This window comes from Spermophilus citellus (genome assembly GCF_964194105.1).
Source record: "Spermophilus citellus genome assembly, chromosome: 10".
Lineage (NCBI taxonomy): Eukaryota > Metazoa > Chordata > Mammalia > Rodentia > Sciuridae > Spermophilus > Spermophilus citellus.
In genome coordinates this window covers 38,943,003-39,087,181 of record NC_138197.1, presented here as the reverse complement: position 1 = coordinate 39,087,181, position 144,179 = coordinate 38,943,003, and the positions used below count along the sequence as shown (strand labels likewise).

The following is a 144,179-nucleotide window of genomic DNA, read 5'->3' as shown; positions in this document are numbered from 1 at the left end:
AATTAGGAGCTGGGGTTGTGGCCCAGAGGTAGAGTGCTTGCCTAGCATGTCTGAGACATTGGGTTGAATCCTCAACACAACATCAATATAAAACAAAGATATTTTGTCCACCTAAAACTAAAAAATAAATATTAAAAAAAATTAATTTCGAATTGTTGCTCATTCTTAGTCTAGGAAATTGCTGTTGATTAAGTGATATCATATAAATGGAAAATTTTTACTAAAATGTAATATTATTCCTCAAATGGATTATATTATTATTCTATAAATATGAAAAATTGGGCTGGGGATGTGGCTCAAGCGGTAGCGCGCTCGCCTGGCATGCGTGCGGCCCGGGTTCGATCCTCAGCACCACATACCAACAAAGATGTTGTGTCCGCCGAGAACTAAAAAATAAATATTAAAAAAAATTCTCTCTCTCTCTCTCTCTCTCTCTCTCTCTCTCTCTCTCCTCTCTCACTCTCTCTTTAAAAAAAAAAATAAAATAAATAAATAAATAAATATGAAAAATTTGTAGAATAATTCTTACAGGAGAATTATTGTTTGATGATGGTGCTTTATTAAGTTGATAACAAAAATTTTTTTAATTGTTGGTTCACTGATGCTTGTGAAGATCCCAGAATAGTGCCTGGCATGTATTAGGAACTCAGAAAACATTTAAAAATTAATGTGAATGAAATAAGTTAGTCACAATTTTAATTAAGACTTCTTATATTCTAAGATAAATTCTAATTGGTCATGATGAATACTTCAGAACAGATTAACTTTGAGTAATTGAACCTTCCATATGAGATTGGGCCTGTTTTTCTGTTGTTTGGTTGTTTTTTTCCTTGTGCTATTTTATTGTCTGTGTGTCATTGGTTTTAGAATTAAAACAGGCCAATAAAATGAATCACGCGGCTTTCCGTTTTATTTTGTGCTCTGGAAAAGATTAAATAGGATGAGAACTATCTATTCTTGACTACTATGGGCACTGATTGTAAACACCTGGGCCATGTGCCTTTTGGGTGGGTATTTCTTTAATAATCATTTCAATTTCTTTTGTGGCTATTGGTCTAGACGTCTTCTACTTCTTGTGGATTAAATTTTTAAAATTTAAAGCCAGGTGTGACCATGAACATCTGTAAGCACTGCAACTTGGCAGGCTAAGGCAGGAGGATCACAAGTTCAAGATCAGCCTGGGCAACTTAGTGAAACCCTATCTCAAAACAAAAAATTAACATCCAGCAAAGTGGCCTCATATCTGTAATCCCAGTGACTCCAGAGACTGACTCAGGAAGATCGCAAATTCAGACGAGATTGGGCGTATTTAGGGTGATATGGCCATAGACAAAGATCACAAATCCAAAGCCAGCCTGAGGGTCTTGCTAAATTGCTGAGGCTAGCTTTGAACTTTCGATCCTCCTGTCTCAGCCTCTGGAGCTGGTATTACAATAGGTACTCACCCATTTTTCTTGACTGGAGACAGACACCACCCATCACCATGACCTGACTAGAGAGAAGCGATGGTTAAGCAGGGGTCAGGCCATGTAGATATTCCTACTGTGGTTATTTTTTAATTCCTGCCATCCCCAGTGTGGGGCAAGGAGCATTTTTAGTGTCTTTCCTACATTTTGCAGTTAGAGGCTACCTTTCTAGTTTTTGCAGTGATTTGTTAGTGGAAACAGGAGTAATACACCTTTTTTTCTTGGAGAGAGTGATTTGATCTGATGGGCAAGTTCTGAAATAACAAACAAAGCATGATTGGCTTAGTTTCACTCTCTTTGCTCCCTAGCAGGAAAAGAATAAGCAACGTTCTTCATCTCCTTCTCTTGATTCCAAGTCACAGTCTCTGGTCCCTGGAAATTTCTCTCTCTTGTTTCCAGTGCAGTAGTGATTTTATTCATTTATTTATATGCATCACAATAGAAATTGGGAGGTAGAAGAGGAAAATGTATTATTTTTGTTTTATTGTTCTCAAATTCACTTTTTGCCATGTTTGATTTATGAATGACAAAAGAAATGACACAATAGTGGTCTGTGAAGGCAAAAATATCACTTTATTTTGATAAAAACTACTGGAGAATGTAACTTAATATGAAAGCCATTTGTGTGTACTAATATTGAACCACAGAGTGACATAAACTAAACTACCTAGCAACAGATAAAGCAGGTCTCATAACATGGTTGGGGGCCCATCCTGCCCTGCAAGAATGATCTCACTGACTCCCATAGAGGAAAGAGAGTGGAACTAAACCAATCATGCTCAGTTTGTTATTCCAGAAGTTACCAATCAGATCAAATTACTCTCTCCAAGAACACAGGAAATACATTAAATCAAGTCCTTCACAAGCTGGGCACAATGGTACATGCCTGTCATCTAACAACTCTGGAAGCTGAGTCAGGAGGATCTCAAGTTCAAGAATAGTCTCAGCAATTTGGCAAGGTCCTAAACAACTTTAGTGAGACCCTGTCTCAAAAAAGGTGGGATGCTGGGGATGTGGCTCAGTGGTTGAGTACTCTTGGGTCCAATTCAAGGTACAAAAAGTAACCTGTTGTTTTGTTTATTTGTTGGCAGTACTGGGGATTGAACCCAGGACCTTGCACATGCTAGGCAAGTGTTCTGACATTGAGCTATATCCAAAGTCCAGAATCCATTTCACAGGGGTGAAGTCAAAGTATCAGCAGGGCTGGTTCCTTCTGGAGGCCAAGGCAAGAACATAGTTTCTGGCTTTTTTTCAGCTTCTAGTAGGTACCTAGATTTCTTGACTTGCAGCTCCATCCTCCAACTCCAAAGCTCATTCCAGTCTCTGCCTTTTTTTTTTATCACATCATTATTCTTATATTGACTCTTCTGTGGCCCTCTTGTAGGGTCCCTGTGATTATACCAGACCAACCAGATAACCCAGGATGGCCTCCCCATCTCACAGATGAATCACAGTCACAACGTCCTTTTAGCCAAGTATGATAACATGCTCAGGTTCTCGAGATTAGGCTATAGACAGATTTGGGAATCCATTATTATTCAACTATCACAGAATGTAATATCAAGAAGCTGGTCCTGCTTGTAATCCCAGCAACTCAGAAGGCTGAGGGAGGAGGATCACAAGTTCAAGGACAGCCTCAGCAATTTAGCTGAGACCCTTAGTAACCTAGTAAGACCCTATCTCAATTTTTTAAAAAATAGGACTGTGGATATGGCTCAATGGTAGAATACTCCTGAGTTCAATCTCCAATACCAAAAAAGTGAAGAGGAGGAGGAGGAGGAGGAGGAGGAGAATTGATTAAGCATCATATCTGCCAGTGTGGTGTGGCATGCCTGTAATCCCAGGGGCTCAGGAGGCAAAGGCAGGAGGATTGCAAGTTCAAAGCCAGCCTCAGCAACTGAGTGAGGCTCTAAGCAATTCAGCGAGATCCTGTCTCTAAATAAAATACAAAAAGGGCTGGAGGTGTGGCTCAGTGATTAAGCACCCCTGGATTCAATCCTTGGTATCAAAAAAAAATTTTTAAGGAATCATTTTCCACGATTATTCTTGATTCTTGTCCTCTGAAACCATTGGTTTGACCATCCAATCCAGCCTGTGCCAACCAGAGGTGTGGCTGACCTCAGGAGAGGATCTCAGTAGCCTGTCAAGACACTCCACCCCATCTTCATGACATTACCCTTCCTGCTTACCTCATCAACTTTGTACCCTCCCAGGAATACTAGTAGGCAATAGAGACTTGCTCATGAACGCTTCCAAAGTAGTTCCTTATAGTGTATTAATTAAACAGTTTAATGTCATTCTGTATCCAAGACTTAAATTTAATTTGATTTTCTAGTACCCATTTTTATTTTGTTGCTATTAGGTTGGGGGTACTAGGAGCTAAACCCAAGGGCACTTTACCACAGAGCTATAGCCCCGGTATTTTTCATTTTTTATTTTGAGGCAGAGTGTAGTTAAGTTGCTGAAGGTCTCACTAATTTGCTGAGGCTGATCTCAAACTTGCGATCCTCCAGCCTCAGCCTCTCAAGTCACTAAGACTATAGGCATGTGCCACTGCACCTGGCCTCTAGTATCCATTAATATTATGCTTATCCATATTGTTCACATGATATATCAGGGTCAGCAATGAGACCAAATGACATAGAACACAAGTAAGCTAATACCAAAAAAACAAATGCTGAATGTTTTCTCTGATATAAGGATGCTGATTCATAATGGGGATGGGCAAGGAGCATGGGAGGAATAGATGAACTTTGGATAGGGTAAAGGGGAGGGAGGGGAAGGAAGGAGGCATGGGAGTACAAAAGGCAGTGGAATGAGATAGACATCATTACCCTAAGTACATGTGTGAAGACATGAATGGTGTAACTCTACATTATGTACAACCAGAGATATGAAAAATTATGCACTATATGTATAATATGAATTGAAATGCTTTCCATAGATAACAAATTAGAATAAATATTTTAAAAGATCAAAATGGATAATTATAAATGTAATGCATTCCACTATTGCCATGTATTAAATTAATTAATTAATTAATTTTTTAAAAAAGAGATCAAGTGAAAAATAACACTACTTCAATAATAATATGCACAAAGAAACTTTAATAACAAAGTGTCAATCATGCTGAGAAGAAAAAACAAATTTTAACATATATGTCCTCCTTTTATCAGGCTTCCACAGAAAAATTAAGGTCCCCAAAATGAAATTCATCCCCTTATAGTCAAAATCATAAGAAATTAAAGTTCCAGATAAAATTATCTTGTTTTTATGGATTAAAATACAAAGAAATTAAAAATCCAAAATTTGTCTCCCCCAACTTTTCATTCTGTTCTGTCTCAGCTGGAGAACTTTCATTGCTTGGGTAGGGTCCTTTGACAGCTGCCTCTTAAACTGTATCTCACTGGGATGGAGGCATTCCTTTAGGGCCTCCAAGTTTCAAAACATCTCACTCAAGGCTGTGATTTATCTCCGCCCCCCCCCCCACCAAAGAGTCAGTAGAACATGCAAAAGGACCATAGTACTGTATCTATCGCCACCATATTTAGAAAACAAGTCAATTTTTAGCAGGTATCTCTTGTATGCCAAGAATTAATAATTCTTTGGGTTGCTAAATGTGTTGCACAGATCGAATCCTCACCAAGATGCCAGTGGATCAATATCCAAAATCTATTGCCTGTGAATTTAATCTCACTTAGTGGAAATATCCTAGCCAATAGTTTAATTTCAGTACTATAGCACCTTGACTATCGTCTGAGAAGATCTACCTCTGGGTATCATCTTCTTTTTCAAACAGAGCATTTGAGAGGATGTTGCCTTCTTGCCAAGTTTAGAAATGTACAGTGGCTGGAGCTGTGGTACATAGCTCAGCGAGAGCACCTGCCTCTGGGGTGGGGAAGGAAGGAAGGAAGGAAGGAAGGAAGGGAGGGAGAGATTGTGCAAAACCCTCTGTCATCACATCTTATTTGAGGAGATGCTCTTTCCCACCCACATATCCAAAACCTTTCCATTTCCATGTCCCCATTAGCCTTTAGGAGCCTGCACTGCAGCATTCAATGAAAATGAACTCTGCTTGGTAACAGAGCTTCCCTGCTCCCATCACAGGGAACCTTATTCCTGTGCTATGGTGCCTTTGTCTCAGCCTCTTTCTGTAGACTTAGGCCTAAGAAAACCATCACCTGAGCCAGGCAGTGTGACACACACCTGTAATCCCAGTGACAAGAGGCTGAGGCAGGAGGATTGTAAATTCAAAGCCAGCCTCCGCAATTTCGCAAGGCCCTAAACAACTTAGTGAAACCCTGTCTCAAAATAAATAAAATAAAAATGCCTGGAAAGGTAGCTCAGTAGTTAAAATCCCCTGGATTCAATCCCTGGTACAAACAAAACAAACAAAACAAAACAATCACCTGGAGAGTTTTCTCTATCATATGTATCCAATCAGTTTTGCAACCTTGAGAATAAGGGAATGACCCTTGAGCCACATGAATTCAAACACAGTTCATCCACCCTGCCCTCTTTTGCTTTGAGGATAGTTCAGAACAACATAAAAGAGGATTAAAATTAGGGCAGTTTGTTTACATTATCTGCCTAGACCTAGCCCTAACACATTGAAAATGAATCTCTCTCTCTAATGCTCTTGGTCCATAGAAAACCCAGCTGTCTCCCAACTTAAAAACAGCAAGTATTTTCCTCTCCCTTAATACCTAAAAGAGTGGTATGTGAAAAGACTGTCCTCCCCCCATAACTGAATCCTTGCCCAGGCTGTAACTGCCTCTTCAGCCTGAGGGGCCCATCTCAGGCCTCTCATAGCCCAGGTGCCCTTGCCAAGGCCCTCTTACAGCTTCTGAGTGGCTTTTCCAAGGTCTTTCCCCCCAGGCCACAGCTGTTAAGAGCCAACTGCACCACTGTAAAACCTACCTGGCCCAAGATAAGCCTATGCGAACTGCCAAGATCAAAATGTCCCACACACACATGAAAGAACAAGGCCCGCGGCCAAGGCCAGGCCCCTGCCACTCCGGGAGTCTCAGGCTCTCCGTGTGTATCCACTTGCTTCTCCCTAACTGTGCTCCTTTTACTTATCAATTTTCTGGCCAATGCACCAAATGCTGGAATGTTGAAGGAGTACCCAATAAATTACACCCCTCCTCCTTCTCAGAGTTCAAAACAAACTGAGAAATAAGATAAGGGGATAAAAGGAAAAGTGGCAATTATCGCCTTATTCCTGATAGAGCTGGGTGGCAGGATGCAGCATCCCAATGCTCAGCTGCAGACTAAGATCCAGCAGTTCTGGTCCAAAGTAGATTTTACCCCCTAGAAGGGGAATCCCAGATTTGCCAGTGAAGTCACCAACCCAGGGGCAGAGTTAGGAAGGAGCAGAGGAAAATGCAGGTTTGAACTATTGTAACTTGTATCATCTGAAAGCACAGTTTTTGTTTGAAATCTCCCAGCCCCCATTGTTCTGGAGATTGAACCCAGGGCCTCACACATGGTAGGCAAAGTCCTCTAACCATCCCAGCCCTAACATGATTGTACTAGTAAAACATGTCTGCATTACTTGGGTAATTAAATAACTTGATTAGTTTTAAAGCCAAGATGGTAGAAGCTGCTACTTGTTGCCATGGTTATAATCAGGAAGTCTTAAGATGTCTCTCCTATTACCAATTACCATTAAAGAATGTTTTCTTACATTCTCAAATAGACCTGGGGGCGTGGAGGCAGTTACTGGGAATTGAATCCAGGAGCATTCTAACACTGAGCAATATCCTCAACCCCTTTTATTTTGTATTTCAAGACAAGCTCTTGCTAAATTGCTCAGGCTGGCCTCAAACTTGTGATCCTCCTGCCTTAGCCTCCCGAGCAGCTGGGATTATAGGTATGCACCACTCACCCAGCTAGAATATCCTTGATTTTCCTTCTCTTTCTTCAAAAATTGTACAGTTCACCCATCTCTGCTTCCTTCTTTACATTCTTTTTCTCTTTTTTCCTCCTCAGTTTTCTCAAAATATTCTACTAATAGCAGTCCACTTCATGCTTTGAATATAGCCTTTGCTGCTCTAAAATGACCAGGTTTTTCTCTCCTCCCTGACCTCTCCTCCCTGATCATCTCCTCCCTGGTCTTCTCCTTCCTGATCTCACATCCCTAATCTCAGAGTTTCTTTCTGGATCACCTCTTTAAAATCCCTCTGCTCCTTCTAATGGGGAGATTCACAGACTCTGGGACAGAAGTTCCTTATGTCTCTCCTTTGCTAGCAAAGCAATAAAACTTCTTTTTCCTTTTCCCAAAACCTTGCCTTAGTTATTGAATTGGCATCAGGGATGAGGACCAAGCTCCCTCATTTTATATTGGACAGAGCAACTTGGCCTCTCAGCACTTTAATTCTCCTCTCTGCAAATCACCCTGCTTAATTCAACAAAGGCCCTCTAGTGAGTTAAGTATACAAAGCATTCATTCTTCCTTGTAGACAAGAAAGGAGGTGTTGGCAGTACATCTTTTTTTTTTTCCTTCTTCATTACTAGGGATTGAACCTAGGAGCACTCTACCACTGAGCTACATCCCAAGTCCTTTTCATTTTTATTTTGAGATAGTGTCTTGCTAAACTGTTGAAGCTGGCCTTGAACTTGCAATCTTTCTGCCTCAGCCTCCCCAGTAGCTGGGATTACAGGTGTGTACCACCATGCTCTGCTAGTACATCACTTTAATATATATTTCCCTCTGTCAAATAAATATAAACCAAATTCCAAGCAGACCAGAAGTATAGGGAAGAGAAAACAATGTCAGAGTGAATTAAATATGGGAGCTAGATAGGCACAGGCATGTCGAGACATTTGACAGAGGGAAAGGAGATCAGGAACATGGATCTTGAGTCAAGGGCAGATCTCTACATAAAACCAGGTTCAGGATGGGGCCAGATCACCTGTGCAGGAGTAGGGAAAGAATTTTCAGGGAGACAGCATGAGCAACAGAAGAAAGTAATGGTCAATCAACCTAGTTCTGGTACAAAGCATCTGGGAAACTCACTGCAGTCGCAAGAATCAATCCCAGTGGCAATGACACTGATTCTGAAAACAGTCAGTTCTAGAGTCATCAGCCTAGATTTGGGAACTGAGGAATCAGGAAACCAAGCAGTTCTCTACTCTTAATATTTTCCATTTGCACTCAAGAATACAGTCAACCCTCCATATCCATATTGAATCCACTGCATCAGTGAGGACTGAACTGTAGATTAAAAACATTTGAAAAAAAATTGCATCTGAACTGAGCGTGTACAGATTGTTTTTCTCGTCCTTGTTTCTCTATACAATACAGTATAACAACTATTTGCATAGCATTTACATTGTAGTGGATATTGTAAGTCCCCTAGTGATGATTTAAAGCATGGGGAGAACGGATGCAGGTTATAGGCAAACACTATGTCATTTCATATGAGACTTCAGCATCTATGGAATTTGGTATCCAAAGGGTGTCTAAGGACCTGTCCTCCTTGGATATCAAGGGATGACTGGAATACACCCTCCTTATGTATGTCTCCTATGCTGCTGTAACAAATTACCACCAACTTGGAGGCTTAAAACAACACAAATTTAATACCTTGCAATACTGTGGCTAGAAGTTCTGTATGGATCACACTGCACTAAAACCACGGCAGGGACAGGACTGCATTTCTTTCTGGATTCAGTAGGGGACAATCCACTTCTTGCCTCTTCCATTTTCTGGGACTGCTAGCTGCATTCCAAGGCTCATAGTGGCCTTCTTCCATCTGCAAAACTGGCAACAACAGTTTGAGTCCTCATACCCCATCACTCTGACCTCCTCTGTTGCTTTTCTCTTTCTTATGTCAAGACCTTGTGATTACACTGAGTCCCCTGGATGATCCAAGTTGATCACCCTATGTTAAGGTCAGCAAATTAGTGAATTGAATTCTATCTGTAATTTCCCTTTGCCATATAACATATTCATAAACTTCAGAGATGAGGATGTGCCCCTCTTTGGAGGGGGGCATTATTCTGCTGCCTCTAAGTGATAATGCTGGGGAGAAAAGCAAAGGAGAGAGAGGGGGTGACTATTTTTTCCTCATGTCTTCCTCTGACCACAGCTGGAAAGATTCTTCTGTGTGTGTATCCAACCCCTGGTACTAGGGACTGAATCCAGTGGTGCCCTACCAGTGACCTATGTCCTCACCCCTTTTTATCTTTTGTTCTGAGATAGGGTTTCAAAGTTGCCAAGGCTGACCTTGAACTTGTGATCCTCCTGCCTCAACCTCCCAAATTGCTGGGATTGCAGGAGTTCACCACCATGCCCAGCTAGGTGATCTGCTTTTTGCATTTAAGGATTCATTTGATTAGATTAGGTCCACCTGGATAATCCAAGATACCCGCTGCATTTCAAGGTCCTTACTATTAACCACATCTACCTTTTGCAATTTAAGGTCACATTCTGGAAATTAGAGTTGGATATCTCTGGAGGCCATTATTCTCAGCCACATCTTAAACATGAGGAATTTTCTAGGCATCTGGAGTTGTCATTGACTCTTAAAATCCAGGGAGTAGGGGCTACTGGGGATAGAACCAGAGGCATTTTACCACTGAGCTACATTCCCCTGTCCTTTCTATTTATTTATTTTTAATCTTGAGACTAGGTCTGGCTAAATTGTAGAGGCCAGCTTCAACCTTGCAATCCTCCTGCCTCAGCCTTTTGAATTGCTGGAATAACAGATCTGTGCCACCATGCCCAGTTGACCATGAAATTTTGACTGGCACTCAGTCAAAAAGCTTTGCGTAGAATTCATTTGGATCTGATTATTTCAATTTAGTTAGAAAAAAAGATTTCTCACTAGAGGATCCCTAGACAGGAGAAAAGTGTGCATCTTTTCTCTTGACTTGGAAGTGAAGCAGCGGTATAATGCCCCCACTACCAAGACATAGGAGGGTTACATCAGCCCAGATCATTCTCTGGTGCTGTCTGTAATCGATACCTCTCCTAACACCAGGCCTCTGGCAACCCTTGATTTGGTTTCCATTCCTTTACTTTTGCCATATGTACAAATACAAGTGAATCCCATCATGATGCCCAGCCACAAGAATGGGGTCCTAATTAGAATAAGACATATTCCATGCTGTATAATTCTATCAAAATGGATTCTAGTTTTGCCATATATAAATAGAATCATATGGTATATAGTCTTCTTTTTCTTTTTGTATTAAAAATTGAACCTAGAGGCATTTAACCACTGAGCCATATCCCTAGTCCTTTTTATTTTGTCTTGTTTTTTAATTTTGAGACAGGGTTTAGCTAAGTTGCTGAGGCTGGCATCCTCTTGCTTCAGCTTCACAAGCCACTGCGATAATAGGTGTGTGCCACCTTGCCCTACAATATATAGTCATTTTTATCTAGCTTTTTTCATGTAGAAAATGCATTTGAGATTCGCCCATGTTCCATCTATCAATAGTTCTTCCCTTTTTATTGCCCAGTAGTATTCAATTGTATCACAGTTTGTTTTCTCATTCAATTGTTGAAGGACATTTGGGTTTCCAATTTTTGATGATAGAAATAAAGCTGCAATAAGCATTTATGTATAGGTTTTCTTACCTTAAATATTCATTTCTCAAGCATGTTTATTTTTTCCCACACTTTTTATTAGTCCATTATAGTTCTACATAATGATGAGATTTGCTATTACTCAAGCATGTTTGTCTTAAAAAAAAAAAAAGTGCCAAACTGCTTTGCAATGAAGCTGTACCATTTTACATTTCTATCAGTAATGAATGAGAGTTTCTGTTGCTCTGCATCCTTGACAGCACTTGGTATTGTCTGTTTATTTTGTTTTGTTTGGGGGTTTTAGTTATTCTAATAAATTTGTGGTATTGTCCCATCTAGTTTTCCTTTGCAATTCCTTAGTTACTAATGACAATGAGTATATTTTCGTGCATTTATTTGCCATCCATATATCTTCTTTCATGAAGTATTTGTTCAAAATCAGGGGTGTTTTCCCACTGAGCTACATCCTAGCCCTTTTTATTTTTAACAGGATCTTGTTCAGTTGTTCAGGCTGGCCTGGAATTTGCTATCCTCCTGCCTCCGTGTCTTGCCACTGAGATAAGGTGTGTGCTACCATGCCCAGTTTTTTCTCATTTTTAATTGAGTTACTTGTTGCATAATTGTTGAGTTTTGAAAGTTCTTTCATATTTTGCATATAAATCCCTTGACTTCCTGTGAACTTTAAATCATCTCTAGATTATTCATAATATCTAATATGGTATAAATGCTATACAAGTGGTTTTTATGGCATATTATTCAGAGAATAGCAACACAAAAAGAAAGTCTGTACATGTTCAAATATATATATATATATATATATATATATATATATATATATATATATATTTTAATTGCACCTGTTATATATATACATACACACACACACACATACATATTTTATACATGTTTGGTTAAACCATGGATTTGGAACCTATGGTTACACTGTAAACTGGGTGGTTTATAACAACAGACATTTCTAAGTTCCAGAGCTGGGAAGTCCTAAATCAAATATACAGCAAATTCAGTGTCTGGTGAAGGTCCATTTTCTGGTTCACCAATGGCACCTCCTCACCATGTCCTTTCATATGGTGGAAGAAGCTTTCAAGCTCTTTTTCATAAGGGCACACTCTCATTCTTGAGGTCTTGGCCCTGGGGACCTAACACCTCCCAGAGGCCATCACATTGGTAATTAGGTTTCAATATGTGCATTTTGGTGGGACATAAACATTCAGATAGCAACATCTAACTTAAAACTTCTCGGCAAAGTCTTCCCAGAGTTGTCCTCTCCCTGTGTACTCTCATAGAAGGTTCTTCAAATCTATTTTACTGTTCAAAGCTCACAGTGGCACAGGCTCCCAGTACCTTGGGAGGCTGAAGCAAGAGGATTACAAATTCAAAGCCAGTTTCAGTAACTTAGGGAGACCCTCAGCAATTTAGCAGGAATCTGCCTCAAAATATTTTTTTATTTTTTTGAGAGAGAGAGAGAGAATTTTTAATATTTATTTTTTAGTTCTCGGCGGACACAACATCTTTGTTTGTATGTGGTGCTGAGGATCAAACCCGGGCCGCACGCATGCCAGACGAGCTCGCTACCGCTTGAGCCACATCCCCAGCCCTCTGCCTCAAAATAAAAAAGGATATAATTCAGTGGTAAAGCATCCCTGGGTTCAATCCCCAGTCACACACACACAAACACACACACACACACACACACACACCCCTCATTGTACTATGATTTTATGTATGCACATGTACATGTGCTTGTGCCACCCCCCTCCCCACCACCCCACCACACACACACCACTGAGCTCCTTGAAGCCTTGAAGACAAGGCTAATGTTTTATATAGTCAATGTCCAGCATATAGCAAGCTCTCAATGAGTATTTTTTGGAAGGATAGAGTACTTGACTAGCATGCACAAGGCCTTGGGCTTTATCCCCAGGCCCCCAAAAAAGGAAAAGAAAGAAAAAGAAAAAATGGAAGGAAGGAAGAAAAGAAAAAAACTGAACTGATACAGAACTCTTTTCAAGAAGACATTTCCCTGAACTCTGTAAAAATGTGCATGCTTAAAGCTGTTCATCCTCATGCCAGTTATAAGAATCATGATTCATATTTTACCTTTTTTAATTTTTTTTTTTTTTTTTGGAAACAGGGCCTCATTATGTTACCCAAACTGACCTCAAACTACTGGTCTCAAGGGATCATCCTACCTCAGCCTCAGAGTAGCTGGCACTATATGTGCATACCACATGCTCCAGCTATTTTACCTCTCTGAATGACTCGACCAGGTGACTGCAGAATGGCTTATGCTGAGCACTGAGTTAGTTATATCATACCGATATGGCCTGTTCCTCATTTGATCAAGCATGTTTGGCCCTAGGAAGCAAGTCTGAAGAAAACACGCCTATTATTCAAAGTATGGTCCATGTTACATCAGATTATTAAGCAGTGTTAATGCTCTTGGCTTTTATTGTTCTCAATGTTCCCCAGCTAAAGATATCTCTCTCTCTCTCTCTCTCTCTCTCTCTCTCTCTCTCTCTCTCTCTCTCTCTCTCTTTTGCATTATGGATTGAAACACTCAGTCACTTTACCACTGAACTACATTCCCAGCCCTTTCTTGAGACAGGGTCTCACTAAGTTGACAAGGGTAGCCTTGACGTGAGATCTTCCTGCTTTGGCCTCCAGAGTAGCTGAAATCACAGCATGCCACTGCTCCTGGCTACTAATCACCATTTTCACACAGGATAATAATAAAACACTTCCAGATACATTATTTTGGTTGATATGGCAACAACTTTGTGAGGAAGTTATTAGTTTCCCTCATAAGTTTTGGGAGATTAGACACAAAAATAATGGCCCAACCTCCACGTTTGTCCTGGCCTAGCAGAGGGAGATGCCCCATTGAAGAAAACTGTCTTAGGTTTCAACTAACCATGTTCTTTCTACCTGCCTCCATCAGAAAAGCAAATGGTCTTTCCAGAGTCTAAACCCTGGGGTATAAATTAAAGCTGAAAAAAAGATCTACAGTTCTTGGGAGGTGTTCATCCCCACTGCCCCAAACTCCCAAACTGATCCTCCTGCCTCAACCTCCTCAGCAGTGGAAACTATAGGCACCCTAGGAGTTCTTTAATCACACAAAACAAGTGAAATTTTTAATAATATCTTTGCAAAATAAACAAATTAGCAAACAATCATTGGCTCTTATCTACCTATATCTATCCTCAAAATAAGATGGGTCCACCCTCTAGGACAAATGATCTCTAGTAGGAAACCAACAAGTCAAGGTTGGTAGATATAAGGCTTCTGATCTGGGCTCTCTTATCTACCTTGAAAGAAGGGGGTCTCTGAGGAACATCCGAATCCAAATGGACTTAAAAAAACAGGAGTTTCTGGGGCTATCGATGTGGCTCAAGCGGTAGCGCTCGCCTGGCATGCGTGCAGCCCGGGTTCGATCCTCAGCACCACACACAAACAAAGATGTTGTGTCTGCCGAAAACTAAAAAAAATAAATAAATAAATATAAAAAATTCTCTCTCTCTCTTTAAAAAAAAAAAACAAAACAAAACAGGAGTTTCCAAGTTAAACTTATTTCTCAGGGTGGCCATGCTTCTCTTACCATAAAATGACCTTCATCCTGTAAGAAGAGGTTTCCCAACATTAAAAAGTACGGTGGCAGTTACCGTCTGTCCCCCAAAGTGGCTGCCTATCATAATAAAGTGGCATCCATTATTTCTCTTCTTCCCAAAGTAGCCTCAAAAAATGATATTGTGCCAGGCCTAGTGCTGCATGCCTGTAATCCCAGCGACTGAGGAGGCTGAGGCAAGAGGATCACAAGTTCAAACCCAGCCTCAGCAACTTATAAAGTCCTTCAGCAATTTAGACCCTGTCTCAAAATAAAAAATAAGGGGCTGGGGTGGTGGCTCTGTGGTAGAGCACTTGCCTAGCATGTGTGAGGCCCTGGATTCAATTCTCAGCACCACATATAAGTAAATAAAATAAATATCCATTGACAATTAAAAATATTTTTTAAAAAATTTTTTTAAATAAAACATTAAAAAAAGAGCTGAGGGGGCTGGGGATGTGGCTCAAGCGGTAGCGCGCTCGCCTGGCATGTGTGTGGCCCGGGTTCGATCCTTAGCACCACATACAACAAAGATGTTGTGTCCGCCGAAAACTAAAAAAATAAATATTAAAAAATTCTCTCTCTCTCTCTCTCTAAAAAAAAAAAAAAAAAAAAAAAAAAAAAAAAAAAAAAAGAGCTGAGGATGTGGCTTAATGGTTAAGCGCCCCTAGGTTCAACCCCTGGTACAAAAAAAAAAAAAAAGTGAAATTGTTCTTTCCATCTTGCCCCAGGAGACTGAGGCACAGTGAAAGAAAGATTATGTTCCTACAATTATTCCTAACATAGCTGGGGCTCTGTTTTGCTTTTTAATGAAACAATTATTGAAGATATTGAGGTATCATTTTTCAATAAATGGTGAAACATTGCTGGCCAAAAATATTTAATCCCCGTAAGGTCTTTCAATCTGGCAGAGAGTGAAAGGATAAATGCAGGATCGAGTGTCACACTGAGCCAGTTGGCCTTGCTCTGGTTGAGATTATTCAAAAGAATGACAGGAGAGCCTTTAAACCCAGGCTGGGAGTCAGCAAGACCTAAGCCTATGCCCTTGTTTAGCTGGCTCGTGTGACCTTGAGCAACAGCTCCAAAGCTGTTTCCTCATCGATATAGCTACTTCCCAGAGTCTTCATCAGGATTAAAAGAATAATGTAGATAAGTAGCTTAGCCACACCACTGCTGCATAAATGTTGCTATTGTTATGATTTATTTAACCCTAGAGAGAGAACATCTGTTTATCAGATTGTATGCTTGTTTTTTGTTTTGTTTTTTTTCCCCTGTGTTCAGACTCTAGCAAAACACAATCCAGAAACTCCAGAGAGATATAACTCAAAAACCTAACACTTGGAATCATATAAACTCTGCACAATCCACAATCCACATTAGGGATGTAGCTCAGTGAGTGGTTAAGCGCCCTAGAGTTCAATCCGTGGTACCAAAAAAAAAGTGGAGGTGGGGGCTGGGTTTGTAGAGTGCTTTGTAGGGCTCAGTGGTAGAGCACTTGCCTAATATGTTTGAGGTACTGGGTTCAATCATTAGCACCACATATAAATACATTAAATAAAGGTATTGCATCCATCTACAACTAAAAATATTTTTAAAATATGAGTTAATAGAAAAAGTATGGAATTTTACAACAGAGGGTCCAGTTTACAACCTAATATTCAGTCATTTTTTTGAAACTGGGAGTTGAACCCAGGGTAGCTTTATCTCTACACCATATCTCCAGGCCTTTTTATTTTTTATTGTAAGACAGGGTCTTGCTAAATTGCTGAGGATCTCATTAAATTGCTGAGGCTAGCCTCAAACTTGCAATCCTCCTGCCCCAGCTTTCCAAGACAAGGGATTACAGGTGTGCACTACCACTCTCAGCAGTCATTTGCATTCTTGTATATTTTCCCAAATTGAGGAAAGAATGAAAAGACATAATTAATGAGCAAAAATTTCAGATAACACTGGGCATATCTGCCCTTCCATCTTCCATATGTGGACAGTGGGGAAAGTCTGAAGGCCACTGCATTAAGGAACCTTGAAATTTGTGGTTGCATTGAGGCTTCTAATTACCAAGGCAGGTTTGGAAAGAATTTTAGAGTTGCCAAATCATTTTTAAGGAAACAGAAGGATAGAACACTGTTAGCACAACTAGTTTTAGAGGAGAGCTATGCCCTGGAGTCAAGATTTATTCCTTGGGGGGGGGGGGGTCTTTCTTTTCTTTTCTTTTCTTCTTTTCTTTTTTTTTTTTTCTTTTCTTGTACTGCAGACTTTACCCAGGATAAAACCACTTCACCACTGAGTTATATCCCAGCCCTTTTTGTGTTTTTGTTTTGAGACAGGGTCTCTCACTAAGTTGTTTAGGGAACTTCTAAATTGCTGAGGCTGGCCTCAAACTTTTGATTCTTCTATCTTAGCCTCCCAAGTTGTTGGGATTACAGGCATATGCCACCATGCCTGACTAAGCTTTCTTCACTGTTAGGACAATGCAGAAAAGGAAGGTTAAAATGTTGCACAGGGGCAGGTGGGACCTCATGGGTAAGACTAGAGTGTCCATAAACAATGGGATCTGAGAAATACCCTCTTTAATGAACTGTGAGAGTTAAAGTACCTGAGTTTGTAATGTTTAATTATATCATAGCTATATAATCATATTTTATAACCCATGTAAACAATAAACACTAATTAAATTTCTTCTAATACAAAAAGTTTGAAATTGCCTTCCCTACCTCAAAATAAAAAGTTCACTATGGCCGGATGCAGTGATGCATGTCTGGAATCCCAGTAGCTAAAGAGGCTGAGGCAGGAGGATCACAAGTTCAAAGCCATCCTCAGCAACTTAGAGAGCCCCTAAGCAATTTAGTGAGACCCTTCTCAAAATAAAAAGGGGCTGGGGATGTGGCTCAGTGGTTAAGAACCCCTGGGTTCAATCCCTAGTACAAAAAAAGAAAGAAAGAAGAAAGAAAGAAAGAAAGAAAGAAAGAAAGAAAGAAAGAAAGAAAGAAAGAAAGAATTCACTATGCCTAGCACTGCAAAAGAAAAAAATTCATTATGAAGAGACAGACAGCCATTACTCAATGTGATTACATGAACCTTAGAGTAAGTTAATAAAACGGATTTTCCCCTTTTATAAATTCTTAGCAGATAAAATTACCTTTGCAAGTTACTCCCAGATTTATTTTTTTAATGCTATTTACTGTTGCTATCCAGTAAAGGATACATTTCAAATGTATCTTGATTAGACAATCACATGTAACAAAAGTTCCTTTTCTTGAAAATGCCCACAGGAGTTCAGAAAACATAATAACTTCACTTTACTGTAACACTGATACTCTATTCCTGCTCCAGCTTTTGCCTGTTTCTTTTTAAGGCACAAAGAGCACCCATCTTCTCAATCGCTCTAGCTTTCAGGCCAGTTGACAATAGCAGAATGCAAATTACTCAATAACTACAGATTTAAATAGCTACAATACAATAGCAATTTAGCAGAGGTGTCCTGGGAAAAAAACCAAAACCAGTGACCCTGGGTAAGATGTGGATTCTCCTCATGTCTCCCCTCACTATTTGTCCCCACCTGCCAAGCTAACTTTATCTCCTAGTACTCCCCCAGAACACTCCCCTTCTCAAATCTGTCCTTGCAGAGCCACCAATTGTACAGAATCAGCCCCTTGCTCAAAAATCCTCAAGGACTTCTATATCAGTTAAGATTTGCATTTGGCAGCTAGTAACAGAGCCCAGAAATAACAGTGGCTTGAACAAGATAAAAGTTTATTTTTCTTTTCCGTAAAGGAATTCTGGAGATAAGCAATGGAGAGCTGGTATGGCATCGAATATAGTTCCTGTATCTCTCTACTCCACAATGCACCTTCTATCCTCAGGAACAAAGAAGGCCTCCTCGGGTTGCACCATCTTATCCACCTTGTGGGCAGCTGGGGGAGACAGGCAGCTGTCAAACTTCTTCACAAATGCCTTCAGGGCCTAACATAGTCCAGCATACTTCATGAGCACTCCATGAATAATCACAGTTGCAACAAAGTAATTCTGTGGTGACACAACTAAGACAATCACTCAAAAAACCTTAATAAATACCAAGAATATGCCCGGGACACCACATTAGAAACTACAGGGTATAATTTGAAACACTTAAAGAGAAGCCTACTTTAAATATCTGCATAATTAGGGGTTTGGGGTGCAGCTCACTGGTCAAGTGTTTGCCTATCATGCACAAGGCCTTGGGTTCAATCCATAAATACCACTCACAAATAATAATAATAATAATAATAATAATAATAATAATAATATCATCATCTAGGTAACTGGCTCACCACAGTGCCTGAAATTCCTAGGGTTAGAGGTTTGTTCTGCTAGATTAAGAGCTTTCATCTCTGGTAAAAGGGATGGTATTGTTCTGAGAAAGTAGGCAGAGTTACAAATAAGTAGAAAGCAACATTTGACACATTCAAACTTCTTTTTTTCTTGGTACTGGAGATTGAACCCAGGGGTGCTTTACCACTGAGCTACATCCCCAGATTTATTTTTTATTTTGAGAAAGGGCCTCACTAAATTGCCAAGGATGGCCTTGAACTTGCAATCCTCTGCCTCCGCCTCCGGAGTTGCTGGGATGACAGAGATACACAACCACACCCAGCAAGGCATACAAACTTAAGGCATACACAAAAAATACTTGATGGCATCAAGTGGCACAGAAATGCCAATATCAACAGGCACTTTAGAAGACTGGAAGGTTTGGGTACTGCTTTTGGTAAATCTGTGAATGGAGTGATTCATTAGTGCCCTAACGAGTCCCAAAGATTAAGTTTAGGGGAGAAAGGAAAAGTTACCCAGAGCAGGTCACAGAAGCTGTGTGGTGAAGGCACTAATGGCTCTGGGCTGGCTGTGCAGAGTAAAGGCATGGAGGCCTGAGAGGAGGGGAAGTCAGACAACCTGAGAAGAGGAACAGAAAGTGCAGGTGAAACCACTTCTTGTGCAGTACAACCCAAGGACCGTGTGGGTGTCCTATCCAAAGCACTTTTCCTAGGCTCCAGGGGTCCTGGGTTCCAGTCCTGCCTTTGCTGCTCCCTAGTTGGGTAACCTTGGACAACTGAAAAGTCTCTGAACCTCAGTTTTCTCAAAGAAGAGGTTTTAACTAGATGCCCTAAGGTCCCTAAATAGCACTAAAATTACCCAAAACTTTGGCCATTCTTGAGCAGGTTGCTGAGAGCATTAAATGAATATGTAAGAAGAAGAGTTAGCTCCAACATGGGAAGGCATAGGAAATGGGTTCAAATGTGTGGGGAAAAAAGTGGCAAACCAAAGAGGCATCCCTGCTACTCTGCTTCTGAGAGCCAGAGGCATCATTTTAGAAGCAGGTATATAGCTTACCTGACCAGTGTGAGTCCCTCATAGTTAGGAGTATGTTCCAGAGGAGAAATGTAATAAGGAAATAGGGAACACATGTGGCTATTATTTTATGCAGGCCTTGTTCCAAATTTTTCACATTAAATTTTTTTTTTCCAGGAAATAGGGAACACATGTGGTTCAGTGGTAGAGTGCTTGCCTAGCATGTGTGAAGCACTGGGTTCAATTCTCAGCATCACATAAAAATAAATAAAGGTCCACCAATAACTAATAAAATACTAAAAAAAATTTTTTTTTTCAGAGAAAAACATTTTTAAGGTTGTGAAGAGAGAGACAAAGAAAGAACAGAATTAAGGTATGTGAGGTACTTAGTCCAGGGTCTGGCACATAGTAGGAACGCATTGTTTGCAGCTCATCAAAATGTCTCCAGGAAACGGTCCCCTTGCTCCTTCTAGATAATCACTCTCTACATTCTCGAGCATGAGCATGCACTGAACCCTATTCACCACTCTGCACCACTTTCCCACGATTAACCAACCTATCAGAAGGCATCAACAGAAACCACAGCCTTCTGAGGTACATAACACCAAGCCTGGGCCCCAAGCCTTCAGTGGAGGGTCAACCCAAGATAAGCCTTTAGTTCTCTCCTTCTCACTTTCCATCAGCTCTACTTTCTCTCTCTCTCTCTCTCTCTCTCTCTCTCTCTCTCTCTCTCTCGTTGTTGTTGTTTGTTTTGTTGTGTTTTTGGTACTAGGGTTGAATCCAGGGGCACCTTATCACTGAGCCACATCACCAGCCCTTTTTATTTTGAGACAGGGCCTTGCTAAGTTCCTGAGGCTGGCTTTGAACTTGAGATCCTCCTGCCTCATCTTCCCAAGTTTGCCAGGATCACTGGCATACGCCACCATGCCCAATTTCACTCTCTTTTCAGCAAAGATTTGTTTTATTCATCTTACTAGAGGAGAAGAGGAGAGGTGGAGAAGAGAAAAGAAAACTAGGATGAAGACGTGCAGGAGTTATTTCAGGTCTGGGGCTGATAATTTAGAGCTGTGGCTTTGAAGAAACATGCAAGACAAATGCTTTTCCTAATGATTGAAAGAGGAACGATGTGCTTGGAGCTGGGATTTATGAGTCTCAGGATGAGCTCTGGGACAACCTGAGTTAACAGCTGAAGAAATGGACCAACAGGGAAGAGTTGGATAATAATTATAGAAGCTTAGGGGGCGGATGACAGCCACTAGAGCCCTTCAGGTCAGTGAGCAACTCTAGGTCATTATACCAGTCTAACCAGCAGAGGTCTCTCTCCTACTGATCTTCAATTTTTCAAAACAAAACACCAACCCCAACCCCAGGGTGGTTCATTTTCATTACCCCTCTTCTGAAGTCTCTTTCCAAAGCTAAATAAATAATAAATTATTTGGCCTAAGCATCTGTGAACATTGAATCTAGTAAAACTGAAAGACAAAAATGCTGAGATATTCGAGGAAAATGATACAGTCTCCCAAGTTATTTTCTTGCTTGGAAGCTTCACGTCAATTGTACAGAAAAACACGTTAGACCTTAAAATAGCACAATCAGCTTATTATAACTCTGAAAAGAAAAATGCAGCTAAAACCATTGGCTAGGTGGAGCAGCAGTCCTGGTGAGACCCACCTCTTCACCTCTGGGACACTAAGCATGACTCTTGCTGGGATGTTTGCTTTCCTTTAACTGAAACAGATCACAGTAGATGTTCCAAGCACACTGTGCTACATCCTCTTCACTTCAGGGAGGCAGAGTTGTTCACATAATTTTGCATTGTGTATGTTAAGGTGCATGCCTGAACTTTCCTGCCCAAATCCTATCAGAATGATCCCAATACAAGATGAGGGGTTTTAACTAGAATTAAACAAAAATGAGGAAATAATCAAATATAATTGAAGCTGCTCCATTTATTCTCTTAAATAGTCAAAAGCCTTCCCATTGTTCTCGGGTAAAGTCCCAAATCATGTGACTTAAAAAGCCCATCACTCTGACCATGATAGTAGTCATTTCTTTCTGCCCTTTACTCACCAAGTCTCAGCCTTAAGCACCTTTTTCCAAAGTCCTCTCTGACTTGCAGCTTTGGACCATAGCTCTGCCCAGATCATTCTCCTTCCCCTCCTCTCCCTACTGGTTAATTCCTGATCAGTCTCTCGGTCTCAACTTCAAGGTCCTCTTAGAAAGGATTTCCTATGCCCACTACCAGTTTGGGCTTGGTTTGAACTCGGCATCCTACAGGGTGGTGAATGGCACACAGGGGAAGGGACAACCTATTGGGGAAATGGCTTTTTACAGCCCCATTCCACACTTTTTTTTTGGGGGGGGGTTGTTTTGAGGTTTTTTTGTTTTTATTTTTGCTTTTTGTTTTGTTTTTGTTTTGGTGAATATGGGCTAGCCTGGAGACAGTTTCGATTTTAGCCCTTGCTTGTTCCCTTGGTTGGACTTTTTCATGTGTCATTCAAACTGTTGGAGCAGAAAACTGAAGTTTTTCTTTTGTTTGCTTTTTTGTTATTTTGTGGACTGGGGATTGAACTCAGGGGCCACTTACCACTGAGTTGCCTCCCCAGTCCTTTTTATTATTTTCTTTTTCTTTTTTTTAATTCTGAGCCAGGGTCTTGCTAAATTACTTAGCAAGAGGTCTCTCTCTCTCTCTCTTACTAATCTTCAATTTCCAAAACAAAACAACAACCCCTCCTCCATAGGGTGGTGCATTTTCTTGTTAAAAATTACTCTTCTTCTGAAGTCTCTTTCCAAAGCTAAATAAATAACAAATTATTTGGGCCTCCCTAATTTGCTGAGAACTGGCCTTGAACTTTCAATCTTCCTGCCTCAGCCTCCCAAGTTGCTGGAATTTACAGGTGTGCATCACCACACCATCAACAAACAGAAGTTCTGAGGTGCCTTCAAATCATGTTTAGTGATTCCATTTAGTGGGTACAGCTGTAAATCCTCATCCATCTCCTCCAACAGACTGGCACCATGACCGACAGTGCTCCTGTTTGTCTCACTGAAGACAACAAAGCCTGTCCCTGAGGGGTGCTGCCTGAGTACAACAATGACCCAATGCTCAGCACCCCTAAGCAATCATTAAGTTTTGTATAGTCACGTGCTTTTTATTCTAGTAAGATCATAAATGTTCACTGTTCAGCCTATCCTACTGCATTATGTCTTTCTTTAACTTCTGTCTTTTGACTCCTTCCTTTGACTCTTATGTGGTTTGTGGCCAAAAATTAGGAATCTAGCTTCCTTGGAAAATAACCTGATTCTTGGGGGATGGAATGCATGATCTTGAGCAGGAAACAGGAATCATAGGGTCTGAAGCCAGAAGGAACCTATAAGTCATCTTGTCTAAGGTGCCCACTTGACAGGAAATCAAGAATTAGAATTGTCTCATATGTAAATGCAAAGATGGGATGAAGTGACTTTCCATACTTAATATTTGGAGCTTCTGAGATTTGCCCTGGGTGAGTCACATGCAGAGTGACAGCTAAAGAATGGTCTGCTGACTTGAAATTTGAAACAATTTTCCCAGCACTGTGTCCTAAGTAACTAATCTAAGGCAGAGAGCCGATCTCCCAGGTGGTTTCGCTGGGTGTGCCGACTGCTGAAGATCAAGGAATATGAGTTTGGGGATAATGTTACCAGTGAGATCCCATGCGGCAAAAAGATGAAATAGGCTCAATTTTCCATGGTTTGTTAAGATGCCCCTGAGTTAATGGGGATGATATTTATATCTCACTTATGTGCCCTGGAAGCCAAACCATATACACACACTAGCACACACTCTCATCACTCATATATGGATTTAATGTCTGAAATTAAATTAACAAAAGAAGGGAAAATGGTCTGAGGAGACAAACCGTGAGACCTGAAAAAAACTAATCCCATGTCAATAAATTGTAATAATTAATTTTCAAATACAAAACATCTGTTTGGGGTTTGTTTTTTTTTGTTTTGTTTTGTTTTGTTTTCCTTGTTAAAAATTTAGCCAAGCCAGGCACAGTGGTGCATGCCTGTAATTCCAGCTATTTGGGAGGCTAAGGCAAGAGGATCAGAAGTTTGAGGCCAGTCTCAGCAATTCAGTGAAATTCTGTCTCAAAATAAAAAGGGCTGGGGATGTAGTAGAGTAATAAAGCACCCTTGCGTTCAATCTCCAACACACACACACACACACACACACACACACAAAACACACACACACACACAACACACACACACAAATGCAGTCAATACATAAATGTTTAAAGGAGTTTCTTCTACATCCCTTAATCAGTATCAGTATTAATGTAAGGGAATAAACTTCTATGTCCATTCTATTCATGTAAACTTTACATTGTTTTTCACAAAAAATGCCTTCATGTCATAAATATTGCTCTGTACCTGCTTTTCGCGCTATTATAGACAACTTTACCTATTGATACATGTAAAGCCACCATACAACTTTTATTAATACATATAAAGCCAACTAGGGTAGTTTGGGGTTTCAATTTTTTTTTTTGTTTTGTTTTTGTTTGTTTGTTTCCTATGCTGGGGATTGAACCCAAGCCCTTGCATGCTAAGCCAGTGCTCCACCACTGAGCAACACCCCCACCCCTTCCTGGGATGTTTCAATGGTTGTATTGTGTGTCATTCTTGGATAAACTACAATAGTTCAATCAAATATTTAATTCCAGCCAGGCACGGTGGCACATGCCTGTAATCCTAGTGGCTCTGGAGGCTGAGGAAGGAATTTCTTGAGTTCAAAGCCAGCCTCAGCAATGGCAAAGTATTCAGCAACTCAATGAGGCTCTGTCTCTAAATAAAATACAAAATAGGGCTGGGGATGTGGCTCAGTGGTTGAGTGCCTGAGTTTAATCCCCGGTACCCCCCCCCAAAAAAAAAAAATTCAATCCCATAAAGTTTTACTAAAGACAGTTTTGTTTGGTTGTTTACTTTTTTGTTTCTTTTTAAAACCTAATACATACCAAGCACAGTGGTGCACGTCTGTAATCCCAGCAATTTGGGAAGCTGAGGTAGGAGGATAGCAAATTCAAGGCCAGCCTAAGCAACTTAGAAAGATCCTGTCTTAAAATAGAAAACAAGGGCTGGGGTTGTAGCTCAGTGGTAGAGCACTTGCCTTGCACGTGTGCAGCTCTGGATTCAATCCTCAACACCACATAAAAATAAATAAATAAAAATAAAGATATTGTGTCCATCTACAACTAAAAAAATATCGTAAAAAAATAAGAAAGGATAGGAATGTAGCTCAGTGGTTAAGCACCCCTGGGTTCAATCCCCAGTTCCAAAAATAAATAAATAACCTAATATATAACATTACAATGATCATTCTGATAAAATATCTTTAGTCACAAATCATATACTTTCCCAAAAGTAAATTTATAGAAATGGGATTGTATACACATTTAAAATTCACAGTATGTAAAATACAAAGTGGAGAGGGGGTATTTAATATTTTTCTCCAGGTTATCAGCTAGAACCTAACACCATTACATAATATATTCTCGCTCTACTGTTTAGACATTTCATGTTTGTGCAATAAACATTTATGCATAACATTTAAACATTTATGCAGTACATGCCACTTGAAGCTTAAAGGAGAAGAGTTTACAAAAAGCCAAAATAAGGTGATGATATTGAAGCAATTTAGATATCAGTAAATAGATATGTTAAAAGCAGGAATAGATGAAGATGTGCCTGCCATCAGAGGCTGATTCAGGGGATTTCTAAGGGCACAGTGAAGCAATGCACTACGGTTAGATAGTTTGGATGATGATCCAGATTGGGTTTTACACCGAACCTGAAAGGAGGTCACAGATACTAGAATGCACACTCCTTGCTTCTCTGGTCACCAGTGAAGCTGGAAAAAAATCACTCAGCCTTGGACAAAAAGGAGGGACGCAAAGGGGAAACTATCAAGAAAGAATAATGGCCTATTCTGTATCTGGGGGTGCACGTATGCCTCATAGTAACCTGAATTTATGCATTCAGTACATAGTTTATATCCCAATAGTTTCAAATGACAATTAAGCACATTTTGTTATTGTTATTTTTTAGGTTTTTGTTTTGTTTTGTTTTTGCAGTAATAGGAATTTAACCCAGGGGTGCTTTATCACTAAGGTACATCTCCAGCCCTTTTGACTTATTTATTTATCTATTATTTTTATTGAGAGGATCTCACTAAATTGCCCAGGCTGGTCTTGAAATTGTGATCCTCCTGCCAAGAGGGTGGGATTAGAATGTGTACCACTACACCTGGCTTATGTTTTCATATTTTACAAGTCTTTTGTATCTCTTTTTTTGAAACTGTGTTCATATCTTTCATTTGTTTTGTTTGTTTGTTTGTTTGTTTTTGTGGTGTTGGGGATTGAACCCAGGTCTTTGGGCATGCAAGGCAAACACTCTACCAACTGAGCTATCCCCAGTCCCTTTGTCTGTTTTTCTATTAGTTAACTTTTTCATTGATTTGTAGAAACTATTTATTTATTAGGGAAATTAACACTTCCATATTATGGATTGCAAACATTTTTCCCAGTTAGCCATTGTCTTTGTATAAGGGTATGTTATTGATTTATTACCACAAAAAAAAAAACCTATGCCTGGTCCTTTCAGAAACCATTAGAGATGGTATTAAATTCAACAAATGCCTTTTTAAAAAACTTTAATCTTGTTAAGTTATGAATAACATAAAATTTAGCACTTAGACCATTTTCACAGCATATTAATTCTGTTGATTAAATGTCAGTTTAAAATGTTGGTTTCTCTTCAGGGTTAAAGATTAACCAATCATTAAAAATGAGAAAATATATTTCCGAAGTCATAGTACTGGCTGTTGTTACTGTGAGAAGACAAAATAAAAACTGGGCACATACCTGTGATACCAATTACTTGTGAGGCTGATGGTAAGTTCAGGGGCAGCCTGAGCAACTTAGCTCCAAACTGTCTCAAAATAAAATTAAAAGGGCTGGGGATGTAGCTCAGTGGAAGAACACTTGCCTAACATGTGCTAGGTCCTGGATTAATCCCCAGTACCACCAAAAAAAAAAAAAAAAAAAAAAAAAGGAAAGAAAAGAAAGGAAGGAAGAAAAAAAAGAAACAAATGAAAACACACACATACCTGGATAACTACTCTTCTTCTTCTTCTTCTTCTTCTTCTTCTTCTTCTTCTTCTTCTTCTTCTTCTTCTTCTTCGGGGGTGGGGGGTAGGGGTGGTTACTGGGAATTAAACCCCAAGGTGCTTAACCACTGAGCCACATCCCCAGTCAATTTTATATTTTATTTTGAGACAGGGTCTCACCAATTTGCTTAGGGCCTTGCTAAATTGCTGAGGCTGGCTTTGAACTTGTGATCCTCTTGCTTCAGCCTCCTAAACCACTGGGATTACAGGTGTATGCCACAGCACCAAGCCCTGGATAACTCTTTTAATTATGTTATTTAAAAAATATATAATGATAGTTGGATACGGTTGCATTCAGCCTCATTACATAAACAAAGAAATAGAGAAACTTAGAAGCAAACTAGTTTGCAAAAACAGTAAGGGATTAAACCTAAGCATGTGGGTGCCAGGGCTTGAAATCAAACCACTACTACCAGTGTCTCACAAATAATGGGGCCCAGGATACTGTGTGACATTCTTTAGATAACATGGAGAAACTTTTTACATTTTTCAGCTGTGCAAGAAAGCACACACCTGAAATCCCTACTACTCAGGATGCTGAGGCAGAAGAATCATTCAAGGCCAGCTTCAGCTATTTGGGGAGACCTTGTCTCAATATAAAATATAAAAAAGTCTGGGGGGCTGGGGATGTGGCTCAAGCGGTAGCGCGCTCGCCTGGCATGCGTGCGGCCCGGGTTCGATCCTCAGCACCACATACAAAGATGTTGTGTCCGCCGAGAACTAAAAAATAAATATTAAAAAAAAAAATTCTCTCTCTCTCTCTCTCTCTCTCTCTCTCTCTCTCTCTCTCTCTCTCTCTCTCTCTCTCTTAAAAAAAAAAAAAAAAAAAAAAAAGTCTGGGGAGTTAGGCTCAGTGGGAAAGCACCCCTTTGTTCTATCCCTAGAACCGAAAATTTAAAAAATTATTTCCTAGTAGTTTTTTTTTTTATTGTGGCTAAACACACAACATAAATCTTACCATTTTAAACCATATTCAAATGTACAGTTCAATGGCAGTAAGTATATTATTGTGCAACTATCACCATTGTGTTATTTATTTAGGCCTTGCTTATTTTGCAGTGCAGAATTTTTATTTTTACATCATTGAATTAATCAATGTTTCATCTTATGAATTGTGTGTTTTGTGTCACACCTAGAAAGACCTTCCCCACTCTGAAATTTTATTTTGAAATATCTTCTATTATGTTTATGGTTTTACTTTTGCTTGTTCACTTCTTAATTTTTCAGGAATTTATCCTAGTGAAAAGTGTGAGATAAGGATCCCACTATTATTTCTTTAATGTCAACAGGAATTAAAACTTGAAGAATTCATTTAAATTCACAACAGGGGGTGGAGGCATGGAAGACAAGCAAAAAAAAAGCCAGGAAAATTCTGGAAAAAATTTTCAAAAGAACAAATGGACTCCCTAGGGCATGGAGGACTAGACCTACCAGAAATTGAAACATATTCTAAATTTATTGTAGTTCACAGACTGATTTATATAGAACAATGAAACAAAGCAGGACATTCAGACTTTCTCATCAGAATTTGGGGTAAATGCATAGATCAATTAGGGAGGATTGTATTCCTATCCAAGAATATGGTATCCACGCTTTTCATTTGTCCAGGGCATCTGTTAAGAGTCAAGACCCTAGAATGAGAACACTGTTCCCTCTTTCCACCACCTTCCTGTCTCCGGAAGAGTGGTAGTGAAAAGTTACCTGTTAAAAGTTTTGTTTGGGGTTTAAATTTTTTTCCCTAGAGTCCTTCCTAATATATTAGATTTCCTAGGCTCCTATTTACAGAATGTGGAAAGGGGTGGTAATCAAGTTCGATTCCACTGGATATACAGTCATGTGTTACCTAATGATGGGATACATTCTGGTAAGTACATTAAGTGACTTTGTCATTGTGTGAACATCACCAGTGCACTTACACACATCTAGACTATATAGCCTACTACACATGTTAGCTGTGGGGTACAGCCTATTGTTCCTAAGCTACAACCCTGTTCAGTGTGTTATTATACCGTATACTATAGGCAATTGTAACACAACAGTATTTGTGTATCTAAACATATTTAAGCATAGGAAAAAATACTATATAAAATGTTTTCATAAACATTCAGTATAGAAGATTTTTTAAAAAAAGATACATATGTGTAGGGCATTTACCATGAGTGCAGCATGCAGGATTGGAAATTGCTCTGGGTGAGTCAGTAAGTAGGGAGTGAGAGTCCTAGAATGTTTGTATACATCATTACAGGGTTTATCAACACTATACACCTAGGCTACACTATATTTGTTTTATTTTCCTTTCGTTTTGTTTTTTGTGATGCTAGGGATTGAACCCAGGGCTTCACATATGCTAGGCAAGTAATATCACCAAGTTACATTCTCAGCCTAACACAATTTTTTTTTTTTTTTTTAGTACTGGGGATTGAACCCAGGGGTGCTTTATTACCGAATTATGTTCCCAGCACCACCACCACCACACTTTTTTGGGTTTTTTTGAGATAGAGTCTCACTAAGTTGCTGAAGCTAGCCTTGAACTTGGGATCCTATTGCCTCAGTTGCCCAAGCCACTGGGATTAATCAAGGCGTATACCACCATGCCCAGCTATTTTTAAAATTTAACTTAGTTTTTTACTTTATGAACTTTAAAATTTTTAACTCTTTTAACAATATTTAACTTAAAATAGTATAAAGGGCTGGGGATGTGGCTCAAGCGGTAGCGCGCTGGCCTGGCATGCGTGCGGCCCGGGTTCGATCCTCAGCACCACATACCAACAAAGATGTTGTGTCCGCCGAGAACTAAAAAAAATAAATATTAAAAAATTCTCTCTCTCTCTCTCCTCTCTCACTCTCTCTTTAAAAAAAATAAATAAAATAAAATAGTATAAAGATATACTATTTTATATAAAATATAAAAAATACGTTATATCCTTATTTCATAAGCTTTTTTTCTAGTTATTATTTATTTTTTACTTTTTAATTTTTTTTTTTTTGTTAAAAAGACATAAACAAACACATTAACCGAGGCCTATACAGGGTCAGGATGGTCACTATCACTGTCTTCCATATCCACTTCCCACCCCACTGGTACATCTCCAGGACAGTACTGTGCTTGGAGTTGTCAGCTCTATGACACAGTGGCTTCTGGAACCCACCCTAAAGGACCCACTGACTGTTTTACAGTTAGTTATAACACACACACATACACACACACATGACAATAAAAAGTACAGTGAATACATAAACCAGTAACATAGCCATTTATTATCAAATATTATGTTCTGTACATAACTGTATTTGTTGTATTTCTTTTTTTTTGGGGGGGGGGAGGTGTACCAGGATAAAATTCAGTAGCGCTTAACCACTGTGCTACATTCCCAGCCCTTTTCTTTCTTTTTTTTTTAATTGTAGATGGACACAATAACTTTATTTTATTTATTTATTTTTATGTGGTACTGAAGATCAAACCCAGCACCTCACACCTGCTAGGCAAGCACTTTTCCACTGAGCTACAAACCTAGCACCCCCTTTTCATTTTTTATTTTGAGACAAAGTCTCACTAAGTTGCTTAGGGCCTCACAGAGTTGTCGAGGCTGGCCTCAAATTTGCAATCCTCCTGCCTAATTAGCCTCCCAAATCGCTGGGATTATAGGAGTGCATCACCATGCCTGATTCTGTGCTGCATTCTTGTACAACTGGTAGGACAGTAGGTTTATTTACACCAGCATCACCACAAACACGTGAATAATGCATTCTGTTATGATATTAGGACAGCTATGATATAACTAGGCAATAAAAATGTTTCAGTTCCATTCTAATTTTATGGGACCAGTATCATATTCATGGTGCCTAACTGCATTTGCACCATATTCTCATAATTTGGATTCAAACATAATACTTTAGTCAAAGTTTAAGCATTAGATATCTGTAGAATTCTACTCAATGGTTCCAGAGCCTGAGTTTGGGCCTACTTTAACTTGTGAAGTTAGGCTGGGTACAGAAGTATGCACCTGTAGTCCCAGCTACTCCACCGGCTGCAACAGGAGGATTTCCTGAGCCCAGAAGTTGAAGGCCATGCTAGGCAACACAGGAAGACCTCTTCTCTAAAATAATATAAATAAAATGAGGATACTGTTTTTAAGAAGTTAGGGTGCCAGCTAGAAGTTACCTTTACTCCTCAGTATTATTAGTGACCACTCTTGAAGATGGGGTCTCAAGTTATCATAGGTGTTGGTCTAGAACAGCAATGTCCAATAGAAATGTAATTTGAGCCACACTTGTGAATTGTCTGTTAACCACCTTTTACTTTACTGTGACAATTTTTAAAGTTTATAATCACTTATTCTCTAAATCACACTCTCTCCAAAGGAAGTCAGCATACAAACATGTCTTTTCTTTTTTCTTTTTTTGTTACATTTAAAAAGGTAAAAAGGAAAGATGAAACTCATTTTAATAAGATATTTAACCCAATATATCAAAAATATTACCATTACAATGTAATTTATATAAAAATTATTAATGAGATGCTTAACATTCTTTTTTCATACTAATTCTTGGAAACCTGGTACATGTATCATACAACAAACAAATACAACCAACCACATTCAAGTACTCAATAGCCATATGTGGCTGCTGGCTATTGGACAGTACAACTCTTCAAGATGACAATGAGCAAGAAAAATGGTCTTAATTGAGTGGAAATTCAGAAATTCCAAACTTGGAAATGCAGTATCTCAAGAGTTTGGAAACTAGTTCAAATACTCATTTGATATTTGAATCTTGTCTACAATGTCCCTACGGGCAGGCGTGGGGACCGGACTAGTGCTTGATTCATTTCTGGAAGTGTGAGCTCACTGCTCCTGCCAGTCCTTACCTCAAAAATTCCCCTTTCTATTAAGTCACATGCTTCTGGTAGTGTTCCTCCTGGCAGGGTGGATGCCCTGAAGGTCAGGACTCACTAGTGGACCCCTATGAAGTGGGATCAGAGAGATAAAAGAAATACAGTCGTGCTAAAGGCATAAGTGGGGTGATTTATGATGATTCGTGGAACTTAACCAGGTGGGATAATTTAGGAGTTTGTTGGACTAAGAAGGACTGGGACAGTTATGAACTAAAAAGTCACCAATGGGTTAGAAACTGTTATAAGGCTAGAGTGACATCTGGTTAAGATCAACCACTACACCAACAAGACTAACCAACAAAAAAATATACATATTAAAAAAATACAGGTATGTTTATATGCTAACTTCGCTTGGAGACAGCGTGGAGAATAAATGTGATTATAAACTTTAAAAATTGTCAAAGTAAAACGTAATTGGGTTCTAATTAATAAATGATATAATTTCTATTAGACTCTGTAATACAAATAACATTATCCTAAATCTTAGAGTACTCAATGAAAAGAATTTCCAGACCCAGAAATCAAAGGTACTAGGAAGTTTTATTTCCTATCTCCGTTTTAACATATTTCTCACTCAAAAACACTCTGGAAATCGGAGACAGGAAAAACGTTTAAGTATAAAGTGACTCTGACTGCCCGAATCATGATGGTTTCTGAGTGGCCCCTGCAACAATGCATGTTTTGCTCTATTTCCATTTCTATCCCTCTCTTATTCCTTGGTTGCAAGGTGGTGTTCCTTTCCAGACCACCGTCACCCTTCCACCCTCCCCAAATCTACCTTTCCAAGGCAGAGGAAGGTGCATCCTCGCCAGAAGTCCTGCCCGCGCCTTCCTACCTCTGGCCAGCAGCCGGTGAAACGGCGCGCCCTGGACATCCATTAACGTTTTATACTACATCTCAGCCCCAGCCGACGCTTCTCCCGATTGTTTACTGCCCCGCGTTCCCCAGCCAGCCCGCACACTACCGAACGCACTTTGGGGGAAATTTTTGGAACAGAAGCTCCGCCCATCTTATTCCCTCCCGCTGCACAAAACTAGCTACAACACCCCACCTTCCAGCAGCCCAAGTAGGTTTTGTCACATGATCCTTGGTACTGTATTTTTCACAAGAAAACAAGCATAAAAAAAAAAAAATTCAAACTGCATACGCCCGCCAATGGGAAAGCGAAGGGGGTGGGCGGGGGAAGTGCGCCCCGGGCAGGGCGGGGGCGGGGACGCGGGTGAGCGCTGAGGCCTGGACCGCAAGGGATTCGTAAAGCGCGCCGGGTGCACGATTTGGGTTTTTTTTTTTTTTCCTCCAAAACCGGCCTAAGCTCCAGACTCCGCCTGAAGCTGCAGCTTCACGGATCCACCTTAAATCTTCAGTGGACTCGGCTCAGGGGTCAGTGGGCGCAGCCAATGCCAATCAAGTTTACAACCACCAGCACGGGAGGGAAAAAAGAGAGCAAAAAAATATTCTTCAACTTCTCTTCTACATACACACACACACACACACACACACACACACACACACACACACGTACGCAAGCACACACGCACACAAAAGGAAGGAGGGGTAGGGGACAGGCGCTCGAGAAAGGGGGAAAATATTTGCAAACGCTCAGTCGAGGCTCTGTGGCCGCGGCCGGAGCGCTTGGGTACTGCGCGCGGGAAGCGCGGCCCGACCCGAGCGCCATGATGGTCGCCGCGGTTCGGAGCCCATTTTCTGGAGGGGGAGCTGCAATGATGCAATCCCCCGGCCCGCGCCCCGACTGCGCGCCCTTTGCCGTGCCTTTTCTTAACGTTCCTTTTGAGGCGCGTCGAGGTTTCGCGCCCAAAGCATTTAATAATTTATATATTTCCCACTTTCTGATTCCTGCCCCTTATGTATGCCCACGCGCGACGGGTTGGGTACGCAGACGGCGGCACAGGAACTAGAGTTTACGTGGAAATACTGCACTTTCGTTTCTCTGAGGTTGGCCTGCGGCTGACCCCACCCTATCCCAACCCCCACAGGAAAGAGATCCGGGAGGTGCCCCCAGAGGTTTTCTAGCAAGGTCGTAGGCCCCTTTGCACCAGCTCCTTGTGCAGGATTTTTGCCTTTTTTTTTTTTTGGACGGGAAAGAGGGAGTGGCGAGCGTAGGGTGTGGCTCAGGTGGAAGATGGTAAATTTAAAAAGAGAGATCCATACTCTGAAAAACAGATTGGTGACCCTAGAGGAGCTTTTATACAGCTTTCTAATTCAAAGAGCTAGAAGAGCAAGTGTGTACGCTAACGATGATGACGATGAAATGGCGAAGGCAGCGTTCCCTGACGTCCGGGAAAGGTTGCTCAGTGCGGCCAGGGCGGTGGGCGCACCGTGGCCTGGAAGGCCGCCTGCCTTGCTCCCTCCCACTCGTTGAAGTCCACGGTCTCCTAGGTCCTCCAGACCTGACCCACATTTGGCCCCCAGACCCACATTTCTGCAATCCGGCCCGGGTCCTCCGCGCTGGGCAGTCAGGGATGCGATAGTGGGGGGTACCTTGCAAAGCAGGGACGACCCCCTAAAGCGGCTGTGGCTCTCCGCCAGTCCTGAGCGCGGAGGTGGCTCTCCTTGGCCGCCGGCGAGCCGAGAAGCCTTTCGAAATGCGCGGGGCTGCGGATCATTGGAGCCTTGGGGTAGGGGTGGGAGCCGGCTGCTGCCTAGGAGGGTCCACGAATTGGAAAAAGTTCTCCCCTTTTCTCAAATCCCGCCACCACTCTGGAGGTGGCTAGGTACTCGTGTGGAGAGGAGCGGGGGCTTTCACTTCTTTCTTAGCCTAAAGGATTGATGATAAGAGAGGAAAGTTTCTAAGAAACCGCCCAGCCCCGCTGCGCAGGCAGAGGCGCGGCAGCCCTCCGCGGCCTGCGGGAGCCGCGGGCGCGGGAACTGCGCGCGGCGACCCGGCCAGAGCTGGAGTTGCAAGTTGTAGACCAAGAGCGAGACTTGATGGCCTTTTCGTCCGCAGGCATCGGCCAGCCCGATCGCGCAACAGCCGCGGCGGGCTAGGGGGAGAGGGGGCTACTGGACAGTTTAGGGAGAGGAAGGCGCAGTGGCCCGGGTGGTGGGGCAAAGGGTGCCTGGGGCCGGCGGCCGCATCCCCCAAAAGGGACGTTCGCTGCGAGCCTCACAGTCCGGGTTCGGGGGGAGGGCAACCTAAACCTCGATGTCGATTTTTGAAGGCTTGACACGGATGTGCAAAGGACGGAGGACAAGGTGACTTGGGGGCTGCATTCCTGTGAATGTGCCTGGCTTTGGGAGCATCCACTTCTTCCCGGCCCAGAATTCCTAAAACGCAGTCTCTAAAAATTCACATTAGAGAGACCTCTTTATGAAAGGAAAATGAGATTCATGCAGCAATTAAGAGGCTGTTTATCCTTCTATTAAAGACACTGTCAGAAGTACCTTTTTTTTTTTTTTTTTTACTCAGAAGATCTTTAATTTTATTTCATTATTTTCCGACCTTCCACTCCTTCCTCCCATTTTGAATTGTTTTCCTTTACTCTCTGTCTTTTCCTGAAAAACACCCTGTATGCGTGTTTTGAACAGTCACAAAAACACCTTTAGTCTTTAATTAAAATAATACCTATTTGGTATGGACCAGACACCAAAAAGACCTATTTTTCCCCTTCCCGGCAGCAGGAACTAACTATTCTCTAAAAAATAATGATTAAAAAAAATCTTCTGGTCAAAAAATGCTGAATCTATCTTATTTATAGCCTCTTTTGGGGTACAATGATGAAAGTGGTAGTATTTGAGTAGAACAATTTAACCCAACTTCAGATTTTTACAATTTATCCATTTGCTGATTACTAAAAGGAATAATTTAGTTTTACACCTTAACCACCTTTTTTCAGATTGTGGAATTACAGGAATCATTTTTCTAGATGACTTTAAAGTGCCTTGTCATAATTTTTTTCTTAGGTTTTATATAGATAAATAGATATAAATATAAATATATGGATATATCTACTTACAGATACAAGAACCCAAAATGCTCAGATTTGGAACTTTGATTACCTAGTTTTCAGATGTGTAGATTATGCCAGGATATTCAAAAATTGAGGAATTCAAGTATGATAACCAGTTAATACCTGCTTCAACCACTGTAGAAGGCATACCAATTTAAGAACCCATATGTTTGAATATTTTGCACAAATTGTTAGATTAGATGGTCTGAACAATTATTTTTAATGCCTCACACTTCGACTGTGTAAATACAGAATTTAGAGAAGTCATCATGTTACTTTCATTTTCAATCCTGCAAATGTGTAATCAGTCTACAGTTAGGTAAGGGTTTTTGGTTCTGACACATTCATATCCCAGAAGACACAAATATTTTAACTAAAAGAGACTTTGACTATTATTTATTTGAAAATGTGGCTTTTCCACTTTCTACTTCTAAAGCTTTGTCCACTCATATAAGAGGGAAAAACAGTAACTATTAACTATTCAGATCACATAAAACATCACATGAGTTGTGGGCCGGAATTATGTAGATATTTGTCACTTTACATTATATTTGTATAAATATGACTAGAATACCAGATTGAACACCTGAAGCTTTATGAAACACATTACAGTTGCACTCAATGAATAGCTATGGAAGTTTTCTTTATTGATTGCTTGATGTGTAACAATAATTGGCATTTTTTTCACACATTACAAAAAATTATACTTGGCTCAGTATGCAATCTTTAAGCATAGCCATATTATTTAACAAAAGAAGGGAAAAACCTATTCTACCCAATACAGCATTTACAAATGCACAAAACATGCCACTTTGGCTTGTATATTGTCTAGATTAAAAAAAAAAATCTCTTTTTAACATAAATAAGTTAGTATAATTTTTCAGTGTCTTTACAGAGTTATGTACACAGGTACACTTCAAATGGTTTTGTTTCATACACTTACACAGGCAATGAAGAAATACTGTTTAAAGATGTAGTATCCATTTCCATTATTCCACAAGTGTGCTTTTCTTTACATGCGCTTTCCTTTAAAAACACTATTTTCCTTTGGGCAAATTAACAATTAAAGAAGATTAAATAAAAAAATTATTTCTTTTTTTGTGTGTCTGTGAAGCTACTTATCAATCTTTAAAAATACTTCAGGATTTCAAATTGTTTTTACTGTGTCTACACAGCTCAAAGAGAAAAGAAAACTAAGACATTTTCTCAACAAATTTGGTAAATGTAGATGGTCAGTTTTGGGCATTCAGAAATCTCCATCATATGCCCCAGATTTTTGCTCAAAATTACTTGAAGTGATTACCAAACTGCTGAATAATTAACTGGTATATTCCAATTTTAAGGGAAACTGGGGGGCGGGGGGGGGGGCGCAGGGTTAGAGACACTGAGAAAAACAGTTGTTACTGTTTTTTTGTTTTTAAAGACATTTGCTAGTACATAACGGAATCATAAGAACTCCCAAATAAGAATAAGCTTCATGTAAAAATAAATAGCAATTATTTGTAGCCAGTTTTCAAATTTTGATTTTAAAAATGAAATATCAGTGTCACTGAAAAGGACATTACATCTTTAAAAAAAACAGTTGAAGCCCTTCCCCAAAATTGCTTCGGTTATGCAAGTCAAATATTTTTCTCCTTGCTATAAACAGAAGCAAGTTCTTCACCCCCACCCAGGCCAATTCCTCATCCCCACCCTGCCCTCCCTTCCCCAATGTTTATGTGCTACATAAAAGGTAAAAACTATATACACAGGTAGTACAATGAAGCAAATAAGGAAAAACCTAATTGCACGATGCTACATCCAACGCTTTTAGAGGCAGGTCATTTAAGAGTGCCTAAAATTTTAGTGTTATGGTGTTGTTGCTTTTCAGTGCTTATACAGGATGTCTGTTCCATGGAGTCAGCGATATGTATTTAAATTTTTTCTTGTATATCTTCCTTGCTTCATCAAGCAATGACGTATCTGATAAACAAGGAAACACATTCTTAATTCTGCAAAAGAAACAAGAGAGAAGAATTAGGGGAAAGCACATGATTGACATTACCAATAAAGTACAGGAATATTTTGTCACTATCTTATTTGGGAAATACCTAAGTGATGTAAAGAGAAAAGTATGTACTAAAAAGTTTGATGACTATGGTCATCCCCACCGACCACCGAACATTGTCTTAACTGGATTTTTGCTCTCCTCTGTGTTGTGTTAACACAGGGGTTCTTAATAAGTGGGCAATTTTACCCAGCTCCCCTCACCCCCAGGGGATATTTGGCAATATTGAGACATTTTTGATTATCACAACTTAGGGAAGAGGATTGCTACTGGTATCTAGTAGGAAAGGCCAGAGATACTGCCAAACATTTTAAAATGCACAGGACAGCCTCCTGCATCAAAGAATTATTCGGCCTAAGATGTCAATAGTGCAGAGGTTGAGAAATTCTAAGCAAGAATCTGGGTCAAAGATAGTGAGAAAGAAAGGAAACAGGAAAATTCAGAAACTCTTAACACTTAAGAGTAACATCATTTTCTAAATTTGAAAAACACTTGGAAATGTAACTTGTGAAGGCCTCCAGAAGAAAATTCTATTAACATCGGGGGTCTTTCCCCCAAACATTCTACTTTCGGATTCATATGAATGCTTCTGAAGAGATCCTTACTACTATTTCTAGTATTCTCTGAATTGGCAGCATTACCAACAAATGCCTCTTGTATGTCAGAATGGAGGCACATCAAAACAAAATCCAGTAGCTATGATACACGGGCCTCATGAGTTAGACGGACAAGTCACAAAAAACAAAAAAGCTACAGATGTTAAGCCTGTTCCAGAAAAATTTTCATCCAATTTTCCATTTTCATCCAACTTTCCAATATTACACTTTGAAGTGTAATATTAAGGGTCTACAATGCCATTTTGTATTAGTTTTGAAAAATACCAGATATATGTGGAGAAATCATATTATGATGTTATGATCTGAAAATACAACAAACCTAAATTCCGTTTTAACCTGGATAGTCTGTATTTTTAAATTTTTGTGAGAATTTTAAAAATTAGGGCTGGGGATTTAGCTCAGTTGGTAGAGTGCTTGCCTTGCATGCACAGGCCCTGGGTTCAATCCCCAGCACCACCAAAAAAAAATAAAATAAATAAAATAAAAATTTTTTAAAAAATTAAGTTGAACATTTATTTATTAAGATTCTTTTTTTTTTTTTTTTTTTTTTATCCGAGGCTATGAGTGTGCTTTGGGGAAAACAAGGGTCACAATCCTTGTTTACAAGAAATTTATAAACTATTAAGATTTGCACCCTGATCATTATGAATAGCCCAATGTATTTAAATTTGAAGGCTAAATTATTCAAATTAGCTATTTGGGGTGATAAGATTTTTGTACATGGAAAAATCTCCACTTGTGCTAGGTAGACATACACTCACCAGTCCTAACATCTACTATCCATTTCCCCTACAAATACCCAAATCATCCTGTTAATAGCACAATTAGCATACACAGGATGATGTGTTCCTGGATGACAATTCTGGAAGTTAATTTTAACTTCAGCTTTGCAACTTCAGTGTTATCAGAAACTCTGTAGAACTTTAGTACTTTTGAGCTTTCCATTTTGGTTTTTTAAAATACAAAGTTTCCTTCTCTCTCCCCAAAACTTACCAGAAAACAGGGAAAGTGACAACTTAAAAAAATGATAAGGATAAAAGAACACAGCACACCACCCTATTCGCATTCCTAATGCCTTGCCTAATCAAATGTGAGCTATTTGTACCTAACTTTCCCCTCAACAGTTAAATGTAATCATTTATTTACCATTTTTCTATGTATGGCTCAAAATCTATTGACTCAACTTGAACCTCTAAGAAATGAATTCTCATGAAGTGGGACTGAGGGATACCCCAGTTCTTGATCAGATAGGGAAAGAATCTATTGTTCCCAACGTGTTTTGGTGGACCCACAGAGATATTACCTTCCTATCTTTGGGGCCTTAGTTATAAGCACTTGCCTGGGAAACTGACTCTGGTTGTTGAATGTTTCAAGGGAGAATCATACTAGGAACTAGATACTTTGGAGAATTACAGTATCCCACATAGTGTTTTCCAGCCTTCCCCAGTCAGTGCTACTTTTTTGATTTAAAAAAAAAATTTAAAAACCTCAAGTTACTAATCTGCTAGCAACCAGAAAAATCGTGTATTGTACGGTTTGCAGGCCCACGGGTGCAGGATGCGCAGCCCAGTTCGGGTGTCAGTTCTGAGCTCTTTTAGTGATCAACCCACCGAGCTGGAGCTGTTTACGTTTGACGTCTTCGGAGGCCCGGCTTCTTGGGAGTCTGCTCCACAGAACCAGCACTTGGGGAACCGTCTGAAACATTTTCTTCTGTTCTGTTGGCTCTTTTGTTTTGAGAAGAAGAATCTATGGGTAAAGGGAATTTTTCAAAAAAGAACAGACACAACCTTTATTAGTAAAAACAATGGCTGACAGAAGTTGTTCAGGGAATGAAAAACCCACCACCTCCACCCACAATTCTAGAATCGTCATCCCCAGTGGCCTTTAAGGGCACAAAATGAAGTTGTTTCTACATAACAGAAAGCGCATTCTACACCCCACATATATCTACCCCTCCCCCATAGCTAAGAGGGAGACTGTCGATAAACATCACAACTTTGTCACACACCTACAGCTGGCTAGGAGGGATGCGATGTGTTAGGGTTGGGAAAAAACAGGATCTTACCACCTCCGGTTTTTTACTTCAAAATCATAAACAGACAAGCAGTCAGCCAGGTAGCGCTTAAAACACTAAGATTAACAAAGCCTGCTCCACTCCGCACCCCGCCCCGCGACCAAAAAAAAAAAAAAAAAAAAAAAACCACTAAATCAGAATATGCTGAAAAGCAAACTGAAGTTAATACGGTCAGGCAGGCAAAGAGACGCTCCAGAAAGATAATTTTATGTTTTTGAAAGGGTCATTACCATCTGTTGCGGGTCGCTTCCTCATCCCTGCGCACTGCTCCGCTAACCCCGTCTGGCTGTCTGACGGGTCAGTCTTTGGGTCTACCAAGTGCGTGTCCTCTGAGTTTGCCTGGGACCCAATTAAAGGCACCGCCTGGCGGTTCCCGCTGACATCCTGGCTCTCCGGCGCCGGCACCTTGCAAGCGCCTTTGGGGGGCCGCGGGGGTCTGTAGTAGAACTCGGGCAAGCTGCCCTTCTCCACCTCTTGCCACTCGTATTTGCCCTCCAGGGGCTTATGGTTTTGAAAATCGAAATTCCACTTGCGCTGGCTGGCCTCTTCCATATCTCTGCAGTGCTTCTCCAAGTCCCGGGTTAACTCTTCGTGATTCACGGGACCGAAGAGGTTTCTGCAGGCGGAGGGCTTAGGGTGCTCAGCCTGTCTGGCGTCCATCCGCTCCAGGCTCGGGCTCCCGTTAGACACTCGCACGTTTGACATTTTCCTCCCGGTCGGGTCTTGACCGCCTAGCTCGATTTCTCAAAAAACAAAACCGAACACAACAAAACACCCCGAAGCAGTCCGGACTCCTCTTATAAGCCCTGCGACTGCCCTCAAAGCCAAGAGAAACAAGCCCCAACGAGTAACTGCCCGAGCCTCAGGAGCGCGCAGGTCTGGGGGAGTGAGTGCGGGGACGCCCGGGACAGACAGCCAAAAGTCTCCGCCGATCAAGCGTACGGGCGAGCGGGAGGGCGGGGAAGGGAGGGGAGGAGGAAGGAGGAGGTGGCAAAGCCAGTCCAAGTCCAGGCTGGTGCAACCCCGCGGTCCCGCGAACCCAGCCGCTCTCCAAACCTTGCCGCGGTCGGAGTCGCGGAGCCGTGAGAAAGTGGGGAGAAGGGAGGGGGAGAAAAACACCCCGAAAAGACGAGCCCCCTTTTTTAGTTGCCCAATATGGCGGTGGTAGGGAGGCTGACGAAGAAGAAAATGATTGACACGGCAAGTCTATTTAAACAGAGGAGGAGATCCATTGGTCGCGGCGCCGGGAGCCGCCCAGCCGAGGCTGGCAAGCGCGGTCTTAAGGTGGCCCCGGCGCGGTTCCGACGCCTCTCCGCGTTCGCGAGCGCGCGACTCCCAGAGCGCTGCCAGGAGATTGGCTGGTCGCGTGACTGCTGGAGGTGTACTGCTGCCAACAAACCTGCTCTGGCTGGCCTCGGAGAAATTACAAATAAGACAAACAAACTAGCCAAACGGCCGGGAAGCTGGGGAGGGGCCTGGGGCATGGGGTTCTCGTCCCCGCGCTGCGCTAGCTGGCGCGCGGCCGCTCCTAGCCGCGAACTCCCTCTCCTCGCCCGGGAAACCAGGGCCTGGACCGTGTAATCTCCAAGGTCGCTGGCAGCTCTTTTGAGCCTCAGTGGCCAACTCATTTAGCCCTTACTCGCCGTGCTGGGGATGCGGGCGGCTGCGGGGAGGAGGCAGGCGATGGGAGTAGTAGCACCAGCTCGGCCCTCCCGGGTGGCCCCCATGAGTGCCGGTGGCCGGGAATCCTCAGCTGAGCGCCAGGACCCTCACGCCAGGCTGCCTTAGCTTGGGGAAGAGGGTGGGCAGTGGTTAGCTCAGCCTTAACCCAGAAGTTTCTGCTATCCTAGGAGAGGCCAAGGGCTTAGGCAAGAAACCAGAGCGAATGTCTTTCTGTAAATTAGCTGGGAATAGACGCAGCATTTATAATGCATTCTGAACCCACACTTTCCCTCAGTAAACTAAGAGTCTCAAGATCAAAAATTCGACTGGTCTCAAAAGTTCCTTAATAAACTCTACAGCGGTCTCAGATACATTTAGTTTTGAAAAAGCAAGGTTACACCCTGGCTCAGGTTCTTGCTTCTCAAGCACAGTTGAGGCCATTGACATTGGCTGCGTGTGGAAACTGTCTCTATACTTTACAATTCTTTCCCGGGTTGTGGCCATTTCCTCTACCTGAGTCCAGCCGCCAAATACAACAGCTCCTTCCTCCCCTTTTCCCTCTTATATTCGCTGCTCCAACCCACACTGAACAATAATTCAGATGCAAAAGAATGCTTTTATAAAGCTGCAAGCTGTTATTGGTGAGAATTATTTCCCTAAGGATCAAAGTCCAGATTATGGTGTATAAAACCATTACAACTTTGTCCTAATATCCAATATTATTATCTGGACATTTCTGGGATCCTCTTTGCAACTTGGATTTTATCTATCAATGTGGGCTTGAACGAGGTGATGGAAATTACAACAGGATGGGCAGGACTGTCATTGCTGGGACAGAGCTCAACGGGGCTTTAATTGCCTCCTCACTAACATTACCAATATGGATAATCTTGTTTTGGGCCAAAGTTAATAAATGTTATTGGAAACTAACCTTCTGTTTTAATTTTTCACAGCAATGATGTATTCTTATCACTTATGCTATAGATGTGTTTGATTTTAACTTGTTTTCTTAGTCACATTTTAGTTGTCCATGTTGTATGCCTGCCTCACCTCATACACTCAGAATGTTACAGCTGGAACAGCCCTCTGGGACCCTGTGGTTTAACCCTCTCTTTTTAACACGAGGAAATTGAGATTCAGAGAGGTTTCCTGTCCAGGAACATACACAGAGGTGGTAAGAGAGCCAGGACTAGCTCAGGTCTCCTGACTTTCTGCCTGGTTCATTTTCTGTTTCTTTCCTTTCTGGTAATCCCAATCAGTGTAAGGTTTTGTCTGGATTTGTTTGTGCTGTAGTCTGCAGATCCTCCTCTCCTACAGGGATCCAAAATGGCTCCTTCCTAGCCTGGACAGCCTGCAGATGATTCCTTCATGTTGCTGTGGTCACTGGATATTTAAATGCAGCTGTCTTTGGCCTTTGGTATCACTATCCACTAGTTCAACTGAAAAACAGATTCCAAAAATACAGGAGTGATACCCAGAGAATAGTGAAGGAGGCAATGTCCAGAACTACTGGCTTCAATATCAGGACTTCCTAACTAACTGACAGAAAGGAGTTCACCTAGGGTCAGAGCAAGAGGTCTCATAGTCTTTCTTTTTTCTTTTCTTTTTTTTTTTTTTTTTTTTTTTTTTTTTTTTTTTTTGAGACTGTAGTCTCGTTATGTAGGCTGGCCTTGAACTTCTGGACTCTGCCTCCCAAGTAGCTGGGACTACAAGCTCACATACCATTGCATCCCCACTATTTTTTTCTACATTTAATGCTCCCACTTAATTTATTAGAGTGGGGATGAGGGAAGAAGGGAAAGGAAAATTAGTGTGGATCTTACTATCATAAAATATACCCCAGCCCTGAAATTAGATAATATCCAAATTTTAAAAGAATCACTAGACTGCAGACATATGTACACAAACTATCCCCTATATATAAATGGAGAAATTCCAGAATACTTCACCTTGCCACAGTTGTGATTTTACTCGACATTTATATCTATATGAAAAAGAAAATTAATACTTCCATTCCCTACACAAGCTCAATCTTTCAACTGATATATAGGCGCTCCATTTTGTTGCTCTGTTAATCTTAGAGTCATGGTCATGCCACCTTAAGAAGTCTGGCTGCCAACAGAAAGGCTGTGCTTACACCGACCTCACTATGATCTAAAGTGTTTTGTTTACAGTCAAGGCACCCGAGATCTGTACAGCAAATAATGAGAAGGCAGGCGTCTGCTGTAGTAGCGCCGAAGCGTGAAAAAAATACTATGGAGTCCCTGAAGCAAAAGGGAACGTGGAGATCAGAGCGCCATCCTCCTGTAGGAAGCTGGCAGCTGCAAAAGAATAAACTCAGGGAGAAAAATTTCACACAGACGGTGGAAAAGCACAGCCTGTGTAGAAGAGAAAAAGTTTCATGCTACATTGCTGTAAAATGGGCTCTGCTTCCCCAAGACCCCTAACCTTCTGTAATGTTTTTCTTGTCATTTTCACTTCTGGTAGTTTCCTACTAAGAGATGAGAAGTGTCATATAGGCTACCCCAGATTTCTTTGTCTTTCACAAGATCAGGAAAGAGACAGACAAAGATGGAATAAAACTTAAAAGAAACACTAGTGTAGCAAACAAGTGTCCAAATGGGGTGGTTGGGCAAACAGTGTCAGTTCAGCTCCAAGATGCCTCCTCTCATGGAGAAATTATGTAGCCCCAACTGCTTCTACAAAGATACAGATTACCTTGCCCAGTTGTCCCTCCTACCTCAAGTACACAATTTTAATCCTTTCTCAAGGATGTTTATAGTGAGGCAGCTTTAAATAAATTTACCATTCCCCTAAACTGACATATTTTTAGAGTTTGGCAATTTCACAATCATCTGTTTCTGACACTTTTAATTCAATTTAACAAATATTTACTGAGCACCTTCTATTAATAATAAATAAGTGAAATATTATAAAAGGAGGTGAAACACATTATGGAGAAGCAATAAGCAGGGAAGAAGGAAAGAGTGTTATGGTGGTCAGGGAAGGCCTCATTGACAAATGGTATTCAAGAGAAAGTCCTGAGGATATGAGAAATAGCCAAGCAGATATCTAGGGAGTGTCCCCAAAAAGGGAACAAGTACAAAAACTCTGAGGTGGGGCAGAGCAAGGGGGGAGTGGTATCACGGGCCATAGATCCTCTAGGACCACATAGGCCTCTATAGGGCTTTTATCCTTGACTGAGTGATAAAGATACTGGGACATTTTAAATAGGGGAATGATGTGATCTTACTATACATAAGGTATTTCCCAGAGCATTATTCCTCAGCTTGGGGAGAAAAGAGATAAATAAGGCATAATCCCTGCCTGCGGAGAGTATACACCCTAGATGGTGTATACTAAAAGCTATACAGGTTAGAATATAATGCTATAGGATACAAAAGAGAAGAATGAAAAAATCTTCATGGAAGAGGTTATGTGTTAGATCTTGAAGAATAAGAGAAATTTTAAGATTATAAGTATAAGGGGCAGTAAGGTGGGAAATGGGATCAGTCGTAGGCCAGTCAGGGCACTCTAAAAAAAAAAAAAAATCTATGAAATCTCTGTTACTTAGTCAGCAGTGGGAACCAATGGAGCTTTTGGTGAAGACAGTGACATGATCACTGCCCAAACTTGTCTCCTGAACAGAAGCAAACCTGGGTCCTGGGCCTGGGTTGGAGTTCTGGGGTTTGGATTTGTGAGATGAAATGATCTGAAGAAGGTTAGGCTGAGGGTGATCTGAGAAACAATGTCTAGGGGCAGAGCTAAATGAAAAGCTGGGCAGATAGTTCCACTGTGATTTAGCCAGAAAGGAGCTAGGATATGGGCAGAGTACAGGTGGGAGGCAGAAAGGCCAAGAGACAGGGTTTGAAGCAGAGAGTAGGAAGCCATCTGGCATCACCTCCTGACTTTCAAAGGCATAGCTGCAGATGCTTTGGGGTGCTTACACCCTTGACAGTGAGTAGGGAGGTAACTATTAAGGGGGCTTAAGCTGCCTCAGACAATCAGATCTTTGTATTTGGAAGTGGTCTGACAGCAAGGTAAAGAATGGGTGTGACGAGCCTAGAGAGGTTACACAGGGAGGTAATTTGGGAGACTGCTGCATGCTGAAGCAACAGCTATAACAGCCTGAAGTAGTGCTGTGGAAGCAGGAATGGAAATCTAGGAGCACATGCAGATTACCTAGGTAGTTGAAGGAAGACTGGATAGGAAGACTGGGAGTGATAGAGAAATGAAGGATTGATTTCCGTTCTCAATTTTGGGTATAATCATGCACTTAGCTAAAGATGTGATACAGAGGCAGAATGTAATACAGACTGTTAGCACTTCATCAAAATCCACCCTCACTTTTTCCCTTAATATCAGAATTGTACTGGGCTTACAGTTCCCCAGCTACTTGAAATTTCCCAGTTTCCTTTGCTGTAAGGTGTGGTCTTATTGCAATGAAGTATAGTCCAATAGAATATAAGCAAAAATGAAATGTGTCTTCCAGGCCTAACAAAACCTGCCACACGAGTCCTCTGATTCTGCCACTCTCTTCCCCACCCACCCCTCCACCCACAGGTTAGAAAAGCAAAAACTAGTGCAACATTGGAACATGATAGAGTACCATCAACCTGGGACCCTAACCTGATCCAAGAGAAAAATATATTTTTATTTTGGTGAACCATTATTTTTAGTTTATTTGTTTTAGCATATTCCACTCAATCCCAACTAATACAAAGAGGAAATTTTGGGAGGTAGAGGATAGGGAAGATTAAGAATTTGGTTTGTGCCAGAAGTGGTGGTGTATGCTTGTAATCCCAGTGGCTTGGGAGACTGAGGCAGGAGGATCTCAAGTTCAAAGCCAGTCTCAGCAATTTAGAAAGGTTCTAAGCAATTTAGGAAGATCCTGTCTCAAAATAAAAAATAAAAAGGGCTAGAGATGTGTCTCAGTGGCAAAGCATCCCTGGGTTCCATCCCTAGTATCAATAATAATAACAATAATTTGTAGCTGACACGGAGGCTTCTTGGAAGCAAAGCAAAAGGATTGAAAATTAAGACAAGGTGAGTGTAGTGGCATACCTGTAATCCCAGCAACTCGGAAGATTAAGATAGGAGAATCACAAGTTTGAGACCAACCTCAGAAATTTAGCAAAACCCTCAGTTACTCAGTAAGACTCTATCTCAAAATTAAAAATAAAGAGGGCTGGGATGTGACTCAGTGGTAAAGCATCCCTGGGTTCAATGCTCAGTACCAAAAAATAAAATTTAAAGTCAGCCTTGGCAATTTAGTAAGACCCTGTCTCAAAATTAAAATTTTAAAAATGTCTGGAATGTAGCTCAGTGGCAGAGCATAAGGCTCTGGGTTCAACCCTCAGTGTCCACTGCCAATACATACAAGAATTTGGCTTATTATAGTTCATATATGCATTGAAATTAATTTCATTACCAGAGAAAAGAATAAAGGGTATGTTCTTAAGAGGACAAGAGAGACAATACTGAGATATTAATCTGACGTAAAATGTGAGAGGATGCCATGGTTAATGGCACTCTCTGAGATCTACCCATATTTACAAATGTGCCAAGTCAGATCCTAAGTAGATTAAAGATTGCATGGGTATGGGACTACGGATGGATGTGGTATCCTCAATTCTTTATGTCACTTTTAAGGTGGGTACACTCATTGTTAACTCACTGTTCCACATGTCCTACTCTCAGAGTCAGCAGATTGTGACCCTATTTCTTTCCTGAAATTGACCAGATAAGGGGAGAGAGGAGGTGGCTATCTGACCTAAACTTGGCTAACTAAATTCTTCCTCCAGGAAATTTGGAATCAGGTCTCAGAAATTTCAATTAGTAAGTTGCAAGTTAGAGACTAATAAGGTAATGTAGACTTGGGATTGGAAGTGCCCTTTTAAGAACATTATCTTCAGCCCATGTGTGATGGAGATGCAGATAAAGTCTGTCTGCAGAATGTCAGAAGAGAGAAAAGGACATGCAAAGAGGGTCAGAGAAGAGAGATGAGTTTTTAGAAAGGCAGATAACCTTCAGTAACCAAAGCCTCCTCAATTTCTGAATCTTGCAGCCCATAAGGTCCCACTCCCTGCATTTAAGTTAAAGGAAATAGTCCTTGTACTTAGAGAACAATTTCCCTCTTCTGCTCCAAGCTAGTTTGTTATGGGTTTCTGTTAGTTTAACCCAAGGTATCCCTGATTAACACAATACTTTACATATTTGAAAGTAGCTTCCTCTTGAGTCATCACATTTGATCCTGCTAAGAACCCAGTCCTAAGGCAAAGGCTACTATCTTCTCCTGCAGATAAAACACTGAGATAGAGGACTGAGTGTTCCAAAGCCACAAAAGAGTAGAGTTGGCCTAAAACTAGGGTTGCTGCTCTTACAAAGTCCATTTTGTTTTATTTTTTGCTATTCTTATTTTTTGTTTGTTTGTTTGTTTTGTTTTGTTTTGTTTTTAGAAAGGGGTGCTGGGGGTTGAACTCAGGACCTCACACATTTTAGACAAGTACTTTACAAGTGAGTTACATCCCCACCCCCTCCTGAAGCCCATTTTAGAAGATAAAATGACTTGGTGAGTTTGCAAATCATCACTGATTGGCTTAATCTATTTATAATGAACTATTTACAAAAAGAAGGTTCTGGGGGAAATCTGATTCAAAATCCTGGAAAGAGAAAGGTAGCATATTGGGACAGGGGTCTAGATTTAAGCCAAGTGCTTTGATGCACACCTATAACCCTAGCTACTTGGGACGCTGAGAAAGGAGGATTACAGGTTTGGCTAGCCTCAGCAATTTAGCAAGAACTTGTTTCAAAATTTTAAAAAGGGCTGGGGATGTAGCTTAATGGTAAAGCATCCCCAGGTTCAAAAGAAAGAAATAGAAAAAAATAAAAAACTAGACTCAAGAAAGTTTTAAATCTGGTAAGTTTAGAATTTAAAGAAAAAAATGCATTGGCAACTTTTAGCAAAAGAAAATTTTTCATCTTCAAGGAAAGTATAGTAAACAAATGTAAATTTACCAATATTGCCAGTGTCATAAGAATAGGAAATAAATAACAAAACATGAATTCATGCCATATACATAATTTAATTTCCAAAATTGAAATGTAAGTGGACAACTTCTATGACAAAAATATGGAAATTAGTAACAATAAATACATCTGCCACAAATACACCATTTTAAACTATAATTCTGTTCTTCACATTGAGAAAACATGAAGAATATTGTCCTTAATTCTAATCTTAGTCTTTTTGCCCACTTTTTGCTTCTGATTTCTCTCTCTTTCTCTCTCTCTCTTCCTCTCTCTCTCATGATTCACATGGATATTTGTTTATTTCTACATTCATTAAATTTTTAATGAGCTTTTAGCAGTTGCCAGACTCTCTGGGGACACAGCAGAAAACAAAGATAGCCAAAGTTCCTGCTGTCATGGAATGGGGCTTACACTCAAGTGTGAAAGGCACACAGTGCACAAATACATAAGCATAATATGTCATATTATTATAAATGCCACAAAAGACAAACACACTATTTAAGGGTATGGAGACACAGTTATGAAGGAAAATGTTATATTAACAGGAAAGGACTTTTCAACAAAGGGACATTTTAGTATAGACCTGAATAAAATGAAAGCATGAACCCTGTAATTTTCCGGGTCTGAGTAAGAGCAGATAGCAAATCCAAAAACTCAAAGGTAACAATGTACCTGGGATGATTGAGGGACAAGAAGATAACTAGTAAGCCAGAAACAAAGTGACTAGTGGGTGGGAGGTAGATGGAATCAGAGAAGAATTGAGGGGCCAGATGATGTAAACTTTATACCATGGTAAAGATTTTGGGGGCTGGGGTTGTGGCTCAGCAGTAGAGCGCTTGCCTACTGAATGAGAGGCCCTGGGTTTGATCCTCAGTACCACGTAAAATAAATAAATAAATAAAACAAAAGTATTGGGTCCAACTACAGCTAGAAAATAAATATTTTAAAAAACACCGGATTTTATTCCAATGGAAGTAAGTCATCTTTGAGCAGAGGTTTGATCTGACTTTGGCCAACTTCATTCACTTCGACTGTTGAGTAAAAAGAACTTCAAAGAGGAAAAGAAGAAGTAAGGAGACCAGTTTATAGACTGCAGTAATCTAGATAAGAAGTCATAGTGTAGCAGTAGGTAAAAAGAAGGGTAGAGTTGATACATGTGTTTTTTGAAGATACAGTCAATGGGACTTGCTTAAGATTTGGAAACAGACTGTGCATGAGAGAGAGAAGAGACCATAATGAGTAGGGCTTTTTATCCTCAGTAACTAAAGAAATGTGTGGCTGTTTGCTGAGATGGGGGTTGACAGAGAGATGAAAAATTTTTGCTATGAATATGTTAAATTTGAGATGTCCATGGACATCCAAATGCAGATGCCAAGTAAGGAGTTGATGGAATCCAGGGGCGAGAGGTCTGTGTTGGACATATGAATTTGAAATTTTTCAACACTTAGGTAGTATGATACTAGAAAGCTATGATACTAGAAAAAAATCACCAAAGGGGTGGGTTTAGACAGAGAAAAAGCTAAGCACTAGGCCTTAGGGGGCACTACAACTTCAGAAGTGATCCACAGACCAAGATTAAGTCTTTCTAGGAGAGAGAGATCTATAGATGGAACAAAGCTGTTAGGTCAAGTGAAACAAGGACTACAAGTTGACCACTGCATTTGGCTACTAGAGTCACTGCTGATCTTGATAAGAGTAGTTTTGGGGCTGGGTGAGGTAGTTCATACCTGTAATCTCAGCAGTTTGAGAGACTAAGGCAGGAAGAACACAAGTTCAAGTCCAGTTTCAGCAAATTAGTGGGATTGTCTTAAAATAAAAAATAAAAACGAGCTGGGGGCCAGGGATATAGCTCAGTGGTACTGAGTACTCTGGTTCCAATCCCCAATACCAGGGGGTGTGGTGGGGGGAGTAGTTTTGATACGGTATGCATGCTGTATATACACATCAATAAAATATTTACACATGTACTTAGTCTGAGCACAAAAGAGTTAGGTTTTAATAACAGGAAAACAGGCTAGGAGCAGGCAAAGTATGGGCCAGGGTAAGATACAGATGGGCTTTATATTAAAAATGTGCCACAGGGCTAGGGTTATAGCTCAGTGGTAGAGTGCTTGCCTAGCATGTGTGAGACACTGGGTTCAATTTTCAGTACCATATATAAATAAAAAAATTAAAACAAAGGTTAAAAAATAATTTTTAAAAATGTGCAACATATAAACTACCCTCTCTTCTGTTTTCCTGGTTTCACACTTCTTCCTTCAATGTCTTAACTTTCATTTTTAAAATTGTCAGGCTGATGAATGATCTTCAGCCTCTTTGCAAGTAACCATTTTGGGAGAATATGCTAAGAAAAATAGCGCAGAATTAACCTGGCTTGTGAATCTTACATTTCAACCAGCTAATGTTCTGCTTAGCAAATCACTGCAGAACAGCATCTTCTGAACCCACCACAATAGACTATCTTGTTTATCAAACAAACCAGGTAAATTTTTATTATAAATTATTAGAATATTTAAGGGGCAATAAGTTTACTTCTATTTATTCTTTTTTTAAGTATTTTTTTTTAGTTGTAGTTGACACAATACATTTATTTATTTATTTATTTGGTGCTGAGGATTGAACCCAGGGCCTCGTATATGCTAGGCGAGCGTTCTACTGCTGTTATGTATCTATTGATTACCTACAATGTGTCTACCACTGAGCTACAACCCCAGCCCTTTCTGTTTATTCTTAACAAAAAGCCCTTTCCAGTGTTGCAATAATGGTTCTCCAAATCTCAGTAATCTGATTAGGATCTTCCTGTTTCAGTGGATCAACTGTATCTCCAATGTCAAGTACAATTTTACCATTTGCAGTTTACTGCTGGGCATGGTGGCGCATACCTGTAATTCTAGTGGCTTGGGAGGCTAAGGCAGGAAGATTGCAAGTTCAAAGCCAGCTTCAGAAACTTAGCATGGCCCTTAGCAAGACCTTATCTCAAAGTGCAATATAAAAAGAGCTTGGGATGTGGCTCAGTGGTTAAGTGCCCCTGGGTTCAATTCCTGAACTCAGAATTATACTTTTCAGAGTAGTTTTCTTCCTTTACTGACAAACAGAAACACCCAAAATAGTTAGACCCTCTGTAGCCACATGAGGACACAAAAGGGTCAGTAATAAGACAGAATATTCCCTCCAACCCAACCATATAGTATTCAGAAAGCAGGGAGGTAATTGATCTGCTGCACTGTGCAAACAGCACAGGAAGACTGCACAATGCTAGGACTGTCAGCTCGGATCTAATCTTGCAAATACTCTGAAGCACAACCATATTTATAATCTACTTTTCTAAATGTATATACAAAAGTTTTAATCCCACAAAATGTAACTGAACTCTAAATTTGCAGAGTCTACCTGTTAAACATTTTCAGAAAATTTTCATACATTACCCACATAGTAATCTAAATTTAACATTTATTTCATGATGGAGTGTATTAATGATTATCTGTGCCATTGGTATTATAATACTTATTAAGTGAAGCAGAACAAAGTATAAAAGGTGACTTGTCTATAGTCACAAACAATTCATCAAAAAGTCAAGATAACAACTAAAACCTGATCCTTTTTCACTAAATCTAGTTCCTTTTCTTCAGAAAGCTCTCCACTTTGATACATGCATTGCTCTCATGACAATATTAACCATGATTTCAGATATAAATCCATAGTCCCTAATGTTTTTAGTATCCTCCAAAGAGGCCAATTCTAATGTTCTACATAAAATAAATGCAAAGTTGGTAGCTAGGACCTGAAAGATATGTTTCACAAGTGAAGATCCCAGTGAGATCTTCCACTGTGTTCTATTAGGAGTTCTAGAACAATAGTCATGGAAACTAGCACATCTGCCTATCCAGAGAAAGTGCCCCAACCCCAGGTTGTGGCATGGGTTCTTGATCAAGAGCTATGGGGCCTACTACAGACTACTTTGCCAAAAGAAGGAAGATGGTTATAAGCTAAGCCAATCTTATATTTTCACTCAAGAATTAGAACTGGGAAGTACAGAAAGAACCAGAAGACTGTAGTGAGAAGATAACAGATAGATGCAAAGTAAAGATGTATAGACAGCAGCAGAGTCACCATGTGCTGGGATGATTAATCATGGACTTCAATGGCAAAGGTGTTTAGATCACTCAAATTTCCAATGACTTTCAATTTCTATTTACATGTGACCTTTCAACTTCCCATAGTTTGGCTTTTCATGTTTTGAGGACTTGGTTGGAGAGTTAAAATTCCTGTCACAAATGAACACACATGTACACACACTTCATGGTAATAAGTAAGATTGTTCTTCACAATCAAAACTTACCCAACCATCACATAGAGCAGGTCCAAATTGTGCGAAGGAACCCTCCATAGAATCAGATGCAAGTTCAAACTACCCATAACAGTTACTTTCCATATCCAATACAAATACAAAATTTACCCCAACCAAGCTCACACGAAATATGTGGTGGTTTGATCAAAGGTATATTTCATTCACTTATTATGTATCTATTGTTTACCTACAATGTGTCAGGCAGTATGTCCGGAGCTGGAGTCATATACATAAACAAGCAAGAAAGACAAGACAAAAGGGCTCTCAATTCAGTGGAAAAAGTACAGAAACATCACAAATAAAAAGGGAAACAAATTTTAGAAAATTTAGAGAAACTCGATACAGTTCTGATTGCTTAAATGGTAGATTCTCTTTTGCATCTAAGTCATTCTAAATACAGCTCCTCTATCTAAGCCCAGCTTGTCAGACCTGATGAGATTTACGTCAGTATACTGTTTAACCAAGTGAAAAGACAAGAACAAAATTAAATCATTCTTCAGTGCCTAGATCACTGGAGTATAGTTGGCATAATTAGAGACCAGGGTTAATAACTACTAAGTTCAATATTATTATTTAATTATGACACAGACTTCTCAGGATTTTAAATGTGGTTATGATATTTTAGTCTTAAAAGTTAAACATCCCTTACTGCTTTCCTGTTTTGAGTGATTATCAAAACACAGAAGCAAAGCAACAGAAGTTTAAAATAGAGGAGGAAAGGGAGAAGGTACTGAGTAAAGAGGGAAAGGGATCTAGAAAACAAGAGTCTTAAAAATATGAGTCATCACTATTTGGATCCAGATTTATCACAGGTCTATATTTACCACAGTTTTAGTCATAATCACTTAAAATAAAAATTTAAAAATCTACCAGTACTACTCTATCTTATTTAGTCTAACGTTCTAATACTATTCTATACTGAGTGTTCTGTTGTACTTTCTTAAGCACTGGAGATGTGCTTCAAATACCAACTCATGTGGCTAGGAGTGTAGCTCAATAGCAGAGTATGTTCACAAGGCCCTGGATTCAATCCACAGCACCAACAATGACAACAACAAAGACCTTTACACTTTTCACAACATTGAGTTATGTGGTAACTGCTGAAAGTATTACTGAAGGTGTGAAACCATTTTCTCCTGGGTAGTGGTGATGGCTAGGGACCATTTGAGAAAGACAGCAAAATCCTGGATCAAATTTTAAATTCTGATAAATATGTTTTTTTTAAAATCAATTAATTAATGTATTTGTTCTAATTTGTTATACATGACAGCAGAATGCATTTCAATTCATAGTACACATATGGAACACAATTTTTCATTTCTCTGGTTATTCACAAAGCAGAGTCACACAATTTGTGTCTCATACAGGTACCTAGGGTAATGATGTCCATCTCATTCTACCATCCTTCCTACCCCCAAACCCCCTCGCTTTTCCTCCCTCCTCTTTGCCATATCCGAAGTTGTGAATCTGCTTTTAATTGCACCAAATGTCCTTGATTGCATATATGTCCAAGAAAGAAGCACATGCTCCATAATTAAAGATTCTAAAGCAGCACTGTTTGATAGAAATATGAATATACAATTTAGATTTTCTAGAAGCCATATTTTTAAAAAGTCAAAGTAAACAGATGAAATGACATTTAAACATTGTAATTAATATAAAAATTAAGATTTTTTTTCATTTTTTCAAAATAATTTCTTGAAATCTAGTGTTTATTTTATACTTACAGCACATCTTAATTTGGATTAGCACATTTAAGTGTTCAATAACTATATGTAGGTAGTCATCACCATTTTGAACAGCACAGCCATAAAGAATGACTGAGATATTGAGTACAAATGCCAGTGGAAATATAATTGTTCTAATATTTTTTTTATGGAAACAATACCTTTATTTTATTTCATTTATTTATTTTTATATGGTGCTGAGGATCGAACCTAGTGCCTCACACATGCCAGATGAGTGTGCTACCATTGAGCTACAACCCCAGCCCCTGTTCTAGTATTTAAAAAAATTTTTTTAACTTATACATGGACACAATATCTCTATTTTTGTTTATTTATTTTTATGTGGTGCTGAGGATTGAACCCAGTGCCTCACATGTGTCCTGGCAAGCATTCTGCCACTGAGCCATAACCCCAGCCCCTGTTTTAGTATTTTTTAATATAGTTATTTTTATAGTCTTTATGTAAAGTTTTAGTGGTCTGCTCTTTTTTTTTTTTTTTTTTTTTTTAGAGAATTTTATTTTTAATATTTATTTTTTAGTTCTCGGCGGACACAACATCTTTGTTGGTATGTGGTGCTGAGGATCGAACCCCGGCCGCACGCACTCCAGGCGAGTGCGCTACCAGTTGAGCCACATCCCCAGCCCAAGTGGTCTGCTCTTAACTTTGTTATTTTTGGTGTATCACTTTAAAGAACATAATTGTTTTCCCTGTACAAAGTTTCTTAGCTTCCCTTGCAGCTAGGGGTAGTCATATGATACACGTCCTGGCACTGAGATGTAAAGGGAAGTCCATTAAGTCCTTTGGAAAAGATTTTTTTTTTGCCCTGAAAGGAAGACAGATGCCTCAAGTGAAACCCTCCCCTACCCCATGCACTTTCCTTTCTGTTTGGAACATTTCATATGGAAACATGATGTTTAGAGGTGTGGCAACTGTCTTAGGACGATACAAGTGTCTTTAACACATTGAAGATAACAAAAAAGAAAGGTATCCTTCCTTATCAGAAACATAAATGGAATGAAGAAGCTGGCCATGCAAACAGGAGACAGAAGAAGGCAAAGGCAGAGTTCTTTAGCAGAAGGGAGAGTACGTCAGCAGCAGAGTTGTCCTCAGTGGGCTTTGCTTCAGTAGGCACAACCAGTGTGCCCTTCTTTCTCCCATTTCCCTCCTTTGCTGAAGATTCTCTTTCCTCTGATATTCTTTCTTTAGGTATGACAAGAGTACAGAATTACCCCTAATACTTAAGAGAGAGTAGAGCTAAAAGTAACAGCAAAATTTCTTTGGTGTCCCATGTTTATTAATACTTATTCTTATACAAGCACTGCAATTTGGTCCTAATCTGTGTGCTTAGATTTTTTTAATGCTTTATCTACCATGAAAAAAGAATGTCCTATTACTCAGTAAGTGAGGTTATGTTGTATTGATTCAACTAAGTTTGGGTAATTAAGAGTGCATATCAGATTCATTGTTGAGCAATTCTCTTATTTGTTTGGGGGTCATAATAATTCAAGAACCCAGATTTATTTACCTAAATATGTAAATACATATGGAGTAATTTTTCACTACTTTACAATGTCAGGGTAATTATAGGGGACCAGCCCAGAATGCTGGCTAAAGAAATGATATGGTTAACATTTTCAGCTACTGATTGTGAAAATTTTGGTAAGCATATTTCTTTTTTTTTTAATTGTTGGTCGTTCAAAACATTACATAGTGGTAAGCATATTTCTTGAGTTTTACAGTAAATGGGTATCCAATCAACTAGTTACTTCTTTTATTCATCAAAGGAGTATTTTTTTCAGTAAAGAAATATGCTTCATTTGACCACTTACCAGTCTTACACTATAATTCGTCATGTAAATAAAATAGGAGTCTCAAAGGACTCTCAGTTTTTTATCAATTCTTTATTCAACCCCCATACCTAATTTTCATTAGAACTATTTAATCATGTGCAATAAAAGCATTCAGCTTGTCTTAAGACAGTTGTTTGTCTTGACTAAGTAAGCCCTCGGAGTCAGTCTTAATCATGAAGGTAAACTAGAAATTCACTAGCCTTAATTGCACTTCTCCTTCATGAAGAAAATGTCAGTTCAATACTGGCTTGAAAAACTGGTTATCATCTTACCTCAACCAAGTCAGCCATTCTAGAAAATGGAGCAGAATTTTAAAGTTAATTTCCATTTGGATACAAATGTTTGTTAAAAGTTAGGTTTTAAAACTACTAGATTTACTAAATTTTGCTATCATATCAAACATAATAAGAAAATCCAGAGAATAACTTTTTGAGATCATGGCTTCTCTGTGACTGCTCCTGGAAACATGCAGTCTTCTAAATTTGTCCCCATCTACTCACATGTGCATACATTTTCTCTACTTACTTTCATGTTACTGAAAAACTCACTTTCCTTGTAGCAAACGTCTTGTTACAAATTAAAATCTTCAAATTTGTCTTTGAAAACATAACAGAATCTAATAAACTTGCCAAGTTATTAACATCCATGTTTTTATCCAATTCTTAAGATCCAGGTTTTGCTGAAGCTACTAGTTATTTAATATTTTTTGAGCATATTAAAATCCATCATTAGAAATCCTTTCATAAAGTACTTTCCTGTCTCTTTGTTTTCAAATGGAGCCAGTCACATCTAAAACAGTTTCACCAGATCTCATTTTAAAAGCATCATTGTGTTCTAAGCCCTCTGAAACTGACTTTGAAGGGAACTTCAAACCATTTTTAAAATTAGCTTGTTGGTTTGTGCTTTTTTTTGGCTAATGTTTCTAGAGTCACCTCTTTTTGGTTTCAAAATTTGCATGATCGCCTTCTTGACTTTGCTTGAATCCGTCTTAATCATGCAGGAATCATGCTCAAGGTTTGTTTGACCAACGTGGCCTTAGCTTTAGGCTTACTTGCATTTTTACTATTGCAGAGCCCATATTTTAAATAGATAGCTAAATGCTACCCTATGCATTTGGTTTTCTGTTGCTGCTTAATTCTTGGTTATGATTAAAGTGGCTATCATGTTACGTTCATTATAAACATCTTCCACGACAGCTCTGACATGGCACCGATTTCTGGGTGTTCAGTTTCCATGACCATTCTTATTTTCACTGCTTTCGAGCTGTTACACTTCAACTGTCCTGTTTTAAGCCTCCGGTCCGTGTTTCCAGAAGAAAACATGATTTTCATTACGAATTACACGTCACGGCAGCAAACGAAGGTGCTCCCGGCGGCGGGAAGCGCGACCCAGCTCTTTGCTGGTTGGTAAACACATCGCTGCGCAGGCGCAGTGGTACGTGCTTGGTAGCTTAAAGGGATTTTCGGTATAGTGAGAAAAAGCTAAACAAATCATTGCGTCTTAGGGCGATAAGTTATCCAGATTTTTTGTATTTCACTTTTTTTTTTTTTTAGCTCTTATTTCTAAAAAACTGGTTGTGCGGCCTCCAGAGCCTCACAGAGAGGTTGTGCGCAGAATTCCTCAGCCGCTGAGAAAGTGCCGTTAGCCTCCGGGGTAGTCACAGAAGCCTCAACCGTTCCCTCGCTGACTTTGTTGACCACCGCACTACAGCTCTGGGGATGTGGGAGGCGGGGCAGGGTGGGGCGGGCCTCGAAGCGCCACATAGAACTTCTCCGCGCTCTGGCCTACGCCAAACAACGCGAGATCTGCTGCGGGGAGGCAGACGTTTCTCCCCCACACACCCCGCCCACACAGTCGGTGGCAGTTTGCGCATGCGTTTGACTTTTAGCGCGCAAACATTTCAAAACTTTCCGCCTGGTAATTGGCAGTCAAACTGGACGCTTGAGAATATCCGTCACGTTGATACCGTGGATTCAAGTACACAACACTACACTGTTCGAAAGTTTTAGCTAAAACTCCATTTGGTTGTATGGTGGTCCCTTCTTTCTATTTGTGTGTTGGCCGTGAATTCAGAGGTTTCAGCAAACCCAGTGCCAAAGGAGCGGGAGTGGGACAGAGCCCGTCAAGGTTTTTAAATAAGAGCGATGAGTTTATGTGTTTGGAAACATAACTCTGGGAGCGCCATAAAGGAATGATTCCGAGGGACGAAAGAATTTTTTTCCCCTGAAGATTGTGATAAAGATGTGTGAACTAAGGTAATGCAGTGGGAAGAACCAAAGAATTTTTGAGGTAAATAAAGAGAGTAAATAGCATACCTGAGAAGTGAGGCTAGAAAGAACTGCTGGCAGTAGAGGAAGTTTTTCTTAAAATGTTTATGCATGTTTATAAACAAAAAAGGCAGAAATGCCACACATTTAGTCCATGATGTATCAAGTAGAAATGGGAATGTCCCTAAGAGAGTGAAGCAAGGGAGACTCTAAAAGCCCTAAATCCTGAGCAAGGATTGAGATTGGGACTGAGTAGAACAGTTGAGATACCAACAGGAGTAGGAATTTAGGAACTGTTGTGAGACTTCTCACTAATCTGGCCTCTTTCTCTCTCAGGATACTTGGAACACCTGCGCAAGCACTGGATTTTGCCCAGCGACATCTTAAAGGTACTATATAACAAACACCCAAAGTGCCTTCCTCTTTCTAATGGAGTCCCCTGGCCCTGCTACCCTTCAGCCAGAATGAAGTGTAGATTTCGTGTAATGAAAGGTGGAATTTAAGTCGAGCACAGTGGCTCATGCTTCTATCACAGTGGCTTGGAAGGCTGAGGCAGGAGGATCACAAGTTCAAAGCCAGCCTCAGCAAAAGCGAGGGACTGAGCAACTCAGTGAGACTCTGTCTCTAAATAAAATGAAAAAATAGGGCTGGGGATGTGGCTCAGTGAACATGTCCATGAATTCAACCCTCCCCATCTCCCTGCCCCTCGCCGCCCCCCCCCCAAAAAAAAAAGATGGAATTTAGCTACCAACTTACTCAGATGTGTCGCTGGCACATTACAGAATTATATATGTCTAGCCAATAACTTCCCAGAGGTCCACCTTGCTATTGGGAACAGTTCTATGCAGCTTAGCCTGGAGAGTCATCCTCAGTATCCCAGGGTATTGCTTCCAGGACCACTCAGGAATGCTGAAATCCACATTGCTCAAGTCCCTCACATAATATGACAAAAACATTTGCATATAATCTATGCATGTCTTCCTGTAAACTTTAAATCATCTCTAGATTACTTATAATACTAAATCAGCCTGAATGCTATGTAAATAGATGTTATACTGTATTGTTTAAGGAATAATGAATGACAAGACTACTGTCTGTACATTTGTTACTGTCAGCACAGATGCAAATTTTTTTTCAAATATTTTCAATCTGTTGGTTCAGTCTGAGGATGTGGAATCCATGGATGCAGAGAGCTGACTTCGTGTGTGTGTATGTGTGTGTGTGTGTGTGTGTGTGTATACAAACATGAATGTGTATCTCTGCAAATCTATATATTGTGATGGGGTCTCAGTATGTTGCTCAGGCTGGCCCAAAAATCATAGTCTCAAGCAATGCTCCTGCCTGAGACTCCTGAGTAGCTGGGATTACAGATGTGTGCCACCTCACCCAGCATGACTATCTTTTGATTCTTTGTGTACTGTCTGGAGTCTAAGGCAGCAGAATGCTTATGGAATTCATAATTTTTCTAGGCCCAACAAAGGAATGGCTGATAGGTAAGCAATATGACTTCATCTGTAAGAACATGAAATATGATAAACTACAGGACTGAAGCTAACTATGATGGAGAAGAATGTAGGTATGAATATATAAAATGGAAGTATTTAATAAAAAGCCAGATATGGAATCCAAGCCTGGTGGTGCATGCCTTTAGTTCTAGCTACTCAGAAGGCTGAAATAGGAGGATCTGTTTATCCCAGGAATTTGAGGCCATTCTGGGCAGCATATTGAGACTCTGTATCAAAAGAGTTAAAAAAAAAAAAGAAAAAAGAAAAGAAAAAAGAAGCAGCAGCAGCAGCCAGAGTAGTTTCCTACCAAGCAGTTCTCCTAGAGCACTTCACTTTATTTTGGCAGGTTAGAGTATATCCTGGTAGCTGGGTTAAATATGTGAAATTCATAGGAAAATGCTGCAGGAAGAAAACCCATGGATGTAATAGAATAGTATTTTTGGACTTTATTGATTGGGATCATCCATCTCTGAGGCATGATATCTAAGTATGTTGTCTTAGGAAGTGTGTAGACTGGGAGCCAAATGGGGTTTTATTTTTTTTTAATTTTATTTTTAGTACCAGGGATTGAACCCAGGGCACTTAACCACTGAGCCACATTCCTAGCCCTTTTATTATTATTATTTTAAATTTTGAGACAGGGCCTCGCTAAATTGCTTAGGGCTTCACTAAGTTACTGAGGCTGGCTTCAAACTTACGATCCTCCTGTCTTAACCTCCTGAGCTGGGATGATAGGCATGCACCACTGTGCCCAGCCTGGGGTTTGATTTTTGAGTTTGCCAGTCATTCTGTGCGAGCTCTCAGAGCCTCAGTTTCCCTGATTGTAAAATAAGGATAACAGTCCTTATCACATATTATTATTATTATGACATTTAAAATAAGGTACTATTAGAAAGAGTACATGAGTTTCTCACATAGAACTTGGTATATAGTATATGATAAAAAATTAGTTTCTTGGGGCTGGTGTTGTGGCTCAGTGGTAAAGTACTTGCCTCGCACACATGAGGCACTGGGTTCGATCCTCAGCATCACATAAAAATAATAAACAATGGTATTGTGTCCATCTACAACTAAAAAATATTTTTTTAAAAAAATGAGTTTCTTCTCTCAGCCTCCTGCCACGTTTATGTACTTCACCTACCCAATGAATTGTGGATGCTCTATGGACATAGGTCCATCTTTATTTAGAGAGCCTTAAGACAAGTTCTCTACCTTTCTTGCATGTTAGAATAACGAGGGAGCCTGGCTGGGAGCACCCTGGTGGAGCAGTAGAACTAGGGTCCATGGTTAGCATCCAGCTAACCATGGAACGTGTTGGCCTAGGCCACCAGCGCTATAGGTTAGGACTCCATCTGGGGCTCCACTGACCATTCCAAACCCTACAGAGGCAAAGAGAACCCTTCCAGCTAGGGCAGCTGCTTGTTGAAAGTCATGGTCCAGCTGCTGCTCTTTCTGAAGGCTGTCTTCGAGAAAGGTGCCTGTCTCTTATGGCCCAGGAACAAGGGCATTGCAGCCTCCACAGATGGGGAAGTGGGCCATTGATGTGGTTTTGTATGGAAGGCAGTGTTGACTCTGGGGCTGGTCCTTCTCTACTACTGCTCCTCATTGGCATCACCTTCTGCAACAAATGGCTGACAAAGAGCTTTCACTTCCCCCTCTTTATGACAATGATCCCCCTGGCTGTGATCTTCTTCTTTTCTGCCCTGTCCAGGGCACTGGTTCAGTGCTCCAGCCATAGGGCCTGTGTAGTGTTGAGCTGGACCAACTACCTCAGAACAGTGGCCCCTATAGCACTGGCAACCACACTTGATGCGGGCTCGTCCAACTGGAGTTTCCTCTGTCACCATCTCACTGTGAGTACCGACTACGCCCTGCTGCTTCCCTGAAGGCCAAGCTCTTTGACTGTCTAGCTGCTGTCTGTGCACCTGGCCAATGGGCCAGTTACTCCATCACTTTCTGGGACCAGCCCTTGCTCTCAGCTCCTCCCTGGCTCCCAGCAGCTTTCCAAGAAGTCTCCAGCCTCTTCTATACACCATGACCGAGTTCTCCGCTGTGCTGTTCATCTTGAACTTCTCTTTGATCTTCAAGATGGAGAAGGGGGCTGAGTGCAGCACTGGTCCTGGTGGTTCTCCTCATTGTTGGGAAGCCTTTTCATGTTCATCTACAAGTCCATCCAGTTTCAACATGGAAAACTTCGCCCTGATACTGGGGACCTCATTCATCAGTGGAATTCACTGGACCTTCACCCAGATGCTCCTACAGAAGGCTGAGCTGGGCCTACAGAACCCCATCAATACTATGTTCCACCAGCAGCCACCATGTTTCTGATGCTTTTTCCCTCTTTTTGCCATATTTGAAGGATATAGGGCTGCTCCTATGGGTACTTGGGAGTCTCTCCTTTGGTAGGATTCTCACCTTCAGTTTGGGTTTCTCTGAGTTCCCCTGGCTTCCCGAACCTCCAGCCTCACTCTTTCCATTGCTGGCATTTTTAAGGAAGTCTGCACTTTGCTGCTGGCAGCACACCTGCTGGGTGATCAGACTAGCCTCTTGAATTGGCTGGGCTTTTCCCTCTGCTTCTTGGGAATATCCCTTCATGTTGCCCTCAAAGCAGTACACTCCAGAGGTGATGGTGGATGTAAACCCCTGAAGGGCCTGGACTCCAGCCCTGACCTGGAGCTGCTGCTCTGAAGCAGCCAGCAGGAGGATGAGGACAATGAGGAGGCAGAGCACTTTATGCTCAGAGGCATCAGTGAACAGCCAGGGGAGCAACTTGGATGCAGGCTGCACTGTGATGACCACTTGGCAGCAGCTTGGGGCCCTAGTGGCTCTTTATATCAACTGGGAGAAGTGGCTTGGGAGTCACCTGTGGTGGGGCTAGGTCAGGGGCTTGTGGCTCCTACCCTTCCCTTCTTTTTAGAGCTTAGTCAACTGGATAAACACCAGGCCAGCCTTGGACCTGGTTGGAGCTAGGCCCACACTGTCTTGGTTCATGGTGGAGAAGGAAATGGGTGGGTCTTTCTCAATTGTTGGCCAGGCTCTGAGCCCAAGATTAAGTTTAGAGGCATAGCAGCTTTCTAAGGAGACTGACTTTGAACTACAGGGCAGTTGGGGTGTGAAGAGGTTGGGATTTCATCACCTGGACAGTATCTTTCTCAGCAGATTTGGAAATAAATGGTTTATGGTAAAAAAAAAATCACAAGGGAGAGTCAAAATATCCTAATACCAAGATTTCCCCCTAGACCATTCAATCAGAATCTCTGGACAAGAGTATGTTTTAAAAAGTTCTCCATTTTGGAACTCAGGCTGAGAACCACCATTGCTTTAAGAGTTTCCTCCGGAGCCAAGCACAGTGGCATACTCTTGTAATTGAGCAACCTTGGAGACTGAGGAGGAGAATTGCAGGTTTGAGGCCAGCCTCAGCAACCTAGCAAGGCCTTAAGCAACTGAGACCCTGTTTCAAAATAAAAAATAAAAAGCTCAGTGGTAAAGTGCCCCAGGGTTCAATCTCCATTATCAAACAAACAAAAACTCAGTTCCCTCCAGAAGGAGAAAAGAAATTAGACCTTTGATTTAGACCTTGGGATCTGAATACTTGTACATTTGAAAACTTTCTAGAGGGACAAAGGCTAACACTTGATATAGATGGATGAGTAGGATAACGTGAGATATATTCTGGAGGGAAGACCCTGTGATTAGACAGGAGTAAGCATGCTGATTTGGGGAAGATTAGTAATGAAGTCATTAATATAGATGCCAGGAATATGCAGGATTTGCTGTAGAGATGGAAGGATTTGAGACTGGTCCTTTAATCTAGCACTGGCAACACAGATGATGATGTCTTCATTGCTTTTCTACAGTCTGTTCCATGAGTTGGGAAGGGCCTCAGGCATGATTAAAGTGCATTCGAGTGGGTATCCTTCTTCAGTGGAAGGGGGCTGGTGGGAAAGCTTGTGCAGCAGGGCTTTGATTATGAATCTCTTCCCATAGCCTGTCAGAGTTGATGAGACAATGCTGACCAGACAGGTGGTTTTGTTGGTATTGACATACAAGAAAATTAAGATCTAAGCCTATATTTGTAACATTTCAGTGAATAGAGAATCATTTAGGAAAGGTGGTATTTCTGAGAGAGGAATTTCAGCTTCTAAGAGACTACTTTCTAGTAGGACAATTCTGATTTCTAGAGATATGAGTAATTCAGACATTGAAACCACCATAGTACTTCATACCATGACCCAGTGTTATAATGATCAGGAATATCTTTTGCTATGTTGGTTACTGTCTTTATGTGGGTCCCTTTGCTTGAGAAACAAGCATACATTGATGAAAGACACCATATGGGATTGGCAGGCATGCTAGACAGATTGGTCTTTGTCTCAGATTTTTTTTCTCCTCCTCCTCCTTATCCTCCTCCTCTTCTTCCTCCTTCCTATTCCGCCTCTTCCTCTTCTTCTCCTTCCCCCCCCTTCTTCCTTCTTCCTAGAGATAGAAACCAGGAAGGTTCTACCTCTGAGCAATATTCCTAGCCTTTTTACTTATTTTGACACAGGGTCTCACTAAGTTGCCCAAACGGGCCTTGAACTTGCCATCCTCCCACCTCAGACATCAGAGTTGCTGGGTTACAAGTGTGTGCCACTGCACCAGGCTTCAGATGGTTCTTACGAGTTAGAGTAAGCCCACGGCAAATGATGCTTCAGGTTCTTGAGAGCTCTTCCAGCTGCTGTAGGCCACCAGTACTTTCATACAGGAAAAAGCTTAGGCCCAACTGGAAGAAAACTGTAGTTAGGTCTTTTCTGCTTTGTGGATGTCAAATGCCTGTTGACCTTGTTCAAAAAAAGGTTCATATTATACCAATATGGTATTCTCGTCCTACATAGAAGAGTATGAACTCCATCTTTCTTCCTCTTTGAGTACTGTTAGACATAAAATTCTATACAATTGATACAGTTCAAGACTTGGATACAGATATAAGACTTGAAAGCAAGCACACATATACTGGGAAGAGGGGAAAAAAGCTTAAGCTTTAAGTTGGTTGCCAAATTTTGACTATTCCACAAGACTGGATATTTTTAAGTATTAACATATCTTAACTACAAATGAACAAAAATAGTAATGGGACCACTGACGTTTTAATTCAGAGATAGAGGAGCAACCAACCCCTACAAGGTGTTTTCTTTTTCTTTCTTTCCTTTTTTTTTTTTTTTTTTTTTTTTTGGTACCAGGAATTTAACCCAGGGCGCTTTACCACTGAACCACATCCCCAGCCATTTTTACATTTCTACTATTTAATTTAATTTCAGTAAATTGCTGAGGCTGGCCTCAAACTGGCCTCAAACTGCCTCAGTCTCCCAAGTCATGGGATTACAGGCATGCCCTATGTCCAACCCTACAAGGTGTATTTTTTTTTTTTGGACTGGGGATTGAACTCAGGGGCATTCAACCACTGAGCCTCATCCCCAGCCCTGTTTTGTATTTTATTTCCAGACAGGGTCTCACTGAGTTGCTCAGCACCTTGCTGTTGCTGAGGTTGGCTTTGAACGCTCAATCCTCCTGCCTCACTGGGATCACAAGCGTGCGTCACTGCCTGTAATGTTGTTGCACATGCCTGTATTTTCAAAGGACAGTGGAAAATAAAAATTAAGTTTCTTTAGGTTAACTCCAAAAGTCATGCTAGTTCAGTGTACTAGGAACTATTATTGAGTTGAGTGCCTACTTGGTTTTTTGAATCCTAGAGGTAAAAAGATAGATTGGATGATTTTCCTCTTTATATAATCTGTGAACATAGTGTAATGTGATATATTCAATAATAGAAGTAAATGTGTGAAAATTAAGAAGAAAGATGTGGCTGAGGTTATAGCTCAGTAGAGTGAATGCTTAGCATGTTCAAGATCCTGGTTCAATCCTCAGCACCAAAAATAAAGAAAGAAAGATGTGAGTATACTTTGGAGTGGTGGGGAGTGAATGAGACATAGCCATAGAGGAGATGAAACCCAGCAGACATTGAGAGAGTAGTAGATGTGCCGGGTGTGGTAGCACATGCCTGTAATCCCAGTGACTCGGGAGGCCAAGGTAAGAGGATTGCAATTTCGAGGCCAGCCTCAATAACTTAGCAAGACCCTATCTCAATAAAAAGGACTGGGGATGTAGCTCAGTGGTAAAGCACCCTGGTTTAATGCACCCCCTCCCCCTTACACATACACACACATACCCACATGAACCAGGGAGGGAGGGGCACTGAGAAGATAATAGAATTCTTCTCTATCTTGGTACCCACAACTGATAGGACACAGCTCTCTATATATGACAAGCTGGGTCAGACAGACCCTGCCTCCTAAGAATTTAGAATCAGAACATGAGTGGCTAGGTTATTTAGATAGGAACATTGACTTTGTAAAGGCACATATATTTCAGATCCCAGCCTGGCCTTCGTGAGCAACTATTTAGGGGCAAGTAATGCAGTGTGGAACAAGCAAAACTAGCTGATCTCCCAAGAGAAGCAAATGAATGCAGCTAATGAAGAGAGAGATGGGGGGGGGGAGGGAATCAGAGACAATAGGCCATGTGACCCCAAAGAGAAAGAAATAGTTAACTTGGCTTTGACATCTTTCTGGGCCCCTGTTTCTGTTCCATCTAAGGTCTGGCTGCCACTTCTTTAAGTTCCCTGAAATTCCTGAGTCGTTGTGACAAATCCATCTCCACCTAAGTGGCCTTCTTTTTTTCACTGGACAATAGAGTTATGTTCCTAATGTGTTCTCCCCTTGATGTTCATGTACTAATGAAACCAGATAGTCTTCCACATCAGAGACACACATGCGTATAGCAAGGACACTTATTTAACTCATTACATCTCAGATATCTCACAAAATTAGGTCTCTTATTTTGTCAAGTTTTCTCTGGGTATTAGTCATTTATTACCACATAAAAAAAATACCCACCATATAGTATCTTAAAGCAATAATAAACATTATCTTGTAGTTTCTGTGGATCAGGAATTTGGGAGCAACTCAGCTGGGCCTTCTAATTTAGGGTTTCACAAAGCCATAGTCAAGTTGTTGGCTAGGCTGCAGTCATTTGACAGGCTAGAGGATCTGCTTACAAGGCAGTGCACTAACATGTTTAGCTAGTTGGTACTGGTTGTGAGAAGCCTCTGTTTTCTACATATGGGCCTCTTCATAAGGCAATAGGATTGTTCTTATAACATAATGGCTGACTTGCTCCAGAATAATTCAAGAGGAAGAGAGTCAACTAGAAACTATCCTTATTCTGATCTTGCCTCAGAAGTTACATAGAATTAGTTCTGGAACATTCTATAATTAGAAACAAGAAACTAAGTTTGGGCTACATTCAAGGTGAAATACTAGGTTTTATCACTTTTTTTTTTTGGTTCCAGGGATAGGGATTGAACTCAGGGGCACTTAACCACTGAGCCACATCCACAGCCCCTTTCTATATTTTACTTAGAGACAGGGTCTTACTGAATTGCTTAGTGCCTTGCTAATTTGCTACGGCTGGCTTTGAACTTGAGATACTCCTGCCTCAGCCTCCCAAGCTGCTGGGATTACAGGCATGTGCCACTGTGCCTAGCTAGACTAGATTTTATCACTTGAAAGGAGGCATATCAGAGAATTTATGGACATATTTTAATAACATCACAACCTGTTAGAACCAGAAAACAAAACAAAAAAACAAACAAACAAATGGGGAGGAAAGGACAGGAGGGCTAAATAAGGATGGAAATGATCAAAATATGTTATATACAAATATGAATATGCTACAACAAAATTCATTATTCTGTGTAATTAATATGCACTAAGAAGGAATTCATTAAATACCTTTAGACAATGATAAGTCTCCTATGGATAAAAATGTTTCATCTTTCATAGTGCTTCCCCAGGAGAGTCTGTTATCTTTTCTGAAGTTGACGTCCATTTGTACAGAGGTTGAGGGAGAACGTACACAATCTTGGGCTGGGGATGTGGCTCAAGTGGTAGCGTGCTCACCTGGCATGCGTGCGGCCCGGGTTTGATCCTCAGCACCACATACGAAACACAATCTTTGTCACTGATGATACAGAAAGAGTACCCCTGGCCTCATTCTCAGCCTACAGTGTGCACTGGTTGGTACCTCCAGGTTCCCAGCATGATTGCCCTTATCTTCCTAATCATTGGGGAATCTGCTGGCCTGTGATGCTGAAGATTCAACTGGTGAACTCACATCCAGTCTCTGGTTTCGGGCAAATCTCCTAGGGAGTACAAACCACCTCCTTCCGCAGACTTGTTTCCCACTGGCCACTGGTATGGGGTCACCTAGCTTTAGCTTTTATAGTCTCCTGGCTGTTAATTCAGCATCCATGTTTCAAAGGAACAGGGAAGGATTGGGATAATTGACTACCCTATCTCTTTTTGATCATGCTGTTGTGGAACTTGCCATTGGCCCAAATGACCATAAAAAATTCAGGGATGAAGTATGAGGGAGTTGGACAGTGGTCCCAAAAGGAGAGAAAGGAAGAGATCCTTTGCCTCAAACACTCCTCTCAGCATGGAGGTAACTCATTGTGGTAGGCAACCTTATTCATGATGTTGGCTTTTAGATGATTCTAGGCTAGCTCTCTTATATATTCTATATTCTCAATTTGACTAATTATTTCCTTGTGGTGTCTTTTAACTTATCTGTCTACTCCTTGCCTTTAAAAAAAAGATAAGATATTATGTATCAGTATTTGATCAGATTCAGGGTAAACATTTTTAAAAGAGTACTTCATCAGTAATGTTGAATAGATCACATCCTTTCACATCAGGCTTAAGTTTACATTATTCCATTATTAGTGATGTGAAATTTGGTCACTTGTTTAAGATGGTAACCCCCCACCCAACAATCTTTCCATGGAAAACAATACATTTCCCTTTGTACTTTCTAAATAATTTGTAAACAACCTGCTCCCCAATAACTTTCTGATATATAATAATTACACATACTAGTGGGGAAGAGTATTATAATTTAATATATGTATACTATGTGCAATAATCACATCAGGATAATTAGCATTTGCGTCTCCATAAATATTTATCATTTCTTGGGCTGGGGTTGTGGCTCGGAGGTAGAGCACTCGCCTAGCATGCGTGAGGCACTGGGTTCGATCCTCAGCAACACATTAAGTAAAATAAACACATTGTGTCCATCTATAACTAAAAAATAAATATTAAAAAATATTTCTCATTTCTTCAGGCAGTTACTTTTCACTAATGATTTGATTACCCATCATGATCTTTACCTGAATCAGTTATTTTATAGGAGGCTATAAAAATGGTGTTCTGATTATAAAACTGCATTTATTAGCTGACATTCTTCTGTTAAGAAAAAAAAAAGAGCTTTTCAAAAAGAAAACCATTTTAATGAATTTCTCAGTGGACAGTTGAATAGAAGTTTGTTTTCAATTTTGTTTAAAGCAACTGCAAATTTCCTTACTTCTAAAAGGATTTGTTACCCAATTATTGGAGCCATTTACTTTCTCAAAACCATCCCCAATATTCCCAGTTGTTCTTTTGTTGGGTCCTCAAGAGGTTTGCAAGTTCAAAGAATGCACCATTGTGGGGCTTGAGGTAACAGTGGTGAGAGGTTTGACATTCTATGGCAAAATGGAAGAAAAACTACTGAGTGGAGACTGAGAGCAGCGAGGTGTCCTGACTGTACCAGTTCTCAGGAAAAGCAGTTCCAGAAGGCATGCTTGTGGACACTGAGGATCTTGAAATTAGTTCCCATAAGACTGTCTGTACTCTGGACACCCTTTGGAAAATTTTGCATGAAGATGTAGCTTTACTATACAAAAAACTGTGAGGGGGAGATGGGGTTGGAGCTCAGTGGTAGAGTACTCCTCTGGCACATGTGAGGCACTGGGTTAGATCCTCAGCACCACATAAAAATAATAAATACCTTTATTTTTAAAGGTATTGTGTCCATCTACAACTAAAAAAATACATATTAAAAAAAAAAACTGAGCAACATCTAGATTTGGTTGATGACAAGCCAAGGGCAGAATAAAGGAATTTAGATAATGGCTGTCAAGACTAGATTTCAAGTCTATTTTGCTCCTATTTTAAATTTCAGAAGGCAAATATTAATTCCTTTTCCCTCTATTCCTTTTATAACTTTCAAACAGTGCCACACTATTCAAAGGCAACTAGACTCCCTAGGCCAAGGAAGGAAAAACACAAACATACACACACACACACACACACACACACACACACACACATTCTTTTTTTTTTTTTTTTAAAGATACCTCAATTCTTCAAGTGTCGTGGGGTTTTGTGGGTTTGGATAGAAGACAACTATCTACAAATTAAACATTTAAAAACAGAATTAGTGGGGCTGGGGCTGGGGCTCAGCGGTAGAGCACTCGTCTTGCATGTGTGAGGCCTTGGGTTCCATCCTCAGCACCACAAAAATAAAATAAAAAGGTATTGTGTCCACCCACAACTAAAATAAACTACACACACACACAGAATTAGCACATTATATAACATGTTTTATAGCCATCCTTACAGTATTTTAGATTATGACACCTTGTAAATTATTTTTATTATTCTGTCATTAAACCATTATGGATATATGCAATCATCTTAAAAGAGAGAAATAATTTTTTTCTTATTTTCTTTCTTTTTTTTTTTTCTTCTTTGGTCTCAAATAATGTCAAAAGATATTTGAGATTTCTCCTATCAAAGGCCTATAGTAGTGGATCATATTGCATTAATTTGACCCATTATTTTAGTCTAATTTATTCATGATAAAGAATAGTATAGTACCCTGTGCCTCCTCTATAGTAGGTGAGATGTTTCCAAGTCCTAGCTTTCACCCTAAAACTATGCAGCTTCTTAGCTTTCTTGAGCCTCAGTTTCTTCATTTGTAAAACAGAAATATTTATAATAATTCCTCTCATTGAGTTGATAGGACAATTAGGAACACCATGTATGTAAATACCTGGCACATGTTAAAATATTAGTTGTTCTTATTGTTATTATTATTTGACCAAGTGAGGAGGTGATATTCAAGTCACCAGCCTGCTGACTTTTAAGATTATTTTTTAAGGAGTAGGATTTATTCAAGTGAGAAGAAAAGAGGCAGGGCAAGAGGGGACCCAGTAGGGGTTGCCCTAAGAATTTCTTAACATTTGTATCTAGCTTTCTTTCTTTTCTTCTTTTTTTTTTTTTTTTATGGTACTAGGAATTGAACCTGGAGTGTTCTACCACTGAATTAAGCCCCATCCCTTTTTATTCTTTATTTTGAAACAAACTTTCACTAAATTGCCCAGGCTGGCCTTGAACTATCAATTCTCCTGCCTTAGGCTCCTGAGTAGCTGGGATTACAGATGTGTGCCACCAGGTCTGGCTGTGCATACAGCTTTCTTGATAAGTGGATTTTCTGAAAGTGGCAAGTGTCAGAATTAAGACTTAAATTTCTTTGAGTCTTATATAGAAAAACTAGAATTAATTTGACTCTTCTAAAATAAAAATAAGAAATATCAATATCTTAAATCATGGATGTTGAGTCAAGGTCTTAAAATTACACTCCAGCTCCTCTCTGCCACCTTTCTTTTAACAAAGTTTGCATTTATGCATATTGTATGTTACCATTTCTCCTCCAAAACATCAATAGTCATAATTGCCTTTATTTGTAATCTCAGAAGCAGTTAGTTATATGCCAACCTTATGAAACAAGTTTTTACCTAGTTTAAATTCCTGATTTGGGGTCATCCAAATGCTGTCCAATTATTGAATTTATATTTATTTAAAATAACTTAGCAATTTATATTCAAAACTATTTTTCATTTTCCCCTAAAATTGTAAAGCATTTGCAAACTGTTTCAAGTATCAATAATTAGGAGGTTTGATTCTAATGTATCTGTCAATTAAGACTGTTTGGACTCAGATGAATGGCTCCCCAAAAGTCAGAAGTCCCAACCTAAAGAGAAGTACCTCTCTTGTGTTCTTCCCACCACTCTATGATGACACTCCACAATCATTCTACAAGGCTGGCATTTTCATTCAGTTGCACCTAGATGGAAGCAACACGGGAGGATGGGAGGAGTTAACATTTCAGTGTTCATACTGATTCCCAGAATCCTTTCAATATTTAGGGTCAGCAACAATTCAGTAAGGAAAGGTCCCATTAGGTAAATTTGGTTCTGAAAATACTAATTGAACGCCCTCTCAGCAATTCAGCCTTTTCCTTGTTCCTTTCTTTAGTCATCAGGGTCCCATGGTGACTGGTTTTGAAAGAAATCATCCCCTTCAGCAGTTACCTAGCACCATGGCAACCAGGACGTCAGCAAAGCAGGATAGACCCACACAAAACAGCTCAAGCCAGGCTTGCATCCTGCCTCTATTCAGCCTTGCTTGAGGCCTAGGGATGGGGCTAAAGATATCTGGGCTTTTACACCCAAGAATTTCTCTGTTGTTATGGTTTTTCCCATAAGCATAGAGATATGGACATATAGTAAAACAGTTATGAAAATCCACCTTCCATCCTTCTCCAAAAAGAAAAAGAAAGAAAACCAAAACAGCACATCTAAAGGGTAGGGTTTAAAGAAATAAAAATTATGTTTATAAGGTAAGTTTATAAGTAAGTTGACAGTAGAGGAAGTCAGAATCCCAAATATATGGTATAATTTAGATAGAAGACCTCAGGGAAATATTTTGAAATATTTTTATTTACCTGAGAGAGAAATGGACAAATGACTTTAACAAGTGCTGAATGGGTTGTAATGCTGTCCGTGGTGCTGAACACTCGATTGTCCCAGCTGTGCTAAGGGGGCTCCACAGGGGAGTTAAGGAACACCTTGCCATGTCAGGATACTGATGATGATAGAGAAAAAGAAGGATTGGCAAGAAAGCATCATTTCCCTCCCAGACCAAGCAGCTCTGCATGCTCAAGATGAGATTGTCGGATGAAAAAAAAAAAAAAAAGAAAGTAGAGAAAGCTGGAGGTTTGGGTAGTTGAATCTTCCCCTTTTCATATGGAGATTTTTGGTAGGAGCCAATCAGGTCAGAGATTTCTGCAGCTGAAAGGAAAAGTGGGGGAAGGGAAGGAGAAGATGGCCACATTCTCCCCTTGAGCCACATGATCCATTTCCCATGTGACACATTCCAGAGCCTTGGAAAGGAGAAGGGAGGGGCGCCCAGAGAGTGGGGCTGGGGGCGGGAAGATGGTTTAACAGTCTACCCAGCACAGCGTCATCTTGTCTCCCTACCAGGAAGCAGGCTGTGAGCCAAGGGGAAGGCAGAGGACAGATATGAGCGTGTCCCCAAGATTTCCTGGTGGTTTATGGCATTCTCCAAACTCCTATGCAAGGTCTGTGCCTGACCAAGAAGACCCAAGGAGACCTTCTCTAAAATCAAGTCCGGATGAAGGTATGTAATAGAGATCGCTCGGTTATCACAGCTAAAATTTTGCTCAGAGGACATAATATTTTCTCTTTTTTTGCAGGGAATTTGGAGATTTTGTCCTGGCTTAGATGCTCCTTAGGAGCTTTAGATTTGTTACGGGTCTAGAAAAGATGCTTAGCTAGTTCTGTAAAATGAATAATCCTCCAGAGTAAGTGCCTGGATGGAAATTGTGTATAGTAATTTATAATAAAACGAAGCACTCATTGATGAAAATAATTTTTTTCTCTTGAATCCTGGAAAGAAAAAAATATTGTCAAAACCAACTAGATTTCGTTGTCACTACAATAAAATTCTGTCTCATCCCCTTTTCAGCTGCTTATTCTCTGCCCATGTTCCCAGAGGTTATTGGCAGTAGCTTAGGGAGCCTGAGTGGGCAGTCGTGCTGTTCCTTTGTACTGTGCCATCATCTGCTTTCTGATGTTCTTGATACAGGAGCACTTGTGATTGTTCCCAGCTCTGGTTGAGGACAGAATTCTATACCTTATAGAATTACTATCAAGAAAGCCCTGAGGAAGTTCTCAAATGAATCTACCAAAGTTGTAGGCTAAAATTATCTGCCATGAACGCAAATCTTGGTATCTGATTATTTCTACCCAGCATAAAGAGCTGAAGCTAGGGAATTTAATTTTTATTTTGTTTATTTAAAAATACTTATAAACTTCTTGCTATGGGCAAAGTACCATTCTAAACACCATAATCAATCATTTAATTTTTACAGCACACATTTTAGAGATGAAGAAACTGAGGCACAGAATAGTTAGGGAATTTTTGCCAGATCACACAGCTAGTAAATAGTAAAACTAGAATTTGGGTCCAAGAAACTTGACTGCCAAACCTATGCTCTTAACCACTGAGCTATGTTGCTTACCTATTTGTATTATCTCAAATGATGTCAGTAGTCTATTTGGCTACAAATTTTGTTCAGCTGATGCTACTAGAAGATTAAATCATTTTGCCTGTCTAAAACAGATCCCCAGTGAAATTTATATTTCAACTTGAATTACCCCAGTAGACACATTCTGTGCCCCCAAATAACCCAGTAAGTAATTGCCTCTTCTTTCCCTTGTGTTGTATAGATATCTGGTAGTAAAACACTATGTTACTATGGTGACCAAGTGATGTCTAAAAAGGGGGAAAAAAAGAAATCTGAAATTACATCAAGGTTGATTTTTAAAAAATTGAACCTAGAAACAGTCTTTCATCCTCAGAACACAGTAACAAGCCCAGCCTAAGAATATTATCTTTAAAACACTTACCTAGTTCTTAAAACAGATTAAAACTTCCAGAATTATGCACATAAGCTATGATGTCAAACTCACTGGATTTATTGCTTTAAAATAATTGCATACTTTGAGGGGATGGAGCTCTCTTTGGAAATTATTTTATTTTATTTTATTTTATTTTTTTTTTTTAAGAGAGAGTGAGAGAGGAGAGAGAGAGAGAGAGAGAGAGAGAGAGAGAGAGAGAGAGAGAGAGAGAATTTTTTAATATTTATTTTTTAGTTCTCGGCAGACACAACATCTTTGTTGGTATGTGGTGCTGAGGATCGAACCAGGGCCGCACGCATGCCAGGCGAGCGCGCTACCGCTTGAGCCACATCCCCAGCCCCTGGAAATTATTTTAGATTTTTAAGGATAAAAAAAGAAATTTGTTAATTTCTTAATGTTGGAGATTTCTGACATTAAAAAAATTTTTTCTCCCTTTGGTCTTTGTAAATTTCCTTCTTGCCCTTGGTAATAACAGATGACTAATCTCATTCTTATAAGCTATGGGAAAATTACAAAAGTTGCTACATCTAAGATTCAAAGAGGATGAAAAGGCACAGGAATCTTAAATTTGTGAAATTCTTTACTGAGTGAGGTGTTTCTCTTCAGGGTTGTGACCCCTATGATATTGACTTTTTTTTTTTTTTAGGTAACACTTTCATGCTATGGTAGCGCAGCCTGAAGTATGATAAACTTCAGTATAACTTGTGAAAGAAGAATGTTCTACTACAGCCAGTTTGGTGATCATGTCTATTCTATTTGCATATGTTTATAGGAAGGACAGTGAACGGGCAAATGTATAGTTAAGAACTTGGCAACAGTCTCAATTATGCTTGAAGTTTATATACGTTAGCTAGGTTGGCCCTGGAGCAGCAAACTAGAGGTCAAGATGTGTCCATAAATTTTGTCCTGGGGATCCTTATCTTCCTGAAATTTTTATTTGTACTTTTGCACTTAGAATGATGTTCTTAAATTTTTATTGTATTTAGATGGAGGCATCCTCCCAAAGTCCCATTTTCCTCTGATGTGTGTTGCCTGGCACAATTTCCCAACATTGAAACAGTTCACCTTGGGTTGAGTGTGAATATCTTGAGAGGTCCTGCCTCATATCATCCTCTCTTAATGCAGTCTGGCTTCCAGTCCCCAGATTTCTGCCCAGAGAAATGGCAGAACTCAGGACTTCTCTCTAGGATCCTGCATGTCAGCATGGATTAGGACCACACTACCTTTCCCAAACTGTGGCAGATAGGACCTGAATGGAAGGTATTGTCTCAGGACATTCTAAAAGCTTGCTTAGGATTTGAATTCAAGCTAACTAGGATTAAAATAGTCACCCTTCTGATAACATACCAAAAATAGCCTTTGTTCTGTTATTTTTCCCATTTAATTAAATCCTTAAGGAGAGGGGTGTATGTGATTTTAGGCATGTTAGTGAATCTCTCTGACCTTCAGTTTCCTCACTGGAAATCAGAAATCAGGGCTAACAGTGCACATCAGAGAGGGTTACTATAAGGATTAAACATGACAGACATCAAGTGCCCCACGGGGTGTGGATGTACGACCACTCATCCTCTTCACCTCCAGTGTTGCCTACTGAGTGTACTGCACATAATAAGAAGCAACAGCCCTGATGGGAGCACAGACCAGCTGGGCAAGAGCCATGTGCCCACTGAACACATGCAGGATCTCTCAAGTGAGCAGGGCTAGTGCACACCAGGGCTTCCTGCTCAACCCTTTTGAATCTAAATGGGGGCAACCTATTCAGCCAGCTGGCCAGAAAATAGAAGAGAGAGAGAGGAAAAAAAAAAGTGGAGAGACTTCTCCCTGAGGAGGCCTTGCCAAGTGTGCTTTGGTTTGGAGGCCAGGTGTGTAAGAGGAGATAAGGGGGGCGGTGAGCTGGGTGAAGGATGTGAGAAAGTGATGGCTAGGTTCTGCCTTTCAGAGATAGTAACTTGCTGGCTGATACACCCTGCCAAATGAGTCAGGCCCTGCCAGTGGAACAATCAAATCCCTTCCTAATGTGTAAATGTCAGGAGAGGAGGGAGTAGAGAAAAGGACCAGAAGGGGTGGGTGTAGTTTCTCTTCTGTGAGCCATGGCAAAAAAAATGGAATGAAATGGGAGTTGTCCTCTCACAGAGGATAGTTTAAAAGGGGAGTTGCAGTGATGAATCTTTCCCCCTATTTGTAGGGTAATTTTCTCTTGAAAAGAACATCTCCTGGAGCCTTTCATTCAACAAACTCTCCCCAGCACTTGATGTCTATCATATTTCCTGCTCATAGGTTCTGTCTATGTATTATTGGCTCTGATTTCTGGTGAGGAAGCTGAAGCTCAGAGAGGTTAACTAACCTGCCTGAAATCACACAGCTAGTAGAACCAGGATCCAAATTTAGTTCTTTTAATCTGTGTTCTACCTACTAGGTCACAAATAAAATTATTTCTTCTGCTTTTTTTTTTTTTTAAGGACACATGTTTTAGGAGCTAGGCACAATGGCGCATGCCTGTAATCCCAGCAGTTTGGGAGACTGACTGAGGAGGATCAACTATTCAAAGCCAGCCTCAGCAAAAGCAAGGTGCTAAGCAACTCAGTGAGACCCTGTCTTTATTTTTTTATTATTATTTTTAATTTTTGTTATAGTTGTAGATGGATAGAATGCCTTCATTTTATTTGTTAATTTTTATGTGGTGCTGAGGATCAAACCCAGTGCTTCACACATGCTAGGCAAGCGCTTTGCCACTGAGCTACAGTCCCAGCCCAAGACCCTGTCTTTAAATAAAATACAAAATACGGCTAGAGATGTGGCTTAGTGGCCAAATGCCCCTGAGTTCAATCCCTGGTACCAAAAAAAAAAAAAATTTTAGGGCTGGGTATATAGTTTAGTGTTAGAGTGTTTACCAAGCATGTATGAGGCCCTGGATTTGAGCCTCAGCACTGCAAAAAAAAAAAAAAAAAAAAAAAAAAAAAAAAAAAAAAAATTAAAAAAAGAGCCGGGAAAGGTGATGCATACCTGTAATCCTAGCAGCTCAGGAGGCTAAAGCAGGAGGATTGCAAATTCAAAGCCAACCTCAGCAAGCAACTTAGAAAGGGCTGGGGCTGGGGGCTGGGGCTGGGGCTCAGCAGTTGCACACTTGCCTGGCATGTGTGAGGCACTGGGTTTGATTCTCAGCAGTGCATATAAATAAATAAAGTAAAGGTCTATCAACAACTAAAAAAATTTTTTTAAAAAGGGAGGGGGTGCTAGAGATGTAGTTCAGTGGCAAAGCACCCTGTGTTCAAATTCCCAGTACCAAAAAAACAAAACTGAGAAAGAGTACATTTTTTTCATATCAAATACAAATATCGTACTCAAAACTTTGGAAAATATAGAGCAGTATAAAAGTATAATGAAAATAAAAATTTGTTATCACTTTGTCACCTAGAAACAACTACTACTAAAATTTTAGCGTATTTCTTCTCAGCGTTTTTCAATGCATATAATGATAACAAAACCAAACATTTGGTGTATACCTGTTTTAGACGTTTTTCTTAGCTCCTTTATTGCTAATTTATTTTATTCTTACAGAAAATCAATAAAGTGAATACTGTAATTTTATTGGTGAAGACACTCAGTAAGCGCAAAGATGTTAAGTAACTTGCCAAACACTACCCAGATTATAAGTAGCTTGAAGCCAAGACAGGCTGGCTCTAAATCAGTGTCTCATCTTCAGCACTGTTGGCATTATGGGCAAGGTAATTCTTATTATTGGGAATCTGTCTTATTCATTGTAGAACGTTTAGCAGCTTCCCTGGCCTCTACATAGCAGATGTCAGTAACTTGCCCCTTCCAACCAAAAATGTCTCCAGATGTTGCTAAATGTCCCCTGGGAGGCAGTTAGTTATTCCAGTTGAGAACCACTAGTGTAGATCCCATGTTCTCAGGTACTATACAACATTTTCATAATTAAAATGCACATAAATTTATTTTCTTCTATATCAAACTAAATCTTCCAGTTTGGGTGCAGGCTATGAGACCTTGTTGGAATGTCAGTGGCTTTATAGATCATAGGTGGGAGATCAGTTACCTCCAGGATAAGCTCATTAATAGACTCCTGCATCAGAAGCTGGTCTGGATTATTCCATAGTTTTCCAGTGGGGAGAATAGCTAGGTTTCTACTTTTATTACCTTTCCCTTGTTCTCTGTGCTAAGCACCTTAGCTTTCAAGAATTCAAATTTCAGGGACATAGTTATATTATACCATCCAAAGTGTCAAAATGCATTGCTTACCATCCAAAAGTGTCGAAATGCATTGCTATGTCCAGTAGATATCTATTGTAAATAATTGCTTGATAATAACTAAAGTACTAAAGATTATTAATGATGTCTTCCTTTTTTTCTCCCTAGTACTAAAGATCAAACCACAGCTTTGTGCATGCTAGGCAAGCTCCCTTCAGCCCTTTTTAAATTTTGTTTTGAGACAGGGTCTTGATAACTTATCCAGGCTGGCCTCAAACGTACAATCCTCCTCTCTCAGCCTCCCTAATAGCTGGGATTACAGGTGTGTACCACCAGGCCCAGCTAATGATTTATTTTTTCTTAAATTAATTGGAATAAATTTAAGAATATCTACATAACAATTTTATTTTATTTTTAATTTAATTTTATTTTTTACACAAATTGAGTACAACTTTTCATTTCTCTGGTTGTACATGATATAGAGTTGCACCATTTGTGCATTCATATCCATAGAGGGTAATAATATCTGTCTCATTCCACCATCTCCCACCACCCCAACAATTTTATTTTTCACATGATTTCTTAAGTGGAAAATTAAAGGGTCAGAGTTATAGGTCAAGCTCTTGGAGTTGCATGTAATTCTGGATATATCTGTGAGTGTGTATCCCTCTTCTGAACACATTTGTCATGTGAATTTCTTTTCTTTTTTTTTTTTTTTTAAGAGAGGAGAGAGAGAGAGAGAGAGAGAGAATTTTTAATATTTATTTTTTAGTTCTCGGCGGACACAACATCTTTGTTGGTATGTGGTGCTGAGGATCGAACCCGGGCTGCACGCATGCCAGGAGAGCGCGCTACCGCTTGAGCCACATCCCCAGCCCCTGTCATGTGAATTTCTGAAAAAGAAAGGTTAGCAGTTGCTGATTTGGGTGAACCATTAATGATATGCAAAAACAATTGAAATAAGCACTGAAAGATGATAATAGTAACATATTAACTTATACAATGTATAAAAGTAGGCAGCATAAAATATATATATTTTCCATGTGACATATATGAAAATACATGGTCAGCCATATTTTCAGGGACATCTGATATCATTTGTCCATGGAAAATACTTAATACAAAATTAAATCTTGAATTTCAGTTTCATGAACTTGAAGACAGTTTTCTAGAAAACCCTGATTCAGGACAGTGGTGCAGATAAAAATTTACACAGAGTGCTAATGTTAATATGATGTGAAGCAAGTGCTTAGTAGCTTTCTGTTCAGTGCTTATACTTGTTTCTTAATGAATCCTTTACCTTCTTTGTAAAATACCATTGCCTTTCCATGTCCTCAGTTTGTATATCCTTGCATTCAACCAACTGCAGATTGAAAGTACTTCCCCCAAACTAGGCCTGGTGGTATATGCTTGTAATACCAGCTCCTGCAAAGGATCATAAGTTCAAGGACAGCCTGAGCAACTTAGTGAGACCTTGCCTCGAAATAAAAAATGGGGGCTAGGAATGTGCTCAGTGGTAGAGTGCCCCAGAGTTAAATCCCCACTACTACAAAAAAAGAAAAAAAACAAGGAAAATAATCCCCTCCTACCAAAATTGTGTCTGTATGAATATATACAGACTTTTAATTGTCATTATTCCCTAAATTATACATTATAACAACTATTTACATAGCATTATCAGGTATGTAAGTAATCTAGAGATGGTTTAAAGTACAAGAAGATGTGCGGAGGTTACGTGTAAATACTACATCATTTTGTATAATGGACTTGAGTTTCCATACATTTTGGTGTCTGAGTGGATCCTGGAACCAATTCTTTCCCCTTAATGTTGAGGGACAAGTGCAGCTGTAAATCATCTACCAGATAGCTCTTTGCTTTGAATGTAAGGAGACTGGTCTTTGCTTCGATATCTCCTTCAATTTAAGTTGTACTAGTTGAGATGTTGATATTAAAATCAGAGTTTGGAAATGAAACCAAACATTACCTCCAAAGAATCTGGTTGCCTCTCTTAACTGAATGAGCACGCAACAGCTGTTCAAAAAAATGTTGTGATGAATTAAATTATTTTTTTGTGAGGTGTAAATTCCTTGTCCAAATTGTTTCCTTTGGAATTTAAAAGACTCCTTGCTGGGACGAGAGGCATGGAATATTAATAGAGGACAGACAGGTGTTGCAGTAAATGTTTCCTCCTCTGAAAGGTTTGGTATTAGATGGAATGAAAGCAAACATGGAGGGGCTGGGGATGTGGCTCAAGCGGTAGCGCGCTCGCCTGGCATGCGTGCGGCCCGGGTTCGATCCTCAGCACCACATACAAACAAAGATGTTGTGTCCGCCAAAATAAAAAATAATTATTAAAAATTCTCTCTCTCTCTGTCTCTCTCTCTCTCCTCACTCTCTCTTTAAAAAAAAAAAAAAAAAAAAGAAAGAAAGAAAGCAAACATGGATCTTCTAGGACCAGACCACATCTTACAGGAATATTCAGTAGAGATTGTTGACACATCTAGGATAATTATTGAGGAAGCCTGGGCTGGACTCTAGGTAGGAGTCATCTTTCCCTTTGAGATCCATGCTGTCAATCTTGGGTATTGAAAGAGCCCAGCTTCCCATCTCCTGTCATCAAATTGTACTCACATAATGAGCTCTCTGCTGGATGCTTGTGGTAGGTTATAAAGTAAAGAGTGTATGTTGCTTATTCCAGGTAGCATTGAGCCTAGAGCTGAAATGACCTTAGAAATCATCTAGGCCAACTCAATTCATATTTTAGACATGGCAGTGAAGATTTAGAGAGATTGATTTACTTAATGATCCTTATGCTGATATGAAAGTAGGAGTAGAATGTCCTGACTTGTGTAGTGCTTGTGGTCAGAATTAGAACCCAGGTTTTTTAGCCTCCAATCCAACATGCAAGGTGAAGTAGAAAACACTATCTATACTCTTTAAAGTTTTCAGGTTTATAATACCATTCCAGATGCTGGTGGGGTAATTGAAAGTAATAGAATAGCTGGAATGAATTTTAATTTTTACACTCAATTATATATTAAGAAATGCTACATTGAATTAGGTTCTATTGCTGTTATAAGAAATGAATACAAATCTGGTGGTTTAGAATGATACCCCTGTATTATTTCTCAGTTCTATAGGTCCAGAGTCTGGGTGGGCTTGGTTGGTTGCTCTGCTTAGAATTTCAAAGGACTAAAATCAAGATGATAGAAGAATTGTGATCCTTTTTAGACATTCTAGGAATGACTTCCCTTCCAAGGTCATTCAGGTTGTTGTCGGAATCTAATGACGTGTGGGCCCTATCCGACATTCCCCACTCCTCACCCCCCACCCTATGGATGTCAGTTGGAAGCCACCCACAGTTCCTAGAGACTCCCCCTTGTCTTTGATGAGGACTCCTGAATCTCAGAGTCAGCAGCATTATGTCAATTCCTTCTCCTGCTTGGAATGTCTTTCTGACTTCTGCTTGTACTACATCTCTCTGTTACTAGTCAGAAGCTAAATTCTCAGCATTTAAGGGCTCATGTGATTAATTATAATTTAGGATAATCTCATTTTAAGGTCCATAACCTTAATTATATATGCAGAGTCCCTTTAGCTATTTAACATAGCAAATACACATACATGTTCCAGAGATTGGAGCATGGACACCTTTAAGGGGGCCATTTCAACCTACTATACACATGATTTCTTTTAAAATTAATGACAAGGTTCCATTCTACCAGACTAATAGGAAAGTTCAGTGATGAACTTTACTAGGATTCCTTTCTCTTCCTAGGTCCTGGGCTGCTTACACAGGACAAAATACATGGAGTGATCCATTGGATACCCTCTGATTATGATAGAGAAGTGATTGCGGTCTGAGCTAGTGTGGGACCTTGAAGGCTTCTGGATCTGTTGCTTCAAGATTGCCTTTGTGGGCAGGCAGACTGTTCCCAGCCAGGAAACTCCATGTCTTGGATCAGCCTTCAGAGCTGTACTCCTCCGTTATCTTCTGCACTGGCCTGGTGCACAGTGAGGAGGTGAAGCATGGGTCCCAGGCCTCTCCTTAAAAAACAACAACCACTACCTTTACCAAGATATGATTTACATACCATAAGATTCACTTATTTTATTATTTTTTCTTAATATTTATTTACTTGTAGATGAACACACAGTATCTTTATTTATTTTTATGAGGTGCTGAGGATGGAACCAGTGCCTCACACATGCGAGGCAAACACTTTACCAATGAGCTACAGCCCCAGCCCCAGATTCACTTATTTTAAATGTTACAAGTCAATGATTTTTGCTAATCATGCAGAGTTATATAACTATCACCACAATTCAATTTCAGAACATTTCTATTATTTCCAAAAGATCCCTTGTGCCCATTCAGGTCTGCCTTTTCCATGAGTCCCAGGAGCACAGTCACATTGCTCATTCAGAAGTACACATTTCCCTTCCCCTCCTCCAAGAAAACTCTCAGAGAATTTAGCTTCCAGAAAATAAAAGCCAAGGAAACTGATTGTCTCAAATCCAGTGATAAAACTCTCCTATAAGGAAAGGCAGGGCTTAGAATCCAGGTTTATTCTCAGAGTGGGATGGGGGTCGAAGTCCAGCAAGGAACACAGCACACCTCAATATCTTAGTGATTTATCCATCCTCTAGGATGACAGAATCCTCACAGTGCACCTAGTAGGTAACCTCTGACTTCACTGAGAGTGATCTACTGGTGAGAAAGTCAGACTTCCCTGTTTTTCTTGCTTCTTTCCTCTTCTAAGAAAAAACTAAGATATTCTTCTCTTTCACATACATGATCTAAAGGGGACATAGTGTGGCATGGGATGGGAGGTTCAGGGAACCACTTGTCCAGGGTCAGCCATGCACCAGGGCTTTGCATCCATTGTTCCTTCTGCCTAGAATGCTATGACTGACTTCTTGTCACCTATTCAGAGAACCTGCCTTTGACCTCCATATCTAAAATAAAACCTTGTTCTAGAGGCAAGTAACAGAAAACTCTTAAGCCATAGTGACATGTGCTGGTTATTTAATGAAAAAATCTGGAGGTATCACAATGTCAGGCCACTGTGTGATATTTCTGGGAGTCTCAGGAACTGAACTCATAAGATACCACCCAGAGCCCTTACAACTTCATGCAAAGTTTATAAAGCATGAGTGGAGCAGCCAGTCCCAGGAGAACACTCCCCACATGCCTCTTTCCTTTCACAAAGAAAAAAACATTTTCCCAAGACCCTCTCAAGACCCTTCCAAGACACTTTCTCTAGATTCTGGCTGATGTTGATGTGACCATACCTAGCTGCAAAAGATGGTGGAGAAGATTTTATCTTGTCTTGTCAGTCTCTACAGTGAGAGACAGTCAAGGCAGAACTTGGAAATGGCCACTAGGCAACCAGACAACCATGTGCTATTTCCTTTCTCATCAGTTCTTGGTTTTTCATTCTGCTTTATTTTTATCCATAGCACTAACCAGTTCCGAATTAGTAATTTTTAAATTTAAATTTATTTTTAAGTATACATAAAAACAGAATTTTTGCATATTAATGGAGTACTTTGATATTTTAATACACGTATACATTTGTGTAATGTTTCAGTCAGGTTGCACATAATCTGTCTCCTCAGACATTTATCGTTTCTCTTTGATGAACACATTCAAATTCCTTTCTTCTAGCTTTTCAAAATCTGTGGTATGTTTTCGTTATCTATAGTCACCCTATCAGAATTTCTTACTCCTATCTAACTGTAACTTAGTACCCACTGATCAACCTCTGGTCCCTACTCATCTCAGCCTCTGGTAACTTCTATGAGATAAACTTTTTTGGTGGTATCAGGGATTGAACTCGGAGGTCTTTAACCATGAGCCACATTCCCAAACCCTTTTTATGTTTTATTTAGAGACAGGGTTTCAATGAGTTGCTTAGGGCCTCACTAAGTTGCTGAGGCTGGCTTTGAACTCTTGATCCTCCTGCCTCAGCTTCCTGAGCCACTGGGATTACAGGTGTATGCCAACACACCTGGCTGAGATAAACTTTTTGAGTGATGTTTTAGTCAACTTTTCAGCTGCTGTGACTAAAGGACCCACCAAAACAATTGTAGAGCAGGAAAGGTTTATTTAGGGGTTCAGACATCCCAGTCCATAGAAGGCTGGCTCCATTACCTGGGGCTCAAGGTGAGGCTGATCGTCATGGTGGAAAAGTGTGGTGGAGGGAAGCAGCTCACATGATGATCAGAAAGCGGGGAGGGGGGGGGCTTCACTTGCCAGATACAAATATATACCCCAAAGCCATGCCCTCAATGTTCTACCTTCTCCAGCCACACCCTACCTGCCTTCAAGTGATTAATTGACTGTTAGAGTTAAGTTTTATTTTTTGGTACCAGGGATTGAACCTAGTGGCACTTAACTACTGAGCCACATCCGCAGCCCTTTTTATTTTTTTATTTTGAGACAGGGTCTGGCTAAGTTGCTTAGGCCTCATTAAATTGCTGAGGCTGGTTTTGAACTTGGATCCTCTTGCCTCAGCCTCACAAGTTGCTGCTGCTCTGTTTCTCCTCCTCCTCCTGCCCCTCCTATTCCTCTACCTCCTTATTCTCCTTCTTTTCTTTCTTCCTCTCCTTCTTCTTATCCTCCTTCTCCTCCTCCTCCTCCTCCTTCTTCCCCGCTCTCTTCCTTCTTCATGATTCAGTCTTACGTAGCAAGGTGTATGTGTCAAGGAATTATCCATTTCTTCTAGGTTATAAAATTTGTTGGCATATAGTTGCTCAGAATAAGCTGTAACGAACCTTTGCATTTCTATACTGTCAGTTGTATTGTCTCCCTTTTCATCCTTGATTTTATTTATATATGTCTTATCTTACTTTTACTTAGTATAGCTAAGGGTTTGTTGATTTTGTTTCTAAATATCCAGCTTTTTGTTTTGCTGATCTTTTGTAAATTTTTTATTTTATTGTTATTATTATTTTAGTCTCTATTTACTTTCGCTCTGATCTTTATTGTTTCTTTTCTTCTACTAATTTGGGGTCTGGTTTGTTTTTGTTTTTCTATTTTCTTAAGATGCAGTGATAGGGTTTTTGTTTTTGTTTTTGTTTTTCTTTTTTCCAGTACTGGGGATTGAATCCAGGGCCTTAAGCATACTAGGCAAGCACTATATCACTGAGTTACATCCCAGGGCAAGTTTTTATTTTATTATATTTTTATTTGTACATGACAGTGGAATGTATTTTGACATATCAGACATACTTGGAATATAACTTCCCATTTTTGTGGTTATACATGAAGTGGTTACACTGGTCATATATCCATATAAGAACATAGGAAAGTTATGTTTGGTTCATTCTCGTGTCTTTCCTATTCTTATCCCCCTCCCTTCCCTTTATTCCCCTCCCTTTCCTTTATTCCCCTTTGTTTAATTCAATAACTTCTCTCTCTCTCTCTCTCTCTCTCTCTCTCTCTCTCTCTCACACACACACACACACAGCTTATTGTGAGTTAGCTTCCGCATATCAGAGAATTTTTGCATTCTTCCTTGACCCATTATTTTTTCAAGAACAAGATAATTTCCATGGAGGAAGAAAGGAAAGAAATAAATACAAATTAAAAGACAAACAAAAAATCCTCTGTACTTGCACTCTATCCTTACCCACACTTTGAATTTTTCGATGGCCCATTTTATATCTTATTATATTGTCTATCTCATAACATTACTGCAGTTATTCTAATCATTTTGTTTTTTTTCCTTCATTATTAAAATGTACATGGTTACATACCATATTTACAATATGAGAATATTCTGAATTTGTCTATATAGTTATTCATATTAGTAAGTTTTGTATCATCCAGAATTTTCTTCTTACTCATTAATATCTCTTTCAGTTCAAAGAACTTCCTTTAGCATTTCTTGTTAAAATGGTCTGGTGAAGTTACAGTCTCTCCGTTTTGTTTGTCTAGGAATGTCCTTATCTCTCTTCATTTCTAAAGGATATCTTTAGATATGGTACTTTTTTGGGGGTACCTTGGTTGGCAGGATTTTTTCCTTCAATCTGTGAAATAATTTTGCCACTCTATCTTGCCCTACAAAGCAGGTGAATTGGGAAATCCTTAAGTGTTGCTTATTTCTTTTCTCTTGCTGCCTTGAGAATCTTTTCTTTGCCTTTAACCTTCAAGAGCTTGGTTATAATATGTCTTGGGGTAGACATGGTACAGTTGAATCTGACTGGTGACCTTCTTTGACTTCCCTGTACTAAGATATTTGTATTCTTCTTTAGATTTGAGGATTTTTTCTGTTAGATCTCTTTGAACTAGCTTTCTACCCCTTTGACATCCTCCTGTCACACATGAACCCCAATAACCTGAATATTTGCTCTTAATGCTGTCCCAAATTTCCATAAACTTTCTCTATTCCTCTCATTTTTTCCTTCAGCTTTGTATTTTCAAATAGCCTGTCTTCAAGGTCACTAATCTTATATTTGATCTGTCCTGCTATTGTTTTAAATTTCTCTTAGTATATTTTTCAACTCAAGGATTCCTGTTTAGTTTTTTAAAAAATTGCTTCTATTTCTCTGTGAAGTTTGTCTATAAGTGTATTGACTATTGACTCTGGACTAGGTTTGTGGCTTAGTGATAGAGCACTTGCCTAACACATGTGAGGCACTGGGTTCGATCCTTAGCACCACATAAAAATAAGTAAATAAAATAAAGGTATTGTGTTCATCTATAATTAAGAAAATTAAAAATAGAAAAGTACTGAATCATTTCTCTGTATTCTCTTGAAGCTCTTTGAGGTGCCTTAAAATAGCAGTTTTATTTTATTTTTTATTATTATTTCTGGTATGGGGAATTGAACCTAGGAATGCTTTACCACTGGGGTACCTCCAAGCCCTTTTTTTACTTTTTATTTTGAGACAGGGTCTTGCTATTGCTTTGGGTTTTGCTCAATTGCTGAGACTGGTCTTGAACTTGAGATCTTCCTGCCTCAGCCTCTCAAATTACTGAGATTATAGTCATGCACTACCACTGACCCAGCCAAAACAGCAATTTTCAATTCCCCATTTAAGAGATTGTCTATCCTGGTTACCATTTGTTCAGTTCCTAGCCTTATTTTGATCATTAGGTGAGGTCATGGTTCCCAGAAAGAATTTTTTCCCCTGAAAGTTCTTAATGCTTATTAGTGTGTAATATTGTCCACACCGGACATAGTAGGTATTTATTTAAATCTTTATAATCTGGCTTTGTGTTTAGCCTGTCTTTCGGAAATTCGTGCAAGATGCTATATTCTCTAAGCCTGCAATGGCTTCCTCTGTTTCAGCACTAGATGGTGCTCTACATCCAGGTTTATCACAGCCCAGTGTTGGTGTGTTGCCACTGTTTTAGCACTAGAGGGCAATCCAAGGTGAGGTTTGCCCCAAATCTGCAATTGTTGTTATTCAACATAAATTGGGGGAAAGGTAATCAGTCCATCCCTATAAGCCTCTCTCTGGGGCTAGGATAGGCCCAAATGCCTCATCACCGTCACCAGCCTATGGTCTTGCACCAAGGAATTCTGTCCAGTTCTGGACAGAATCAATGTGGATGGACCAGCCCCAGGCTCCTGTGACCACGAATGCCACAGTGCTATCAGACCCTGAGTCCAAAACCTGCTGAGACCAGCCTATCACTAGACAGGTTAGTGTGTTTGTCCCTATGTATTTCAGGGAAAAAAGGCCTCAGAGATCACTATTGATAAAATGTAAAAATGTTTGCTCTTTAAGAAGCATTACATAAAGGGACCTTGACTTCAAAAGAATGGTGCTGTAATTATGACAGGTTGGAGGAATAGGATTTTCCTAGCTACATGAAATCATGCCATGGATGCTGACCTTGTTTATTTCTGATATTTTAAGATATTGTGAAGACAAAGAAGTAAAGGTGGTAGAAAGAGTACTAGTTCCTTAAATCTAGATATCCAGAATTTCTTACCCAGGAATGTCCATTGGTTGTTGTGCCTATCTTGGAAATTAGAAGAGGCTCATTTGAAAATCCTTCTCTGTTCAAAAAATCATGTTCTCCTTGAAAGTGTAACCATTATCCAAACAAGGAAATGTACCCAGACTCATCTGGGGAAACTGCTTGATCCTAATTGGGAAACTGAATGCCAGGTGTGGTGACACACACCTGCAATTTCAGCAGCTTGGAGCTGAGACAAGAGGATCATAAGTTTGAAGCCAGCCTTGGCAACTTAGCGAGGCTATAAGCAACCTAGCAAGACTCTGTCTAAAAAATAAAAAGGGCTGAGGATGTGGCTCAGTGGTTAAGCACCCTTAACACATTTAACTTGGCATTCTGTATTTTATCTGGCACATGCATCTGGGTAGCACATGGTAAGAACATGTCTTGGCCTCAGGGGTCTCCTGTTTCCCTGCTATAGTCAAGCTGGTGGAGTTCAATCCCTGGCATGAGGGAAGCTGATTAAAAAACACAAAGCCAGAAATGAGGGAAGCTGATTAAAAAACACAAAGCCAGAAATATTATGGAGGAATACTTACAGTTATATTACATAAAAGGAGGAAAGAGAAAAGAGCATCCAAGAAAATTCCAGGTATATAAGCCTGTGACACTAGGAGTATCGGGTGGTGGAGGAAAGCTCTGTTTTCAAAGCACTGAGGTATTCTTTTGCAGTTATTCAAAATTATATAGTGAAAAGAATTTAAGCTGAATGGATTCTATATACTTTTGAAAAAGATATTCAATCCAGATATATTACAAACTTTAGCATATAATGCAGAGAAAGTTTGATCTAGCTAATATGTCACTATAACATCAACTCTACCTTTGAGAAAGTTAGCATTTATATATTTGGGCCTCAGTGAATTTTTTCTGCTTAAAAAATATTGTAATTAATTATTAAGTACTCAGATCTCTTCACAAAAGACAGTTACCCTTAACAAATCTAAGTTATGGGATTTAACATTGTCACAAAGTGTTAATTTTTAACACTTTGAAGCACTTTCTATGTGCTATCACAGAGCTAGGTGATTCAAAGCCTATACAAGTATAATACTTATTATTTTATTCATACCAGGCAGATTTCTATATTATAACTTGCTTAACTCTTGAGCATCTTCTCTCATTTAGTTCACATAGTAATCAAATGAAACAGGAACCAATCTCATCTTATAGCTAAGAAAACTGAAGTTCAAGAGGGGTAAGTGACTTTCCCACAGTCTCATAGTGAGTAAGTGACACAGTATAATTTGTACTTCAGCCATCTTGATTTTGAAGTCTACATACACAGCCACTTTGCAATATACCTGTTGTTCAGCAGAAGATTATGTTCTGGGTGCATAAATAAAAATACAGGATAGCTATTAAATATTCTACGGGACATGCTTAGCTAGAAAATGATATGAAGTTCACATTTAACTTGGCATTCTGTATTTTATCTGGCACATGCATCTGGGTAGCACATGGTAAGAACATGTCTTGGCCTCAGGGGTCTCCTGTTTCCCTGCTATAGTTAAGCTGGTGGATACTTGGTCTTTAAGTAGTTCTATAAAACAGTTAGCTCAGTATCCCACACCAAAGCCTTAGCTCTTGACCAGAAAGCAAGACAGCATCAGGAAGCTTCTGAAGAGCCTGTGTGGCCTCCCAAGCCATGTTAATTTCATGGGTGCATATAAGTTCAGAACTGCAGGATTGGTTGCCCTATAAACCCTGATCCCCTGGAAGTGGTGTGCTGATAGATGTTTAATAACTGGCTCTACAAAGAGAAGACCCCTGCTTTGTGGTGTTTTGTCTATTTCCCTGCTTTGAACATTCCTATCATAGCTGATTCATGATACCAACATGATGTCATTGAACCTGAGTTGGAAAGAAGTGTGTATAGGAAAGAAGTGTTTGTGAATCTTCACAATTTCAGGAGGGTAAAAATCAGTTGTTAGGGTTTTTGAGTCTTTAAAACAAACAAACAAAACCCTAACCAGGCTCAGGGGAACCCCATGTAAACCAAAGGCAGCCCACTACTGCTACAGGCATGTTTCTCTTTTTATGTGCAGGCAAGCCAAGCCTAGGTAACAAGGAAAGGTTTAATAAAAAATATCTACCACCATATAATTTTTAAATAAAACAATTAAGTTATAAAAAGACAGTTTCCTATGTAGGTAACATCATTGATCAAACCTTTTCCTCTTCAATTCAAACTGAAGTCTGGAGCTCTGCTTTCATTCTGTGTTTAAAAGACAAATTAATCATCAGTCATATATTACATTTCCAACGCTCTTACACCCTTTATTCTGAAGAAAGGCTGTATCTCCAGACCAATGTGTCTGTTGCACTCTTGATGCTAAGCCTCCATGCAGTATGTGGTGGGAGTGACTTTTTTTTAAGTGTTTGCTGTGTCACATATTTCTGAGCTGGCATATTGAACAGATGTATCTGTGGGTAGGAAGAGGCTGTGGGGAATAGCTTCATATTCCTATGTTTGGATGAAGAGTCCAGAAGGACCTACCCCTGTATGGCCCATTTGACCTTCTGAATTCGGATCAAGCCCTTTGTGGTCTCAGTGGACATGAAGCCCTGATGACAGTTAAGGACAAGGCAGTCTTTCCAACCATATGACCTGAGAGGAAGAACTTTAGGCTTTTAAACTTGTAAAACAGAGTAATAACATTACCTACATTGAAGCATTATGCATAAGAAATGCCTGATCATAGTAATATTAACTCTGGGTGATACCAACATTATACCTACCGTCATCACTGTAATTAATCTTTCTGTTCTGCTCTATAGTAAATAGCATTATGTATCTGCTTAGGTCTAGTAGATACTTCCCATTCTATAGAAAAGGTTTCTTTTTTAGCCAGTCCCTACAAAACAAATGCCCAATATCTTCTCTGATATAAGGGTGGTGACTCAAAATAGAGTAGGGAGGAAGAGCATGAGAAGAAGATTACCACTAAATAGAGAAGAAAGGTGGGAGGGAATGGGAGGGAGAAGGGGAATTGCACGGAAGATGGAAGGAGACCCTCATCATTATACAAAATACATGTATGATGATGTGAGGGGGAAGAAAAAAAAAGAAAGAAATGTGTCACATTAGATTGGGTAGAGAGAGGTGATGAGAGGGGAGGGGAGGGGAGGGGGGATAGGAAGGGCAGCAGAATAAAATAGACACTAGTATTGATGTATGTATATACGTGGCCGTATAACCAATGTGATTCTGCAACCTGTACACTAGGAAAAATGAGAATTCATACCCCATTTGATTCAAATGTATGATATGTCAAGATCATTGTATTGTCATGAGCAACTAATAAAAAAAAAAAGAAAATGCTTCTTTTTTAAAACTGTAAAAATTTTCACATAAAAATTTTATGTGTGGTGCTGGGGTTGTGGCTCAGTGGTGGAGTACTTGCCTAGCAAGTGCAAGGTGCTTGGTTCAATCCTCAGCACTACATAAAAATAAATAAATAAAATAAAGATATTGTGTCCAACTACACCTAATTTTTTTAAAAATTCTATGTATGTATGTATGTATATATTACTAGACTGGGGATGGACCCCAGGGATGCTCCACCACTGACCTACATCCCCAATCCTTATTTTATTTTGAGACAGGGTCTTGCTAAGTTGCCCAGTCTGGCCTCAAACTTCTTATCCTCCTTCCTTAACCCCTCCAGTAGCTAGAATCATAGGCATGTGCCACCATGCCTGAATGATATTAAATTTTTAAGCAAATCTCAGAAATAAGAATGGTCTTCCAAAATGGTGAGAATGTTTGTGAATCTTCACAACTTCAGGAGGATAAAAATCATTTGTTAGGGTTTTTGAGTCTTTAAAACAAACAAAGAAAACCCTAACCAGCAATTGGTACACAAAGTCAGGAATAGCCCTTAGCAGAGCACAGAGTTTGTCATCTGTGCCTCTCTTTTCCTTTTTCCTCCCCTCCCTCTTATATTAGCTTCCACTCATCCATTCATTCTGCCAGCTAGCCATAAAAAGTATGATTTTCAAAAAGTTAAAATTGTGACTTTTTAACAAATACAGAATGAATATATATCAAAGATTTATTAACTTACTACTGAAAGAATCAATGAAATAATAAGGCTGGTTCCAAGAACCTTTTAAGAGATATTTATAGTCATTTTTAAAAAAACATTGTTAGTATAAAAACAATTTCAGCTAAGTAGACATAAGTTGGTTAATGTCCTACAAGGCAATAAGTTCATTAACTTTGGAGTCATTTTTTATGCAAAAATCAACAAGTTGACATGTAATTTTCATAGTGTCTATGTGCTGGTTGAATAGTAAATAGCAAAACAAGCACAGACTCATTTTTTTCCAGAGGATTAATAATCCTGAGGAAGGCCCATTTAAGAATGTCTCATAGAGCTGAGGGTGTGGCTCAGTGGTAGAGTGCTTGTCCAGCATATGGAAGTCCTAGGTTTGCCAGGGAACTGTGTGGGGTGTGCATCCCAGCACAACAATACCTTTGCCATCTTTTCAAGTATTGGATAATTTTTATTAACATATGTGCCCATTCATATGTTTAGTGAATCTTTATTAGTATCTAAATATCCCAGGGATATAGAGACAAGGCATAATCCCTGAGAGACTTGTAACCTAATGGAGGAGACAAACGTACAAAATAAAAATTATAATATCAAGTGATGAGGCCTAGTAACATCTCAGGCTCCCCAAGTTACCTGATTGCAGAGGCCTACCTAGCCCCTAGTTCTGTACCCATCACCATTTTCTCCACCCATATATTAAATACATCTCTTAGAGTATGGATAGATAGTAATATAATTTAATAAGTGATTGTACTTTTAGATAATATATAGAGATTTAAAAAGGCCTTCAGTCCTCTACCTAATGGAGTATGATACATTGGCAGTCTCAAAACTGGCTGTGAACAGTAAGTCGGAGCAGGAAAGAGATGAAGAATTCTTGTCACTCCTGAAATGACCACATATGGGTGGCTCTGTGATATAATTGCTAAAGAGCCCTTGTATTTCAGAAACACTCCCTGGAAGAATGTTTGTTTCCAAATTGATAGAGCAGAGGAGGCTTTTCTGAAATTTTACTTTGGAGCCTTAGAATTTAATATAGCAGACAAGTTTCCCTGGGAGTGGGAAACTCCCAGAACCTGTCTGAGGATACCTACCTACCTTTCTTCTCCTTTAGATGAGGCTTTGGCTTCATGTAGCTGCTGACCTGGGTGACTTAGATCACATCTGCCCTGCTCTTATCAGGAGTCATGTTTTCCAATATCACTGTGGTCATCAATGTTTCAGCTTCCTGAGAATGCACAATTATTTTCTATCCGGTTTTTAATTGTCCTAGCAGAGCCACAGAGAATAAGGAGTCATTTATTTTAGTTCTCTGTCCTTAAGAATCCAATTTACTAAATATTTAATAAGCAATTACTAATGTAAAGAACTTCAGTAGAAGCTGTAGAGAACAGAGACAGAATAACACCTCCTCCCCCATGAGCCAATAGTTCAGTGGGGCAGACAGAAACATGGAAATAATTGTAAATCAGTGATTCTTTTTGTTTGTTTTGTGGTACTGAGGATTGAACCCAGTGGTGCTCTATCACTGAGCTACACCCCCAGCCCTTTTTATTTTTTTTATCTTGAGACAGGGTCTTGCTAAATTGCTAAGTCTGACCTTGAACTTGAGACCCTCCTTCCTCAGCCTCCCAAGTAGCTGGGATTACAGACATGGGCCACTGTGCCCAGCCCCTAAAGCAAAGATTCTAAAATGTGGCTGCACATTAGGATCACCTGGGGAACTTTGGAACATCCTGTAGTCCAGGTTGCATATGATACCAGTTAAATTAGAACCCTGGAGGATGGGATCCAAGCATCAGTATTTTTTAAGGCTCCCTGGTAAATTTCAGTTTATTGCTAAGCTAGAGTGAAATAAACTTGTAAAATGTTGCAGTAAGGCTCAAATCTCAGCTCCTTTGTGAAACCTTTCCTTTCCTACCCCAAAATTGAGTCTATTTTTTCTGTTTCTTAGCTCCTTGTAAATATGTCTGTTTTTAACAGTTAATTATAATTATTTTCAAATTGTTATAATATGACAGACTGATTATTTTAAAATATTTTTTAGTTGTTGATAGACTTTATTTTATGTATTTATATGTGGTGCTGAGAATAGAACCCAGTGCCTCATACATGTCAGGCAAGTGTGCTACAACTGAGCCACAACCCCAGCCCCCGAAGACCGATTATTTTATAATGCCTTCCTAATCTTTGTTTCTCTAATACCAAGCAGTTTCTTAGTTTATTGAATAAATAAACAGAGCTGCAGCAATTTAGATAGAGTCAGAAAAGTTGTGCCACCATTAGGGAGCCCTGGACTCAGAACTCCTGTGACTTTGTTTTGAGCATCAGGATCCTGGCTTCTAGGTGCTGGCTGGGGCTGGAGAAATCAGCATTCTCCATGCGGTAAAGCAGCTGGAGAAAATGATGGCAGGAGGCCTCTCAAGGCTTTAGCTGTAGCAGTGAACTTGAGTTTCCTTTGCAGAGTCTTGCTGTGAGAGGAAGAGAAAATGGAAGTTCACTGATTTAAAATATGTATGTGTCGATGAAGGAAAAGTGCCAGTGCCACTGACTCCTGTGTTATTATTGTTGTTTAAGGCCTCAGCCATTAAAAAAAAAAAGCTTTAAGCTTTAAGTCTTAAAAAAAAAAAAACTTTTTGTTTTTTGAAATTCTGAAGGTTGTACAAATATGAAAGTTAAAAGATCATTTTCACATAAGAGGGGGGTCATGCATTCCAGGTTTTCTAGAGCATTACTAACTTTAAAGTATGTGTCCTGTTTTGACACTTTATATCCTGATTTTGTAATATGGAAAATATTGGTTGTGCCTAACACAATTATTATGTGTCAGTTAAAATTATTTTAAAGAAAAAAGACCTGGCCAACATGTAGAAGGAGGCATTAGGGCATATGGGAGGGGTATGGTTATTAGACTGGGTAGGGCAGAACATAAGGCAGAAAATAGGAACAGTTATTGGCATGGGAACACTCTTTCTTGGCGTGGAACTTCACATCTTGACAGAGATACCTTAAGTCAGTCCTTGAGGCTTGTGGGTCTGCTGTGAGATAAAGAATATTTCTTAATGCCATAAGAATTAATTCATCAACAAGATAACAGTTGGACTTGGTGGCACATATATATAATCCCAGCTATTCAAGCAGCTAAGGCAGGAGGATCACAAGTTTAAGGCCAGCCTCAGCAACTTAGCAAGACTGTCTCAAAATAAAAAATAAAAAAACTGGGGTTGTGATTCAGTGGTAAATCATCCTTGGGTTTAATCCCCAGTGCAAAAAAAAAAAAAAAAAAAAAAATCTTCCAAGGAAAAAAATGTGTCTCTAAGAAGAGTTCCTTTATTAAAAACTTCTTTAATCCTGTCTTTCATTCCAGAAATGTTTCTTATGAGGTATAGTCACAGGAATCCACCAAGAGGGAAAATAGTCCCCACTAGTGCCTATTGACAGAGCCACGTCCCCTCATGGCACAGGCTGGTGGACTCTGTACAACAAACACGGGGGCTGTAACCCCACATGGGCCTTTTACTTTTAATTGGTAAATTTTTGAAAACATCTGTGTTTATCTTTACCTCTTACCGCAATAATCATAGTTGCTATAGTTTTTGTGGGTTCAATAGTTGTACTTTCTCTTTCTACTTAATTCAGACCAAAGTAAACCTTTATACTCCAACTATGACTAAAATCACTTCAATTTTAATTGACCCACAATTATTGAAATTCTCTTGAACCTATTAGAAAGTGTCAATTTTTTTCTCACTGGATGATACAAAAAAGTATAAAATAAAGGCTAGACTTTATAATATTATTTTATATCGTAAGGATCATAAGCTTTTAAAAGTTGTTTGAGAAATGTTAACAATTACATTGTGTTGTTTTGAATTGTCTGTCTCTGGTAATCTGCTCATGAGAGGATGTCTCATATGTTTTTCAGTTTGTATGTTCTTTCATGAAGCAATAACAACACCATGACATCAAAGTAACGTCATTGGTAGGTAGCACACTGTTAGTACACGAACTGCATCATCTTCTGGAAAAGGAAGCTGTTTACAGATGTCATTAAATTAAGAGCAGTGCTGACTGTTCCATGTGTTACCATAATGTTTTTCTAATAGAAGGTTTGCAGTCAGTAAGGGCTCTTCCATAGCCAGACAGTCTGTTTTCACAGACTCCTATTTGCCTTTTCCACAGCCAGTGTCTGTGTTTCCTTCTGCCCAAGCTTTTCTCTCTTGCAGCTTCATTGTGTGTTATGACATCTAGGAACTTGTCACCTGGTTGGCCAGACTTCCAACACTTCTTCAGCTAGTGGTAACAAACTTACCATGAGCCAGATTTGAGCTCCCCAACCCTCTGTGAACCCTCAGTGGGTGAAGGAGACAATGACATGTACAGGGATAGGGTGTGACATGAGTTCTACCACATCTGATTAAGGGTCAGAATGGTGAGTCCAGAGAGAGCCTGAGCTCTTTCTAAAATGAAAAAGAAATGGAGGGGGCGCAGCAATTCTTCAGGTAGTAATTATGTTTTCCTGCTAGTGCAGAAGCCCCGCTCATTGACAGATGATAACCAATCTGTCATAAAACTGTTAGTTTTAGTAGTCAGTCTATATTGACACCATTTTAACAGGAGCCCTCATTCTTCTTTTCTTATCCAGAACTAAGAGAAAAAAAGTGAGTATGGTTTTTGCTCACAGAATGGATCACAGCAAGCCACCTATGGTTATTCCTACACCTCTGGTGTCCCTCCAGAACCACAGCTGCACTGAAACAGCCATGCCTCTGCCAAGCCATGACCTGATGGATTTATATGAGGAGCCCAACTGGATGAGCAACAGAACAGACCTTCAATATGGACTGAAACCGGGGGAAGTGGCCACAGCCAGCATTTTCTTTGGGGCTCTGTGGTTGTTTTCTATCTTTGGCAACTCCCTGGTTTGTTTGGTTATCCATAGGAGCAGGAGGACTCAGTCTACCACCAACTACTTTGTGGTCTCCATGGCCTGTGCTGACCTTCTCATAAGCGTGGCCAGCACTCCATTCGTCCTGCTCCAGTTCACCACTGGAAGGTGGACATTGGGTACCGCAATGTGCAAGATGGTGCGATACTTTCAATATCTCACTCCAGGTGTCCAGATCTATGTTCTCCTCTCCATCTGCATTGACCGGTTCTACACTATTGTCTACCCACTGAGCTTCAAGGTGTCCAGAGAAAAAGCCAAGAAAATGATTGCAGCATCATGGATCTTTGATGCAGCCTTTGTGACCCCTGTGTTCTTTTTCTATGGCTCCAACTGGGACAGTCACTGTAATTATTTCCTCCCTTCCTCTTGGGAAGGAACTGCTTACACTGTCATCCACTTCTTGGTGGGCTTTGTGATTCCATCTGTCCTCATAATCTTATTTTACCAGAAGGTCATAAAGTATATTTGGAGAATAGGCACTGATGGCCGAACAGTGAGGAGGACAATGAACATTGTCCCAAGGACAAAAGTGAAAACAGTCAAGATGTTCCTCATTTTAAATCTGTTGTTCTTGTTTTCTTGGCTGCCTTTTCATATAGTTCAGCTGTGGCACCCCCATGAACAAGATTTTAAGAAAAGTTCCCTTGTTTTCACAGCTATCACATGGATATCCTTTAGTTCTTCAGCCTCTAAACCTACTCTGTATTCAATTTATAATGCCAATTTTAGGAGAGGGATGAAAGAGACTTTTTGCATGTCCTCAATGAAATGTTACCGAAGCAATGCCTATACTATCACAACAAGTTCAAGGATGGCCAAAAAGAACTATGTTGGCATTTCAGAAATCCCTCCCATAGCCAAAAATGTAACCAAAGACTCAATCTATGATTCATTTGACAGAGAAGCCAAGGAAAAGAAGCTTGCTTGGCCCATTAACTCAAATCCACCAAATACTTTTGTCTGATTTCTCAGAATTCTTTCAATTATTGTTATGTGTCAGAGATTAAAAAGCTTTAACTATAAAGACAAATTTTTTACATTTTTTTCACTCAGCTGAGTTATTTTGTAAAATGTACCCATTTATTGGTTATACTTGTGGTTTTTATTCTAGTTGCTTTTTTTAAAAATTATTTATTTATTTTAATTAGGTATATATGATGGCAGAATGCATTTTGATTCATTGTACACAATTGCAGCACAACTTTTCATTTCTGATTGTACATGATGTAATGTTGCACCTTATATGCAGTCATACATGTACCTAGGGTAATAATGTCCATCTCATTCCACCATGTTTCCTGCCCCCATACCTCCTCCTCCTTCCTCTTTACCCAATCAAAGTTCCTCCATTTTTCCATGCCTGCCCTTCCTTATGGATCAGCACCCACTTATCAGAAAGAACATTTGGCCTTTGGATTTTGGGGATTGGCTTGCTTCACTTAGCATGATATTTTCTAATCCTATCAATTTACCTGCCAATGCCATGATTTTATTCTCTTTTAATGTTGAGTAATATTCCATTGTGTATATATACCAGTTTCTTTATCCATTCGTCTACTGAAGGACATCTAGGTTGGTTCCACAATTTAGCTATTGTGAATTATGCTACTATAAACATTGATGTGGCTGCATTACTGTAATATGCTGATTTTAAGTCCTTTGGATATAGCCTGAGGAATGGGATAGCTGGGTCAAATGGTGGTTCCATTCTAAGTTTTCTAAGGAATCTCCATACTGTTTTCCAAAGTGGTTGCACCAATTTGCAGTCCCACCAGCAATGTATGAGTGTGCCTTTCCCCCCACATCCTTGCCAATACTTATTGTTGTTTCTATTTCTTTCTATTTCTATTCTGTTGTGAGATGAAATCTTAAGAGTAGTTTTGATTTGCATTTCTCTAATAACTAAAGATGTTGAACAACATTTTTTCATATATTTGTTGATCAATTATATATCTTCTTCTGAGAAGTATCTGTCTAGTTGCTTTATGTTTTAGGAAAAGTACTCAACTTCAAATGATATTCAGCTGTCCTTTTACTATATTAGGTGTATAAAAAATTCTTACCTATTTTTTATTATTATTAGGTCCAAAAAAGCATAAATCATACATACTCTTTGGTTAATGATTCCACTTCATCCTGTTTGTTCATTTTTTTCTTCTTCCTACTGAATATTTATAACTATTGGCTTGTATTCTATGAAACTCTCCATGACATTCATTTGAGCTACTTGCATTTCTTCTACTGTGCAGCATTTAGAAAGAGTTAACACTGTATGTATTTTCACATTACCTTCTTCCAAGTAATCACTGGCTAAATCCCCTACAAAAAAAGTGTTCCATACATTGGAACTTGCTGAGAGGTGTACTGCAGCAAGGTATTAGGATTCTCAGGGGAAGAATGCTTACAGGGTTGCCTAAATTTCTTGTCTCCTTTACATCCTTCCTTAATCCAAGCAGCTGATGAAAGCCTTGAAAATTTAAAGTCAATGTGATTCTTTCCTCATACCTTTGTCGCATTTAGACTGTTTCTAGGACATTTACCTCCCTTTTTTAAATTATACGCAAGCAAATGAGCAGGTTCCCTGTTAGGCATGCTGGGGGAAACCTTCAACCGCCTGGCCCTAGTACTGTCTACCAGGACATCCAGGTAGGATCCACCCTTTCCCTTTCTCCCAGAAACTCAGACATGAGGCCATTACCAGCCACAGCTTCCCTCCCTTCATCTCTCTCCAGCTGACCACAATATACCTAGCCAAACTCACACTATTCTTTGCCTGTGATAACTTAGGATTTTTTCCTCTGGTTCCCAGGTCTCTATTATTTCAAATCTAGAACTATCATATTCAGAACTTTTTAAAAAAAATTAAACAATAAAGGGCTTACAGTCAAGACTAGTATACACCTTCATACTCTACAAGAGCTGCAAATAATAACTCCAGTTGTTCAGCAATTTTACAGGTGTTGTCTCAATTTATCCTCAACAATTTTGTGACATGTTTATCATCATCATCATCTGCACTCAAAATTATGTGACTTCCACAAATTGGAATGAGACAGGGCTGGCAGTCAGACTCCAATTCTCTGACTGCAAGTCTGTGGCTCTTTCCTTGACATTTCAGATGTCTTCTTAGAAAATACAAATGGCCACCCCCGGTCTACTGTTGATGGCTCTCCTGACCACTATGCTGAAATTGTAAGGTCTAAAAAATCTGGCTATTCTTAAAAGTGTAGACAGAATTTAATGAGCTGGCCCTCACTTTTCCCTTGGCTGTGGTTTGGTTCTTGAACTTGGGCTGCTTAATGTCACACAGAGAGGGAAGCTGTCCATTCCCACTTCATAGACACCAGGAAATAACACAAAACTAGGTTTGGTATTTTGGGCAAAGAATAATAACAAAACATTGAATCTATAAAACATCTACAGAGTTGAAAATTTTAAGTTGAGATGCTTCCTTCAACCAACAAATTCAAAATATAGTATATGTATTTTTTTTCTTTCTCCCTTTTCCTCCACTTCAAATTCTTTGTTGGCAAATGGTACTCTAATTAACAACGAACCAGATATATTTATTTCATTTGGACTTCTTAAAAAGTAGAAAAGACCCCTGCAATAGATTTTGGTTTTTGTCTTTTTTAATGGAATGTTATTTTTTAAAATTATATTATAAAAAGTGTAATTTGTTTCGATTTTATTTTTACTAATCTTTAGGTCTGGGTTTAAACTAAAGAGTTATATTAGATGATTTTGTTTGTGTGGAGGTGGTAATGGGAATGGAACCCAGGAGTGTTCTACCACTTAGCTACACCCCCAGATTTTTAATTTTTTTTTTTTTTTTGAGACAGAGTTTCTCTTAGTTGTTGAGGCTCACTTTGAACTTGCAATCCTCCACATCAGCTTCCTGAGTCACTGGGATTACAAATGTGCACCACAGGACTGGGCTATTCTAAGTGATTTTGAAACTCCATTCTGTCTTCAGTGTTCTGTGAGATACCCAATAGGTAGAAATTCAGTGAGACAGCCTGATACTGCTGTTGTAGAGTTGTTTTTTCAAATCCCCCCCAAATGACAAAAGTGTTAATAAAGTCATAAGCAAGCCTCAAAGTCTTATGAAATTCAGCTATGTTCTCTAAGAATGTAATAAAGTGTATTTTTTTGTTTAGTTTACTATTCAGGATTTCTGGCATTTTACTTGATCCTGAGGTTGAAGGAAACTGGATATAATGCACTGACTGACAATTTCTTAAGTTTCAGTGACAAAATAACAACATTCACCACACCTCACATTTATTTGAAAAGAATTAGAATTAAGCCACAAAGATACAGTCAATTGGAGAGAATAAGAAAATGACCCCAGTCTTACCAGGTACACAATGAGGTGCACTATGCATCCAGTCACATAGGCCCCAAATGGGCGTCCATGGTGGGTGACCATAGAAAGCAGGATGCAGAGCAGAATAGTGCTCCCACCTGGCTCTGGGATCCCATAACCATTAGGGAGGCAGAAAGAATGAATGCATCCTCTGAGGTGGAATTCTAATACTGCTTTCTTCTAATCCTCAGTGGAAGCATTAATCCCACCAACCTGCTATTGAGAGTACATCCTACACAGATAAGCTTCCCTGTGAGTCTTCCATCACAAGTTTTGGGCCAGACTTCTTGCTTAGGAAGGGCAAATTTACCAGGTCTATTTCCATCGAGCACATGGGGAGCTGAGTCATTTGCTAGATAAATTTAGCAATTAATCCCCTCCTTGTGGGAACAGTCCCTCCTGGCTGTCATTTGCTCAAACTCACTTTGAAGTCACATAACCAAAATTTGTTGGATATCCTTGACCAGGATGAACTTTGAGGTTATGCTGCTCCCTAAGAACCGTATGTAAGAGAAACAAAGAAATAAAGACTTTTAGAGCAGAAGAGACACTGAAAGACCTAAACCAAACTCATTGTCATTCGGAAGAGGATCTCAAGACCGATGTCTTTGACCATCCAATTTATCATGCTTTCAACTTTGCCATTTTGTTTACTGTGGCATGATTCATTTATTGCAGAAAAATATTCTATATTGTATGTAGAATATATATATATAAAAATACACAATTCTGCACTGTTCACTTAATCTGCTAATTCATTTGGAAAAGAGACGAGTTTAGAGAACAGTGGAAACAAACTGATTTCCTCTAGCAGTTTTGCTAAATGACCGCTTGATGGCACTGTGGCTAGTCGGCAGAGCCCAGCAGCTCTTCTTGATGCCTGTCACATTAGCGAATTCAGAGACGTCCTTGTCTCATAGCAACAAGACAGTGAAAATTGCTGAGCACCCAGAAGCAGCTGTAGACTAACTAATCAATCAATGTGTTCAAAACACAAAGCTTCTAAACATTGGAGAAAATTCCCAAACAATTAATACCCTTTACAGACATGAAATCACTAGTCAAAATATTGTGTTAAACTCATGTTGCAAATGTGATCATTTTTGAAAAGCCCAATCCAACCACCAAACTGTCAGTAGTACCACCCACACTTAGCAGGGCCTCTCTCTCCTGCTTTTATTATTTGATTCAAAGAATTAATGGACTTTTTTCATAGCAGTGTAATCTAGAGTTTTCCTACAAGTAAATATTCATGTTGCTAGTAAGTAGGAAGTTGAATTTATTTTAGAATGAATTCATTTTGGGCCTACTTATTCAGACCCTTTTAAATATTTTCACTCCCCAGTCCCTACAGTCCAGACCATTCCGAACTTTTTTTTTTTTTTTTTTTTTTGGTACTGGGGATTGAACCCAGAGAGGCACTTTATCACTGAGTCACATCCCTAGCCATTTAATTTTTTCTTTTTTTTAAATTTTGAGACAGGGTCTCACTAAGTTGCTCAGGACTTCCCTAAGTTGCTAAGGCTGGCTTTAAACTTGTAATGCTCCTGCCTCAGCCTCCCAAAAGGCTGGAATTACAGCATGTGCCACAGTACCTGGCTCCCATTCTGGACTTGTGGTCAACTGCACACTTTAAGAACTCTGTATATTCTCTCAAAAGAAGCTGCTTTAAAATTATACTCTTACCAACTTTCTATCAACTCAATTATAATTGAGTTACACATTACCATTACTTAATTTGGATTCATTTATAATTTGAAGAATGTGATTTTAGTTCTGAGGAAGAATGACCAGCAATTGCTGGGCTCTGTCACGATTAGTGTATCAGTGTATCTGGTTTCAGGATAATGAGGCAGGTCTGGAGGTTTGAAAACATAATTTGGTTTTCAGCAGGCAGACAGTCCATAAGGTAGATCCAGCCCTTTGCCCACAACAGTTAGATATAAGACATTAAAACTCCTTTATGGAAATTTTGGGATTTAGCTATCAATAAGGGTTATCTATTGGCACTGTTTTAACTTAGTCATTGCCAACCCAATGAATTTTTGCATCTTTTGAGTTAGCACTGCAATGACATATGCTAACTCTCATAGGAACAGGTTTTTAACACCAGCCTCACATTGTAGCCTTGCTTTCTTTCTTTAGCTGCTTTTTTAGTTTGGCCAAGATTCTGAAGATTTGAGGTGGAAGGAAAAAATGAGGGTAGGAGCTTGTGTGGAAGGGAGATAGGTAGGTCTACTTCTGGAGCTTTTCCCCTTGAAATATTTCTTAAATAAGGAATGGTTTAAAAAGTCAGGGTGCACAGAATACATAAGAATTAAGACTTTAATCAGCACTCATATGTTGGGATTTCCACATACACCAAGAGAGTACAAATGGGGAAAACTTAATTGACTCATAATTCTACTATGTAATCTAGTGAAATATGAAAAAGCAGTGAAATATGACAAGTTTTCTCTTGATCATAATTAACTGCAGGCTGTTGTTGAAGCAAAAAATATGGGACAATTGCATATTTTCAGTTAAACCAAGTGAATTATGCTATATCTAGAAACCTAAGTGAAATCCAGTGATATCAAAGTCAAGGTGTTAAAAAAGGCTATCTGTATCTGGAGTGGAAAAGGGAAGAAAGAATGAAAAAGTCAAATGCTTAAACTCTTGAACACAAAATTTAAAGAACTTTTACTTTGATTTAAAAAAATTAGAACTAGCATAATAGTTTTTTTGTTTTGGCAACTGGAATTGAACTCAGAGGCACTCAACCACTGAGCCACATCCCCAGCACTATTTTGTATTTTATTTAGATACAGGGTCTCACGGAGTTGCTTCAGGATCCTCCTGTCTCAGCCTCCTGAGCTGCTGGGATTAGAGGCGTGCACCACCATACCCAGCTTGTTTTTTGTTTTTGTTTTTGTTTTTAAACTATATGAGCCTATTGTTTGGGTACAAAGGGGAAAATACTACTTATACTGAAGAAAATTGTTGGTTTTGTGCTTTGAAGAAACACTCAACTAAAAAAGCCCACACATTAAAACTTGATTGAATTTGACAAGGTAGAGCTCTGTAATAGGACCTGTTTCAGTTGTTTTTGTTGTTGGTTTATAAAAGCTGTTACAGGTGAAAGGGAAATCCTGACCCTGGTAACTAAGGTTACCAGGCAGGATGGGTGGAATTCATTACCCGGCCTGAGATACTAACAAGGAGCTTAATGGAATCATCCCAAACTGCCCTCACATGTCCAGAGCTGATCCACTATGCCAGGGCTGATGCTCTTCTCTCAATTGTCTTCATAGGTGACTCAAGTATTGACCAGAAGACCACTGTATTTATTTAAAAGGGAGTATATTCATTTCCAATGACCAGAATGCTTAGATGACTTATTCAAGGCATCCTCTTCACAGTTTAGGAACAATTGGGAGCCTAGAAGGATAACTTGAAGGTTGTTTGTGAATATGGAATCTGAAAGAAAGGAAATTAAGTCAAGTCAGTATTGCTTTTGTTTTTTGGGGGGAGGTTTTGGGGTGTTTTTTTTTGTTTTCCAGTCCTGGGGACTGAACCCAGAGGTGCTTTACCACTGAGCTACATCCCCAGTCCTTTTTAATTTTTACTTTCAGATAGGGTCTCACTTAATGCTTAGAGCTTGCTAAATTGCTGAGGCTGGCTTCTAACTCACTATCCTCCTGTTTCCGTCTCCAGAGTTGCTGGGGATTACATCACCGTGCCCTGCTGGAAGGTGTTTTTAACTAATTTATTCTTTAAAATGTTTTTGTAGTTTATTTATTTTAAAATATTTTTTAGTTATAGATGGACACAATACCTTTATTTTGTTTATTCATTTTTTTTAATGTGGTGCTGAGGATCGAACCCAGTGCCTCACATGTTAGGCAAGTGCTCTACCACTGAGCCGCAACCCTAGCCCCTGATATTTTATTTTTATGTGGTGCTGAGGATCGAACCCAGCGCCTCACGCCTGATAGGCGAGTACTCTACCCTCAAGCCACAACCCCAGCCCAGAATGCATTTGTTTATTTTCATGTGTTGCTAAGGATCAAACCCAGTGCCTCATACATGCCAGGCAAGTGCTCTGCCACTGAGCTACAGCCCCAGCCCCTAATTTATTCTTAATTAAACATGAAGGATATATTTAAGGAAAAATGAAACAGCTGTATGTTATTGTTGGATAACAAATCATCCCAAAATTTGGCAGCTTAAAACAGCACACACTCTTATAGTTTCTGTGGGTCCGCAATCTGGACACAGGCATAGCTTCATTGGATACTTCAGTACCAGTCAGGGTACAGGACTCACCTGAAGACTCAGTTGAGGTTGGATCTGCTTACGGGCCTGTTTTATTGTTAGAACTCAGTTCATCTGGGGCTTTTGGACTGGTGACCTCTGATCCTGACTGGAGGTCGCCTTCGGGTCCTAGCATAGAGGTCTGTCCAAAATGGTAACTTGCTTCTTAAGGCCATTAAAGAGTCTGCTAGCAAGGCAGAAGTCACTATCTTATGTCATGGAAGTGACATCCCATCACAGGTACTGTGTTCTGGATCAGAAGCAAGTTATAGGTCCTGCCTATACTGAAGAAAAGGGAATTATACAAGGGCATGAGTACCAGGAGACATGGAACGTGGGGGCCATTTTAGAAGCTGACTACCACAACAGAGTGACATGTAAAAAATAATCTTTTTCCTAAAGTTGTTTCCCAGCATCCCTCTCTAGAGGTAAAGTGTGTTTTTAAAAAACACATCTTGGGCTGGGGTTGTGACTCAGTGGTGGAGTGCTCGCCTAGCACATGCAAGGCCCTGGGCTGATCCTCAGCACCACATAAAAATAAATAAACAAAATAAAGGTATGTGTACAACTAAAAAATAAATATTAAAAAAAAAAACCCACATCTTGTGAGGAGGGGATATACCTAGCAGAAGAGTGCATGCCTGGCTTGTGTGAAGCCCTAAGTTCAATCCCCAGCACTGAAAAAAAAATCATAGATTTATAAATTCAAAAAGTCAATAAAATCAAGAATCTGGATATGTATATATGTGTGGGTGTATGTGTGTGTGTGTGTGTGTGTGTATCTCCCCATTAAAATACAACTAAGAACATATTAAACTATTTAGGACTTTGCTTTTTTTTACTTGTTATTTCAATACCACTTCTTATAGCCAGGCACGGTGGCACATGCCTTTCATTCCAGCTACACAGAGAGGCTGAGGCAGGAAGATCATAAGTTCAAGGCCAGCTGGGGCAACTTAGCGAGACCCTGTCTCAAAATAAAAAATAAAAAGGGCTTGGAATGTAGCTCAGTGGTATAGGACCCCTGGGTTTAAACCCCAGTACTATATACATACAAACAAGATGAATAAAAGCCACCAATCCAATGTCACTGAACATGGAGTTGGGAAAAGATGCACAAAACTGGCCATTCTCTGGGAAGCCAGCTGCCACATACCATTGTTGTGCACATTAAAAAAAAAGAGAGAGAGGTACCCACTTTGGGCAAGTCATCAAAAGCCACCTCTTCTAGACAGACCCTCACACATATATGCCTAGATGAACTGAAGACAAGTGCCCCTTTCTCTACATATAGCTTGTTGAAGTGATTGGAAACTAGATTTTAGGGCCTTTACCCTCTTAACTGAGGGCCTTTGTGCAGAACAATCGGTACAACCACACATGCAGTTCTAACTCTGATTCATTACCCCTGTAACTAAGAAAACTGAAGGAAATGGGAAGGGGAGGACCAACTTACCTCACAGCCTGCAAACCTGCTTTATACAGATGACAGTATAATATTGCCAGTTGGAATATTAGTTCTTAAAATTAACCTAATAATAGAAGGCTACTGTTGATAAAAAGAGCATCCAGAATCCAACTACACTATTTCAAGGACTGACATAATACAGCTAAAGACTTGGGAAATATGATGTGTGCAACACTACATTTTTAGATTCCAACTTATTAAAGAACTATATTTTTTAAATCCCAAAAAAACCCACTCAAACAGGCATAATAATGAACATTTAATATAGTTTTGTACTACTTAACATGCAATTTCTCTTAACTTGTATTTAGCTTAGCTACTCTGTGAAAGTTATTCTCCTTTTTTTGTAGATGAGGAAAAAGAATGAGAGATTAAATAATTTCAAGTGACTCAGAAAATGGACCTAGGACCAGTTCTTCTATTTAAACCCCATACTCTTATACAGACATAGTTCAGTACTGTGAAATAGACAACTTGAGACAAACTCTGGTGAAGATATTTTATTTCTCATAAAAATATAATTGTACAATGCTCTCAGAGAAAGAAAAAAATCCCTTCAATGCCCCCAAATACCATGTGGTTCAATAATCTTCCTCCTTTTAAAAATGAAATATGTAACTGATAGTAGCAACTGATTTCTTGTGAAATACAGCATTTTAAAAATTTCATTTGCCATTAACTAAAGATAACTCCAGTTTAAACCTGTACTTTCTATAATTAGTCACATCAATCATAATTCAAAGATGACAAAATTAAATGCTAAATGGTAACACTAAGTAATGTATTAGTTGGCAAACAATTATATGAATTTGCTGCACTGAGATAATTCTGCTTTAGATGTAATAGGAATATTTTAAATAAAATAGGAAAAATGTTTAAGGACTTCAACTAAATCCTAGAATTTGGCCTGGTCAGATTCATTCCATGTTACAGTCAGTTGACCTAATATATGGAATGTTGATGCTAAAATAATGACTTAATATGCCTGGTCTAAATACACAAATATATCTTTTCCTTTACCTTTCTTTCTTTTGGGGGAAAAAAGGAAAAGGAAAAACATTACTCTGTCCACTCAGAGGGCAAGGAGAACAATCCTTCTCCTGTACTCACTGGTTCCTTCACTGTCTGTCCTCTCCCAGCCCTGTCATCACAGGTAGGGAGAGATTTAGGTATGCTGCCCCTTCACTGGATGGGGAGGGAAGTGTTCTGTTTTAATCAGTGACATTTATTCACATGCTCCAAAGTGGACAAAGTGTGCAGCGAGCACAATGCCCAAAGCAATCACAACAGTCATTTTCAAGACCAAGGAACATTCTCTTAGTTTGATCTACTCCGAGATACCAAATAGATAGGTTCAGAAATAAACTAAAATAAATTATAATTTACTTTCACCCAAAATTATATATCCTCTACCTGAGGACAAAGTCCCTGCTCTTGTAGATACTAGGGAGGAGGGGAGGAAGTGCAAATGACCCTGTCATTTAGAATTATAACCAGAGAGAAATCCTTCAATCACAATGGAGACATTGCATTGAAGAGCCACATTCATTTTGGAATGTTTGCTTTGAAAACAACTCTTTTGGGGAATTCAGAAGGTACTGAACAAAGCAACATAAAGTCAGTCTTGGGTTGTTCTGCAAAATAAAAATATACAATTGAGTAGACCAGCTGGCAAAAACATACCCATTACAATCTGAACATTACACTTAAAACACAGATTCTGAAGGTCTAAATATCAACAATCCTTAATCTACCCACATTTATGGTCCTAAGAAGACATTAAATACTCTTAAAGTCCCTATCTTCCAAAATACAGAGACCCAACAAGCTGGGCTAGTGATTTATCAGTAGTTACACACAACTAGCCAAGAGATCTGAGTTTGCAACCTAAGCACAAGAGGTCTTCAGGAACTCAGGCTAAGGGGAAGCACTTTATTCAAATGCATGGCCTGACAGAAAGGGAAAAAAGTATCTTTTAATCTTAAACTGTGTGGTCCAACTTATGTCCCACCTCAAAAACAATCTAGATGATGATGCCTCCTATTAAACTTCTAGTCTATAACAAAAGTATTTGTTTGGAAGCCAAACATCTGTTTCATTAGTGAAGATCAATTATGATTTAGCAGCAATAGAGAATACAACTGACTTAACTATGAGAAAGAGTGATAAAGTGTCTCACTGGGGAAATCAAAAGATTCCTAGATCTGAGTACATCATATTATAAGTTTGATTCGTCAACCATCACTCCATTTGGTGGTCAAGAAGAAAGTAGATGTAGCAATGATGGGAACTGCAAAGAACTCCTCTGCCCTTGCATACTTCCTGCTGGACACACTAGCTGCACTGCTGTGTACAACTCCAACTCCAGTGCTTCATACCAGTGGAGGCACAGACTGAACCAGATGCATGACCATAGTATGTTTTTTTCTAGCTCAGAACATGTTCATAAGAAAACTCATGTCATGGAAGACACTAAGTATTCTGCTTATGGCTATAGCCACTAAATTTACCAACAGTTTGTCCCTTGTTTTTTTCCAGATCTCAAGGCAGAAACTCAATCTCAGCAGCTAATTTCTTCATCTTTTTTTTTTTTTTTTTTTCCAGTGCTGGGGACTGAACCCAAGGCCTCATGCATGCTAAGGCAAGCATTCTACCACTGAGCTACATCCCAGCCCTCATCCTATTTTCTCCAGAAAAATTCTCCGATTTAGTTGAGTACACAAGAAAATGTGTGAACATTCACTCCTGTCCTCCCCACATACATATATAAACATAAAATAGAAACATATACATATACATACATACTCTAGGTTGTCAAGATAATGTATTCTGTTGAAATGCCTAAAAGGTTACTTCTGCTTAAAAGTAAAATTTGACTGTTATCAAAGTGTGGACCTACCAAACTTTTATAAATACATTTGGATAAGACAGCAACAAAAGTTTTAAATAGAGGCTGTCTTAAGGCTTTTCTTGATGTATTTTTTAAACATATACATTATTTAAAACAGGCATATCTATGGATTATAAAAATAGAAATGTATATATTTGTTAATACATATTCACAGCTTATGCTGGAATGGCTCACAGGAGAAATCATGGTTCATGCAGAAAATAAACATTACTCAAGTAAATAAAAAGAAATAATATTAGGTCCATAAAGGCTGAGAACTTACAGTTAGCAATCAGCCCATTTGGTTTCTCTTTGTAGGGCAATCAGAAACATGAAAGGAGGTGACACCTAAACACACATAGACATACAATTATGTGAATTACATGAATATAAATTAACCAATAAAGCAATGTGGAGTTAAGGTGCAAAAATACAATCTTCAACCACTTTTCTCTACTCTTGTGTTTTCAAGCATCCTAACATGTTAAATGTCATGGGTAGCAGTACAGAACAGATCTGAATGTTTGAAAAATTTCTAAGTATTAAAAGTTAAAGCAAGATCTTCTGAGATCTGTAATCCCACATTTTGGTAGAAACTGCAGATTTACAGAGATGACTACTGAGCAGTAGGTAGTAAGTGGAGCCAAGAAGCAAAATCTTGCCTATTCTTCCTCCATGGAAATTAGAATATTGGCTTCAATCACTGATTCATCATTTTATATCATCTTCACCCTGAAAAATAAATCAAATTCACCAATGTTACAATGCTTTCAAGGTCAATAAAATTTGACTAATCTGTTTTAAAAGGTATGAATTTCTTTTCAGATTAGCATCTATGGGAAGGTTACTTTTTAAAATACAGATTGAAAGAAAAACAGTTGATTTGCCTTTTTTCACTAATTCAATTTTGATTAAGATCCAGTGTTACCTCATTTAATAAAAGTCATCAAAAAGACAATTATATCAATTCAAGAAAAAATTAAAGACTAAAAAATTGATAACATTTCCTAATAACTACATTAAGTCCTCCCAGACTAATCGCAATGAAGAAAACACCTGATACCTTTATTCTAGAATCTTTATAAACCAGGTGCAATGGCACACATCCGTAATCCCAGTGACTCGGTGGGGCTGGCTGAGGCAAGAGGATTGCAAGGTCAAGGCCAGTCTGGACAACTTAGCAACACTTCGTCTCCAAATAAAATTTACTTATTTATTTGGTATTGAGGGTCACTTTGCCACTGAGCTACATCCCCAACCCTGTTTTTATTTATTTATTTATTTACTTACTTACTTTCTGATGAGACAGGGTCTCACTAAGTTGCTTAGGGCCTAAATTGCTGAGGCCTAAATTGGCCTCAAACTTGCAATTCTCCTGCCACAGCCTACAAGTTGCTAGGATTACAGGCATGCGCCATCACACCCAGCTTCAGAATAAAATTTTTAAAAAATCTAAGCTAACGAGAGTGCCCTTGAACAGATGAATGGATAAAAATATTGTGGTATATATATGCACAATTGAGTATTATTCAGCCTTAAAGAAGTATGACTTTATGACATTTGCTGGTAAATGGATACATCTGGAAACTATCATGCTAAGTAAAATAAGCCAATCCAAAAAAACCAAAGGTCAAATGTTTTCCCTGATATGTGGAAGCTAACCCACAATAAGGTGGGGAGAGGAACAGAAGTTCAGTGGATTAAAGGGGGGACAGGAAAAGGAAAGACAGTGGAATTAATCTGACATAACTTTCCTATGTACATATATGAATATACCACATGAATCAATCATCATATACATGTACAAGAAATTTATTTTATTTTTTAATAATTTTTTTAAGAGAGAGAGAAGAGAGAGAGAGAGAATTTTTTAATATTTATTTTTTAGTTTTCAGTGGACACAACATCTTTATTTTATTTTATGTGGTGCTGAGGATCAAACCCAGCGCCCCGTGCGTGCCAGGCGAGCGCGTTACCGCTTGAGCCACATCCCCAGCCCAAGAAATTAATTTAAAAAAATAACTATGGGTAAATGGCAGGAAGATCAATAGAGAAAGGGAGAGGGGAAAGATAAGCAGAAGGAGAGGTACTAAAGACTTATTTAGAATAAGATATATTCCATGCTTGTATAATTATGTAAAAATGTGTTCTATCATATATACCTAAAAAGAACCAATAAAAAAAAGAGAAAAAAAAATTTAAATTAAAAGGGCTGTGGATGTAACTCAGTGGTAAAGTGCTCCCAGGTTTAATCCCCATTACCACAATAATAATAATAATAATAATAATCAATCAACCCACAAAATCATTACAATCTATAAGACAAATGGTATTGGTCCAACTGGATACCTATATGCAACACAGGGACCCTGTGTTTACACCATGAAGAGAAATAAATTCAAAATGGGTCAACAACCCAAATAAAAGACCATAAAATTCTTAGATGAAAAAACAAGAGATAAATCTTCACAACCCTGGATTTGGCAATGGAGTCTTAGATATGACACCAAAATCATGAGCAATAAAAGTAAAATGGATTTCATCAAAATGAAAATATTTTGCACATCAAAAGGACACTATCAAGAAAGTAAAAAGATGGGCTGGGGATGTGGCTCAAGCGGTAGCGCGCTCGCCTGGCATGCATGCGGCCCGGGTTCGATCCTCGGCACCACATACAAACAAAGATGTTGTGTCCGCCGAGAACTAAAAAATAAATATTAAAAAAAAATTCTCTCTCTCTCTCTCTCTCTCTCTCTCTCTCTCTCTCTCTCTCCCCCCTCTCTCACTCTCTCTTTAAAAAAAAAAAGAAAGTGAAAAGATAGCTTAAAAGAGTGAGAGAAAATAATCATATATCTGATAAAGGTCCAATATCCAGAAAAAAATTCTTACAGCTCAACAACAAAATGAAAAGCACAGTACAATGGCGGAGAAGACTCAAAAGAGGACCAAGGACGGTGATTCACCCCAAAGCACGAATTATTGCTGAAGCTGGGCCAATAGTGATTGGTGAAGGTAACCTGATAGAAGAACAGGCCCTCATCATAAATGCTCATCCAGATAATATCACTCCTGACACTGAAGATCCAGAACCTAAACCTATGATCATTGGCACCAACAATGTGTTTGAAGTTGGCTGTTATTCCCAAGCCATGAAAATGGGGGATAACAATGTCATTGAATCAAAAGCATATGTAGGCAGAAATGTAATATTGACAAGTGGTTGCATCATTGGGGCTTGTTGCAACCTAAATACTTTTGAAGTCATCCCTGAGAATACAGTGATCTATGGTGCAGACTGCCTTCGTCGGGTGCAAACTGAGCGACCACAGCCCCAGACTTTACAACTAGATTTCTTGATGAAAATCTTGCCAAATTATCACCACTTAAAGAAGACTATGAAAGGAAGCTCAACTCCAGTTAAGAACTGAGAACAGGGTATATCAAGATGGCGTTCCCTCTTTGACTACTCTCTTTCGAAAGGGCCACAGTGTTTGTACATTCTTAGCAGCTCACAGAATAATGTGTGTTGACTTTATTTGATAAAACTGAGAGAGGATATTAGTGGATTTCCATTGTAACTGTCCTTTATAATTTATATAAAAATGTATTATTTTCCTATACCTGTGCTCTTTTCTGATAATTTACAGATTCATTGTTTCTTTTGTTATATAAAATGTTAGGTACAAATTAATTATGTAAAAGGCTACCCATGATAAGAAATGGCATAAGGTTATGTATTATATTCTAGCATATGCTAAACTAAATAAAACTGCTGATGACAAAAAAAATGAAAAGCACAATTAAAACACTAGCAAACTTAGACATTTCTCCAAAGAAATTGCAAACAATCACAGCACATTAAAAGACACAAAATGATTAGATATTTAGGGAAATGCACACCAAAACCACAATAAGATACTACTTCACATTCATTAGGATAGCTACTGTTTTTTAAAAAATCCAGCCAGGCACAGGGGTACATGCCTATAATTCCAGCAACCCCAGAGTTAAGAAAGGAAGATCACTTGAGCACAGAAGATAAGGACTAGCCTGGGCAACATAACAAAACCCTGTCTCTTAAAAAAATAAATAATAAAAAATGAAAAATAACAAGTGTTGATAAGCTGTGTAGAAATTAGAGGTTATATATTGCTGATGGAAATATAAAATGTTTTAGTCACTATGGAAAACATCATGACAATTTCTCAAAAAGTTAAAACACAGAATTTCCATATGCTCCATCAATTTGACTGCTAAGTATATACTCAAAGGAACTGAAAATAAGTATACAAATACCTGTACATACATGTTCATAGGAGCATTGTTCACAAGAGCCAAAAGGTACAAAAAATATCGTCCATCAGTGGATAAGTGGATAAACAACAGTGATATACATATGTGTAAAAATATTATTTGACCACAAAAAGGAATAAACACTAAGACATGTGAGTTAACCTAGATGCTAGATGAAAGAAGCCAGACAAAAAAGTCATATACTATATGTATCCATTTATATTAAATATCCGACCAAGATAAATCCATATAGACAAAAAGAAGATTCATAGTCTTAAGGGACTGGCCAGGGGAGGAATAAAGGTAATAACTATTTAGTGGGTTTAGGGTTCTCTTTTAGAGTGATTACATATTGTGTAACTAGAGGTGATACTTGTACAACACTGTGAATATACTAAATGCTTCTATATTATTACTTTAAAATGGTTAATTTTTTTCTTAAATGGTTAATTTTGTTATATAAATTTTAAAAAGTGGGTGGGGGGACTGAGGCTATAGCTCAGTGGTAGAATGCTTGCCTCACACATGTGAGGCACTTGGTTTGATCCTCAGCACCACATAAAAATAAAGATATTGTGTCCATCTACAACTAAAAAATAGATTTTGAGGGAAAAAAATATTCCTAGGCTGGGTTGGGCTCAGTAGTAGAGCACTTTCCTAGCATGTGAGGCCCTTGGTTCAATCTCCACAACAAGAAAAGAAATCTTTATATTGACAGAAAAAGAGCCTGGACTGGTGAGGACAGGTTCTAATATTATAGCTGTGTGACCTTGGGCACATTACCCAGACTTCTGCTATTTCTCATCTAAAAAATAAGTATAATTTGTTTGTTTTTCTTTTTGATGCCAGGGATTAAACCCCAGGACTTGTACAAGCTAAGCACATGTTCTACCATGGAGCTATACCATCAACCCTTAAATTCTTTAATGTGATTATTAGAGTTCATATTTAAGATAAATATAAGGGAAACTACTTTGTAAGCTGTAAATAAAAATATAAATAAAGCTAGGAACAGTGGCACACACCTGTAATCCCAGCAACTGGGGAGGCTGAGGCAGGAGGATCACAAGTTCAAAACCAGTCTCAGCAAAATCGAGGTACTAAGCAACTCAGTGAGACCCTGTCTCTAAATAAAATATAGTAGTATCAACAATAACTAGATCAGTGTCATTCCTATTTATGTATTATCTTCCTAATAAAAAAATTTCCATAAATGGATCAGTTGCCCTTTATAGAACTCATATAAAGGGCATTTCAGTATTTAGAATCTAATGCTATTTAACTTCCTTACTAGTGCATTGCAAATGACATCAACCTTTCATTTTATTTAAAGACAAATTAAGGCCGGGCTTGGTGGTGCACACCTGTAATCCCAGTGACATGGGAGGCTGAGGCAGGAGGATTGTAAGCCAACCTCAGCAACGGCTAGGTGCAAAACAACCTGTCTCTAAATATTTAGAGACCCTGTCTCTAAATAATGGGGATGTGGCTCAGTTGTCGAGGGCTCCTGAGTTCAATCCCTGGTACCCTCCAAAAAAAAAAGACATTAAGGAAGTGATCAACAGAAACCCTACCTTGAGATGCTCCCTTAATAAAAATTCTTCCAGGCTGGGGCTGTAGCTCAGTGGCAGAGTACTTGCCTAGCATGTGGGAGGCACTGGGTTCAATCCTCAGCATCACATAAAAATAAATGAATACAATAAAAGCATGCTATCCAACTACAAAAAAAATAATTTAAATAAAAAAATAAATAAAAATTCTCCTATGGATCATACTCACAGGAATTGCTATTAGCATCTGTCTTCCCAGCTTTGGTGTGTCTGCTTGAATTCTGCTGAGATTTGTTCTGCTCTTCTCCAGTGAGTAGGGCCTTTATTTCAGAAGGGATTTTTCCTTGGTCCATTGCCATGCACCACTGCTTGTACTGAAATATATAAAAATGTTAAAAGACCCAGTAGCTCACACCTGTAATCCCAGTTTAAACAAGAGGATCACAAGTTCAAAGCCAACTTAGTGAGCTCCTCTCTTACAAAATAGAAAGGACTGGGATGTAGCTCTGCTAAAGCACCCCTGGGTTCAATTCCTAGTACCCCCGCAAAAAAAAAAAAAAAAAAAAAATTAACAGAATTCAGGAACCACTGGTAGAATCCTAGATATACAAACTCCCACAGTTAGAGGTCAGGTTGATTGCTGAGAATCCCACACTCCATGGTATTACTTATTTATCACATTAGATCATATATGAGATTTGTCATCTTTCAGAAGAGGCCAGAAAAACTGCTACTGCACAGTTTTGCAATGTGCTGGAGGGTTGCTCAGATTAAAGAGGTCCCTCTAACTAAAAGAACATGCCCTCATACTATGCCATTAATTAGAATTCATCTCAATTTTTTATAACTGTCACAGTATTTCTATCCCAAACACAAAAAATAATTTTAGTAATTACCCTTCCCTCTTTCACAAGCAGTCACTAAACATCTACTAGATTGCAGACATATACACTACCATGAGATATAGATGACAGGAGATGTATATTCTACCAGAGTGTATACTATGGACTTTGGGTATATACAAAGGTGAAGCCCTTAAGTAACCTATAATGCAGGTAAAAATACTTTATAGCATAGGTCAAATTCAATGCATTAAAAAAATTAAATGGCTGGGCATTGTGGTGCACACCTATAATCTCAGTGGCTCAGGAGGCTGAGGCAGGAGAATCACAAGTTTAAAGCCAGCTTCAGCAACTTATCAAGGCTCTAAGCAACTCAGTGTCTCAAAATAAAACTGCCTCAAAATAAAAAATAAAAAGGGCTGAGGAGGTGGCTCAGTGGTAAATGCCCCTATATTCAATCACCAGTATCAAAAAGAAAAAACAATGAATGAATGAATGAAATAAAACATGTAAAATAGATAAATTCATTTAAATACAAATGGTATCATAATTTGTGCAATTACATATTGTTACACTGTTTTTCACAATTAATATATTATGAACATCCTTCTATACCAGTAAACACATATGTGTCCTGTGATTTTTTACTGGCTACAAAGCAGTCCCATATGTGAATGTAGTATAATTTATTTGACTTAGATTGTTACACATCTGGGTTATTTTCTATTTTTTCCTATCATAAAAAATTCCTCAATGAAACAATCATCTACATTTTGTTCCCACCTAAGAAAATGACTATTTGCCCACACCATGGCTAACAGATTAATATTCTTTCCAATTTTTGACAACTGGATTAACAAAAACTGATATTTTTGTATACATTTATTTTGCTGAGATTGACTTATTTTACTGAGAGAATTTACCATTTCCAGTTCCTCTCGGAGGGCACATATAGCTCTTTCTCGACTGGATACTAACTCTTCCAAATACTGGTATCTCAGCTTTTTTCTGGCCCGGCATTCTCTTGCACTCTGCCGGCTCCTCTCAAGTTTTGCCTTCAAGTCAATTTTGGCTGGCTTCCGACCACGTTTACCAGGCTTCTTTACTTTGCCTCCAACCACCTTCAACAAGAGAGAGAAGAAATAATTGCTTTTTCTCTTAGTTTATATAGCAAAGTGGCCATGGATACATATTAGCAAAGAGAACATTTACAAATGATAAATAAGTGAAGCTTCTGGAACTAAGAAAGCCCAATTCCATCAAATGTCTTCAGGTCTTTGTCTCTCTTTTTTTCTGATACTTTTGATACTGTGAATGTGAGAAAAGATATAACATAAGCTCTTATTATTTATTCAATAATAAGTTTAAATAGTTAAACAGTAAATTTTATAAACCATATGGAGATGAATAATAAAAAACTAAAATATTGGGGCTGAGGTTTTGGCTCAGTGGTGGAGTGCTTGCCTCACACCTATGAGACACTGGATTTGAGCCTCAGCACCAGGTAAGAATTAATAAAAATAAAATAAAGGTATTGTGTCCATCTACAACTAAAATATATTTTTAAAAACTAAAATATCACCACTAAATATTTTGCTTATAAAGAATTTTTATTGCCTTGAAAAAACTATACTGAAATAAGCAAAACAACATTCAAAATTGCAAGTTCCTTATGATCTCAATGTTATAACAAACAGATGAAAAGAAGTTAACAAGGTCAGTGATGATTTCTCTGATATGTGATAATAGCTTTTGTAAGATCTTTTTTATGATTTTTGAAATGTTTAAATTTAGAAAAATACACGTATTGAATTTTATATTATATATATATATATATATATATATATATATATATATATATATATATATAAAATATACATCCTAAGCATTTGAGCTATAAAACCCTCTTCAAATTGCAACCCAAAGGAACATACAGAAAGTCCAAGAAATCTTCAGGATAATTCTCTTTTGCCTTTAGAAGCTGATAATTATACCCTAGACTGATTTCTACTTGCTCCCACTGGGTGTCACAAAATATCCTCTCACTATCTTTACCTGCCTAGGCACAATTATTAGGTGACTGACAAAATGATTTAATTTTCCTCCTTGTTTAGCTTTGAAACCTTCCCAAGGTCTTATACTATATCTAACTATGCAGTAAAGATGATGAAGTTTTAATTAAACTCATGAACCTAAACTTGCACATCAAGTAAATATGCTTTAAAGCAGTAACCTTGAAAAGGGATGCATTTATTCCAAAGTACTTTTTTTGGAAAGTACTATTGGAACCAGTTCTCATACTGTGTCTCATTATTTTAAAACTATTCATTAAATTCACAAACAATACGATTGTCTATCTTATTTATTTGATGAAGTTCTGAATGATGATGAGTTTTTTTCTGAAAATCACCCTCAGAGAAAGGCTGAGGATGTAGCTCAGAGGTACAGTGTGGACTTCACATGCTTGAAATCCTGGGTTTGATCCCCAACACTGCAAATCACTCTCAGAGAATGCAAGTTTTATACCTTCAGTATACTGACAGGAATACTGCTAGGGCTTTAAAAGCAATTCTAAAAGAGAAGATGCAAAATTCAAATCACCAGCAAATACTTAAATAAATGTAAAAGGCTTCCCAGGTAGCAAAACTCTTAAGTCAATATTTATTTGGATACAAAAACCTTGATTTATTTGTTCAAAATCATTATTAACATCATACACCAACAATGCCAAATACCCTATAAAGATCAAATCAATACTATGTATAATGGTTAGTCAGAAAACAATATCTAATCTATATTTATTGCAGTGCAAGGCATCAAACTCAGGGCCTTGCACATGCTAGGCAATGCACACTCTGCCACTGAGCTACATCCCTAGCCCTAAGAAAACAAATTTTAAATGTCAATCAGCCACATTTACCAAACCCCACTCATAACATAACGGCTAACCATTTTATAGTATAAGTCTGAAATGAGACAATTACTTCCAGGTCTGGGGGGCGGGGGAAAGAGTATCCTTTCTACCATCATCTTAAAAGATAGCTGCTTCAGTGGCTCTGGAGGCTGACACAGGAGGAGTGAGAGTTCAAACCCAGCCTCAGCAACTTAACAAAGCCTAAGCAACTCAGTGAGAAAAAAAAAGGTGGGGGGGGGTGGGGGCCTGGAGATGTGGCTCCGTGGTTAAGTACCCCAGAGTTCAATCCCTGGTACCAAAAAAAAAAAAAAAAAAAAAACTTGCTGCTTTAGGACTACTCTTAAAGAAATTTAAACTTTTCAAAAACTGGTCTTTTGAAGCTTTTCTATTCTGTATCATCGTGTCTTAATACCGATATAACAATATATTCGGGGCTGAGGTTGTAGCTCAGTGGCAGAGCGCTTGCCTGGCATGTGTGAGGCAATAGATTCAATCCTTAGCAATGCATAAAAATAAATAAAGGCATGCTGTGCATCTACAACTACAAAAAAATTTAAAAAAAAAACAATATTCATCAGGAAACTTCTCAAAGCTAAATATTTGATAGCAATTACAGAATGGCCTTGTTGACCCAAATACTACTAATTTTTAAATTTTAAATAATGATTATATCTCATCAACTGCATAATTTTATTAAAATATTTTTAATGCCCTGAATTAAATATACTATTATTACAGTTTTAAAAAGCAGTATGTTACAGCATAAATGCAAGTATGCGTAAAATAAATGTATAATGACTTTTAATTTTCTTTCTTTCTTTTTTTTTTTTTTTTTTGGTACCAGAGGTTGAACCCAGGAGTGTTTAACCACTGAGCCACATCCCTAGCACTTTTTTTTATATATTATTTAGAAACAGGGTCTCACTGAATTGCTTAGAGTAGAGCCTCACTTAATTGCTGAGGCTGGCTTTAAACTCACAATCCTCCGGGCTCAGTCTCCTAAATCACTGGGATTACAGGCATGCGCCACCACACCCAGCTCTATTCTTTATGTAGTAAAATGAGTCAGCAATTTTAACACTATAATCCAATATCTCACATACTATTCTTTTCAATTAACTCAGGAATGGCTGAAGTCAGCAAGAGAACACTGTTATTTCATAGATTTCTTTGATTTTTTAAATCTAACAAAGTCATAAAAATCAAACAACAGTCATAACCCTTTGTTTAGGTTTCATGATAATAAAATATTTGAATTAGAGCTATTTATTCCTTTTTTAAATTATAAAGGTACATTAAATGAATCTATGGTTCCTGTATTTTATGTCATTTCCTATAAAATTGCATTTAAAACCGTGTAACCACCACTTCTCTAGTTGGAACTTTTCTTCAGTAATATGCTGAATTATTTGTTTTTGATACCAGATAATGTCTGATATGTGTACCAATTTTCAAAAAAGTCATGTGTATAAAAAGGACTATAATAAATCTCTAGTATAAAATATATATGAAAGCAACTTGTAAAAATATTAGACAAATGTTGGTTAGTATACTAATTGCCTTTAACACCTTAACTTTTAGTATTTCATAAGCCATAAAGATTGAGGAATAGAGAAGGAATGTTAATTAGGACTTAAGAATCAGAAACTAAAACTGAAATCAACCCTGAAAATTCCTTAAATATCTCTGGAGCATTCGGGAGTAGCGGTGTATGTCTGTAATCCCAGTAGTTAGGGAGTCTAAGGTAGGACTAGTTCAAAGCCAGCCTCAGCAATTTAGCAAAGACTTTAGCAACTTAGAAAGACCCTGTCTCAAAATACAAAGGGTTGGGGATGTGGCTCAGTGTTTGAATGCCCCTGGGTTCAATCCCCCATACTAAAAAATAAAAATCACTGGACCAAAAAATACATTCTTCCCAATAAATCAAATCTTCACAAACTCATACATAACTACATTTGTTCCTCTGCTCTCTCCTTATATGTATTCTGTGAGGAAGATTTTAATATGGCTAAATGAAAGTATTGATTTTTATGTACCAATACAAACTCCAAGAACTATGAAAAACACCAAACATTTAGCTTTTCTACTATTTTAATTTCTATTGACTTAAAGTCATATGATAATTTAAATACCTGGCTTTAAAACAGTGTACCTCTCTACCACTATCCATTTTGCCTCTTTTTCCACCCCAAACACATTAGTGAGCTAAAGATAATAGGCCCTAAGGAAACACTCAAGAGGACCTCAGTCCATACTCTCTACCATCAAAAAAAGAAACTTGCTAGCCACTTTTTCATATCTTCCAGAGAACCTCTTTCAAAAAGGTAGGATATTAAAGACGTTAGATTTCGGGCAATACTAAGTCTATCTTTATTATATGTTAAAAATATTAAATGTTATTGGTTATAAGCAAGTAAGAATAAAGGTCCTATTTTCTGTTAACTATCTGTTTTATTTACTCTTAAAAAAAAAAAAGATTCACTCTTTTTGGAAGGGGAGCTACCAGGGATTGAATTTAGGGGCATTTGACCACTGAGCCACACCCCCAACCCTATTTTGTATTTTATTTAGAGACAGGGTCTCACTGAGTTGCTTAGTGCCTTGCTTTTGCTGAGGCTGGCTTTAAACTCAAGATCCTTCTGCCTCAGCCTTCAGAGCCACTGGGTTTACAGTCATGAACCAAGGCATGATTATAACAAAGGAAACACCTGTACAGTATCATATAATTCTTAGTACATAGTAATAAGTATTAAATAAATAATGATAGATTAAAAAAAAAGGCAGGGCTGGGGTTGTGGCTCAGCAGTAGAGCACTCACCTAGCATGTGCGAGGCGCTGGGTTCCATCCTCAGCACCACATAAAAATAAATAAATAAAATCAAGGTATTGTGTCCAATTACAACTAAAAATAAACATTTAAAAAAATAAAAACAATTTTTAAAAAGGCATTCCCTATAATTAATGGGTCAGAGAAGATTGTGATGACAAAGAAAATTTAAAAACTAATTTGAAGTGAGTGAAAAGGAAAGCACAACATACCAAAACCTCTATAAGATACAACAAAAGCACTGCTAAGAGGGAGCTGTGAACATCAATATTAAAAAAGATTTTAAGAGGCTGGGGTTGTGGCTCAGTGGTAGAGCACTTGCCTAGCACGTGTGAGGCACTGGATTTGAGCTTTAGCACCACATGAAAATAAATAAAATAAAGATACTGTGGCCATCTACAACTAAAAATATTTTTTTAAAAAGGTTTTAAGATCAATAACCTAATCTTCCATCTTCAGAAACTTTAAAAAAGAAGAGCAAATTAAACCCAAAGCAAGAAGACAGAAGATTAATAATAAATATTACAGTGAAAATAAATTCTCTAAAAATGGAAAAACAGGGGCGGGGGTTGTGGCTCAGTGGTAGAGCACATGCCTAGCACTGTGAAGCACTGGGTTCAATTCTCAGCACCACATATAAATAACTAAAATAAAGGTCCAGTGATAATTAAAAATTACCCCCATTTTATTTGGGCTATCTTTTTATGGTTGATTTTTGTAAGAGTTCTTTATATATTCTGGATACAAATCCTATAACATGTCTATGATTTACAAATATTTTCTCTCATTAAGTGGGCTTGTCTTTTTATCTTGATACTTTGTCCTTGAAATACAGTTTTTAATTTTAATGAAGTATAGTTTTTTTGTGGGAGGAGGGAATTGTTTGTGCTTGTGGTGTCATATCTAAGAAACCATCATCCAATTTAAGGTCACAAAGATTAGATCCTATATTTTCTTCTAAGAGTTTTATAGTTTTTGCCAGGCATGGTGGCACACATCTGTGATCCCAGTGACTGGGGAGGCTGGGAAGGAGGATCACAAGTTCAAGACAACCTTGGCAATTTAGCAAGACTTGGTCTCCGTATAAAAATAAAAGGGGTGGGGCTGGTGTTGGGTTCAGTGGCAGAGCACTTGCCTAGCATGTGCAAGGCACTGGGTTCGATTCTCAGCACCACATATAAATAAATAAAATGAAGGTCTGGGGCTGAGGTTGTGGCTCAGCGGTAGAGCACTCACCTAGCACATGCAAGGCCCTGGGTTCGATCCTCAGCACCACATAAAATTAAATAAGTCAAATAATGGTACTGTGTCCAACTACAACTAAAACATAAATATTTAAAAAATAAAGGTCCATCAACAACTAAAAAAAATTTTAAAAAACAAATAATAAAAAAGGGGTTAGTAATGTAGTTCAGTGTTAGATTGCCCGTTTAATACCTAGTACCCTTAAAACAAAACAAAACAAAAAGCTCTTATTTTTAAATCTTTTTTTTTTTTTAGTTAATTTTTGTGTATTGCATGATAGGGATCCGACTTTGTATGTGGCTTGTGGCTGTCCCAGCAACCTTTATTGAGATGACTAGTCTTTCCCCATTAAATTATTCTGGCACTGTTTTGTGAGAGAGGGATGTTGGGTATCCTCTATCCAAGTGCACATCCATCTCAAGTGCAACCAGGGCTTTGCACTTGCTAAGCATACACACTACCACTGAGCTACACCCTTATCCCCCCTTGGCACTTTTTTTTAAATCATTTGGCCATAAATGTAGGGTTTATTTCTAGATTCTTTCCCATTAATCTGCGTATCAATTCATGTGCCAGTATCACATTGCCTTGAGTACTGTGACTTCCTTTCCTTTCCTCGCCCTTCCTTTTTTTTTTTTTTTCCCCTGCACAGGATGGAACCCAGGGCCTTGCACGTGCTAGGCAAGTACTCCACCACTGGGTTATATCCCTATAGCCTATTATTATGGCTTTTTAGTAAAAGGCAAAAGATTTATACGATCTGAAGAGAAAACAGAGTATTCTATGGCTTTTTAGTAAGTTTTGAAATCGGAAAGTGTGAGCCCTCCAACTTTGTTCTTTTTCAAAATTGTTTTGGCTAATCTGGATTCCTTGTATTTCCATATAAATTTTAGAACTGTCTTGACAATTGCTGCAAAAAGGTAGAATTCTGATAGCATATCTTTTCCATCTATAAATCAATTTTTGGTGTATCTGTTTGGTTTTTTTTTGTAACAGGGATTGAACTCAAGGGCATTCGGTCACTGAACCACATCCTCAGCCCTGTTTTGTACTTTATTTAGAGATGGGGTCTCACTGAGTTGCTTAGTGCCTCACTTTTGCTGAGGCTGGCTTTGAACTTGCAATCATCCTAGGAATTTGGATTTAATAGTGCCCCAGGGAGTGGTTCATGTGCTAACTGAACTTTGAGAAGAGCTGGGTGGGAAAGAAGCAAAGAGAATAAATGATTTGAATAGACATTTAAAGATACATAAATGGCCAATAAGCTAATAATAAAATACTCAATATCACTAGTTTTTCGTGAATCAAAACAACCAGATACCACTTTATAACCACTAAGACTTGGCTATATAACAAAAAAGGGAGCCATAACAAGTGTTTGTGCAGATGTGAAGAACCTGGAACCCTTATACATGACTGGAAGGAATGTAAAATGGTACAGACATCTTAAAGAGCAATTGTTGATGGACATTTATTTATTTATTTATTTATATGTGGTGCTGAGAATCAAACTCAGCGCCTCACACATGCTAGACCAGTATTCTACCACTGAGTTACATCCCCAGCCTCACAGTAATGTTCTTTTTTTTTTTAAAACCCAAAGGTATAAGCGATTATTTATTTATTTATTTTGGTAGTGCTAGGGATTGAACCCAGGGCATTATGCATATGAGGCAAACGTTCTACCAACTGAGCTATATCCCCAGCCCCCAGTAATGCTCTTTAGTACCAACTATGTGTTAAGACTCTGAACTAGATTCTGTATGTGATTCATCTGTAATCCTTACCAAAGCCTGCAAAGAAGGTATTGGCCTCATTTAAAAGATAAGAAAGTAGAAACTCAGAAAGGCTAAATAACTTGGCTAAGATTTTTTCCTACCCAACTAGCCTAGTATGAGATATACTTTAGCAGGACTGTTTTTTACTCTACTATTTAACATGTTCCTAAACTCCCCATTTTAGATGCCCAATTTTGATTAACAGGGATTGGCAAATTTTCTGTAAAGGGCCAGATGGTAAATACTTGTAGGCCATATGATTGCTTTAGTAATTATTCAATTCTTCCATTGTTTCACAAAAATAGCTATGGGCAGAATGTATTGGAAGAGCATGGCTATGTTCCAATAAAACTTTATTTACAAAAGCAAGCAGCAGACTATATTTGGCTTGCTGTCAGGGCATACTTTACTAACCCTGAGGTTATAGCATAAGGCACAAGTAAAATTGTCATCAGAGAAAAGGTTGGAAAGATAATCAGAGGCCAAATTATGATAAGTTAGGCTTGATAATTTTGGGTCAGTATTTTTCAAAGTGTAGAAGATACCTGTTGAATCAGAATCCCTGGGAATGGGGTCTATTTTTGGATTTAATAGTTCCCCAGGGAGTGGTTCATGTGTCAACTGAATTTTGAGAAGAGTTGGGTGGGAAAGAAGCAAAGACAGTAAAATAAAGACCATCTTGCTGAGCCAGTTTGTAATCATTTCAGGCATTGTTAAAATAGGTTTGTAACCATTTCAGCCATTGTTTTATATTTAGGTGAAGGTATACTTAGCTCCAGCTTCAAAAGAGAATAGTTGGGAGAAGGGCAAAGCCATGGAGTTGAAAAGAGTGGCAGGACCCTCAGTTTAGAGATGCCTACTTTATCTTCTTTCTCCTTCTGATTGGAGAAACTGGCAGAAAGGTTAGCAGCAGAAAAGAAGTGATTAGACATTCTCACTTTCTGAAGATGTGGTAAATAAAAGACCTAGGTTGTGGTGGTGAAGGAAGTTAACAGTAGCCCTTAACATTCAATGAAGATGGGCTGAGGTTGTGGCTCAGTGGTAGAGCACTTGCCTAGCATGTGTGAAGCAGTGGGTTTGATTCTCAGCACCACAAAAAAATTAATAAATAAATAAAGGTGCATCAACAACTAAAAAAAAAAGTATTCAATGAAGATGTCACTACTTGCTTTGTTTTTTCTTCATAGCTGTAAAGAGCAGTGGCTAGGCACACAGCTTTTTTCTTTGATTAGTGGGAGATACCTTTTTTAGATGCCCATTCTACCTCTTGCTCTATGTTCCCTGTTTGCTATTATATATATGCTCTCACTCTTTTGCTCAACTAGAGCACATTGATTAATAAAACCAAGTACTTCTGGGCAATCACCTTAATGTTATTCTGTTCCAATTAATCATTTTTAAAAATATTTTTATTAGTTGTTCATGGATCTTTATTTTATTTACTTATTTTATATGCGGTGCTGAGAATCGAACCCAGTGCCTCGCATATGCTAGAAAGTGCTCTACCACTAAGCCACAACCCCAGCCCTCCAATTAATCATTAGTAAGTAGCACTTTCTGTTGTTTGAGGTACACTGCTAGATGAAATTTTATATCCTCCTTCTATTACTGTGTGCTAGTGTTAAAAATAACTCCTTTGTGATTTTATATGTAAGGAGAATAACCCAAAATCCTTTAAGTTTTTCTTGGGACTTATTTGAGATTACTGAAGACTTTAAGAAAGCTATTGTGCTTTAAAGATCTGAAAAGGAAGCAACTAAAAATTAGAATGCGGTAGGAGTCACAAGCTGAGAAAATTAAAGAACAATATGTTCTTTTAGCATCCTTAAATGGTTACAAAATTATTATTTTCTGGGAACTATAATGGACCGAATTCAGATATAATTTCAATATTAACCCTTAAAGGGGTTGGGGTTGTGGCTCAGAGGTAGAGCGCTCGCCTAGTATATGTGAGGCACTGGGTTCAATCCTCAGCACCACATAAAAATAAAATATTGTGTCCACCTATAACTAAAAAATAAATATTTAAAAAAGATATTAACCCTAAAAGACTGAACTAGCAAAGACTATGAAAAATTATTTTCTGGAAAAATTTTGGAACTAACCACTTATGTTAGAAATATCAATCCTAATAGGAAATGTTTGCTGCTTCACAAGCAATCCGTTCCTCTAGGTGAGTACTAAGTCCAGAGTACTGTGCTGGGGTTTACCTTCTATCACTTTTCTCAAGGCCTTCTGCATGAAGAAGAAAGGAAGATAATGTAGAATAAAACAGCAAAGAAAAGCTGGACTTTTTTTTTTTTAATCTCTCTGAGGATGTGTGAAACAAAACAACAACAGCAAAATTTAGTAGTTTAGGTGGAGGTAAAAAGGGCATCCAAACAAAGGAAACCATTATCCAAGGAGTATGCCAGAGATTTCAGAAAATGAGGCTTTGAAAAGCTCTGGGAAGGGCTGATTTCAAAAACTGGCAAATTTTTAAAAGTTTGAGTCCTTAAAATAAAAAGGCCCAATTCTTAAGCATTCTAAAACACCAATATGCAAATCCCTGACCATCCCTGTCTTCATGGAATAAAAGTAAACAATACAAACTTTGGTAGATTTGAAGACAATATGAATAGGTTATACATAGTTCAACTGTATGAATTAACCAACAATGAACATTCTCTATTATCTTAAAATCACAAAGATGGATATGTTGGACAGGAAAAGTGTGATGGAGATGGAATATTAAGGTAAATTAACAAGAATAAATTCACTACTCCTTTTAGAGAAAGGCTTTCTAGAGGAGGTTAAATTCCAGACTCTGGCCAAATAGCAACAGGAGCTTAGCAGTGTTCCAACCAACCACAGGAAAATAGCTCATAAGGGGAGTGAACTGATTATATGAATGGGGCATTGAGTGAGGGATTCTAAGAGAAGGGGACTATTTAGTCAAAGGGAATAGGGCTGGTTCAGGGTTCACTAGTTAAGATCTTCCAAACCGAAGACGGCTGAGAAGGCGCACGGAAGGGCAAAAAGAAAAAGCAGAGTAATTTCTTCACTTATTTCGTTAGGCAGGTCAAGGACTTTGGTTAGAATTCTCTGGAAGAGCTGGCAAACAGGGTTGTGCTGGGAATAAAGACAGGGCCATTCCTGGAAAAACACAGCCCCGGTGTTCCCTGAATTCTTGTTAGGTACCATCAGGCAATAAGTGGAGAGGAGCAGGGATGTGTAAGGGAGATGTTGCTTGGGTGTTGGCATGGACTTCTGAGCTGAGGCTCAACGGCGGACTAGCACTTAGCGAAAAGCAGGCGGCGGCGGCAGCTGCGCGTGCAAACCACAGAACTTACCTTACTGTCATCCATTTCGGCAGACAGGCCGGCCCGGCCAGGCACTCCCTACCCCGACCCTCCCCTGGCTCAGCCGGCCCGGCCCGGCCCGGCCCCCGCCCCGGGCAAGAAGGAGATATGGTTCTGACTGTCTCCTCCTCTCGCCTAACAGTTCACTTCCCTGATGCCAGTCACGGGGACCAGGGACTAGTTCAGGAATGGCAGAGCGGACCTTGGAGGCGGCCCAAAACGCCTCCCTTCACTGCCGCCGCCTCCTCCTCCCCCTCCATGACAGTCTCTGAGTGTGTTTACAGAGGCCCTGGAGAGCCTACGAGTCCTGAAAGTGGGCGGTAGTGCCGCGCGCGTAATGGTCCCTGCGGCTTCCGTAGCGCTGCGGTAATTGTGGGAATTGTAGTTTTTCTTTCCGTAGTCACTGCGCAGCTGACTGAAAAAAGAACTACAATATCCAGAGAGCCTCAGAAAGGGGCGTCTGTTTTTCCCGTTGGCCTACCAGCACCAAGGAGGCGGGGCCTGCGGAAGTCTGAAACTGCGTTTCCCACAGCGCTGAGGGCCTTCGGTTTGGTTGTGGCGTGCCAGCGGTTGGCCGGACAGTTAGAGTGAGGTTTTGGGGCCCTGCGAGGCAACGATGGAGGCAGGGCCCTGGGAACAGGCGTTTTACGGGATTCTGGGAAGGTGCAAAATAAAGCTATTTTTAAAAATTAATTTATGTATTTATTTGGTACTGGGGATTGAACCCAGGAAAGCTTAACCTCTGAGCCACACCCCCAGCCCCCTTTTTAAAAAAGTATTTTATTTAGAGACAGGGTCTTGCTCAGTTGCTTAGGGCCTCGCTAAATTGCTGTGACTGGCTTTGAACTGGCTCCCGAGCTCCTGGATTACAGACGTGCACCGCCGTGCCTGGTTTAAGTTGTCTTTTCTTTCTTTTTTTTTTTTTTTTTATTTTATTTTATTTTATTTTTTTTAGTATTGGAGATTGAACTCAGGGGCACTGGACTACTGAGCCAAATCCCCAGCCCTATTTTGTATTTTATTTAGAGACAGAGTCTCACTGAGTGGGTTACGGCCTCACTTTTGCTTGCTGAGGCTGGCTTTGAACTTGGGATCCTCCTGCCTCAGCCTCCTGAGCCGCTGGAATTATAGGCATGTGCCACTGCGCCTGGCTTAAATTCTTTATTTTAAAAATGATAATTAGAGGGCTGGGGCTGTAGCTCAGTGGCAGCGCGCTTGCCTCGCATGTGTGAGGCACTAGATTAGAACCTTTGCACCACAAAAAATAAACAAAGGCATTCTGTCCATCTAAAACAATGATAATTATAATGTAAGATGGTGCAGCTGCTTTAGGAAACAGTTTGGCAGTTCCTCAGAATATTAAACATAGGGCTACCATGCGACCACTCCTGGGAATATACCCAAGAGAAGTGAAAACGTGTGACTACACAAACACTTTAGTATAATGTTCTCTCCTAGTAGCATGATTCCCAATAGTCAAAAAAGTAGAAATTACCCAAATGTCCATCAATGGATGGACCGAGAGACCATTTGTGGACCATAGCTATAAAATAATATTATTTGGGCATAAAAAGGAATAAAGTACAAATACATACTATCTTGTTCTTAAACCTTGAAAATAGTGTGTTAAGTGAAAGAAACCAATCACAGAAGGCCATGTAGTGTATGATTCAATTTTTAATGACATGTCCCAGAATGAGCAGGCCTAAAGGAACAAAGTCCACTAGAGGTTGCCAAGTGCTCAGGGTGAGAAATAACAGGGAAGGAGGGAAGTTGGGACAGAAAAGTGAATGTTAATGTATACTGGATTTCTTTTTATGTGGTGAAAATGTTTTAAAATTGATTTTGGTGGTGGGTGCCCACTCTTTGAATATGCTAAAATCTCACAGAATTTTATACTTTGAGTGAATCTCATACTTCAATAAGTGATTAAAAAATAACTAAAAATATATGTGTCCTAATAAAGTCAGTGAACTTGTTTTTGTTGTCATTGTCTAAACCTATCATAGGCCTTTGTTTTTTTTAAATTTTTTTAGTTGTAGATGGACAGAATATCTTTTTAATTTATTTTTATGTGGTGTTGAGAATCAAACCCTCACATGTGCTAGGCAAGCACTTGACCACTGAGCCACAACCCCAGACCCTTCTCAAAGGCCTTTGAGAACCTGACATTGTGTGTTTACTGATATCACTCCTGAAAAGCCTTGGGCTTGTACCTTTTCAAAGACTCCTAATGTGTTTTGGTAACCCAAAAATTCAACTGAGGTAGACTTACCAGATTTATTAATAAATATATAGGACACCCAGTTACATTTGTATTTCAAATGAAAAATATCCTATTAGTATAAGTATTTCAAATGCAATATTGGAAATATACTTTTACCAAAAAATAATTATGTGTTGTTGATCTGAAAAGCAAATGTAACTGGATAATCTCTGTTTTATCTGACAACTCTAAATTGAGGAGGAATAACAGAAAGATTGAATGGTCTCTATCAGGCCTATACAATATTTCGGGGGGGGGGGACTCCAGCAGGTCAGTTTCCATGCTAAGACCACCTAGCCAGGTTGTCCCTACAGCATGAGAAACATCAAGCCTGTCTTTTCTGACCATGAGCAGAGGGAAAGCCTATCTGCAGTTTTTTCCACCTCAGGGCACTTCTTTGCCTGGGGTCCATCATGGCTTCAATCTTCCAACCCAGACAAGCCCTGGCCACTGCTAAGCCCTCTTCTTTAGAGTTGAACTTATTTTCTAGGTTGGTCCTCTGCTCCTTTCTCTTCCTGAATCCCAGCTGCCATAAGGAAAGTTATTTTAGGGCCAGAAATGGTAGCTCAGAGCTATAATCCTAGTGACTCAAGGATCACAGCCTTGGCAGTTTAGTGAGACCTTCAGCAACTCAGCGTGACTCTGTCTCAAAAGGAAATAAAAAGGAATGAAGATGTAGCTCAGTGGTAAAGCACCCCTGTTTTCAATCTCCAGTACCAGAAAAACAAAGAAAGAAAGAAAAAGAGAAGAAGTGAGGGTGCAGGGAGAAAAGGAAAAAAGAAAAAGGAAGGTTATGTTCTCAGGTGACAAAAATTCACCCAGCATTCAGGAGAATTCAGGAAAGGAGCATTCAAGAGACCTAAGAATTGCTTGCAACACCTGGCTGTGTGCGAGCAACTCTTGGGCTCAAGAGTTCAGCCCACCTCTTAGGATGGAGGACCAAGATATTTTGAGCCATGTCATGGACTCTTAGACCCCAGTTTTGGAGAACGGTTATCTCTTGGGGAGAGAGGAGAGGAATAGGATAAGGAAGGCTTAGGGCAGTTAGCTGTATAATTTAGCTTTTAAAGAGAAAAACAAACATGTTAAATATGGTAGTGGTTGGTATGAAGTATATATCATATTTTTTATATTTCTGCATATTTAAAAATTTTCACAGAATAGAATTTTTAAAAATTAAAGTGTAAGTAAACCTGCTCACTTTAAAAAGTGTACAGCTGGGAGTGTAGCTCAGTGTTACAGTAGGTGCTTAGCATGCAAGAGGCCCTGGGTTCAATCCCCAGCACACACACACACACACACACACACACACACACACACAAAAAAAAAAAAAAAAAGTATAGAAATACTTGTAAACAATTCTTAATTTGGAAAGTATGAATCCCAATCATGTCATAAAAGACTTTGTGGAGGGAAGAAAATATTATGAAGAAGTATTGCACAGTCATATGTTCAGAAGTACTCAGAAGACTAGGGAGGTAGCTCAATGGTAGAGCACATCCTAGCATGTGCAAGGCCCTGGGTTTAATCCCCAGCACAGCAAAAATAAAACAAAAGATTTAGAAAAAGAAGTACCCAGAATTGGCAAGGAAGAAGTGGAGAGAGAACAAGAGGATTTATTAACTTCTCTAAGTACAAATCCTCATGGCTTTTATAATCCAGTAGGGGAAGTCCATACATGCATGAGATCAAGATCACTCACTAAACAAGCACCTGGTAAAAAATAATACAAATCAACTTTAATATCTACTTGATGAATTGAGGTTAAAAAGATGTTTACAGTGGGTAGGGAGAGCCAAGCATCAGAGAGATTGAGGGCAAAGAAAAAGTGAACACAGCAAACATTTTTTTTTTAAAGGGGCTGGAGAAATTTAGAAGAATGTGCCCTTAGGATCCTGGGGCATACTCTCTATATCCATGGTTCTCAATCTTTCTTTCTATATTGTCTTCTCGAAAGAAACCTCCAACGCATGCAATTCCTTTTTAAAAAATGTATGTGTCTCTCCTTCCCTCACTCCCTCCCCAATACACACAAATACATTGCACATACTCCCAGGCACCCCCACACAGAGGCACTGTTGGCCTATGATGCATCCAGCCTCCACTGCTGCTGAAGAGTTTCTTGTAGGACCATCTTAAGCAGCAGGGCCTTATGCCCACTCACACTTTGCACGCCCTCTCTGCCCTCATTTCTCTCTCTCCCTCTGTTCATCTCTCTCCTTCTGCTGTTTCTCTTACTGCAGGCTAAAAGAGCACACAGGTGTCTAAACAGAGCCAAGATGATCATGTTACTCCCAGAGTCTCATGGTCTGCTTAGGCACATATCCCCAGAGGAACATCAGAAAGAAAGGAAGCTCATTAAAATAGCTTGTTAGACTCCAGCTGACTTTCCATTAAGTTTGACACATATGAGCCTGAAATTTTTAATAATGCCTTGCCCTCTCCAAACTTTCATTGAAGATGAAAATTGTTTGATGCAATTTTGGCAGGGAAATTTTTGCTAAACAATTTCCAATATAATCTAGAAATATCAATCATTCAAAAAGAAGGAGGGGCTGAGGTTGTGGCTCACTGGTAGAGCACTTGCCTAGCACATGTGAGGCCCTGGGTTCGATTCTCAGCACTGCATATAAATAAATAAAATAAAGGTCTATTGACAACTAAAATAAATATTAAAAAGGGGAAAAATTTTTTAAAAAGAAGGAGAAGGAGAAGGGGGAAGAAGGGATGAAGAGAGGGAAGGAGAACCTCTCAAGAAAGAGATGAAACCAGCATAGTGGCACACACCTGTAATCCCAGTGGCTTGGGAGGCTGAGGTAGGAGGATTGCTAGTTCAAAACCAGCCTCAGCAACAACGAGGTGCTAAGCAACTCAGTGAGACCCTGTCTCTAAATAAAATACAAAATAGGGCTGGGGATGTGGCTCAGTAGTTGAATGCCCCTGAGTTCAATCCCTGGGAAAGGAAGTAAGGAAGGGGGAAAGGAAGGAAGAAAGAAAGACAAAGTGGGCCATGAGATCTATCTATACCATACACGGTGATCTTAGGGAAGAAAGCATCCCAGGGTCATTTTAGAAATGACCATTCGTTACTTCTCTGTTCCTGGTTTGTCTTTTCAAAGAATTGATCAGCTGTGCTGAGTGATGAGGATGTTAAAATATAGCATAGTTTGCATGATGAATTTGCAGATAGTTAAAATCATGACCCAGGAGAAAGGAAAAGAGGAAAACTATTCAAAGAAAAAAAAAATGCACTGATTGGAGAGAGGTAGGGGGTGGCATGGAATTAAGAGAGGAGGGTAAGAGAACAAAAATTAACCTTATAATAGAAACCACAAATGAGGGGAACAGTAGAATATTCTACTTTCAGGAATGCCATGGCCACGTTGATATGTAAATCTGGCCCTTGAACAACAGAGTATTATTGCTGCTGATATGGTAATCTTCAGAGGTACAGAGGAAAAGTGGGTGGGTCATGTGAAATTCATGAAATGCTTGAGGTGAACTCACTGTTGAAGTATTAGTCATGTTTTGTTTTGTGTGTGGTTTTTTCCCCCAAAATTTATTTTATAGATAAGTATTCTTCTGTACTTTTTGTTTTCTAAAAGTGTAGCTTATTTTCAATGATGCTACAAAATATTCCATTTCAAAAGTTTGTTTTTGTTCTAAAGGCATTTGGCAATATGCCTCTCCTCCTTTTGGCCTACACAGACAAATATGCCCCCATTTGCATACAGCACAGTACCTACTAACTCTCTGCGAGTCTGAAGGAACGTTTTCAGAATGAGCACATAACAGCCTCCAGTTTGTCTGCAGGAGCAAAATAAATAAATAAAGCCCAAAAGTACTGAAACAGTTCGTTGACAGGGAAGAAAAAGAGACCCAATCAGCATAAAAATAAGGAAGAGAAAATGAAGTTCAAGGAACCAAAACCTTCCAATTTCAAACTTTCCTTCACTTCTTCCTCTTCACCAAAGTACTAAAAGCTGCTCCTCAAACTCAACAACAGCTGTTCTTAATACTGTCCTAACTACCCTTTTCTACTTGAAATATTGCTGCCCTGCCTAAGCCATACCTTACCCAGTGAAAAAGAACAAGGTGTGTCCTTATTCAAGGAAATAATAGAAAATTTATTTATTTAGCCAACAAACAACTGCTTAAAACTGAACTACTGGCTCTCCAATCTGGGGTTTATATGGGGGAGAATAGAGGAATATATGGTTTTAAAGGAGGTATATCTGATTGCTGTGATGGAGCTTTAAGCATTTAAAGATCAGCAAGTAGACACTGAATTATCTATTGGAACTATGGTGAGGAGATAGGAGATTGCTGAAGAAAGAAGTATTCAGGTACTTTCTTTCACAATTCTCTGAGGGTTTAACTAACCAGCACAACGGGCCAGGCACATTTTATTCTACTGACTCAGCCCTGAAGATGTCTAAACTTATTGCAGCATGTTATAGAGCAAGTAAAAAAAAAAAAAAAAAAAAAAAAAACAAAAAAAACAGCCTGCATTGAGAGTGTCAGGGGAGAACAGATATTTCTAGAAGAGGATCCCAAGGAGAAAGGGGAACGTGACTCAGAACCAGTGGGATCTTTGACATATGGGACAAAAGTGATGGAAAAGAATTTCAGTATGTGTCAGTAGAAGCACAGAGATTTATTTATAAAAGCAGGGAGTACATGCTAGGGAGAATGTGAACCATTTTGTGAGTAAGAGACATGCTTTTGGAGTTCCTGGTTCTTCTTTTAAAGGAAACTTGGTGAAGGGTGGGTATGGGAAAGTATGTGAGAATGACATCAGTCTGGTGATTTCAAGATGGTTTTTGATGGTCTGGTCATTTTCACATTGTCAGGCTGATATGGTTTCCATTATCTGATCTAGCAGATAATGTTAGAAACAATCCCCTAACAATAGGCTTCTTAAAATGTCATATCTCTTCTTACTTATTCTCTTTAAATTTTTTTTTTTTTTTGTGTAGTTGGAGATGGACAGCATGCCTTTATTTAATTTATTTATTTATTTTTATGTGGTGCTGAGGATGGAACCTAGTGCCTCACACACGCTAAGCAAATGCTCTACCACTGAGTTGCAGACCCAGCCCCTATTTGTTCTCTTTATTGGTAGACTAACCCACAGTGCACAAGATAGATTTATAGATTTCCCAAAAATTTGGGAGTGAAAGGCCTGGAAGAGAGATTGTCACTAAGGGAATAACAAACATGGAAAAGTGTGCCCAACTTCTCAATTAACATTTTATTTCCTTGTTCTTCATTTATATTTCCTTTCTAGTTTTTTTTTAACTTTCTTATATCCTGCCTCAGTACCTTGAAGACTTTGTTTTTAAAAAGCAGCTTCCATCAAAATTCACTTCTTCAATGGTTATTTCTAGCACAAAATTTGATAAATCCAGAGTACCTTGCTGAATAGAAATCTGACAGGGCTCCTCTTCTGTATCTTGCTCCTCCCCCATGCCCCTGGCCCCAGTATTGGTGATTGAACCCAAGGTACTCTAGATCCCCAGCTCTTTTTATTTTTAATTTGGAGACAGGTTCTGTTAAGTTGCCCAAGTTGGCCTTGAATTTGCAATACTCCTGCCTCAGGCTGGGATCAGAGGTGTTTGCTGCCACCAACACCACTGTTCCTGGTGGAATATTGCATTTTTTTTAATATTTATTTTTTAGTTTTCGGCGGACACAACATCTTTGTTTGTTTGTGGTGCTGAGGATCCAACCGAGGCCGCATGCATGCCAGGTGAGCGCACCACCGCTTGAGCCACATCCCCAGTCCAGGAATATTGCATTTTTAAGGAATGAAAGACAGGACTCTTTGGCCATTCAGAAATAAGTGTCCTTTCAGTACCTAGAAACTTCAGAAGAGCAGCAGAGGAATCATCTTTTACTTTATATGTAGACTTAACTATTCAACCTTTGTTTCAATCTTACCCACTTTGGAGGGAAAAAGATGCAAACTAAAATTTACTATTGGGAGCCTACCAAAATACTTATAAAGATATTTTCAAAGGGCCACAAACAATATTTACCAGAATGTGAGTTCTAACAGTATTATCTGCCTCTAGTTAGACCCTCTCTATTGCTAGAGGTACATAACTTTGATTCTCTTTGGCATTACTTTGTAATGTTGTGGGTATTCTGATTTTTCTATTTGGGATCATATAAAAGTCATATATGTTTGCTTAGTTTTTTATTCATTTACATATTTAGGTTAAGATCCCCCCCCATAAGAGATGGAATTTAGAGCTTTGTGCGTGCCAAACATATGCTTCATTACTGAGCTACACCCCCGACCCCAATAATTTTTTTTAAAGAATAGTTAGTTGCTTTAATTTTAAAAGGCTTTAAAAGGTTTTTCTTGTTTATACAGGAAGATTTCCATTCCAGGATATATCTTTAATTTTTTTTATTTGTACATAGAATTGTTCCCTAGTCCTATTTTCTTGGTTTTTAATCTGAGTAAAATAAATATTCTGTTTCCATTTCTGTTCCAGATTGGTACTAACCTTAGACTTTCTGGGGCCTTCAACTAGAACTTTTGGACAAAGCTGAGTATAGGGACTTTGTATAGGCAACTACATATTTTGACACAAAAGTTCTTTGTTTCTTTAATTTTTTTTCTTTATTTTAGATATTTAGACAGCTACCTTGTTTCCCTAACAAAAGAGCATTATCAGAGTTCATACAATTAACTCATCCTTTACACCATAAGAATTTTAAAGTTCCAAGTGTTTATGGCTACAGCCTATCCTGACATTCCTGTTCCCCTCAGAATTACCAGATTAAAAACACAAAAGTAAACAACAACAACAACAACAAAACCCACAAAAGTAGCCAGGAGGGTGGCGCACACCTGTAATCCCAGTAGCTTGGTAAACTGAGGCAGAACAATTGGAAGTTCAAAGCCAGCCTCAACAACTTAGTGAGGCCCTGAGCAACTTAGACCCTATTTCTAAATAAAATATAGAAAAAGGCTGGGGATATAGCTCATTGGTTAAGTGCCCCCTTGGTTCAATCCCCAGTACGAAAGAGACAAAAAAAGAAAAGAAAAGGCTATTTCCACTTTTTACCAGGGGGAGATACATATCACTGCATTTTATAGATTTATCATTCATTTAAACTCTGGTTTTGGGGGTTTTGTTTGTTTTATGTTTTGGGTAATGGAGTTGAAGCCAGGGCACTTTACCACTGAACTACATCCCCAACCCTTTTTGTTTTATATTTTGAGACAAAGGTTCATTAAATTGCTGAGGCTGGCCTCAAACTTGGGATCCTCTTGCTTTGGTCTCCTGAATATTTGAGATTACAGGTGTGTGCCACCACAGCTGGCTTTCTAAGTATTTTTCTAAACTTGAAGAGAAAGTCATTTTGTTTCAATGCTGGATTCTTCAAGTAAGCTTCTTTGTTATATTTTGTGGTACTGGGGATGGAAGCCAGGGCCTTCCACATTCTAGATGTTCTTTGCCTCTGAGCTACAGTCCTAACTTTCAGATAAGCTTCTTGAATGGTCCCAGTTGCAGTTCAAGATGGCCTTGTGCTGGCTATGCAGTCAAGGATTATGCAAGAAATGTTGATCTGGGGCTGGGGATGTGGCTCAAGCGGTAGCGCGCTCGCCTGGCTTGCGTGCAGCCCGGGTTCGATCCTCAGCACCACATACCAACAAAGATGTTGTGTCCACCGAGAACTAAAAAAAAATAAATAAATATTAAAAATGCTCTCTCTTTCTCTCTCTCTCTCTCCTCTCTCACTCTCTAAAAAAAAAAAAAAAAAAAAGAAAGAAAAGAAAAAAGAAATGTTGATCTTGCAGTGTGCAGCACTCCATTTGGTCTTCCTGGACTTTCTTATGGTGTTCTCTGCAACTTCATCTTTTCCCTTTTTTCTGGCAGTTCTTGTGTTGGGTTCTGGGTTTTTGTTTGTTTGTTTGTTTGTTTGTTTGATACTGGGGATTGAACCCAGGGCACTTAACCCCTGAGCCACATCCCTAGCACTTTTTTTTATATTTTATTTAGAAACAGGGTATTGCTGAATTGCTTAGGGCCTCACTAAATTGCTGAGGCTGGCTTTGAACTCTGAGATCCTTCTGCCTCAGGCTTCCGAGCCACTGGGATTACCAGCGTGCACTACTGGGCCCGGCTGGTTCTGGTAATTTTGTTTTATTTTTTAAATTAGCAGGGATGTGTGTGTGTATGGTGTGTGTGTGTGGGGGGGGGCGTGCGTCTTTTCCTGATCCTTAAATATTTTCTCCAGTTTGTTTTGTTTTGTCATCGAAAACTTCAGGCATGTGTTTCCCTTAGATACCATCCTTTCTCATCAGCATGGAATTTGTCTGTTAATCTGCTCTGTTCTTGCTCCTACTGAGGAGGCCCAAATGTGTGCTTGATACCTTGCTGTCTTGGTTACAGCTTCCTGAGGATAAGATCACCCCACCCTTTCATGGTCACTATCCTCCCTGACCCCTCCCCACCAATGCTGTAAGGTCCCCGAGGCAAGGTAGAAGTAGTGAGCTACCCTTTTCCAGTTTCCTGTCATACACTATGTTCCCCTTCCCCCCAGTTCCCATCCCTTCTCTAGTTCTTATCTTCTGTTTATACTCCTAAGTCAAGATGCAGTGCTTGCCAGGTCCCCAGCTCCTTTACTCTGCCATCCTCAAGCAAGAGAAAAGCTATTTTTGCAGTTTCACCAAGTACCTGAAGGGGACCTTGGTCCCCAGCCAGCCAAAGTGTTAAGGTGCCCAGCAAGACTGTTCTCTTGTTTCCACAGGTGCTACTGCTAAGCTTGGAGTAGGCAGTGTGTCTTGGGGGAAGCGGGTGACAAAATTAGACCCTTTTCGGCATTCTTCAAGGGAGCTGCCTCCCCAGCTTTTCCTTGAGCATTTTTGTAGACAGGTGGTTCCTCCTCTCACAGTAAATTCCTGGATATTTTTACCATCCACTCCAAAAACAAAATGACAATGTTATTGGAAATGTCATACAACCAGGCAGATGAGTAATTGTTCCCATTAATCAGTTTGCCAAAGAAAACAGGTTGCCATCTAAGCTTGTTTGCAGAGATGTTAGCTATGTGATGGAAGAAAAACTCAAGCATCTGCTTTAAAGTATGCTGTCAAGATTTAAATGATATATACTTAGTGTTTTGGTGTGTTTTAACGTTAACCTTTCCCTACCCAAGACTGCACCAACTGAGAGTCAACCTCAATGAATTGTTACAGGCATCTCACTGTAACGCCAGGGGTAGTGCCTATCGCACTGGGACAGAGTAGAGAAAATATGGAATCCGAGAGAGATGCAAGCTTCACCAGATTTGTCAGTATATAAAGAAAAGTCATACTATAGCCTGGCGTGGTAGCACACAACTGTAATCCCAGCAACTTGGGAGGCAGAAGGATTGCAAGTTAGAGACCAACCTCGGCAACTTAGGGAGGCCCTAAGCAACTTAGCAAGACCCTGTCTCTAAATAAAACATAAGAAAAGGGCCAGGGATGTGGCTCAGTGGTTAAGCAACCCTGGGTTCAATCTTCAGTACCAAAAAAGAAAAAAGAAAAGTCATACTACAAAGAAGTCCTGCAGCTGTAGTATGATTGATACATTCTTTTACCCATCCACTCATTTATGAACTGTATCCAACAGGTCCTTCTTGCCAGGCACTGTATTATATACTAGAGATAAAAAGATCAGACAGGGTGTCTACTCTTAAGGAGTCTGCACACTAGTGGGGATTTATTTACATTCTCTTCCATTTTTGTAAATGAATACATAATAAATAACTGCATGATAGTGTGCTAAGTGTGATAATATAATACACATAAAATTAAATATAGAGAGGAACTAGGGAAAGTTTCTTGAAAGGCTGATTTCTGAATTAGGTCTCAAAGGATGAGCACAAGTAGGCAATAACAGAAATATTTGCAAAGGCATAGTGATATGAAATAATAGTGAGGAACTGCAGATAATTAGGTTTGGGTATAATATAGGTATCTCAGGGGACGAGAGCAATGTCAAGAAATAAGGCTAACAAAGTAGACAGGTAATAGATGAAACATGTTGAATGCCAAAAAGAGTGGACTTAATTTGAAGGTGCTTGGGAGCCACTGAGGATTTAAGCAGAAGAGTGACAATTAAATCTGGGGGACTTAACTCTTTCACATGCAGTTGGCATTTCCTGTTAACTTCTTTTTTAGAAAAAATATACATACATATATATATTTAAATATATATATATATATATTTAGTTGTATATATTTATGTATATTATATATATTTATATATATTGTATATAGTTAAATATATTTAGTTGTAGTTGGACATAACGCCTTTATTTTATTTATGTGATGCTGAGGATCGAAACCAGAGCCTCACACATGCTAGCCTCACAGCACTCTATTGCTGGACCACAACCCCAGCCCCTTCTTGTTATTTCTTATTTTGTTTTAGAGTATTTGATTACACTAGATTATGTTGTATTTGTAACACATGTTATGTGATAGCACGGTAAACCAAATTAAATATTATAGCACAAAGGCCTAGAACATAGTAAGAGTACTCACAGTATCTGATGACTGAACAAAAATGCTGACATAAGTCTCACCTTTGGTGAGATGTTGGTGGTACTCAGGGACCACAGGCCAAATATCCTGACTTGTTTTCTCTTCAGACTCTTTTTCATACATAAGCAACAAGTGATAAAAGAACTGTTGGGATGTTACATAAATATGTAGATACAGCTACAGGGCTGCCTGATATATATTCCAGAAAATTTTTTAACCCCCTCCTTCACCCAAAATTTTAATTTGATCTATTGTAATATTGTCTTAAAATGTTAGTAAGACATGGAATTTATTAGAGATAAGTATTTGATTATGTCTTTCTTGTTATTGGTCAACTATATCCATTTGGCAAGGTGAGTGACATCTGTAATGACTAGACTAAAAATTCTCCATGCCTTTCATTTCCCCATGCTATGTCTCAAGAACTGGTGGATAAGAAATGATAGACACTATTTAGAGTTGAACAAATATTATTTAAGA

At 39.2% G+C, this 144,179-nt stretch overlaps 4 protein-coding genes and 1 pseudogene across 7 annotated transcripts; 3 read left to right on the top strand and 2 right to left on the bottom strand.

Moving 5' to 3' along the window:
* Positions 1-36,648: 36,648 nt before the first annotated feature.
* Positions 36,649-41,959, bottom strand: CDKN1B (cyclin dependent kinase inhibitor 1B). The gene is made up of 3 exons (XM_081310580.1): positions 40,995-41,959; positions 40,301-40,436; positions 36,649-38,017 (listed from the first exon to the last, which is right to left on the bottom strand). Exons 1-2 carry the CDS (start codon positions 41,467-41,469, stop codon positions 40,315-40,317), a joined length of 597 nt encoding a protein of 198 aa, XP_081166706.1. The 5' UTR covers positions 41,470-41,959; the 3' UTR covers positions 36,649-38,017; positions 40,301-40,314.
* A 488-nt stretch (positions 41,960-42,447) lies between these two features.
* On the top strand, positions 42,448-63,843 carry LOC308658192 (solute carrier family 35 member C2-like; annotated as a pseudogene). The gene is made up of 5 exons: positions 42,448-42,537; positions 58,676-58,817; positions 59,987-60,039; positions 62,630-63,012; positions 63,122-63,843. The product of its transcript is annotated as a solute carrier family 35 member C2-like (transcript).
* On the top strand, positions 58,598-100,029 carry GPR19 (G protein-coupled receptor 19; the record flags this gene model as incomplete). Of its 2 annotated transcripts, XM_081309834.1 has the most annotated exons (5): positions 58,598-58,817; positions 59,987-60,039; positions 61,120-61,143; positions 74,402-74,558; positions 98,760-100,029. In XM_081309834.1, exon 5 carries the CDS (start codon positions 98,782-98,784, stop codon positions 100,027-100,029), a length of 1,248 nt encoding a protein of 415 aa, XP_081165960.1. In that variant the 5' UTR covers positions 58,598-58,817; positions 59,987-60,039; positions 61,120-61,143; positions 74,402-74,558; positions 98,760-98,781. The 2 variants fall into 2 exon arrangements, with proteins under 2 accessions (XP_081165960.1, XP_081165959.1); XM_081309833.1 differs by lacking the exon at positions 61,120-61,143.
* A 9,654-nt stretch (positions 100,030-109,683) lies between these two features.
* Positions 109,684-131,159, bottom strand: CREBL2 (cAMP responsive element binding protein like 2). Of its 2 annotated transcripts, none has more exons than XM_081309835.1 (4): positions 130,870-131,154; positions 119,697-119,894; positions 118,161-118,305; positions 109,684-112,820 (listed from the first exon to the last, which is right to left on the bottom strand). In XM_081309835.1, exons 1-4 carry the CDS (start codon positions 130,882-130,884, stop codon positions 112,816-112,818), a joined length of 363 nt encoding a protein of 120 aa, XP_081165961.1. In that variant the 5' UTR covers positions 130,885-131,154; the 3' UTR covers positions 109,684-112,815. The 2 variants fall into 2 exon arrangements, with proteins under 2 accessions (XP_081165961.1, XP_081165962.1); XM_081309836.1 differs by lacking the exon at positions 109,684-112,820 and adding an exon at positions 117,929-118,050 and having other exon boundaries at positions 130,870-131,159.
* Positions 115,049-115,633, top strand: LOC308658545 (dynactin subunit 6-like). Its single transcript, XM_081311303.1, has one exon. The coding sequence runs from the start codon at positions 115,187-115,189 to the stop codon at positions 115,514-115,516; it is 330 nt and encodes a 109-aa protein (XP_081167429.1). The 5' UTR covers positions 115,049-115,186; the 3' UTR covers positions 115,517-115,633.
* Positions 131,160-144,179: the final 13,020 nt, after the last annotated feature.

Excerpts from the sequence above, each read along its gene's own strand:
- CREBL2 (XM_081309835.1), bottom strand. Across the intron at positions 118,306-119,696 it reads TCCGAGAGGAACTGGAAATG|TACAAGCAGTGGTGCATGGC; the intron begins GTAAATTCTCTC and ends TATATATTTCAG.
- CDKN1B (XM_081310580.1), bottom strand. The coding sequence starts at position 41,469 with ATGTCAAACGTGCGAGTGTCTAACGGGAGCCCGAGCCTGGAGCGGATG. Across the intron at positions 40,437-40,994 it reads GAAGCGACCCGCAACAGATG|ATTCTTCTTCTCAAAACAAA; the intron begins GTAATGACCCTT and ends CTTTACCCATAG.
- LOC308658545 (XM_081311303.1), top strand. The coding sequence starts at position 115,187 with ATGATCATTGGCACCAACAATGTGTTTGAAGTTGGCTGTTATTCCCAA.